The 144179-nt window shown below is 38.2% G+C and overlaps 1 protein-coding gene across 3 annotated transcripts; it reads left to right on the top strand.

Moving 5' to 3' along the window:
* Positions 1–45560: 45560 nt before the first annotated feature.
* On the top strand, positions 45561–129544 carry SAMSN1 (SAM domain, SH3 domain and nuclear localization signals 1). Of its 3 annotated transcripts, XM_088539343.1 has the most exons (16): positions 45561–45584; positions 52067–52204; positions 59548–59588; positions 61276–61313; positions 62766–62852; positions 67248–67315; positions 72356–72424; positions 76010–76133; positions 77284–77660; positions 111636–111707; positions 112236–112391; positions 114494–114614; positions 115941–116092; positions 118160–118366; positions 119385–119535; positions 128315–129544. In XM_088539343.1, exons 1-16 carry the CDS (start codon positions 45561–45563, stop codon positions 128518–128520), a joined length of 2031 nt encoding a protein of 676 aa, XP_088395469.1. In that variant the 3' UTR covers positions 128521–129544. The 3 variants fall into 3 exon arrangements, with proteins under 3 accessions (XP_088395469.1, XP_088395470.1, XP_010222664.2); XM_088539344.1 differs by lacking the exon at positions 62766–62852; XM_010224362.2 differs by lacking the exons at positions 45561–45584; positions 52067–52204; positions 59548–59588; ... (4 more) ...; positions 76010–76133; positions 77284–77660 and adding an exon at positions 94365–94530.
* Positions 129545–144179: the final 14635 nt, after the last annotated feature.

Here is a 144179-nt window from a genome sequence, read left to right as displayed (position 1 = left end):
TTGACTTCTTTTGGAACTGGTTGACTAGCCTGATAAGCTCAATGGGCACTTTGTCTCAGCCCGCTGATGCTGGGAGTGAGGTGCCTCTGGCTTGCACGGTGGAGAAGGTCTGTCACTACTTGGCTTTGACAGGGCTCTCATCAGCTACTGACAAAGGCAGTGTACACTGAAGCTCCTTGTCAAAACTGTTCTTAAAAATCTCCATCATGTTTTCTGGCTCTTCTTGAGCTACCCGTACTTGGCTGAAATCCTTTTCATATTGCACATCCCCTTGACTTGTCTGTTCTTGAATCTTGTCCATTTCTTGGCAAGTTTTGCTTTAGATGTCTTGTAGCTGTTTTTCATGCCTCCATTTCATGATTTACCCAGTTAGGGCAAAAATATTTTCTCTGATACCTCAAGCAGAGCCTGCTTTGATCTGTCATTTTTTTAGCATTTGAGCACTCATTGAGTTATTCTCCTTATTTACCAGTAGCAGCATCATTTGTGTGAATTTGTGAATGACGCTCAAGGGGTGGCCTCAGCCAATGTTAATCAGTATAGATTCATTGAACGAAGCATCAGGCTCATGTTTCTTTCCTAGCAAACAGCGAGAATTGGGAGTTATTAATGTGACGGTTCCTACAGCTGCTTCTTACCCCAGCTGATCTGTGGATGGGAGGGCAGAGGGAGAGTGAAATTACAGTAGTGAAGCAGTAAAAGAATGGTAGAGCAAATCCCTTTGGCAGAATGTGTTCTCTCCTCTTCACTCCTCCGTTTCATCTGCTGTTTTGTCCTGTATGTTAGCAGGCAGAGTTTACATAAGGCCAGTCTATCTACTTCTGTTCCTGAAATTTATTTTATTCTCAAGCCTCTTTTGGGACCTACCGTCCTTTCCTAAATCTGCTGAGCTGAGTGTCCAGCAACTTAAGTAGGCCTGTTCATTCCTCCCATCATTACTTAAATTGTTTCTTTTTCCAGAGGATCATCAGACTCAAATGCCTGTATGCTGTAAATTGCAAATATAAGTCAGTCCAATGTAAGATGGTATCACAAAGTATTGGCTTTATTTCTTAAAAAAAAAAAAAAATCACGCCAAGATCTGGTAACTAGCCTTTATCAAGAAGCCTGTTTTTGCTTAAGGCCCCCCTGTCATGAACTGTCTGACACAGATAGGAAAGTCTACTTCTATAAACATCTGAAAATAGGATGGTGGTGGTAGTTGTTTGGCAATATTAAAACACCCAAAGCAGTTTGCTGTATTTATTTTATTTTTGTTAGCAAATACTACAGTAGCTGAAAAGGGAAAACAAAGTACATGAAGAAAGAAAAGAGGGTATTTGTAATACTGTTTTATTTTAAGGGAGAATATATGCATTCTGTGTCTTAGTTCTGCTCTCTATAGTGCTGCAAATCGGCAGTGTTCCCAAGTTAACTCTGAATGGAGTTTTAACTAACGTGATTCTCTTGCAAGACAGTGGGATTGAGGGCAAAATCCGGAGCAACTTTTAAAACATATGTTTCAAAGTGATCAAAGACATTCTCACTTTCCTATTGAAAGATTCTTCCCTAGTGAACAACCAGAGTTAATGTAATCATGAACCTGAGCATCTTTCAGCAACTGTTTCGCACATCCCATGAAACCTGCTTCAGAGCAGTTCTCTAACTGATCTTAGTACCTGGAGAACAGCCATTACATCTTTATCCTTCATCTGGTAAAGCAGCAGAACACTTACCAATGTATACACGGCTGAGAAATGCAATTTGACTGGTACATTAAAGATATTTGGTGATCTTTAATCTTAGCATAACTGCTGCCCATCAGGGGTGCAGTAATGTGCTTCACAAAACACACAAGAGAAGACAAGACCCTTAATGAGTTTTGGCTGAGCTGGGCATGTTGTGCACAGTGTTGTTCAAACTGTCTCAGGCTTCCTGCCAAGTAATGTAGAAGAAAATGCCTTAGAGTGTGCTAGCTGTCTGTCAAACCCAGCAGAAAGTTTTCTCAAAGACACTCTTTGATTTGTGAGTCAAGCTAATGTCAGAAGCAATGAAATGATGCACTGTTCCGCTGTTACTCCTAGCACCCAAATATTCATCTTGAACTTAAGGTTCTAGGTCCCTGGTACTGATACACCTTTGGAAACCAAGAAGGGATTATAAAGAGAGTTACAGGGCTTGGTTTCTGAAGAGCATTTGGAATAGAGGCCACAGGAGGAATGTGTAGAAAGGCTGTGGTCATTTCATACCTCACTTTAATAAAGGAAATCAAGTGGTCCATTCTTTGCTGTGGCAAGACTCAATTCATAGGATCCTAAATCTACAGCCATTAATCTACAGATGATCACTACAGAGATTCAACCTAACTGTAAATGATATGCATAACTATGTTATATGGAACTATATATGGAATAGCTGTCAATGTTATGAAAGTGCAGTTCTCTATAGAGAAAGCTGGCTCTTGGGGAAGTATACTAATGATGACCTCCTTGAGATCTTTGGTGAGACAGGCTGTATGATTTGCTATGATACCAGCAGAATAGCGGCTCTCAGAAAGGCTTTCACGCAGCAGTCTGATAAATCTATTGTCCGAATATCCCTTTTTTTTTTTTTCAGAGTTTTGACTTGTCTGAGTTTGTATTACTGTAAGTATTTAAGCTTCTATATGATATGTAGTAATCAGTTTGTAAATGGAAAGATGTGAATTTTATGCATCGACTATACTCGTAGGGTGAGTCCACATTCAGTTATTAGGAGATTTTACAGTTGGGAAAAGGAGTGAGAGAAGAAGCTGGCTTTTCTGCCCTTTCTTATTTTCATCACTTCTTTCTCTTCTCTTCTCCCTGATTCCCTGTTCTCACCTTCATGCCACCTTCTTTCCACTTCACATTTACTTAAATTTTCATGCTCCCTACAGGGTGAACACATGGTGGAGTTACTGTGGCTTGACTGATACTTGGTATCAGTTGTGCCATTGCTCTGTGCATCTTAACTCGCAAAGTTCTCGCAAACCTCTGTCATCTTGCCAGAGCTATATAAACCAAGAGTTCCATTGGCATGCAGTAACTTGGGGACAAATCTGGAATCCTGGGTTCCTATGTAGAAACCTGTATTCCGAGCGTGCAGTTAGCTGACGAAAGCCTCTACCCACAGTTGCTTACGCATAGTAACGAAGCCACCAGACTGGTTGTAGCCTTAACATTCAGTGAAGTTGTAGCCTCAGCTGCATGGGTTTTGTGTGAGCTCTGGAGGAGTTGTACTGGTTTACAAGGAGCATTCGCCCTGCATGTGCAAAGGTTAGCACGTGACTGCCACACACCTGAGCCATCCCACAAGCCTCGCACATACTTGCATTGCCATATGGTCCCCATATGCTACAGAGTTAATGCACCTCACTCCTTAAAGTTTATGTCTACACTGTATTGCCATGAGAGAGACCGAGGCTACCTTAGCATGACAGAACATGTCACTGGACTAGCCTGAGCACTGGGACTGTATAGCCCTGTCTGGGCAATGCTTTCCTAAATAGGAATTTGGTTACGGAGAAAATTAGCCTGTTAGAGCCCTGCATTAGCATGTTTATGTTGCTCCTGGTACCTGAGCTAGCTGTATGTGTCTGATATTAATCTTTTGTAGTCTACTGCATTGTATCAGTGGAGATACCCTTGTAATGTGCTTAGTCTCACAATCTTCCTGTGAGATCATCCTGGTTTTAGGATGAGGGGGAATTAAGCACAGGAGACTATCAATGCCATGGTTTGAGGTGAGTTCCCCTCTGGAAGTCCTTATCTCCTTTGACTATAGAGTAAAGCTATGGAGTCTGCTTTAGATAGTGATAATCCCAGTTGTTCTCTAATACCATATTGGAGGCTATAATAATAATTTGTTAGGAATTTGCTTCCCCATCTTGAAGATTTTATTCCTGTCTTGTAGGACAACAAGGAAGCTGCAAACTCATACGCTCAGACACTCATACACACTTTTAACGCTCAGACTGTGTCAAAAACAAAGCAAGCAACCAAACCTCCCTCCCAACAGTGAAAAATAACAGCAAAAAAAGAGAAAAATAACAAAAAAGTTAAATAACAAGATTACTTTTTTTCCCCCAGATATATTATCTTCCAGAGTGAGGAGGACTGTGTTATGACTCTCTTTTTCCCTTTGTCCTGATAATGATTAAAGTAGGAGTGTCAGTGTGTTTCCTGAAGACAAGAAAATGGGTTGGAGGTTGTTCTTGGGAGGGAAGCTCAGTGTTATATCTTGGCAAAATGAATGTTTTTTGAAATTCATAGGACTGAGGACCTTACTTTTACCTCAGTTTAAAGTTTTAACCCTCTACAGAAACTTGATAAATTTCCATTTTCTTACGAAATCAGACTCCTCAATTACTTCGTGAAAATACTTCTAAACTGCAGCTGATCACATTTTTAGACTTGCTAATCCTCAGTTTCTCTGCTTACTTATTTACTATTACGATGTCATTTGAACTTGGCCTTGAGGGCTCAGATCAGTATGCACCTTGGCCATTAGTCCTGTACATAAAATTCTTACCTCCCCCCACCATTTGTGACTTCAAGAACTTGTGTGCTCGGCATGCTTTCTGACCTTGACTTTTGAGTGTTCAGGCCGAGTACTCAATTATTACCATACAAGTTCATATCCTTGACATACCATGAGTAATTGATCTCAACTCTCAATTATTATGTTAAGCTTATATGGATTTAGAAGGATGAGATCCTTCCTAATTAACCTCGAGTTTTTTGATAAGATTACACTCAAGATTGACATTGACAGTTCATAATTTATCTGAATTTTAAGGATGCTCCTCATAAATTGCCAAGACAGGACTTCGGTGTTATTATAGAATTAGGTCACAAAACCTAAAACTGCTGAAAACATAAAATACTTTTGTAAATGGTTATAGCAGGGATGGAAGATGTATTTAAACTCCCATAAGGGACAATGTTTCAATGAGCAGTAAGAAAGAACCTGAATGGAAGGTTGTATTTCATGTTATCTCATATAAATTAATCTTTAGTGATCAAAATAAGTAATGAAAAGCTAAGATAAGCAGATTCACATGTGGTGAAACTAATGAAGCCTGGTTTCCAATGGCTTTCTTCTTGGTGGCTGGGTTCACTTGGATCTAAAAAGGTCTTTAATGCAAGCCTTGCTCTGAGATGAAACATCTATAGTGTTTCCCACATGAATTCTGTGTTATAGTTGAACAGTTAAATTCTATTACAGTCTTCCCACTGTGGCAGCCCTCTCCTACCCAGCTGCACACACTCATGAAACTTCTTGGAACTTAATGCCTTTGAGAGCAATGCCCCTGTTTGAATGGTTTGGCACTAACTAATGGTTCTGATGTACCAGTGAGACATACACATGCTTAGCATGACAGTCTAAGCCTTATTTCTGTAGGGAACCAGCCTAAAAATGAGTCATTCGGAATGTGGTTGGAAAGGACTTGTGTAACTGAGAAATTACTAGTACTGTCTTCTGAGGCTTTGCAGTTAGTTGCTGAGATCTGCAGCCTCCAGAGATGGTTGGGGCTAGATCCCCAGGTACAGTTACTCCACTAAGGCCAGTGAGGGATGAATTAAAACAAAGTCAACAGATCTTAGCTAACTCGCATCAGCTGAGGAGTTGAGGAGCTGTAAAAATGTGTAAAATTAATGAATAATGTATTTCCAAAGGAACTGATCCTCTTAACTTGCTAAGCCGCTACATCACTGAAAGCCTAGGAAGTTGAGGACTGCCTACCTACTATCCACAGACTAGTTTCCTGCATGACTTAATGCTTGGCTCACAAGGAGTGGAGGAAATGTTTTTAGCAATGTGACTGAAATAGATGATCCTATATCACACCACAGGGAATGTGATATTTTATATGGAATAGGATGCATGGGTGCGTCAGATATAAACTGCGAAGATATTTCAGTAGCTGATTATAGAAAAGATACAAACATTTTCCTAGAAATGGTCCTGAGACCTTCCTCTGTGAAAAGGGAAGCAGATCAGCATTCTGTTAGAAGAGGGATGAATATGGATTCAGACAAAATAGGCATTTCCATGTACTATCATTTTAACTTCAGATTGATTAGTCTGACCTTCACTATGTTTCTAAATACAGCACAGTAAGTTTTCTTTCTTCTCTGTTCTTGCTGGGATTAGAGCATGCATGGGCAGTTAGGCTGGCTGTGTAGGCCACTGAAAAGGCAGCCCCGAACATTAGCTTGTGAGCACAAGGAGAAGATATTTAAACTCTTCCACATAGATGTTGATAAGCAGAGCTGTTGATGGACAGTTGTTTGCAACATTATGGGCATGTATTTGTAGACCTAAGGGAATCAGATACCAATGTCCTCATAACTGCTAGCCTGGTAATTATATATGACAGTCTTATCATACAGTATTACCAACATTTTGAAAGTATGTCTTGAAGATGGAGATATGATAATCCTTTACAGGTCAGCATGAGATAGACAGTGAAAATTTTTAGTGCAAAGGGTAAATCTTGAGATTTCAAACATATAGGGTTAAGACCTGGATAATATAAAGTGATTTAAAAAATGCAAAATACCAATATAGAAACAATATTAGAACTATTTTAATGGCCTTATAATAGACCCAGAATTCTTACAATGATGTCTTGCTTTACCAGTGGGTTGCAGCTCTCCGTAGTTCTACTGATTAAGGTACTAATTTCAGTGGAAGTCTTCACTGATTAATAGGGTTACATGTAATAGTGGAGTCCAAACCTTGAATTCTTAAGAATATCTACAGCATTGCCAGTTTCTGCCCTGCCCCTATTTTTATGTGGTTCATTTCACTGTCATACCTGAATGTATCACCAGCTTTTATGGCCAGTTCTGGTTTTGTCACTGCAGACCCTCAATGAGAGTAGTTTAGAAAACCAAATATGTGACTAAATGGGGAAAAAAATCAATAGCACACAAAATTCTGGGAAACTCTTTCTCCAGGAAACATGCACATGCATTTTATCTTCTTGACTATATAGCTCAATAATCTGTTATGCCAACTTCTTCTATTAAGACACTTTCCTGGCTCCCCGCCTCATTTCTCATCAATTCCTGATGCTCTTTTTTAAAAGACTGCCTGGTTCCCCTCCCTTTTCTTTTCAGTCAATATTATCTACTTGGATTTTGAGACCCATTCTAATCCTCTGTTTTACTCTGCTCATAAAGTGCTGCCATTGATTTCAGTGGCAAAATACTGTGGTTATCTCTATGTAGGTTGAACAGACAATAATCCATCCCATCAAAGGTAAGGTCATAGTTAGTTGAACAAATATATTTCTACCTCACTGATTAAGATGTTGTGAGCCCAGCTATTTCAGTTCTGCCTTTAGTATGCATACTGTTTCCTTGTCTAGCCTTGATGGTCCTTTCATCTTTCCACCTGCTGATGGCACTCTGCCTTTTCCATGCCACTCCCACACTAGGACCCTTCTTTGGCTATTGATGTTGCTTTTTAAAGTCTCATTCATTTCTGATAATTTCCTACTTCATTTTCAGTGTCTCCCTTTTTGCTCTTGTGACCTATTTGATTGGGAGAAACTGTTTCTTCATCTAGCATATACATCTGTTGGGTTTTTCCTCCTTGTCTTTCCTGCCTTCAGAGTGTGAGCTCTTCACAGCAGAGGCTCTTTCTTTCTGCACAGCTGTAATGCTTCTTTCCTGCACTAAAAGCCTGACTTTCAGTAGTGCCAAGCATATAGTGGTAGTTTGTGCGCTACACTGTGGGTAATCTGAAACAAGTAATGAGAAAAAAACAAGCTTCCTTTCTCCCTAGCTCTGAGAAGGCTTTTTATTATTATTTTTTGCCTCCTGAAAGTCCTGAGTATTTTGCACAGTGATACAAGAGAAGCAAACCTATATAGTCTTGCCAGAATAAGAACTAAATAAGAACAGGGGAATTTAGTGTAAACTGCCAATTTGTATGTTATTTTACCTACTCTTAATTCTTCCATGAAGCTCTGCTCCTGTTTTGAGAGGATTTTGGACACTGGAGAATGGTTTCCCCTCCCCGGAGATCTGTTTTGGTGACTGCATCTATTGCACCCTGTAGCTCTGATGCAGAGAAATAAGCCTTCTTGTTTCAAGTAGGAGGTTGGGAACGAGGCTGCAGAGTCTACAGAGAAAGACTAACGCACACATTTTTAAAGTGTTGCCTTGACTATTAGAGTTTGGGCTAAGATCAGGGACGGAATGTTTAAGCAGTTATTGTTTGAGAACTTCTGTTTTTTAGTTTTTGTGGGGCAACACTTCAGACAGCAACTATAATCCAGGAGTTTGGACAGCATACAAATTATGGGTAGGACTGAACAAAGACTATCTGTTTACAGCAAAGAGGGAGACAGAATGCAGAGACATCAAAGTGCAGAAGTAGCTTTCTGTTCACCTTTGGGGAAAAAAAATAGTTTCAGCAAATTCTTTTTCCTCTTGAGTGTGCTAGGCAGTTTTAACAGGGGAGAATGGTAGCAAAGTTGGCATTTATCACCCAGCTTTGAAGACAGTGGTAGGACAAACAAACAGCATCCTTTCTCACTTTATTCAAATGAATTTGCTGATCTGAAAGCACAGCTATGACAGTTACAAATGGATCAAAGTCTAATTTGTTTCTGGAATAGATCCTCAGACGGTGTAAAGAAACATATTGCCTCCTTTGTCGGCCGTAGACTTGTACCTATCTGCATCTGAACACAATCTATCTGCTTTAATGCTAATATGGGTAGTGAAATTAGCTTTACTGCTAATAAGGGTAGTGTAAAGCCAGCATGCCCAAAGTATCCCTGTCAGACCTGGAAGTCTTTCAGTACCCCAAAACCAGGTGTCTTGTATTAGTGTTGTGTGGTGCAGAGGCTGATCTTTAACTGTCTGAGCTATTCTTTTGTTTTCATTCTTGTACTGAGTTTTTTATTTTAGTTTATCAGAACCATAAATTTCAGTATGATGATAGAGCATGTCTAAGAATCTTGACACAGACATCTTCTTTTATCTCCTTGAGTTTTGGAGCTGTTCATTTCCTTCTCAGAGTTATAGGCCCTGCATTCCGGAAAAGGTCTGGGAAAAGGCAATAAGCGTTATCAAAGATTTACTTTAAAAAGGCAATAAGTGTTATCAAAGACTTACCTGAAGAATAATATACTCTCCTGGCCCCAATTAGAGAATGGGCACCAGTTTGTTTCTCTTCAGATGAAGCATTCCTTCCATCCTGACTTATAAAGGGGAACAAAATCGCTGTTTCATCTCCCTCATGGTCTCTCTGATATATAAGACCTCTCAAAGGAAATTTACATCAGCCTGTTATGACTTTATACCTCCCCCATCAAATAATGGCCTTGAGCATGGAACAGAGACCTGAGGGAAATATGACAGAGAAGGAAGAGAGCCAAGCAATTAATAATATTTATAATGCTTCCTACATGCAATAATCTATGATAAGGTTAGGGCTTTTTTTCCTTATTTCTTTATGTTAAATTTGCTGCATGAAGCTATACAAATATGTGTATCAGATAAGCATGGGAAGGAGTCCCTGTTTCAATGTGCTTGTTCTGTTTTTGACATAAGTTTAAGGTTGTTTTTTTGAGTACAGCAAATAAGAAATAGAATCAATTTAATTTAATACTGTACACTACCAATGTCTAGGGAGTCCTTGTGTTCAGCGATATCTAAGTCTTGCATAGCTATTAGTACACAACAGAAAACCTGTATATTTTGCTGAAAGCTCGTACATTTGCTTAAATAAATTTAAACAAAGAAAGGAAAAATATAATCACTACAAAATCATATGTCAGACAAAATGAGCAGAATGAAATATATTTTGTGTAGGTATGATTAGTGCCATCACATATAAAGTGCTGAGGAAACAAATAATAAGAAAGGAAAAGGCAGCACTTGAGAAGAGTGCACTTAACTGTATGGATTCAGGTATCCATATACCCTGAATAGCACATCACTCTGCTTTACTTGATTTGAATGGGTTCTTTATTAAGGGAGTTGCTACGTAGCATAATGGGGCCAAGAGTCTGACTTTAAGGACATAGCTGCTGATTTAAAAAGTCAACAAGTCAAGTGACAGTACTAAGTGGAGCTGATTTTATGGTGGGCTTTTTGCACAGGTGAGGTTACCTAGTTTTTAATTACCTCAGACAGAACATCTTAACATGGATTCACTGGAGGACATATCAGTTGTCATTTTCTTGGTTTCAGTAAGTGCTCCGAGGTCTCAGTTGTTACTGTTTGTAAAACATGCATTGTAAATCTTATCCTATGTGAATATCCTTGGTTATTGATTCTTCTGTGAACTTGGCAGCCCTGTCAATAAAGGCAGAAAAAAAATTAAAAGAAAATCGGTGTCCTTGCCTTATGCAGTAACCTGAACAGTTCTTGGGAATGAGTCTAGTACAGGCACAGTTGCACAGTTAATTAAAGCAGTAGCATCATTAGTATACTAATTCAGGAGTGTGTGAATGTTGAATCAGGATATGTCAGAGAACCATTGCAATTGTTTTGCTTCTGCTGCTTGGTTTATAGTTTGTTTAGTGTGAGTGTTTTTTTGTTTTCCGGAACTACGTGCAATTTAGGGTTAAAGGAATCAATCATATAACTTTTAGGCAAGACTTTTTACACTATCAGGAAAAGCACAGTGCTACTAGTTTACTTAGGTAGTAGGAGCCTGAGGAAGCTGTCATGGTGTGACTCATGATGGGTTTAGACTTCTGCTGATGGGAGCCATAGCAAGGCACAGGATTTTGAAAAATTGCTGTTCTGAATCCTAACTGATAGAGATTTTTTCCCTGGGTTGGGTTTCTCACTATCCTGTTTCTGCACCCTGGTTTATTAATGCATAGTTGGACTCCACCAGGGTAGTGCCACTGCTGTCTGAATACTCTGGTCAATCACAGGTTGGGAGAGTGTTAGGAAGAGGGGGAGAATGCACACACATACTACTGAATGATGCTAAACCTCTGCTCCTGTCTCTGCCCTCATTTATGTGGAGCTAATTCCCAAGTATTTCTACTTAAAACTATAGAAAAAAAAAGAGTGCTGATGGAGAGACATGACTCCTTTTTTGAAAGTTTTACAAACTAGAATAATTAAATTTTCAGCACCTCACCCACTGCTAGTGAAAATAAAATATGATTCATTGTGTCTCATACAAAGTATGCACAAGAGAAGAATGTGAGCTGTACGTGTGTAGTAAATAGCAAGGACCAAAATCTGCCCTAGCACAATACACTGACTGTGCTAAAAGATTCACGACCAAATAAGAATAAATGTTGGCCCTTTGTAAATCACAACAGAACTCGGGATAATGCCTGCAAGAATTCGACCTAGTGTAAGCAGCAAATTGCTATTTTGCTTGGGTTTGGAATAGCAGATCAACAGGACGATAGCCTCATGCCTGCAATCCATGATTTAATAAGTATTTTATCACTCAGGACCTTATTGTCATGGTTCACCCAACTTGCTATGGAGAACATAAAAATAACTGTTGATATTGTAAACCTCGTGTGAGCTCACCTTACTGTTTCAGGAATATTATATTTACTGTGAGCTTACAGGGAGGTTAACCCTTGGATTTTTTCATCCGAAACACAGAAAAACATAAATCAAAGCAAAATCCTAAGAATATTTGCACTTTACCTTTTTAGTACTAAGGTAAGAGTTGGATGTTTTGCCAATCTATAATTAATGAGAAAACCAAGGCCTCTTAGAAAAGTGGATAACACGCTGTCTGAAATAATGATGAAGACCACCAACCTCACAAGGATCTTAAGCATCTATACCAGTGGAAACACTGAAAGAAAAGCACCCTTATTGAAACTTATTTTCCATTTCTCAGAGGCATTTACCCACTCACATCAGAGACCACACTTGGAATTGCCCCTGATGTTGTGCGTATGGATACAAGGACATGGAAGAACAGCGCCAGTTTCGGCATGACTTTTGCCCTTTGTACTCTTTCCACCAAAAGGAAAAAAATTGAAAACACCCTCCATATTTGCTTATCCTCAGAGGATCTATGCTACTTTCAAATTCACATTATTTTCCTCCCGGAGAAGAAGCTGTTACTGCATATTACTTCTCACTCATTACGGCAAACTGATTGGATATCCATTTGCAGAGAAAATATATTTTCTTGCTTTTTTTTTTTTTAAGTGTTTTCTTTTTTCCCTCCCACTGGAAAGCCTTTAGTTGTTTTGGGCAGATCCTTCCTGATATGGAAATGATTCTAACAAAACGAAGTCATGTTAAGCAGAGATTTTGAAATGGCTTTGTCCAAGCAGTGGTCATCTTTCGGAGCCAAAGTGCAGAGCGGCAGCAGGACAGCAGAGGGAGATGGTGCTCAATGGAGGAAGAAAGGGCCAGGGTCCCTCCACAGTGCAAGGATCGCCTGTACTCACCCCAAAATAACATTCAGACCAACAGCGGCACTAGGGAGAAACAGAAACTACAGCTGTTAGTTCACCCGCTGCGGGTGAAGGCTGGTGTAAATGACTGTCAGCTCACAACTCTGCTGTCTGTGCGTGTCACGTTGGTGAGGCCCGGTGGGCAGTGACCTTGGTGGGCCGCAGAAGCGCCGGGCTGCCTCCAGCAAGGGCACCCTTTACTGCTAGCGTGCATAGTGCCGGTGCGTTGGGCCTCCAATTAAAATGCTAAAATATGGTTCCAGGAGAAAGTTTAACAGATTATTATCTTTCCTGCACGGAAGGAGGTGAGTACTGGGACATATCTGTTTAAAGTGACTGTGCAAATGACACTTTGATGTTCCATATTTATAGTATTCCTCACCAGCGGCTTGCATATTAAAGGCTAGATTATACCAGAATTGTTGCTTTGCAGTAGGCAGTTCCAGTTGAGCTGGAGGAGCCGGCCACAGACAACAGCCATTAATTTATTAGCAGTTTCCTCTAAGAGGTAGACTCAGAGGATCTTTCAAGGAACATTATATCTTTGTCCTGTTTTTCACCTGAAAAAAGTTATTCTGGGTGCTAAATTCCTCTGTTGTGAGCACAAGTCAACATCCAACTTCAAGTGACCAGCCTTCTGACGTACTTCGGAAAATTTTATGTGCTGTGCAGAAGGTCCAGGAAAGACTTTGTTCCTTGGAGGAATCTTTCCCTTCCAGAATTTAAGTCCTTCTCTCTCTCTATTATTCCCCATCCTACAGGTGTACAGGGCTCTCCCTTCCTCTAAGTTGTTGGCTTTCATCCACTGGCAAGAGCAAGGGAGAAAAAATGTAAACCTGATATACCAATGAGTTGCTTCACCACCAAGACATCACTCCAAATTAACTTTGAGATATTTCTATTTCTGGTTTTGTATAATTCATGCCGGTTTTTTTCACTCAAAAGGGTATTTTCAAATTGTAAGTATGCTTTTGATTATAATACCCAATTTTGTCCAAAACCATTTTTTTTCTTTCCCTTAGTATAATGAGACAGAAAGGTTTTAGTGATTACAATAGCAGAACAAAATTTCCCCATAGTTTTCTCACTGAATATACCTGCTCTGGCTTGAAAGAAAATGTGGAAGATAGATACACTAGAAATTAGGCAGAAATAAGATGTCACTTTAATAGCTAAATTGCTAAATGCTGTTTACTGTATATTCCTACAGATTAATAAGAACTCATCTTCCTATGCCTCTGACATACTTTTATTTATTAAAACTTTAGCAAATGAATATTTATTAAAACTTTAGCAAATGAATTTTCACTAGAAATATCTACATATATTTCAGCCGCAGGAAAAATAACTGTCCCTGCGCTTAAAAATCAAGTTGACTTACATATGGAAAGGTTTGGCGTGCCTATCTTTGTTGAATGATACTTAATAACTTCTCTTCATGTGTTTCTACATCTCTATAGAAGGAAATAAAGCAAAGGAGAAAACAGATAAGCACCTTGCCTTTGAAAGAGGTAGTATGGTAGATTACTAGTAAAGTTGAATTTTTGGGTCACCTGCACCAAAAGAGAAGTGAATGTTCAACTCAGCTTTAAAAAAACACTATGTTGGAGGGTGATATCTTAGAAGAAAATATCAAACAGTTGAAATTTTATCTCCAGTTCAGCTTTTTAGTAGGCACATTTATTGGAAGAGGTAGGTGGGGTTATTACCAGAAGGAGGTAAGTAAAGATTGCTTTGGTAAAGCTCCTGTATTGGATAAGAGTCTTCAGATGCAAATATTTATCTGAACACCCAGCCTCTGAATAATGCAGAGATAGGGACAGACTGAAAGAAATTGTAGTTCATATATTGAAGAAGCTCAGGAAGGAAGAAAATGAATGTGATTAATTTGTAGCAGGCCATGGTAGTTGATGGGGTAGAGGGAAAGACATGGGGAGCAGGGAGAAAGATGAGGCTTGAGTGTGAGGCAAGCTGACAGTGGCCTAAAGCGTACCTGGCACGGCGAAAAGCTAGTGCTGGAGAGGGCTCTCCTTGGGAACAGAAGCTGCTGAGGGCACGAGCAGAAGGGAAGGATGCAGGTTATAAAGCAAACCAGGGGTGAGGCCACTGGAAGGAGCCAGAGGAAATGAGATAAAAATGATAAAGGCATTTGAAGAAGAGAAAGATTATCTGAAAAGTCAGAATAACATACAAGAGCTTTAAGCAGATAGTGTCCTTAATTTTCATCCTACAACCCTGCAGCAAATGTTATGAAGGGAACATACCAGAATTCTTTATTCAGTGGTAATCTCTAACTGTCATAATAACCCCTTGGAGCTTTTGGCAGACTCCAATTTAAAATGCCTTTGAGATACATTAACATGACACAACTCAACCTAGCTTCAAGAGATCTTAAAACTGCCCTAACTCAATGTGGAGGCTTCACCTGCAAGTCAGAGGCTGGAGCTGGGCTTTGTATTTCAGTTTCTCCAAGCAAGTTCAGATTATATAATGTGTTAACCGAAGGATACTCTTCCCTTAAGAGTATTGCCAAAGGAAATACAGGGGGCAGGGGAGGCATGAATCTGAAAAGTGGGTTTCGATAACTACTGAAATGACTATGAGGATTGAGTTTACCATCCCTAGATGTTTTGGTGCCTTTCTGGCAGTTACGCAAATGCATTCATGTGCTCAGTACATGGACAGCTGAATGACATTGTCTGACCTAAATGGTAGGTTTCCTCATTTGTCCAGTGTAATGGTTCTTTCTGGCTTCCTCATTTGTCATCATGAATATGTAATCCTTTGATACCTGTGGCTCTTTTGTGACTACGGGTTCATGGGACAGGCTGTTTCCAGTCGCCAAACTGATTGATAATTCTGTTAAGATAGCTGGACAGAAGTCCAGTCTCTCATAGTGATATTTGTTAGCAAGCTTTATGGATTTTAAGTAAGAGGAAGGGAATCAAATACTGCAGGTGAACTACACTTCAGATTTCGGCTGACTGCAGGTGGCAGCGTTTTACAGTTTAGAACAAGCTTTTATGTGTTACTCAGGAGTCAGGTGTCAACCACTGTTATGGTCCTGAATGATACTTGCTGCCAAATATGGTGCCAGCAGTACTGGCATGATGTGAAGCGAAGTCCATTTGACAAACACCGTGTGTGCAATGACCCCCTGGAAGTGAAATCCCCCAAGAAGCAGGAGATACTTGCATGTATTTATCAGGTGTTCAGAGATACAGAAGGATAATGAGATGAATCATGATTTCCAGAATGTACCACAACTTGACAATTCTGAGATACCCACACACATCAAAGCCCAGAGTTAAGTATTTAAAACTCAAAGGATTCTTTTCCACTTAGACTGTTAATGAATCCACAATAACTATTGGGTAGCACAGCTGCATCACTTAAGATAGTTTAAAAAAAGAGCAAAGTAAAGGCAGAGAAGGGCAACAGCTGCCCTTGGCTATTTAGAAAATTCCCTGGCAGTTTGTCTCTCCTTCTGCATACACTTTTTTTGGAAGAAATAAAAGTTTCCCACTCAAGTGGTCACCATAGTGAGCCCAATCACATAACCTTTGCTCATACAATCCTGCCGAATTATTCACCAGTGTACATGATTTAGTAAATACTTAAGGAAAAGAGAGAGAAGTATTTCTTGAGCTAGCTCCTTAGCTGGTATAAATCATATACCTCAGCTGAAGTCAGTGAGGGATACTTATTTGTGCTAGCTGCTGGGCTAATAAGGTTTCTGAAGAACATAGGAGATAAAAATGTTAAAAAAGAAAAAGGCATGTCGTTGTGGTTATGGCAGGCCCTCACTGGCAATTGATGGACAAAGAGCAGAACTGGAAGAGTAATTACTCATGAATAATATAAATGATGAATGTCTCTTTTTCTGTTTATTTCTCATGAATTGTCTGAAAGAGGTCTCTGTTTTCTCAGCTGTGCTCCTTACTTTAAATTATTTGCCAGATTGTTCTTGTAAATAATTCACACTCATCTGCAAGCAACATACTGGAAGACTTCTGAATAGGTGAGTGGGTCTTTTAGTGGCCATGAATTTGTCTTCTCTCCTTCTTTCACATTGACTTCACTTGGGTTAGGTCACCAGCATGAGTGAAGGATGCACATGAAATAATTAGTAATTAATAGCATTGAGCTACACCTGCCCGTATGTCTTTCTAGAAGCAGATACAGTTCCAAGTAGAAAATGCCAGCCTTGATAGTCAGAAATTTTTCAAAGGCTAGCGGGTTCTCCAGGCTCCTCTCTGAGCTGGCACCCTGTCTGAGTGAAGCGTTAGTGAAGCAGCAGGGTCATAGATGAAGGTTCATCTATCTGTAAGGGAGGTGGTTCGCAGTAAATAGCTTTTAGTGCATGAACTTTGCTTTACTACAGTCAGTGCTATTCATTGAGGTCATTAGTCAATTCAAAGGCACAGAAAAAAAAAGTGTAGTTGCTAGTTTTCCATCTCACTTAAACATATGGGACTGCACTGTTTAACATACTCTGAGACTAGTCTTCACCCATAAAAGTGACAGGTAAACCAAGTAGCTGACATAAATTTGGTACACATTAGCAAACAGGAGGCACCCTCGGTGTGTGCGCACACTAGCCTGTGTGCAGCTTATTTACAGCACTGAAGGGTAGAGCCTGCCCCTTCCAACTAAAACAGCTGAGGCACGTGTAATAGAAGCCCTGAAGACCTCTTTGAGTAGAGAGAGGCTATTTTAAAATTGTCTAAAACTTGTAGCATATGCTTATCAGCCCTACTCCCACAAGGAAATCACTCTGCATATGATAACATCTAAAACTCTATCCTGTCTAGCAACTCACATAGGCAGGGAAAACACCATGCAGTGGGACATATTGGGATGTTGTAGAAATGCAGATATTGTGTCTCTAGAAAGCGATGACCCAGACATTTTTCCAGTGCAAAATTGTGGTTGAAACATAAGATTTGTAACACCTTTACTTGATTTTTTTATATAGAATTTATCTTCACAAGTTGGGATGATGTCATAACACGAATGATGCAGCTACGAAGTGAATTTTAATAAGCCAGTCTTTAACAAGTGAAGATTAATGTGCTATTCTAAAACTGAGCCTTTATATATGCTGTTTATACAAAAGAAGTATTAAAAATGAAAAAATGGGCTGTCTGCCAAAGTACTGATGACATACAGAATATTGAAATAAATAGCTGATGATGCACAAAACACTGAAAGATGTTTATTCAAGCACTGCACCATCACGTGTTTATATCTATGCTTGGAAACTGTTGTCATGTCTTCTCAGCAGCCTGTTCACTCACTGTGACTGGTTCTTGCCCCCATTATCCTGGTGCTTTTAGTCTTGACTACAGAATAAGGGGGGGCCCGGTGAGGATTGTTATATCATGATCACAGAAAATTAATTAAAAACTGGACATTCTGTATCTTTTGATTTTGAAAAGAACAATATATTCATACACTTGAGTACCTATTCAGTGCCTTCTAAAGGTCTTTTTTTAAGCATGCCTCATTCCCAAGATGCCTGGTGTATTGTGGCACTGGGCAGTATCTCTAAAATTATTATGTTATAATTATATATTATAATATTAACTTATATTAAAAAGTAATGTTTTTTAAAATTTCCACCGCACTAAACAATGAGCAAAAATATAGGATTAAAAGCATGAAAATGCCAGCAGTTATATAATGTCATCCACCCAGGATCTCAAAGAACTTCCTGAATGTGTTTTTATTGCAACAAATACTTGTGTATTGCTTTTACTCAATGTGTGTAAGTATTTTTATTTTTCACTCCTTCTAACACAGAAATTCTTGTATTTTGGAGTTTAACAACTGCTGCTATTGAACAATATGCAGTATAATCATATAATAGCTTGGAATAGGACATGAAATAGAATCCCACAGTTAGTGAAATGAGGGTGCAGTTAGGTGATCCACAATTACACGAGCTGGAAATCCCCAATGAAATTTTGATGAAATCCCCTATTGCTGTGAAAAGTAGCACAGGATTATTAATGTTTTTAAGTGGTCAAAATGTTTTTCTTGGTCAGAAATAAGATGAAAATAGCAGAAAATATCTTTATTTTAACACTGATATGGAATGCAACCTCTTTATTTTACTAATGGGCTAGTAGGGAAAGAAACTTCATATGATAGTGCCATCCTTATTAGAATAGATAGAAAGTCTGATTAACTCTGATTAACTGGGGAGAAGGCACCCGTCATCCAGAGTTTAGGAAGTAATGTGTCATATTGCTCTTAAAAATACTAGAAGTGAGAATAGAAGGTTTCTGAGGGGAAGCACTAGTAGTTCTCCATAGAGACTGGAGGATATGTGACAATCAGAATCTACTGGGAATGATAAGGGAAATCTGGAAAGGGAAATGATATTCCTATTGGTGAGGTATTTTCCTAATCACATGCTCTTAATGAAAATTATGTGGCAGGGTCACTGAAAATCAGGTTAACCATATGGCAAGCACAGTGGTTGCTTCATAATGCATGGGCTTGCTAAGGATTAGAAATCTATTAGAGAACAGATTTAAAATTCCATTGAAGAAAGTAATGAACTGCATTTCAGTGGAGAGAAAGTAATCTCAGATAAGCAGAGAGTACAGTCATTTTGACAGTGTGTTGAAAAGGTTCAAGAGGTGAAGTAAAAGTCATGCAAAAGCATTGGGGGAAACACACTAAAGTGAAATTTTATTATTTGTTTATTGCACTGTAATGCAATGTGATTTCTTGAGGAAGAGTTCTGCAGGTGAAGCGCATACAAGATCATATCTATTAAAAGCAACTTTCAAAATACTGAACATAAGGAGACTAAAAATGTACTTAGCTAAAAAGCAGATGAAAGAGTCTCTAAGATACTTCCTAACAACAACAACAAAGCTAGTAAACTATATTAAATTCTTAAATGTTCAGTACCAGCTGATCAAAGTTATGCCTAAAATGACTCCACAGTGTCAGGAGTGATCAGAATCTATAAAAATAGATGAGTTATTTTAAATCTCCAAAATTTGAAAGGAAGTGGAAAAAAAGATTGATATAAATTTTATTTTAAAAACAGATCCAAGCTCCCAAATCCTAGAAGATGTCTTTTCCAGTTAAAGAATGAACTGTTAACAAACTAGTCATTATATCTGGGTTTCCTGATTTATTTGGATATGTCATTTACGCTCCCAGTGAAACTGCATAAAGATGTTTTTCAAAACAAAGAGCAGTGCCATAAAAATCAGTATGCGAAGAGAGTATTGCTTCAATATCAGTACTAGGTTGCTCTGGATTCCCGACTTGATGTGTCATAAGAATTTATTCCCTCTGCATAGCATGTGTATTGGACCTAAATTAGCTGTCGGCATAGATGCTTCACCAGTAGTGAATTTTTACCTTTTGTTTCTATATGATGTGGAAAGCTTTAAACTCTTTGATATGATGGGGCAGAGTTGCTTTCCTCCCTATTGACCTATCAGCAGATAAAAAATAAGCCATTTCTGGGTGTTCTCTTGTTCTTGCTATTTCAGACTTCATATGAAGTACAGAAAAAAAAATGAGGAAGGCAAAATATTTTGAAAAATAGTCTGCTGTTTTTGTTTAGGTTGAATAACGTTTTAATTAACACATCCTTTCCTTAACAGGCCTGTATGGGGAAGAGAAAGAGGGGCTCCGCAAGTGTAGGCGGATGTCAGACTTCTGTTCTTACCAGCCAACAGACAGTAATTAGCTCGTGAACTGTCTGACCTGGGATTCAGGCCTCTTGGGGTCAATGTCTCTGATTTCTAAGTGACTTCACACAAATCATTTAATCATTATGCATTCCTGGTCTTTATCAATATAATTGAAGTGTGGCATTTCTCCACCCTGCAGAAAGTGTTGTAGGAATTAATTTATTATCAAAACAATCCGTTATCAAAAATCAGTGTCACCCACAAGTCTCATCACTTGATCTCTTCTTGAGAATTTCTCGCAGCCAATATCAGATAACCTCATGTCTGCCCTTAGCCTTTATTTAATTTTGTAGATTGCTAAGTTGTTCCCTCTTCATTTTCTTTTACCATTAGTTCTTTCCCCAACTGATTGTCTATCCCCCAAAAAAGCAATTTTGATTCACTCCCAGTATTTAATTCCTCCACTCCTGCATGTACGTTGCAGTGTATCAGTGAAAGCTACCTCTCCAGGCTAATGTCCCCTGCTACAGAATCCCTTTCTTTTTTTTTCCTTTCAGTTCTACAACCTTCCTAACTAACCAATTTTTCCCTTTCCATTTCTGTTAAACCCTATGCCTACAGCCTCATTCATATTTTCCCCACCTTTAATTTTTTTTCTGAGACCTTCTAACCCTTACTCCTCACATCTGTGCACATTTTTACAGCAATTTATTTCAGAGAAAACTGAAAAGTATGTGGCTTTCTCCCATAAAGTGACCATTTGTCCTTCCTTCAGCTTGCCTTCTATGCTTCTTGCTGGTTCTACAAGTGTTGTCTTCTCACCTGACTCAGATGCAAGTTCTTGAGCTATGCTCCTTCTTTAGTCACCTCTGGATGCCTTGATACCATCCTCTTTTGTTCTGAGTCTCCCTTGCTTCTGTTTTTGCTTTCTCTTTTCTGCGTGTTTTCATTCTCTTCCTTTGTCCTTCCTTTTTCTTACTTTTTCCTTCTCACCCTTTTGTTTTTTCAGACCTTTCCCACCCAACTCAATAACAACCATAATTATAGCTTCTAAAAACTACAGCAATAGTAATAACAGTAATTAGTAGATAGAATCCTATTGACATTCAGCATTGCAATCAGCACCTTCCAAAATTCTGATAAATAATACAGAGAGATTATTGTGGGGAATTCAGTTGTTTCTTAGTGTTTTTAATTCCTCTTAATAAGCATGACCTGAGTCTGATTTTCTTGACTTAAATCAGATTAGCTCTGCATTAGCTCACCCTTTGTTGCTTTGGATCCTCATTCAGTTTTTTTTCTTTTCTGGTAGCCAAAAGATATCTAAGTTCTCTTTCTGTCAAGAAAATGACATTTGTCTGTGACAAATGAAGAGTTAAAAGAAGAGAGGGGCTATAGAGGACAAGTTGCAGGTACCTGCTCCAAGTGTTCAAACAACAGAAGGATGATCAGCTATGGTGAGCTGACTCTCCCCTTTTACTGATAGAAAGGGATGTGGGCTGATCCACTAAAAAAGAATTCCTGAGAGACAAGCAATTTTCCCTGGAGCATGGCCAGAGAATTTACTGTGAATATTGGATTATGCAAGCTGTTATTTATGTGTGGTAACTGAACAGCCAAGACGTACTTTATATTAACACTTTTCTGCTGTCTCATAAAACCAGTAACACTTATATATCTTCCAAAAGGTATTCAAGGCCTTCATGTATGTGTGGCATCTTCTCCATCCTTGTGTTGAATGGCTTCTTGAAATGTGTTGCACACTTTAGTTTGTCACTAAATGGTTGAGAAAAATAACTTATTATGTCTGGCCCACTAAACTCATTACCAAAATTGTGGTTTGTAACTTTTTCTCATGCAGCCTCTCACCTGATCCCCACTTATTCGTGCTTGGTTTTAGGTACCTTCTGTTTCTCACTCACCTAGTTCCTGGTCACATCCAGCAGCTTGTCAACAGGACAATCTGCTCCAAACTCCCAGATATTCTGGATTATCTTCTTGAGAAACACAAACTATTTTAATGTAAGCACCAAAGTCCAAGACCAGTCATTCATCACACTTCTAATGTGCAAAGACCTTAGCTAATGTCTACCTTCCTTTGAATTAATATTCTATCTACTGTTATCATCTACTTCTATTTGCGAATAGGCACAAACTGAAACACAAGAAGGTCTGCCCAAATTTGAGGGAAAACCTTTTTGACTGTGAGGGTGTCAAGAGCCCAGAAACAGGTTGTCCAGAGAGGTTGTAGAGTCTTCTTCTCTCTCCTGAATGTGATCCTGTGCAGTATCTTCCAGGTGACCCTGCCTGTGCAGGGCAGGTTGGACTAGCTGATCTCCAAAGGTCCCTTCCATCCTTAATCATTCTGTGAGTCTGTGAAGTCAACATATTTTTCTCTATAAAGTAGTGGGAGGTTCTAGAGGTGGATGGCACATGTGCATGATTATTTCCGACTTTCATGTTTATGTTTATGATCAATACACAATAGAGTGGATGGGCTAGTTTTTGTAAATTTAAGTTTTGTCTGTAGTCCCAGCTCTCACTGTGAATAAAAGTGTGTGTATAGATCATGTAAAAAGGAAAATTCCATGAGAAAACATATCTTGAAAGGCTTCCCCTATTAAATCTCACCAAACATATTTTCCTTGGATTTGTGTCAGTAAGGCAATGTACAAACTTTCCCTTCCCAGCTTTTCCCCATCGGAAAACTCATAGAACTCAAAATCAACCCTATTGAAGAGGCTTAAGTATATCTTCTAAGGTTTTGTGTCCAGCTACCTTTGCTTTCAGGAGAAGGATAAGCAGCAGATACTTTTTCTCAAACAATGGGGCTCTCTTAAAGGATATACATATGCCCTATGTATGTATTCTTCTGATGGCTGCAATTCACTCATACAACTTTCTTCCCGCCCCGTACACAGAAATTCTGCCTTTGGCATGCTTCACTACCATCCAGAAACCAGAATCCTGCAATAAATATTTGCCTTATCCATACATCCCATTTTCAAAAATACAGGCTTTGGGCTAATTGGCATGTGGATAATCACAGTTATGTCGTTGCTTGGTAGAAAAAAATACTTTACACAAGTATTTACTAAAAATACTTGAATATTCACAAGGTATTTTCTACAAAGAAGACTGTAACCTGCGATTTTTAATGTTTCATGGTATGAAAATATTTGGCACTTGGTTTCAACACCAATGAAGGTCAAATAAACACTTCAGCCAGATAACGTTGTACAAACACAAAGGTTTGACAGAAAGAAGTATGTCATTTCCAAGCATAGCATTTTGGTAGGAGACAGTACTGTCTAGACGTGAGTATGGATGATAAAAGGATTGTACAGATCTCCTTATACTGAAAATGCACTTCAGTCTCTAATACCCTTTGCTGGGTTTCCATCTCTAAAGATGACTGGCTTCAGGCAGTATTTAATTGGGTAGTACAGTAATTTTGTGATCAAGATATAAATTCATTATAGACTGGATTGCGACTGACAAACTCATTTCACCTATGACCTAAACTGAACATGAACTCACATCGTCTTAGGTAGGAAGTTGATGTATAAAATCATTCTAAACTCATTGCCAGGGGATTTACAATGCATGTTTTCAGTGGTTTAATCTGGGATTTAAACCTGAAACCAGTTACTTGTGGAACTGGCCAAAGAGAGTTTGTGCTAAAGTATGTACTTTAAAAAAAAAATGGAATAACATCACAGGACTTTTTTATTTAAAATAACAATTTTGATGGGAGAAGAAAAATGATTTATTTGTTTTTATTTTAGCATTCAAATACATATGCTATATTTATTAGAAATGTATGTGTAAGCTGTTATTTAATTTAAAATTACAAAAGCTAAACAAATGTTACAGTGCTCACAACTTCAGTGTTTTTGTTTGTTTCATTGGTGATGCAAATGCCATCTCTTTGGCACAATTTTTAAAAGCTATTTTCCATAACAAGACAAATGGCCAGGCCTAATGGCAGATACTGATATGCATGTATATCAGTATATCTATCTCTCTATATATACTGATATATATATATGCGTGTGTGTGTAAAAGAGATCTCTAAAATCACAGATGGAGAGTCCGGATGAAATGGATGAGTGTGGCTTTCTCAGGCCTTCATCTTGACAAATGTGAGTATGTTGAAACTAAGCAAAGAAAAAATTATATTTACATCATACAATTAAAGAATTTTAGTAGTCATTGAAGGTCTTGCTTTCTCAACAGAAATAAAGGATTTGCCAACTTCTGGCCTTCTACACAAAACTCTCAAGAACACATCACTGCTGTTTTTTTGTCTCAATAGACATACCCATTGTTTGTTTTTTGCATTACATTTTTTTCACTGTATATTTAATATCAACATATATTTGAATACTCACCATTGTATGGTCACTGAGGATATTCATTTAATAGGTCAAATAATCATTATATTACACTAGGATGCAGGGGTTTAATTCATTTAACATTTTAATCTTCCATCAGTTTTTCCTTTAAGAGGATTTCACTGCATATACAGGATTTGTATAAATCTGTGCGCAGTAAATTTATTCTTTTAACAGTTTTATTCTTTCATCAGAAATTCATTTAAATAGATTCCACTATATATCACATTCACTGCTAGTGTGGCTTTAGGTCAGGCTGTAATTGATGCAAAAGCAATGAGATATTAAAAGAGATAGGAAATATCCAAGACTGGAAAGGGTTCAAAAAGTGTGCCATCGTAGGGCCATGAGATCCTTCAGAAACGATGCTGAGGGAAGAGGAGGCTGGACCAAAGGAGGCTTGTCCAAAGCCTAATACAGTTGCAATTTCATCTGTTACTAAAGCCAGACTCTGTGCTTGGAGGATGATTGCCTTTAAAGTAAAGTTTAAAGGTGCCTGTCAACTCAAGACATACCTATCAGGCCATAGATATTCTATTGTGATAAATAAGCCTAGAGTATTAAAACAGAAAGATGTAGGAAACAAAATGGCTTATTCTATCTTTTCCCCACTGTGTGTTCATGCTGTGCATTGGCAGTTTTTTTTAGTTTTGTAGTTTTGGTGATGTAGGTTGTTCTCTTGGTAGGGGGTGCACAGAATAGTAACAGTGATTCATGCTCTTTCCACATTTTATAGTAGACTGCTAATGAGTAAAAGGAGCAGAGAAGAGTGGAGCTAAAACTGAGGAGAGTTTTATGTATGTGTGTAAGAAAAGAAGTAGGAATGGGAAAAGGATCATGAGATGGATAAAGTCAATATAAGCCTTCCCAGAAATAGAAAGTAGGAAAAAAATCATTTCTAAATTTCATCTACTACTCTTTAATATCAGCAATTTTAAGATCTTTTAAAATAATAGGGAGAGTTTAATTTAACTTTAACTTTTGTCAAGATAGTTTAGGAGTACTACACTGGAGATGCAAGTTCCTATATTATTCCAGATTCAGCACAAAGCTACCTAATGGTAACCTGCTCTTAATAGTTTCTTGGTCAAAAGTTGTCAAAAACAGTCAGAAATGCAGCTGTTTATATAACATCATCTAGTGCTATTGTCTGCAGACTCTAGAACAAAAGCAGAGAGGACATATGGATAGCCTATAGACTTTTAACAGTATCAGAGCATACAAATTTTTAACTTGCATGTACTCGAAGTAAATAGAAGAAAATTATGTTTGAAAATTGATAAAATGCAGAAAATAAGCCAAAGTGATAGTTGAGGAAAAATGAAGAAAATCTGAGAAAATATCCTTATGACTAGATCTTGTAATATGGATGTTCATAAGAAAGATATAATCAAATAATATCATAAATTTCAATGGAAAAATTCTCCAGCAAAACAATTTTTTGATTGCATCTCTATCATTTTGAAGGGAGAAAGTAAATCTTTTGTGTGTGTGTGTGTATGTGTGTGTGAAGTGTGTGACCCATACAGTATTCTCCATTTTAAAACTGTTCTCTGGGGTAACACTGAACCCTTTGTGATGGTTAGAATTAGGGTTACCTCTATAAGAAAGACAAAGTGTGGAGCTCCTGTTTGAGTAGGGCTGGAAAGGGGCTGTGAGAGAAGTGGTTTGCTACAAAAAGTTTACTTCCAAGAACACTTTTTCATTTTGGCCATGCCCATGGATCCTGGGGTAAGGCTGAACCCTTTTGCTTACATAGCATTAGTGTTTTGATTAGGAGAGAGTCAAAGCCCTAGAGCTCTCCTGGCAACAAGATTGAAAAGGGGCTGCCAAGGGAAGTGGTGGGCTACAACAGTATTATCCCGTTACACCTTGTGGCCATGTCTGGGTATCCTCCTATCAGAAGGCTTAGTCTACACCCTAAAATTGAGATTAGCATTAGCAGAGAGAGAATGTCTAGCTCTTTGTTTGTAGTGGTTCTGTAAACGTGCTGCCAAGGGAAGGCATAAGATGCAAAAGGATTTCCATAGGAAAAAAAAAATCACTGGTCTATTCTAGAAAAAAAAAAAAAAAAGGTCTGTTGCTGGGGATCCTGAACTAAAGCTGGTCTTATCCCTAATGCTGGATTTGTGGTTGAGATTAAGACAGAGACAAAGCCTGTAGATCATGTTGGAGTGGATCTGCAAAAGGTCTGTCAAAGAAAGTGTCATGGATAACATATATATGTATTCCCCCAGCAAGTTTTTCATTTGGGTTACGGCTGGGGTACCCTTTGTAAAAGGTGAGCCCATTATGAGACCTTTTTGGATTAGTGTTAGGACACTGACAAAGCGTAGAACTTCTTTCTGTTGGGGCATGTCTTCAAAGCGTCAGTCAAGGAAAGCATTAGGCTTTTGGTTATGGCTGAAGCTGAGCCCATATCAACTGCCATGGCCAGCATTGTGACTAAGTGTAGGGTTAGTAGAGAAACAAGTCCTAGATCTTCGTGTGGTCTGTGGCTGCCTCTGGGTGGTCAGCAGGAAGGAGTAGGCTGCAAACATTTTTTCCTCTGATAACTTTATCATCTCAGCCATGGTCTTGGTTTCTGGGCTATGGAGCAGCCCATACCTGGTTATAGGGTTATAGTTAGAGGTGCAGTTAAAACTAGGATTAGTGTTAAGAAAGAGACATTGCCCAAACCTCCAGCTGTGTTGAGGCTGCTGAACCATTGACAGAAGGAGCAGCAATCTGCAAAAGGGATGACAACTTTGTTATATGGGTGTAACCTTGTAGGCATGTGTGGAAAAATTGCTCGAGAAAGGGAAAATTAGAGAAAAACTAGGACGTAACATGAGTTACGGCATTACAGAAGCTTGCTTGTAGTGGGAGACAGTTACCGCTTCCAGGATGGTTGGTATGTACAGAATCTACTCCTCCACGATTCCCTAGGCAACATAATCTGCCCTCCTAGCACACATTAATAAGAGTAAACGAAGAGTGGAGCAGAATGGTGACATCATGGCCAAAATTCCCTGTGGAGATGGTAATCTGAAGGTGCCGTGCAAAGGATGAGTGAATGGAGGGTGGAGCGGAGTAAAGACACTGCAACCAAACTCTGTTGTACTCCCTGCAGAGGTGGCAACCTGGCCATACCATGCAGCTGATAAGCCGCATAGTATGATAAGATGTCTGGTGCTGGGCCAACAAGGGTGGCAGATCAGTCCATTTCAATGGACTTTTCTCAAACTTCTCCTCATTCTAATCTCATTATAATACCAATACACACCCCCATCCCAAAAGTTACCTGCTTCCAAGGAATGACAATTCCAAGGAATGACCTCACTGAACATGCTCTCTAGATTTTCGGTTAACTCAAGAGTTTTTAAACCAATCAGTAACAAAAGAAAGTATGACTAGAGTCACTCAAGCTCCATCTAAATGTAAAAGAAAATATGTAAAAGATAAACTAAGGAGAGAGATAGAGAGAGGGAAGACTCCATCGTAACTTCTCTATCAGTTGACAGGCTGAACCCCTTTCCTTCCCTCGGGTCAGGACGCCGCCTGAGGAGACTCCTTGAGGTCGAGAACCCTCCCCTATCTTCTAGGGTAAGTAATGATTGCACATTTGAACACTAGGTGCTAGCTAAGAACCCCACACTGTAGTAGAGAATTTCCTGTACTGTCATCTGAAACCTGTTTTCTAAATATTGCATTTGAATAAATCATTCTATTTGTGAACTCGATTCGTTGTTTTGAAGGTGACCTACAGTCAACAAACTGTTCATGAATCTGGTACTACCAAAGTCAGGTCTATAGTTACCACAGTATTTGGTATTCGTATTGAGAGATGAGTCCATCTGCCCCCAGTCCCTCTAACCTTTGAGGATCAGCTGGAACGCAAGGGGATTCATCTCAAACCGCAAGAGCATGGGGTAATACTAGGCCCATGCATGTAGTTAGGATTAGGAGAGAGGTAGTTTGTTCTCTCTGTAATTAACCTGATCATTTTTTCTTTTTCCTTTCCAAGAGGGCTTATACTTATCAGATATCCTTCCATCACATTCAGTTACACCCTTAGGCATTTGTGATGACTCTGTATGTCAGGGAGCTGGTTCCTTCAGCTTGCTGCAGTCAATTTACTTCTGACAACCAAGAAATTTGATTTTTATAATGAGACATAAATCACAGGAAAGAGTTGTCTGTAATGGACTTCTGCAGAGTTGGGAGCAAGAGTGCAGTAGTTAATATCAACAGAATTTTATAAGAGAGAGCTGCACAGTAAAGGACGTAGTCTTCTTGAAGGAAGGGAATTCAGGAAAGTTTTGGATAGCTAGGTAATAGTTATACTGTTTCAAGGTTAAAAAGCTATTGCCTTATTATAGTCGACTCTTGTTCTAGTGCTATACTTGCTTTGACATATAAGAATACTAGTGAGTTGGGAGGCTGGCAAAAAGGGGAAAGATGGAATGAAATGCAGGATACCTGAAATAGCTGCAGTATGTCTTACTGTTCAGTACACTGAGCTGCATGTTTGTTAAATTGAATTATACTTTTAAATTAATTGAATTGAATGTGAGGCAAATGAATGATAAATAATTCTTGTTGAGGCTATAAATATGGCTTGATAGAACCTACCATCACAAACAGGAAAAGCCTATAAAAATATATTTGCATGTTTACATATCACTCCCCTGTGGTGGATTAGCAAGCAGAAAGAAGTCTAAAACCACAGGGGGAAGGTTTAAATAGGATGATGCAGACATTAGTGAATGATTAACAGTAATTTCACAAAGGTGGAGGGTAAGCTGCTCATTTTGCAGAATCTCACAAATGTGTTTTGAACGATTAACTAAATTTGGTTGGCAAAAGTTTAATTAAGACTGCCACTGATTAACCACAATTTATTTAACTTATGTGTAGCCTGGCTGTACATGCTATGTAGAAAGCTCAGCATTAACCAACATTAAGTCATTCAAAGTTTAAGGCTTTTTTTGTCTGTCTGGAGCTAACCACCCCTTTGACACCTCATCTTCAAAGAACAGAGGGAGTCACTCAGAGAGCATTACACAATTCTTCTGAAAGCTCTTTAATAGCCTCTGACACAGTTTTCGTAATAGAGTACATATTCATACACAGACTACATATACAGCTAGATCTGTGGGCCAATGCATGAGTGGGTAGGGTCACATTCGTGTCCCCTTTGGTGAAATGATGGATGCTATTTTCAACACTCTTGACATTTCTACAAAGCTGCAAAAAACAGACCATGTCTGGTGTCTGCAACTGATCTCAAAGCGGGAAAGGGATGAAGCAATTTTGTATTCTCCTTCACTTGTGCTGCCTTTCCCTCCCTTTTTGTTGTTCCTGTTTCTTTGTGAGCCCAGCTGTAATCTGTCCTCGATTGGTTACACTAATGTTTTCAAATGCTGCTTACTGTCTTTTATGGTTAATACTATTTTGGCACAGTTGGACATACTCATGAGAACAAGTGACATCTGTGTCATTCTTTTTTTTTTTCTTGTAAAAGAGACTAGTGCCCTTAATAACTTATGATTAGAGCCGATTAGCAAATAAGTATTTCCTGGAAAGCATTTTGAGAAGAAGCACAAGTTTTCCCTTAAAAATATTTTTTTTCATAGCTTCATCAGAAACTTTTTTTTCATATATTCTGGTTTCACAGTGAATCTTTGGTTGTCTGTATCCCAGGCTTCAGTGAAGAGGTGTTGATTGCTAGATATTGGTGGGGCAGTTAAATGTTTCTGGTGACTACTGAATGCAACTCTTGCTCCTAAGCAGTGCCATGAATATTAGTAAACAACTATATAGGAATTATGGTACATTTGCATGGCAGACATAAAAATATATGCTAGACACTTTATTACTAACATACCTTACTATTAAATAACTCCCTAAATGCTAGTCAGCACTACTCTGCCTTCAAAAGACATGTCAGAGATGTCTGACAGAAACAGCGCATCCTCTAACTGAACATCCTGTTGCTTTTATGCTTAAGTCACCTGGTTTGCTTGTTGCCTAGCTATTGGCTTGGCACTCCACAATGTACTTTGATTACTTAGCATTTTATTTACATCCCTCGTCTGTCATGATGTCAAAAGAGTCACAGTGTTTTTCAAAGAATAACTGTGCACTTATCTGAATCCTCGGTATTACTTTATTAGTAGCTTATGAAAATACTGGATTCCAAAATAACTCACTTATCTTGTTTGCTAAGATTTCAAGTTTCACATAAGAATTCACTAAAAGGCTAATTCCTTCTAGCATTTGACTAAGAAAACCATTTGTTATCTTCTGTATTTGTTACCAAGGTCTAAGTTTGATTTCTGCTGTACCTATCATTTAATCAACAGATTATATAAAAAAAGCTAACTTTTAGTTTACTTTTTTAAACCTACTTGATTTCTGTTCAAGTATTTATAAAAGTGCTTGATACCTCTATATCGTCGTTGCTCAACGCTGTAACAAACTACAAATAGTCAAGTGGTATCATAGCTGCAAAGTCAAACGGTCAGGACTGTGAACCATGAATTATTTTTGTTTGAGTCTGGTTGACAGTTATTAAGAATGTTTGTATAAATCTGCTTACATGTTTTGCTTGTCCTGGTAGCCCTCTGAATATTCATAAATAACTTTTCTTCTATAAATGTCTTAAAGCACTAATCATGTCAGGACAAGTTGTTTCAGTGTTTACAAAACATGCCATGATCTACCTCTAACTGATTGTAGGAGTAACTGGTAGAATATATTTTTAGATTGCTTCATTTTTAATTAGCAGAAAGTCTGTCAACCTGTTTTGGAAAACTTTTACACCATAGCTCAAGCAGGCCTATAAGATGTGTCATAAACTTAGGCATGTATTGTTTAATTTTAAGGAACATCATTTAGGTTAAACTGGAAGAGTAACCAGATCCTTCTCCTCCTTTTTTTGTTTCTTATGTTCTGTTCTTCAGAGGCACCCTGGGAAACCCAAGGAGCTTAACAGTTGTCTTTGGAGGGCTGGCTCTTTGCTGAAGGAAGAAGAGCAGTGCAGGCTATAATGAGATTTCTGGAAGAGGGAAATGAGGAGAGAAATAGGCTGTTGCAAACAGTATTCTCTGATTATTGTGACCATTTTGAGCTTATGGCAACTTATTCTCTCATCCTGGAGGCATCAGCTTTGAAACGAGCTTTCCTTTTCTTCCAAAGGGAGCGTTTCACTGGATCTCTTTAGTGATCTCATGGTCAACACATGTGATGTCACATGTATTATATGTTACCCAACGGGGTAAAATTAAGACTACACATATACATATATTCTGACATTTCTATCATTTCAAGAGCTTTCCAGTGCTTCCATCTCAACAAAAGCATAGCTTTGCAACTCCAGTGTTCTTCCAACAGTGTGCAATTATAATTCAGTCATACTGGCTAGATTTCCATTGCTACTAGGTTGCCTTCAGCTCCATGTATTGCTCTTGCTGCAAGTGAGTGTAAGTCCTTGTTTTCCTTCTGGGCTTGTCTTTTCTCGCCACCTATCCCACACCATACTGGAGGAGCAGATGCATGTGGGTAGAGTGGTGAAGACAGGAGCCTGTTCCTTAGCAGTCCCAGTAACATGTATGTGTTTGACCTAGAGAAAGTCAAATGAACAGGAGTTTCTTAGCATCATGCATAGCCTGGAGCAGCTCTGTTTCCTTGTTGGCAGAATCCTCTGCAAAGCTGGGTTGTCTGTTCCCACAGGAAAATCTCCAGATCCCCTGTGGAGCTTCTTTCCCTTCTCCCTATCAAGGTGCATGTGTTCCTCTGGGGCAAGAAAGTGCTATATCTCTATGAAGCAGAGCTTAGTACCTTCCAGCAGCCTGCAAATCTATGATGACTACACTGAATTTCAGGGACTGAGAGGGTGCATGGAGTTTTGCAGAGCTACTGCACAGTACAGAGCTACTGTGCTCTGCTTTGGCTCCCATTAATCTCACTCAACCACACGCATGGCCCCATTCCAGGCACAGTCAGCAGGCTGCCTCCGACCACTGGCACCCACAGGTTCCCCCAGGTAACTTGAGAGGATGCATGGCCAAAGCTTTAGCACCCACCTCGTTTCAGAAGGTCTGACTTTACATTTGGGAATTCAGTGGTTTTAGAAACAAGTATCAAGTCTCAGAGAAAGGGCTGGGTTGCTGTAATCCGGTTGTGAGGTGACAGAGGTGTGTTTAACTGGGTTTAAGTCATTGTATAGGATGGGCTATATTCTACAGGCAAGCCCAGGGTATAAGAGAGGTAGTAAATTGTAGTTTGGGAACTTAAAACAGCAAAGAGTTGCTGAGAAAGTTTTTCTCTTGCAGAAGGTTTGGATGATTTATGGCTATAATAAATGTGTAGATACTGCACTGTGGCTGTAGTATCTTTGAAGCATCTTCTGCTTCCTGTAAATATAATCTCTATTTTGCTAAGGTTTAATATTAACCAGTGGTTCCACAATCATATGGTGACTGGAGCAAGACATTGGACTGCGTGGGTTCATGTGGTGTTATTGAATGTTGTGTAGTAGGTTTTTTATACAGATGTAGAAAAATGTCAATATAATGAACAGTTTATTAAATCAGACTTTTTCTGTATTCAGTTCTACATTTGGAGCAGCTGCTTACGCTTACACTCTGAACTGAGTCAGTCAGTTGACTCCAATAGATTCTATGTCAGGCCCTTTATCCATTAGATAACAGGCAAATTCACATCTGATAAAATGCGGAAGAATCCAGCATAAAACCTAAGCTTCTCTCTCAGAGAAAGAAGTGAGCCCTAACCGTGACTGAGCAGGTTAATGGCAGAAATGTACCAAGTAAATTCAATCGCAATATTAAAGCCGAATCAAAGACATTAGGCATAAGCAATAGCACACGTGAAATACAATCAAAAGAGTGCCTTGAGCCATATTTGTCAGCATCTATTCTGGCATAAAAAGTGGTTTATAATTAATGGAAGATTACAATTGAGTTAAATCTTAACACTTTGCATTGCAGATTTTCTGTAAACAAAGTGATTAGTTTGGCTTAGCTCTGTATTCTGAGCAACTTTTATGAAAGCTCTCCTGTAATGAAAGCTACCATCCATCTCTTAAATTCAACAGTTTTATTTGACCTGGCTTCCTTAAATATTTTACTCTTTTTTTAATAGAGATTAAAAATACACTGTGGAGAAAAATTATTTCAGCTTCTGAAAATATGAAATTGCATCTGAAGCAATGCTTTACTGTGTAGTAATTCACTATGGTAGTTCTAAAGCACAGATGGGAGAGCATAGAAAGAGGATTACAGTGCTTTCTATATCCTAAACTTTATCAGGGATAACACAGAAAACTGTGTCATTCGTTATTGCCTGGGGAGTTCTTAAGTGTTAACAATTTATCTAGCCGATACATTAGAAGAGCTGGAAACTTTTTTTTTTTCTTCCTATTAATAATAACAGACTGGAAAGTCAAATTTTAAATAGGAAGAGTTTTATTCAATTGCCGTGCAGAAGAAATGAATTGCTTCACCTGGAAATATTTACCATAGAACATTTGACCCAAAATCTAAGTGCATAGACCCAAGAATACATTGCTAAAATTTATATAAATGAAACTTCATTTCTAGAAAAGATATTTTTGCTGTATTACAAGTAAAGAATAATGAGATACTGTCTGTGATGCTTCTAGTTACCCTAGGTTTGTGTCTGTACACCTTGCTTCACATCAAAAAAACAAAAAAAAAAAAACAAAAAAGTCATCCTAAAGTAATAATTTAGTTCAGAAACTTCAGAAACTTTTAAAACCAAAAGAAATACCCTCATTAACATTTAACGGACTTTGGATCAGACTCATCAAAATTTCAGTTGATAGTACCAGTGCAGGCAAATGATTATAGAAAAAGTCATATTATCCTATGTAATTATAGCCCCTTCATGTTTGTTCTTATTTGTATTCTTTGATAGTTTTTTTTCTAGTTTATTTTAAACTGTGCTTTTAGATATAGCAGAGCTTTATAACTGCACAAATTTTCAAATCATTTCTGAGTTTATAAAAATATAAAATTATAATGTTCAACTGCTAAGTTTGCCATATTTTTCTGTAAAACTCATACCATCAGAGTTCTTGTTCAGCTGGGAAATAAACCCATTAATATAACATGGACTTTAGTAAGAGTGAGACAAACACTTCTATACTTGCAGCATTTTCTGGATTTTTATCCTAAATCTGCTATGGAATTTAACAGTTAGAATATATATCCTTCTCTATTTCAAGAAAATACACTTTATTCTGAAAGCTGTAGGTTGATTTTAAAATATCCAGTAAGGCTTCCTTTGCAAATTTAGTAGGACTTCTAAATGAAGTCTGGTAGACACCTAAACTGATTCTCTCTGATACTGTTTTTTGCCTTGGCTTCTTTTGCAAACACTTGGTACCACATCTGTTTCTCATCCCCCCCCCTTTTTTTTTGTCTTATTCATCTTTTCTCCTTCTAGATTTTCGTAGTCTGGATTCTAGCCTATCTTCCACTTTCAGGCTTTGTTAGGATAGAATCTACAGGTAAAATCTAAGTATATGATATCTTCTGAATAGGAGAATTTGTACTAACCACTTAAGACCACATGAACCATATTGGCAGAGTAACCTGAGATATTCAGACAAGAAAAGATAAGTTTTCTGTCTCCAACAATAGCCAAGATCATTAGTCATATTTAGAGAAAAATAATTCCAGACCTATATTGTTATTTCTTTTTCACTATCTAATCCCTTAATAATTTATTGCTAATTCTCAGCTCTGGCTAGGACATGCATGCAAGTTTATTCATCATTCTCTTTGAAATACCTCATATCTCATTTCTCATACCTCCCCAGTCTGAATGGATTTTTACATCAAGGTGCTAATGACAAAAATATCTGGCATGCCAGGGTTTGATGCTACACTTGTAGTAACAAGCTGCTACAATCAGATCATTATGTTTGGATTTTCCATTTTCTTCATGAAGTAGCACGCTCCTTGCTCTGACAATTTCTTGCCTGTAAGTTCCCAGATGTTGGAAAAAGCAGGTAGGTATCAAGTAGAGGATATGGGGGAGGAAGATGCATGCTGTCTTTTGTCCCTTCAGAGATTATGCAGAAAAGATAATAACATTAGAGGACAAAAATTGTACTAGATATAGTGCATAATATGCAAACTACTGGAGAATTAAACTGTTTCTTGATTCATTCTGTGGAAGAGCAAATACCTTCACTGAGTGCATGGTTCAGGTTGCTGGGCTTGCGCAGATTCCTCACCTGAGAGCTTAGAGTCAGTTCTCTAAAACATTTCACTTGTTTCCACAACTTTCATTTCTTCTCCACTGAACTAAATGAATATTTAATCCTTATGGGAGCAGGACCTGGATAACCCAGTTGTATTCCCTGCCCATTGTCTGCTCTGGCAACCAGAGCAGAGCATCATGTGCAAACATATGCATGCCTACACACACACATGCACAACCTGTAGCTCAATATATATATAATTAGTCTCTATAGTAGAGCAGCTAGTTTAAGAGACTTGAGTAAGAGAAACCTGGGCCAAACAGATGCCCCACCTTGCAGTTAGAGAAACAACACAGAAGAGAAGGTGAGAAACCAGGAAAAGAATACCTGGAACACTAGTCCCCATACTGAGAATGGATGCTTCAATCAGTGGCCTCCTGAGTAAAATGCGGCAGGAGGGGGAAAGGCCCCTCCACTCCTCCATTCTTATTCTGTACAAAGCTCATTTGAATAAGTCAGATTAATCACTGAAGTAACATAGTAATGTAAATGCATAAATTACAGATTCCCATTTGACTTAAAGTGAGGAAGTTGTCTAACTGTCCAACTGTGTCAAGATTTCTAGTGACTAGATCTCTTCATGAACAGACTTTATTTTTTTAGGTATCTTTAAGCCCCTACAGGGTAAAGAAGTAACTTAACTGCAGATTTGAAAATCAGTGTTTTGTGTTTAAGCATTCGATTGTCAGTGGCATTTGGATGGCATGCAAGCAACGATGTCTTTCAGTAATGCAGACAACTGTGTAGTAACATAGGGATGGTCACAAGGATGTTCAAAGGGCATGCTAAAGATTGTGAGCTTTCAGAGTGATAATGATGACACTGTGTAACTACCATAGATAAAAATCGGGTTGTACATCTAACAGAACCATCTTTGAGGTCCTAGTTATACACTGATTATATTGAGTAAAACTGCTTCTGTAGCACTAAACCAAGACATGTGATTCATTAATCTATTCCTGGTGGGTATTTGGAACTTATTCTTGGGCATTATTTTCTGCAGACACCAGTGCTTTCTTTCAGGGATTATTAGAGTAAGAGGTTTTTGGACCACATGTGGGTTCAATAGAGTTACGGTAAATCTTGGCAGTTCCATTTGGGATAAAAATGTCATCTATTCCATTGAATCCTACTTTGAAGAATTTGAGTGATATAAGAGCAGGGGAGTTGCAGGGAGTTGGGGGTCACTGTTTGATCTATAAGTCTTTGATCTGTATATGTCTCTGCTGTCTGTAGCCTTTTTGGATCTCTGGATGCCACCCCTCTTCAGAAGCTATCTGACTTCATCCTTTCTCTCCTAAGGTATAAAAAGTTAGGCTACCCAGGTACACGTTCCTAGGCAAGCTTAGAAATGGCTTTGTACAATTTCTCCTCTCTCTCCCTTCTCAAGTCATTTATAATTCACTAAGACAGTAGTACTTCTGCAAAAAGACACTATTCTATCTAAAGCAGAATATCACTGAAATTACAACAATAGGTTTTTGTTCCTAGGATATTTTTTCTTTTATATTCCAGTTTTCAAGCTATCCATTGTAGACTTTTGATGACTTGCTTGGTGTTCTGCTAAATTTGAGGGAGACACAAGGCACCTACTCAACCTGTAATAAAGTTTCAAGAATTGCAACTAGGATGGATTTAAAATGAGTGATAATATCCAGTTACTAGCTCTGAGGCAATTTGGCAGTCTCATATACCATGAGGACTCAGCTACAGCTTTGAAGGCTGTTCTCCATAGGAATGAATCTGTGCTGGTATATCGCCAAGGTTATTTTAGGGCTGCAGATGGTATCAGCAGTTCCCACTCTATAAGCCCAGGTTTAATGTGAGTGGTGCAGACTGTGAGTTGCATCTGACTGATCCGATTTTTTACTGGTATGTGGTGATCAAATTATTTTTTTTTTCCCAAGACATTTTAGCCTGCACTGATATCCTATGTGCTTTTCCTCTAATATGTCCTGACAGCAATGTAGCGATTTCTTCCCATTAATATCAATCTCTTCTGCATATTCAATTATCTTAATAAAAGCCAGTAATTTCTCTACCTGTGGATACAAAAGGAACAGATTTTGCAGGTCCATAGAGTGTGGGTCACCAAAGGGAATGGAGGCTGCCACTTTTTTTAAAGAGGATCTAAGAGCTAAATACAGCTTGACTGTCATGTGGCAGGATATGTTTGTAGAAGTGAAAGGAAGTGCTATAACACATGCAGAGGCAATAAGACAGTATAGCAGGGTCATGGCTAGTCAAAAATGAGGACACTCCAAGCTGGAGGCTCTGCAAATCACATGCACATGGATGTAAACAGCTCAAATTGCCACCGTGTCACTTGATGTATCCTTGCCTCTAAAAAGTATCAGTCGTAAAAATTAGCTGCATAGTTGTAACCATGTGGAGACACTGGATAAACGACCATAACTCAGATGAAAAATACGGGATTCTGCTAATATCTACCAAATAAGGGTCTATCCAGGGTAACTTCCAAACAATATGAGTCTGTCCAAACAGCACTGACTTGTTATGCTATGTAAGAAGAGTAAGGTGGGGAAAAGTGCATTAAAGATGTGCTGTCTAACAGCATGTATTGCCTTCTGCTTGATTTCAGATCATAGGTATATCTACAGTCTTAAAGATCTAGACCATTGTGTTTTAAGCAAATGTTTTCTTTCCCAAATGTGTTCATATTCACACTTCAGAACTATACTAGATTGTTAGTCTATTCTGCTGTACTTTATGGGAATTGAAACTTAAATTACAGAGTATTAGAGAGAAACTTTGATACAACAAAAACTGTGTAGCCTTTAATGTACAACTGGGATGGATTGCTGATCTTCCATCATTGTATAAAAGATGAGTTAACTTTTCCATCAGGAGAATGTTTTTGAAAAGCTGTTGAGTCTAACTTAGAGTGATCATAATGTGGTGCTTGTGCAGAAGTATTCATCTGCAATATTTCATAAGAAAACAGACTACATACAGCAGGCACACTCTAAATCAGCTAAGGATCTGTGAGGTATTAAAAAAAAAAAAAAAAGAATTTCTGAGTTCCTAATTTTGATTTCCAAAAAGATGGGACTCACAGAAACCTGGTGAAAAATTTAAAACATAAGGTAGAGTCTTACAAATGAAATTGTTGGGCTTTCTTTTTTCTCTTGTATACACTAGTGTGGTTTCCCTGGTTTCCAGTGAGTTGCTCCTGATTTGTACAAGTGGGAGAGCAGAGAGAGGACACAACAGCATAAGTGTAGGCTCCTGAAGAACCAAAAGCCACCTTTAATCTAGCACTATGTCTACAAACATAGGCAGATGCAAGTTTTGGGCTGGCTAGATATGCACCAGCTCCTGCACAGAGGACTGCAGGTAGGATGGTGGTATGGATGAAACAGTGTGTTCTGCTCAGAGGTTCTTCATCTAGATTGTCTTTTTGCTTCCACAGCTGTCTGGGTATATGAGCCAGGTGGCTTTTTTGTTTGTTTTACTTGGAGCTTGAGGCTGTCAGCAGCTATCTGCTTAGTCTACTTATGTTCTTAGTCACCCAGAGGAAGGCAGGTATATGAGACTTGGGCTGTGGCAGCAAGTCGGGTTAGAAAGACTGTCCTCAGACTGTATCCAATTGAAGAACATATCACGTACCTAAGAACTGGTAGAGGAATCCTGAATTATCTTGCCAAAAATGCTTGAATCAGTAGATGGATTCCATTTGGCTTCATTTAGCTTTGGATTGGGCTCCCAATAAAGAAATAGATGCCTGAAGTCCTTAACCTAAATCCTCATATGTAAAAGCAGAGAGGCAATCTTTCTTGCAAAGTGGATTGGAAAACCTCTGCTGGCCTTTCAAAGTTCTGCTCTTAAATGCTTACACAAGACCCGGGTGGCTACAGACTTAGCGGTGTCAGTTGTCTGGAGCTGTTTCAAGTGGTGTGTGCTTAATAAGACTGTCATCTCGCTATTAAAAAAAGCTATCAAAAGTAGAAGGAGAGTGGGGTGATGGGAAACCAAATGTTTGCAAAACAGGCTGGTTCTTTGAATTTCCCAATCCATTACATAACAAAAATGCATGAACTGTGCGATTTAGAATACTAAGTAGTAAGTACAGAAATCAATTCTGTTTAGTGAGGATTCAAATCCCCTTGAGGCTTTAAAATGTTTTTTAAGGTCTAAGGAGGTGGGGGGTTGACATCTCTTCTGTAAATGCACAGAATTACTAAGCACAGGGGATTTATTTAACCAGAAACCTTACATTATTGAGATTAGACATCTCGTTTTCAAGGTGCTCCTGGAAGATAATGACTCCTATATCCATAATTCACTGTAGACATCAGTTTTGTCTGGTAATATATAAATTGACCCGATGATAAAAGTTAGCAGTTTTCACTCTATATTGCAAACTAGTGTTATAGCAATAAAGAATGTATGGGCCAGATTCAGTTTCAGTAAAATTATATAGCTGAGAATCTGGCCCTTTTACTTAGGAAATACACCTTTCTTCTCTAGAACAGGAATCAGAGATACAGTTTTTCCTTCGATTATAACTGCTGTAAAAGAATGCAAATCTTCTGGGATGAGGGAAAGAAAAATGTGATTACTTTTCCTAAAAGGAAGGTTAGCTTCAGGGCATGGCTGCAGGTGACAACGAATTTCAGGGCAAAACATGTGCTTTGATTTATTAGATAGTCGGAGCAGGTGCATGAAATTTTGATTCCACTGAATTTGATGGGAATTTTGCCATTGCTTTTAATAGGCCTTCACTAGGATTCTAGAAATTGTGAAAACATCTTATTCACCTGTTTGTTTTTGAGCTGTAGCGTGTTGGCTCCTTATGTGTTTATTTGTTTGGTTCTGTGGTCTGGAGTAAATGTTAGGGTTATTTGTTCTGTGTGAGCCTAAGATAATTTTTCACTGTTTAGCTAAACTCTGTGGCAGGTTTTAGTTGCAAAAGTATAAAAGCTGACATGCTGGATAGACTGTTGCATCTGTAAAATTGTCTTTTCTGAGTAGAAGAGGAATATTGCAGTGTGGTGGGGGAAATTGTGAAGCTCTTTCCCTACCAATTTTTAATTAGCTGCTGAATGTGAAAGGAGGAAATGAAGAAGCTGTTTCTAAATTGAAGGGGATTCTAAAAGAAAAAAAATCAATAACGTTTAAAGAATCAGATTTTTAGTTAGTACTTCATGGGTCCTTTCCAAACCATTAAGTAGATGTAATTTAGAGTCAGTGATTGGAAAATTTCATTCTGGAATATTGCACTCCTTTCCTAAAGTTACTATTGTGCATGTGGTCTGATATGGGGCTTTCTAACATTCAGGGGATGTTTGTGATAGAAAGCATTTAACTTGTTTTCTGACTGCAGTTTCCTAGAATCAAATAGCAGCCTGTCAGACAGCAATGCTTGTGGGTAGTGGGTCAATATGGAAAGCATTCTGCACAGAACTGCTTTGTGAACTGCTTTTTTTTTTAAATGAACACGAGTTGCAGAAATGACGCAAAGGTTTTATCCAGTGTGCAACCTACATAGCTTCCCTTTTAGGTTAGGGAATTTGTAATATATCGGGAACATACCTGCTGAAAGCAGATACACATTCTCTCCCCACAGAAATGGGAGAGCCAAAAGAAGTCTATAACCGTCTTGTAATTTCTGGATCCCCCAATTTGTACCAGGATAGTCCATGGCGCAGAGTAGCAATATGCTACATTTACCTTGAGCTTATGATAAAGAAATATTTCAGCTTTATTATATGCAGCAAATAGAAGAATGTCACTTATCAATAGTAATTTGGTTTATATTAAGCACTAATGGTTTATGAGGCATTGTCTCTCAGTTTTAAATTTGTATGCAGATGCTTAGATGATAAATACATGGTGGTCAGAGAATTGGGGGGTAGACGTACTGTGGGGAGAAGAAGGAGATGGAAGAAAAGAGGGGCAGGTATGAGTTCCAAGTTGACTGAAATGTGCTAGGTTAAATACTACTTAATATACTATTAAAATCACCAAAATCTATAAGCCACAGGGCTCTGCTGTGACAGACGGACGCTGCACCAATGACTGCAGACAACTGAGAGTCTGGACCCAAGACTGAATTGTGAGTACCTGTATAATGGCTTGACCTTGACTGCTTGTATGCCAGGCTAGATTATATGTTGTCCTTGCTGTGAATGCACAGCTGAAATCCAGCCTCTTGAAAAGGCCAAGGATGCGAGGAGATTTCAGCTGCACAGTCTTTTCATTGTACAGGAGTAGAAACCTAAATATATGAAAGCCTGGATTTATGGGATTTTTTTTTCTTTTTTTTTTAAGGTGTTTGAACTACTTGCATGCATGTAGACACCAAGCATGTGTGCAGAAATTGTATAGCCATGGATAAAGAGAGTTAATACTGAACTAATACAAGTTTCAGAGCTAGGAAGTGAAGGATTCAAATGTTTCCTGTTCATAAAATTGGGTCGTTTAGTGCTTTTGTAATGTAGTGTTTCTGCTCTGGTATGCTGCTGCTGCAATTGTTCTATTTATGCCAGATAAAATGTACACAGACATCACAACACTGACATTACCTTCAAATTTGTTCTGTTTGGTTATTTCTTTAAAAAAAAATCCGATTCTTTCCACAGATAGCTGAGATATCAAGTGGCATACAGAACTCCTGTTGAATATTCCACTCATGTTGCTCATCTTGAAAACATAATTGTTAGCTGTTGCATCTTGTTTTAATTATTATAGTAGGTAATTCTTCACAGTTGACATTTTTTTTTCCGTTAGGACAGGAACCCTATAGATTGTCTCACCTACAGTTTAGACCTATCAGCAGACTTGGCCCTTAGAGATGGTTATACCAGTGAATTAGCAGATGTCTAAAATGTTTGAAAACATACGTTCAATAACAAATTTGAGGTCTTTAGCCTTAGGGCCTTAGTGGCTTGCATCTAGAGTATCTGTAACATTGCTATGGGATCCAGGTTGAAGGCTTTGTTGAATTCATAAGGCTATTACCCTGGCAGAATGGCAGAGTGGTTTAGCTTTCTGTGCTTCTCAGGCAGGATATTTGAACTACATTTTAGAGCTGACTTGAACAACTTTCACCCAGCGCTCTCAGTGTTATCTTTTCAGTGTAACTCTGTCCAGAGAGCTGATGCACCTGGAAGCAAAGGGACTATTGCTGCAGGCCGTGAGGGAGAGCAGCTGAACTCTGGAGGTTCGCCCCTTGGAGAATGAAGGAACAAGCTGTCTGGGACATGCACTCGGGGGCACTACTGCAGAATCTACACCTCCTGTCATTCACAGTTTCAGTCTCCAGCTCTGCATTTGAAAAAAAGCCTGCCCCTACTTTTTACTTTTGACTTCAGTGGAATAGTGCATTAGCTCAATAGATTTCAAACTTGGTGTGCTGAACTTCTGTCCAAATGGTGACAGCAAGAACAACTGAAGTAACATCTGGTCAAATGCTCTATAAAATTTCCTGATGAGCACTCCCCTTCACAAAATGTTCCCACCTACAACTCCATATTTTCGCCTTGCTATGGTGTATGCCATATATGTGTGTATCTGAGAGTATGGGTTCAGGGTTGCTTGTTTGTTTAGTTTTTCACCTTTTCATTTGTTTGATTTTTAAATTCTTCTCATTCATTTGTCTGAAAATATACTGAGCTATTCAATTTTCATTTTGCTTATAAGAGTTGTATGTACTCAGCTATTCTTATCTTCAGAAACTGTGGCATAAGAGAAGCTTCCTCCAAGCTTTCAGGTATATAAGTAAAGCAAACAAATGAGAGATCAACACAAACCACCTCCTCAAAATCAAGAGATTAAAGCAGTCTGAATGAGAAACAGATTGTCCTGAGTTACTTAGATACTTAGTTACTTAGATTTCTTTGGTTCTTTAATATCTCTTGCCATCTTACTAGTTCTCCAGTCTTCCTAGAGTTTTCCAGACAGCTACTACTATTAATATGCATTGGGAAGGAAGCAATTCTCCCTAACTGGGATAGCGTGCACTTTCACAGTATTTTGCAAATAAGGTTTGTTCCGTTATTTCAGTATTTCCAGCTGGAGAACCTGAGGTGCAGGAAAGAAGAACGTCCCTCAAGAGGAGAGCAGTGAGCAAGCTACAAAACAAATGCAAGCCCATCTGTCATAAACTAGGTCTCTTATATGTCTATTTTTGTATAATCGTGTTAGGAAAGTGTTACTACGTGGTAGCTGATGGAATGTGTTAATTTTCCTTGGGTTTGTATGAGGAGTAAATGAGAAGCCTCCCATGTAATTGGCTTCTTATGTATAACAGTTTTCATGAAGATCTTCACGGCCAAGTCCTACTTTTTCAATATGTGAAAACAACCTGAAATAGCAACTGAAAAGCAGGCCTGAGAAGACTTTTATATATCTCTTAGTAAATAAGGAGAGCACATATTAAAGATATGTATTTAAATCTTGATTGGTATCTGGTGTTATGTGAGTTTGTGCATATGCACTTCTGTAGGTGCATTTTTGGGTTCTGTTTCAGGTAGAAACTAAGTTGTAGTAAAAAGTGTTCATCCTGGCAAAAACTGGAAGTTTCAAAATCACTAGAGTGCCGGATCAGATTGCAAGAATGACTTGAAGGAACTGAAGTAGTCAGAAGTGTGAGCAATAAAGAGATGCTTGACATTTACAAATGTGAAGCTCTGGGCCCAGAGAAAGGAAATCAAGATCTCAGTCAAAAATTGCGAGCACCTCTTCATTTATCGTAAATTTTAGCTCGTTTCCTTGGTCCTGACTCCTATTTATTCGTATTTCAAATGTCAGAGTATTCACATAAGAGGTGTGGGAAATTAATTGGTGGGTTGGAAGGGAACACTATTCCAAAATCAGTCTAGTTTTAGGTGTTTCATAATCTGAAACAATTTGAGTCTCATGGCACTAATGTCATTATTATTTCCTCTGACTGTACTTCTACTCTATTACAGATGAATAATTGTGAATTCCCTGGGTTGTTGGAATTTTGCTGATTTATACCAGTTAGGGACATAGGCTACTGATTTCTTTACAATTGCTTATCCTTCATCTGTCTGCCTCTGTACAGTATAGTACCCTTTGTTGTAACCTATGGGTTACACTATTCTTTTTTTAATTTCCGGATTTGCTATATTTTCTAATAGCAAAATTGGTTTAGTCCTAATCTGCAATATAAAGCAGTCAGAATGTCAGATGCTGATTTGGTAATATGAGTGTACAACTCCAAACGGTTAGTGTTTTTGTTTTTAGTTTGATCTTGGCATGTAGATGTCTGTCTTTTTAGGTCCCTGTGTAGGATATCAGTTCAAAATACAGTCAGCAACGGTTACTGTATTTTATAATTTAATTCCTCTGTATAGAAATTTAGTATTTCAGAAGGATTTCTGTTTATTTTTTGAAAATATGAGAAAGTTGAGCAGGTATGCTTTACAGTTAGCTATACATTCCAGTCATCATAAACAGAAATAGCTTAATTTCTATTAGATGATGAACAAAACAGGAGCAACAATCTGTAAGAGGCTATTTCCTGAGTCCTTCGTAATTACTCAGGCCATGCTTTTATTTTGTTGGTAAACATTGTTCTTTAATTCAGAAAATAGTTTGTCCTGGCATTGGCAAGCCTGCCTCATTTGATAATGGGCTCTGAATCCAGTGGATTATTGCAGGGATTTTATCTCGCAGTAATCTCCGAGGAGAAATGTACAAACAGCTGGGAGGACACGGAGAAGCTGCAGTGCGCGGACGAAATTCTCTGGAGCAGAATTTTGGGGTGTTGGAGTGAGTCTCAGAGCAATATGAATCTTTTCTGCTTTTCTCTGGTAAGTCTGCGTGCACGTGTTTACCTTTTCTGGGCAGCTGAGTTGATAAACTGAATTAGTGAGTGTGTTTAAGTGGAAAAAAAAAGTTCAAGGTGTGCTGTGGTTGTGTAATAGCCATCTCTCTAGTGTGTAGCAAAGAGTTTGAAACTGAGACTTTATGCAAAATGTGATTCAGTAAAAATAAAATGAAGTAAACCATAAAATAAAGTTAAAGAAAATATATCTATAGGTTTGGAAATGTGCTGTGAGCTGTGATAACAGCAAAAATTTGCAGATTTTAATGGAGAGGCTTTTGACACCGACACAGTAAAAAGTCTTATGTGAACGTCAAAATGACTAAATATGTGCATGCTATAATTTGCTCTAAGCTGTTTTGTCTAAGGTACTGCTATCTCTATTTTTCTTGATAAGTAGCTTGTGAGAGCTATTAGAACTTTCCTAGCATTAGTTTTCTACTAGCCAAGCATGAATCCGCAGTCCTCTGAGCTAATCCAGTCATATGGCTATATTCACTCAAGGACAGAGGAGTTGATCTCTTTAGTTTATTGTTTTTCTTTTTTCCTCTTTTCTTATGCAAGACGAGAAGTCAGAATGAACAAGTAAACTCAGGGTAGGAAATCCATGGGAACTGCTTCTGTTTTCAAAGCTTAACCACCTGCCAAGTGTTATTAAACTGTTCAGTATTAGTAGTGACTGTGAGGTGAGTATATCTGCTGTATTTGCAAAGCACAATAGATCTGTTTGCCCATTTTTCATCTTTGCCCAGATGTTTCGAATATCTTCCCTATACATTTAGAAAGAAAAGTAGAAATCAATATTCAAACTACACTAATAAAAATTCAAGTACTGGGGGAACTGCTTTGTGTAAACTGTACCTGATTGCTAATGCTATCCTAGCACAGAGTGTTGGTATTCTCCAGGCAGTAAAGATTAAAAGATCTTTTAGAGTTCTTAAAGTAAAATGCAGTAATATTTTAGGATTTTGTTATACAAGTCTTCTTATAAAAAACAATTAGCTGGGGAATTCAGTGATATTTTTGATTGTAGTTTAATGTGAATACCTGTGAATTTGATCAAAGTTAACAGTGGTTCTGTGGTGCCCACTATAGCAGTCTGAAAATACTCACTTCTGGAGTTCTTTAGGACAGAACTGTTTAACCAGTGTTTTATTGTTCCACTGGAGCACTTTCTTGTTTCCTGCGTGGTTCAGTTTTTAAGAAGATGGTGAGCATTCAGTTGAGGAATTAGCATTTAGAAAAGGAAGGATAGATTTTGTAGGTGAGAGTGGGTCAAGATGCAGATTTGCTCTTAAACTGGATGTGCAGCAACTGGAGGTTTTGTGAAAGACAGGACTGCAGTAATAATGGATGGTTCAGACAAGTGAAAGCTAGTGCCATGATAGTTTCTGTAATGAAATAATTAGTTCTGTTTAAAGGTTGATGCTAAGAAGATAACCTCCATTCTTTAGAAGCTTTCCTTGTGAGCCACTCTGATCGCTGTAGTAATCTTTTGAGCACCTGGCAAAACACCTCCCTTGTCACCAAAAACTGTCTCATGATAAGTCATAAATCATTAGCAGAGTTCTCTATTTCATAAAACTCGGAGCTCTGTTCATGCACTCATCCCGATACATGCAATATAGTGCATTTTTTTTCTGTAATTAGATTGTCTGTCTTCAAAATGAGCTGGTCCCAGTATGCATACTAGAAACTTTTACTCCAAAACTTTTGCTCCTTTTAGTCAATAGGCTGTGAAAATGCTGGCAACCAAGTGGTTAAAATATCAAACAAGCTGCGAGGATATTTTTTTCTTTAAGAGAGGTACATCAAAACTTATGCAAAGCAGCAAAATGGCTTCAAAGCCATCTTTTAGAGACACTACAGGAATCAATTCCTAGTAGATGTAAATGGTCATTGATGAATTGAAATCACTGCTGTTTGTGAGCACCTGGAGGAACTACTGAACCTGTAACCTCAGAAGAGAACCTTAGTTTACCAGGCGACATAGAAAAAAAAAAAGAGCTTTCTGAAAAAAAACAAGCTATGTTTGCATGGAAATATTTTCCCCAAATAGAGATTGACTGGTAGAACTGTTTTATAACAATTGTGTGTGTGTGTGTGTGTATGTATGCATATCTATTTATATTTTTTAAGTGTTAGATGATAATTTTCTACCTTTCTGAGTATGTTAGAGGAAGTAAACTATAATTTGAGGGAATGCCAAGAATATCCTACTTAAAAACAGGGCTGGACCAGACTTTTGGCTAATACCGGGTGTGGAATACTGTAGACATTAAAGATATTAAAGGATCAGCATTAATTTGTGCTAGGAGATTTGTCTTTCTTTGGGCTTGCTGTTGTACCTGTCCATAAACTTAAGACAGATTTTCAGCATGAGAGATGCAGCATTATGGGCCTGTCCAGTAAGCGATGACAAGGAAACTGAAGACACTCAACAGTCAGAAGATGGATGTAAAGGTCCTGGCAGCCTGAACTGAACTCTATCCTTTCCAGGGATGCAGACAGAAATTATTGCAACCGATTGCAAGAGCAATGTTGTAAGAGCAGTCAGGTATGCAATGGTTCACTAGCACCACTTTGTGTCCTGAGTTAACTTAAGAATGATTTGGCTTCTCAGTTGAGATTAATTTTGCATTAGGCTCATTGCCTTGGTCTCAAGAGATTTCCAGACAAATTAGATTCTCCTTCAAAATCTCGTGCCCTAATTTAATTTATAAAAAGGTCTAGTGCACAAGCATTCCATGATGAAATGTTAATCTTAGTTCCCAAACTTGCATTGCCTTGCCCATCTTAAAGTTCTTACTATGTCAGAGGATTAAATCAGAAGAACACTACATAAGGGACAATATATAGACAATATATAGGTGCCCAAATCAAGCATGACTTACGCATTAGTTGCAGGAAGTTTTGTCTTCAGAATGGCCAATTTGATAGCTCACCTAATAAATAACAAAATCCTACAAATCAAATATATGAAAGATATTATTAAATTATTAAATGTCTAGTCCTTTAATCAATGTAGAAGAATATCCTACATTATTTTCCTGGGTAGTATCTCTAATATCCAGGATATATACACTGAGGTTAGCACCCATTCACCTGCAACACAACTAGTTAATCCTGCCCTGAGTTCTTCTTCTTCTGAAAAGATATAGTTTTATTAATTTTGTACCATTATCTTGGAAGCAGTACATAGGTCTCCTTTGATGGGACTGTCTTTGAGCAGGGTGTAAATTTAGCCCAAATAATAGGATTTTTAGATATTTTTCTACTTTTGGACACACGAGGAGCACAGGGGCTACAAGTTGCCAACACATCGTTGTTTCAGAGATCAGCAAAAGAACTGCAATATGAAGAAGATGGATACAACACACCTAATCCCAGGGATGCTGATGTCACTTAAAAAAATTATTTTTATCTATCTTTCTGTATCTTTCATGAAAGGGATCTTGTTTGACTTTTAACAGTTAGATCAGTGCTCAACTGCAATAATTTCTAACAAAAATAATATAATTAATTATATAATTAGACAAAGCCTCCATATGCTAAAGAAATCTTACAGCAATAGATGTAGTCTTTGCACACCATGATAATGATGTTTCAAAAAGAAAAGAACTACAAACAATTATTTTCTTCTACCTCTGAACTGCGATATTTTCTGCCATAAAACTCCTGGTGTGAAGGGTTTAAAAAATCTTTCGCTTCCCACTCAGGAGAAAGCAGAAGTACTGTCACTTTCAGAATAAAGTTAATGTTTTCTTCTACTATCTCTTATACTATCCTGTGCTATTTAGTGTGCTCAGGACTACGAAAGGGGTTAAGATTAAATGGTAAATCTACAGCAGCTCAGGTCTGTATAGAATTTTCTTTCATTGCTTGATGTTTGGGAAGGGGGTTGGAAGATAGCTTGTGAATGAGCTTTGTGCCCCTAGCAAACCTCCCACAGACTAGCTATATCTTTTGCTTACCAATATGCTCGTAATTACCTTTTTCAGCATAGTTAGATATTTGCCTTATTTTGCCAGATAAAGACACTTGTATCTCTGTGTATTCGAAGAATTCCTAATACTCCCAAGCAACTTTTGTTCTGTGTGTGTCTTATGGGTGAAACAGTAGTGAAAAACTAGGTTTTAGGAATTTAACAGAGTAGTGGTGCTCTCAAAAGATGAGAGTTATGACTAAAAAAAAGTCATAACCATACTGGTTATGAGATTTTCCATACTGGTAGTTTTCAAACCAGATTTTTAGTATTTTCAATGAAATGAAAGGATTTATTGACATTAAGTTTGGGTGCACAAAAATAGACGTCAGATAAGAAAAGAGGAAGCAAGAAAATTTCAAGTTAGGTGAAATACTCCAGATTGCTCTGAAAACAAGTATTTCTTTCAATGTTTCCCTTTCCCCTTCCCTCAAAAACAAATCACCAGCCAACAAACAAATCTTTACTTCTGCAAACTAAAAGCTTTCTTTTCTTGCTTTCACTCTTCTGCTATCTCTCTTTCACTCTCTTTCTGTTTTATAGTTCAGTCTCAGAATCAAAACTCTCTTCAGCATGCTCTTGATTTCTTCCCTGAGCAAGCAGAGATATTGGATTTTACAATTTTCTCTACAATTTTACATTGCATTTTTTCTCTTGTTCTCTATATTGTAGTGAACAGAACCTGTCTTGGTAACAAAGCCTTAAACTCATCAGTCAAGTGCAGAAGTGCTCACTCCACAATGTTAAACCTGGGGCCTGAACTGCCATTGCCAAATGGCCAGACATATAGTAAGGAAAAAAAAGTATTTTTTGAAAGCTTCCCTGCAGCATTTCTCCTACCTGGCTTCTTGCTAAAGATTAAGTAAAAATAGATACACACTTTATAATAGGTACTCTACAAAGTCTTTGTATTGGGAAAAAATGTTGTGTATTGAGACACACAGCATTTCCTGCAATCTAGTCCTAGAAAGCCAGTGTGTTGGGTAGCACGCCAGGTGCTTTAGACTGAATAGTTATTCAGTCTAATGCATGGCTGATGTACAGAGGAAAAATCTCTCTCAGATGTGAGAAGCTATTAAAGAATTTTGATCTGACTATAGGCTGAGTAGGACTAACTGTTGTATAAGCCAGTATCACATTTCCATAACCCAAGGGCTTGACTTTTCTTCTGAAGTGTGTTTTGAAAGGAACTACCTAACCATGGCTTTCTTTGGATACAGCTCTTTCTGGTGGTCCCTCCTTTTTAAAAAAAGGAGGTATGAGACGACAGAACAGTACTAATATTCAGGCAGACTCAGGCAGAATTAAACAAGTTGCATGGTCAGGCCCCAGGTCTATCTGGCTGCTAGGAGCACCAGCAGTTTGTGGTGGGCTTCATGTGGACAGCTCTACTTTCCCAGGAAACATTGAATGATCAGTTCCTAGAATACATTCTGGAATATAAACCAAGCATTGTCAAGAGCTTTAACTTGCAACGTTTCTCCCACAGCATTTAGCTAGGCTTGTTAAGACTGTAGTAGGCAGAAGCAAGTGAAGTTCAGTAGCTAAAGAGTGTGGTTGAAAAGGTTGCTCATGTCTTTGAACTACTGTTTCACCAGCCAATAACACTGTTCCTCCAATCCCAGATAAACTTCATCCAGTCTTTCTAGCCAATACTTTCTAGCCAGTAAAGCTTTAACACATGAACTGTATCGCTTCAAATATATGTGTATATTTATCTACTAGAAGGATAAATGCTATTATATAATAATATGCCCTGTTAATTTCACTGGTGTTCATCTGTGGTAAGTGGTACAGCTATAAGTTTGATTTATTCCTTCATTAAGGCAGTTAAAATCAGTGATCAAGACTCACTGGGAAAATGACTATTCAATATAAGTCAAAGTGGCAGCATCTAGAATTTATGAAAATTACTTAGCGTCTTTGGTTTTGCCATCTGTTTTCATTTCAATACATTTTTAGTTATCTCTTTATTTTGGGGCCTAAATCATGACTCTCAGATTCTGGGAACCTGCTGCATTCTTTACTTTTAATAGAGTTAACTTGTTTGCATGAGGCTAACTTTTTTCCATTAAAAAATGCATATATATCTGTAGTATTAACTACAGATTATAACTGTAGATTATAACTTCAAATTATAACTACAGATCATTAACTACAGATATATACTGAATTTATCACATGATATATGGGAGGAGTGTTGTTTGTTTTTACTGTATTCTCAGCTTTGTTCCTGTCAATCTGTGGAATCTATACTGTGATACTTTAGATTCTAGCATTTTGGCACTTACTATTAGCAATTACTCTATGCTGTCTAGAGGAAGGAGAAAAAGTTTCAAAAGACAGGGCAGGAAAATCCCTCTAGTTGTAATCTTTCTACTCTAGAATCATAGAATAGGAAATCATAGAAAAGTCTATTCATTGATTTATTTTTATTAATCTCTTTACAAGTGTACATTTATTAACATTTAAATTTGTTTTAGGAAGGTTCAATGGACAGCTTGTATGAGCCTGTCCCAGAACATCAGGAACCTAAGGATGCAATTACTACCAGCAGCCGGGCTAGCTCTCCAGTGAACACATGTGTCAGTTCTGGAACACCAGATAGGTCTATGTCTTTGGTAAGTAAAACTCAACTCCAAAGTATGCAGGCTCTTTTGCATGAAACTGTTACCCTGTCCACTTGCACATGTGTGTGTGTTATCAGCTGGTTTAACTGCTAGTTTGAAGTCTTTAAATTCTTTAGATCCTCAGATCAAATTTTGCCTCTGTATCCAATGAACTGAATTGTGTCCAGTACTAACAAGCACACTTCACAAACAGATCATGAGTTTCTCTGCAGCTGAAAGGAAACTAAGATTAGCACAGCTTCACTGAGGGAATTTCTCTTTGCATCTACTCAGCAGATGAAAATGCTGGATACATCTATTAGTAGTGTTTGTCTCTGCAGGATATACTATGAATGTCTTTGCTTTAATATTAACAAAAAACACATTCACGATTCACTAAAGAGTAAATTAAATGAATTTTGTAACTGATGGCTTGTGTGGAACTGCCTTTATATTTTATGAGACCTCATTAGGTAAACATGTGAAAAGTGTTGTCTTCTGTTTTTTTCCTCCTAAACAATATTACCTTACTTAATCCTTGGTGTTACCGCTGTAATATATAATTGAGGCTTTGACAAATACTTTATTATAGTATATTAAATTTCATAATCTCTTTCATTTCATAATCTTTTTGTTTCTCTCTGTTTAGCAATGCTCTTTGATTCGTAATTACTATCTCTGTCTTTGTAAAATAGTGACATATGATGCAGTCTGGGAAAGGAATAAAGCAAAACCAGGATTTTTATTATAGAAGGAAGAAAGACAGTCTCCCCTTCAGAAACTGTGCCAGATTTTACCCCATGTGCTCTCTGGCTTGGGTGTCATATGCATGCATGTCTGCTGAGCCCATGATGTTGCAATGCCACAGAGCAGGTTTGCAGACAGGACTTGTATGGGGAAAGTGTTGGAGCTGGAGACCAGGAGAATGGCTGCAAAGTTGTGCTGGGCACCTTTTGAGTTCCTAGAAGAATGGAAATAACTTTCTCTTCTAAGATCTTGCTGCTGCAACCAACTCCCTCCTTGCAAGTCTCTCTCTTCAGATAATCACCTAGAAACTTTGTAAAATGGTCCTGGTTTTGGGAGTGCAACAGTGCAGAGATCTCAAGATGATTCCTCACAGCATGTGTATAGATTGGTTAGCCTGGGCTCTGAGATGCACTCACATTATAATTTTACCTCAGTAGGTGGAAGATGTTCTCCTGCATGAAAGGACTTTACCCCATTATCAGGTTAGGACCTTATTGCCATAAAAATGAGCCACATGAAGAAACATGGCAGTATTTCAGTAGTGGGAAGATCTAGCTATTTGCCTATGCCTGTGTTGCACAACCTGCTGTTGTAACATGCTATTCCTCTAGTGAAAGTGAGACATTTTGGTTCAGTTCTTATGTCCATTTAGTCTTTCTCATTTTCTGTAACTTCTAACCAGACTATCTGTTAATGACGACTATGGTCATATTTGTTTATCGTCAGGTAGATACTGACACCTGCTAGAAACTGCCATTAGACAAAGTAAGTTGAAAATTAAAAACAGATGAGTTTATTGGCTGGTGCCCAGCTACCATTGTAGTGGGTGGAGTATGACCTCCTAATATAAGGGCACTTTGTTAAAGATAGGTGCTAGAAATTGTCCTTTACCTAGTCCACCTGTGGTAACGACAGATGTGCTCAGCACCAAGATGTTACAACATGTAAGATTAAGAATTAAAGGTGAAGTGATAGATGATTTTTATTTCTGGCTTTTCTTATTTTGTTCAGTTTTCTTATTCAGCAGGAATACTTCAAGCTCTTTATCATTTTTCTGCATCATTTAATGCAGAATTAGGCTTCAGAATTTTTGGGGCTAAACAAGACTAATCAACTTGTCAAATATAAAACCATTTATTTTCACTGGGCCAGGCTAGAGACTGCCAATGTGCATTAGAAAATCCACAAAGTTAATCTAAATAAATTGTATTGAAACATTTTTGACATGGTTTAGTGCTGTTTCTGTCATATGACAACTCATAGTCCATGAAAATATACGTACATCAGTGAACAGCAGAACCCAGCACTTTGGTTTCTGATATCTCTTAGCATGCATTTTGGTTTTCCTAAAAGGGATATTTTAGTGACGGTACATATTTTCATCAGTATATTTAAAATTCATCATCAGTAAAAACAAAGGTAAGTTAGTAAGCAAATTGTTGGCTCACTAGATGCTAACAAGAAACCTTCTAATACTGGTGGTAGGTTCTATTTTATTCTATTTTGAGAGAATATTTGGTTCAGCACTTAACTAAAAATATCGGCTGGATGCTGTGTCACTGTTCTGGCTGTAAAATCAACATGGTTATTTATAAAATACTCTCTAGAAATGGAAAACAAGATTAGTGATGACGTGTCAGCAGTAAGTCCTATGGAAAAATGCTGCTAAGGCCAAAGCACTATGTGTAATCTTATCTGCTATTTCTGGCATGTGAGTTATTAGACATACACCTTAGATGAAGCCGTTAAGCTTATTAACTGAGCCCATTTGTACTTCTTTCCCATTTTTAATTCCGTCACTTGATTCCACATTGCAAGGCGGTCCCCATAGCATGATAAATTCTGAACATTATTGGCTCCCTCAGGCCCTGATTCAGTCATCTATCATTATTCGATAATGCACATACTTAAGTGCATTGCTAAGTAAGCATGGGCTTGAGCGTGTATTTAAATGCTTGACTGAACCATGGCCATGCAGACTTCACATAACTGTTGAATCTCCTTGAGGGGAGCAGCCTGGAAGTATTCAATTCCCTTCGTCCCCTTTTACAGCTTCAGAAATCTGCAGGACAAATGTTCAAGGTCTGTACCCCTCAGCTTGCAAGAGGGAGGCTAGTAGTAGAAAGTCATTTCGCTTATACTGCAGCAATGTATTTCCTTGAAATTATCTTGTCTGTTGCAATTTGTCCTAATTGTGGCTGGCAATGACATTTCACCAGAAACATGAAAAGCATGGAGTATTTTGATAACTGAAGCTGTGCAGGACATGTTTCAGTGAACATATTCTTTGGACACCCACTTGAACTGTGGTTATTTATGTTCCTAGTCAAATATCTGCCAAAATGGTACATCCTGGATGAAGAATAATTCTTGTGTACACTGTGTTTCTCTCACACTAAGCAGGTGTTTTGATTTATATATGGAGTGTTTTTCATGGGATGTTCCTCCCTGGTTCCTATGGTGCTATGTTTTTCCTGTGTTTTACACACTGCTCATTATAATCCTCTCAGGGATTTGGCCAGTTAACTATTTGGCTACTTTTTTTGCCGCTCAGCTTCAGTTGTATTTGCAGGCTATGAGGAGAAAAATGATGTACAGAGATCAAAACCAACCTTATGAAAAGAGAAGATGAATTGGATCTTCCTCAGAAATAACTGGTAGACAAGAATACATAAAGATCATATGGGTATTTGTTTTCTGTAGCTACTCTACTAACTGGAAAACTGAGTTCCTTCATCTTACTACATCTTGCAGCCTACATCTTGCAGAGTTTCAGTTTTCTGTCTTGTGAGCTGTCTTAAACTTCTCAGGATGAAAGTCCCCAATATTAAAAATATTTTCATGGATTTTCCTGTTAGATTACGATAGTCCAATGTCATGAGATCCACATATTTTTCAACCGCTGACCATGATATGATCACCTACACAGTGTATCAGAAAAGTACCAAAGAGTTTATCAGTCTTTCTAAGTTACTGACAGAAAATATCAATCAGCCTACAGTGTTATAATTGGGATTTCATTCCAGAGAGAAAAGAAAAGGGCTGGTTATCTGAAATGATCACTTCTTACTTTTCAAGTCGAACAGACACATGAGCTCTAGATAATTTTGCCAGACTTGTAAGCAACAGAGGAGCACAATCATTTTTTAAATTCAGAATTGTTCAATAAAAGGGGGGAGAAAAGGCCTTTATTAATAATTTCATCATGCAGAGTTTCCATATAAACAGTTCACTTTTAGGACACACACAAAAAAGCTCAGATAATTCATATTTGGTATGGGGAAGGGGTGACTTATTCCCATAAACAAGATAATTAATCACTTGAGAGAAACCAGAGAGTAGATTCTAGATAATATTTAATGTATTGTAAAGATTTTCCTTCTCTAAGCATGTTGAGGACAAGAAAGTGATTAGGAGTAGTTAACATTGATTCACCAAGTGGAAATCATGCTTAACATGCAAGCCAAACTGATGGCCTTCTATGATGGAATGACCATCTGCGTAGATGAGGGGACAGCGGTGGATGTTGTCTACTTTGACTTCAGCAAGGCTTTTGAATCTGTCTCCCATAACATCCTCATAAGTAAGCTCAGGAAACATGGGTTAGATGAGTAGACAGTAAGGTGGACTAAGAAGTGGCTGAATAGCAGAGCTTAGAGGGTTGTAATCAGTGGCATAGATTCTAGTTGGCGGCTCATAGCTGGCATTGTCCCCCAGGGGTCAGTACTCGATCCAGTCTTGTTCAACTAACTCATCAATGACCTGGATGAAGGGAAAGAGGCAACCTCAGCAAGCTTCTTAATAATACAAAATTGGGAGGGGTACTTGATGCACCAGAGGGCTGTGCTGCCATTCAGAGGGACCTCAATACGCTGGAGAGATGGGCAGAGAGGAACCTCCTGAAGTTCAACAAAGGTAGAGTTCTGCACCTAGAAAGAAATAACCCCACGACCTTGTGCAGATTTGGGATTGACCTTCTGGAGAGCAGCTCTGCAGAGAAGGACCTGAGAGATCTGGTAGACAACAGGTTGATCAGGAGTCAGCAATGTGGCCTTGTGGCCAAGAAGCAAACAAGTGTCCTGGCTGCATTTGGAAGAGTATTGCCAGCAAGTTCAGGGAGGTGATCCTCTCCCTTTACTCCACCCTTTGTAAGGTCAGTACAAGAGAACAGGGAGCTACTGAAGAATCCAGTGTAGGGTTACAGAGATGATTAAGGGATTGAAGCATATTTCATATGAGGAAAGATTGACAGAACTGGGACTGTTCAGCCTAGAGAAGGCTGGGAGGGGGTTTTGTCAATATGTATAAGTACCTTAAGGGAGAGTGTCAAGAGGATGGGACCAGAGTGTTTTCTGAGGTAGCCAACAATAGGACAAGAGTCAACAGCCACAAGCTAAAGCACAGGAAGTTCTGCCTGAACATGAGGAAAAGCTTTTTGCCTGTGAGGGTGTCAGAGCACTGGAACAGGTTGCCCTTAGAGCAGTCTCCTTCTCTGGAGATGCTCAAAACCCACCTAGGCATGATTCTGTGCCATGTGTTCTAGGTGACCTTGCTTGGGCAGGGTGTTTTGACTAGATGATCCCCAAAGGTCCCTTTCAACCTCAGTTATTCTGTGCTTCTGTACATTCTATTTTTTTTCTTATACTCCAAGTTAACCAAATGATATGGCAGAGACATAGGTGTGTTGAATAAAATGTGTGATTTTTAAATGGATTTTTAAATCCATTGTCACATTTTGCTGTGACTTTGCCTCTCATGATATGTAGTGAGCTCACCTCAATATTGCATAATGACATACATGCATCTTTTGGTAGATTTTAAGAAACTGGTGCTGAGGCATTGATGTCAAATCATGGAACAAAAATTAAACCTACAATTTCATGTTTCATGTCCCACATCAGGTGTTTGGCACGCAAAGATGTGATTTAATATTCTTTCCAGGTTGATGACCACATCAAGATTTAGAGAGGATTATGTCTCAAATTTTGTCCTGGATCATCATCATTCTGACTTATAAAATCCTTTGGTGTTTGACCTCCTAGCACAATATTTCTTTTAATGACCCTTTTTGAGATCAAAATGTTAACATTTTTAAAATGAGGTAGTAACACTGCTTTTCCTTAAGAGTCTTAAAATCACTTTCTGAACGTTTTTCGACCTCTCTGTTGAAAAATACATTATGGAAACTGATGAAAGGAAACTCAAATCCATTCAAGAGTTTTCTCCAAAGCAAGTCCTTAAAAGGCTTGCATTTAACATTTCTAAGTTCTCATACAGTACAGTTGCCTGATGGAAAGTACGAGACAAAATTGAGATGTTATAAACATTACAAAAATAATTTTCTATAATGCTAGTATTCCTAATAATAATAATACTGCATAATAATAATAATAATAATAATAATATAGTAGTACTGAATTCTGTAACTATTCTACTTGAAATTATATTACTGAAATCTATTTTTACTGATGCAGACTTTTGTGAGTAGATGTTAAATTCAAATGCATTTTTAACCTCATCTAGCATTTCTTTAGAGGTATTGAAAAGATTCGTCCCAAGACTAAAATGGTAGGTTTCTTATCAGCAAGAAAATAAATTAATTAGGCAAAGCATAAGTTCTTTTTACATTTTTTGATATATGCATTGCTTCTATGAAAAAAAATTTATACACACACCAAAAAAAAAATCTGTGGAAATTACATACAGTTATTATCATTCACAAATGTCCAGGTGCTAGCAGGACCTCCTGTCTTCAGCCAGTTTGATCTCAGTACAGTAAAGAAACCCTTCCTTAATGGACTCGTCTGAAGAGGCTTAAAAAAAGAAACAACACTCCCCTCTCCCCTCACCCTCCCCCAAAAATAAAACTTCCAATGGGAAAGGGTGAAAACGCTCAATTATGTACTTACATTGTTTTATATATTACATGTTTACATATTCTGGCTTCTTACCATGCAACTTGTAAGACCTTTTTAAATTACTGTGGTCAGAACCCCATGGATGTAAAGGATATTGCATGAAGAAAATATATAAGAATATGAGATTTTGTGATACTGTGATGAGAAATAGGTGTATACTGAAGTTTTCATTTTTAAAAAAAAATTGAATAGTTGTAATATTTTTTGACACTGGACTAGAAAGGCATTCATCATGGACATCCCCTTCCAAGGCTGGAAGCAGTAAATATGAATGTATACAGTGTTTTGACATTCTGTCTAAGGAGCTATCAAAATAAGGTTGGGAACAGAGATCTCTTCTGTCCTGGCTTGACATCCTCTTGGGTAAGGGTTGTACGCTTTGATTTTTCAGGGGTGTTACACATGTCAATGACTCTTGGGAGTCATTGTCATTGAAACATCTAAAAATCATGAGACTGAACTATGGTGTTCTCTGCTGTATTATTTTGTCCATAGCTTCAGCTGTTGGGAAAAAAAAAAAAAAAAGAAAAGAAAAAAGAAAGAAGAAAAACAGACATGTTAGTGAGTATTAAAAACACAGACCAAAAGCACATGGGAATATCTTTCAATGTTCTTCCGATAGGGAAAATACTGTAACTAGATTAAACATTTTTAATTCTCATAAACCTTTTCCCTCTATCTTTCCTAAAGGAATTTCCTGATTTTGGGAACACTGTGACCAAGAAAAGAAAGTAAGTTGGGATCATTTCATGGTCTACCCGGTGTCCTTATGCTTGTCTGTACCTTTCCACCCTTGTTTTATTAATGTGTTTGCCAATGTTGCATTAATTCTCTCAGAGTAGATGCAGTAGATAAATTAAGATTGCAGTTCAAAAGCAAGTAACAAGTTTGTAATGCCCTCCATTACAAATTTCTTTTCCCATGATTTTTTTTTTCATATATATAAAACTTTCTTCAAAAATAATAGAACCAGGAGAGCTAAAATCAAATGCAATTAATCTGAGCTTGGTTTAACCATATGTCTGCTTTTCTGAAAGATTGAATTGCTGGCCTATTTTATAGCAATTTTGTACAATTTACCTGATAATCTTGTGAAGAGTTTTTTTGTGTGTGTGTTTTTAATCCAAATAAAAATCAGGTTAAGCAGGTCAGACTATTTTATCAAGTATATTTGTGACAGCAGCATGCTTCACATTCATTCTTAGGAGACAATGTTATGGTTTGGGCTAATGATCAATGTATATAAGCAAGCAGAAGATTTTTTTTTTTTTTTGGCTAGAAATTGAAGGTTATTGCATTACTGAAGTTGTTCCGTTCAAATGAAAACCTGCCATCACTACCTTGGCATGATACCTCTATTAATAATGTAGAAATTATAATAATCTTATTGACCTTTCCCATAGATATGGAGAAAATGAATAGGGAATAGTCCTCCTGTTTTTTTTTCTCACAGCAGAGCAACAAGGAAATACCCAATGAAGCAGAGTATCAAAAATAAAATTAACAGAAGTATTTCTTTTTTTAATAGTAAAAATCAAATTGTGAAACTGATTGCTCTCAAAGCCAAAAAATATTAGTGGTTTCAAAAAGGAGCTAGTATTAATATAATCAGTTCCATTAAGAATAATGGTTCATTTGTAGCCACCAGCCAAGGAAACCCTCCAGCATGTAATTGCCTGAAGCTGGGAAGTAGATTTCAATTTTTGTGCTCTTCTCCTCCTGCTGATCATTGTCACAGACTAGGGAGTCTCTGCTCTCATCTGATATAATCTTCTGGCCACATCCTCTAACTCATAATTACTACTATAATTTGTGATTTTTTGTGAATAAGAGGAAAAAAAGTAATTCAGAGGCTAAATCTTTGTGCATTTGGAGATTTCTTTTTCTTCTAAAGTTTAACTTAGTGTAGTCTTTAACTCATAATCTATAACCATTGGCCACAGATGCAAGCATGAGTTAGCACTGTTTCTCTGTGCAAATGTGCAAAGTGTATTTGATCATTAAAATGTTGTTGTAGGCTGTGAGGACTGTGTTTTCATATGTAGATTTTTGTTTTAGTACATTATTTCATCACCAAATTTCTAACAATTCCAGGACACTGTAGATCGTATCTAAAGAAAGCTATCATTTCTTGTTCTTTCTGGTGGACCATGAGTTCTTCATTCCATAAAGAAAGTCAAATATCTAGTTGCACAGAATGAAAACAGAAACTTTCAGAACTTTTTAAGGCATGTGAGAGTGGATGATTGTGTGAATGAGGAAAGCCAAGTGACTCCATTAAAGTCAGTGAGAAATATATAGCTAAATCTCTGTGCCCTGCTTTGAAGAATTAGGTTGAAACCATCTGTATTTGATTAAATGTACTTTTCTTTTTATTCTGACTTTTATCTAATGGTAAATACTTTTAATTTCTTTCAGATCCATGCAGAAGTCCATGTCTGAAAATGAAGCATTTGGTTAGTAACTGTTTAAATCATTTACTATGTACTTGCTAATCTTACAGAGTCAACTTTAATTAAGGAGCTGATTTACTTTAGAGCTGTTGGAGCAAATGCAAAGAAAAGGGTAAATATAAGTCCCTAGTTCTACAATTAAGCTACTGGTATTTTCACCCCTCATCCTACACAGACATTTGTAGTTACATATAAACCAAAATAGTCGAGTCTAGAAGCCAAACTGAGGCTTAATGAACCAATTCTGGGACAGAAGGAGAGAGATATTAAGAATATCCAGAATTTCTTTTTATCATTAAAATAAAAAATTGAAATTCCTCGGCACTATTCAAATTAAGTCCTGCATTTCCTGTGTTAAGCTGGTTTGCTTCAGCTTTCACAACCAAGTTTGTAGAAGAATAAATTCAGAGTTTTTATCAACCCATCCTGATGTAATATATTATCTTCAACATTTATGATTCACTGGGTTATATTTTGTAAATCCACTGTAGAAAATAATCATCAGTTTCTTAAAACATTAAAAACACTATTATTTTTTAAATGAGACTTTTATTTTAACATTCCATTGTTTATTCTTTGGGGAGTCTTTTCGTTGTTGTATCTAGCCCTTACTGAGTAAAAAGGATATTATATCTCTCTGCATCTATGCAGATACATGCCATAACAATATGTCTCACATACCTGAAAGTTTCATGATGTTAAGATGTAATTCTTAAGTCCTGCACTGGGAAGAATTCTCATGCAAAATAGAATCATTGGACTAGAGCACCCCACTTGCAATGTATTCCCAGCACTTGACGGAGTCGACAAGTGCTGTTATAAAAAACATTCTGACATTGTTAGAGTGATACCCAACATTTGAAAAAAAAAAAAAGAGAGAGAGAGCACAAGAGCTTTATGATATCAATTGAAGTTCACTGAGGAAACAGAAGTATGGTTACCTTCTTCTCAAAGACTAGCTATCTTCTGTTCAAGTTGAGATAGTATCATCCTTAGAGTGTATGTGATATGAATCTGAGTATGTTTAATGCTGTTTCTTACTAAGATAACTGGGTAGCTTTAGTTGTAATGCTAGATGGATATCTTTAGTTGTAAAATTAAGTGTTATTTATATGCTTCCTAGAAGCAAAATAAAGGCACTGATGTTCCATGAGATGCTATGTCTTGAAACCAGGGTTAAGATAACAATCATTTTGATCATGTTTTAGCAATGTCAAATGAGGTATAAGATGGTGGTGAAAGATAATAGAAGTTAAAGTCTTTCCACAATAAATTCCATCCATCCATCAGATTTCCAATATGACAAATCATCTATTCATTTCTGTGTTTGAGCATATGCTACAGTGTTCTGTTGGCCTGTTTGGTTTGCATTCTGATGCTATTTTTACAGACTTTCCTATTATTTCATAGATATGCTATGAATTCAGGTGACTGCTCTCTGCGCTTTTACTTTAGACAGGAAAAATGTGAATGGCACACTTTGGCAGGGGTCCAGGGAGCCAGAGAATGATTCGTACATCAGAAGGCACTGTCAGCTTGAAGGTAATTGCTAAATGTATTTCAGCTGATTTTGCATTTTTCAGAAAGTATTTTAAAGGGCACCTAGGAAAATTCTTCATTTTTCACCAATAATCTAGCAAAATAATTTGTCAAGTCCTTTTGAGATTTACCTTTTCCTTGAGGGGAAGAAAAAAAAAAGTAGTTTAAATAAAGCTTTCCTTAAAACTGGGAAGGTAAGAACACAGTTTGTGAACAATTCACTGTGCTGTCCATGGGCCGCCAAAGAAGACTTCCACTAGAGTGAATTGTCACAGTGGTGTTGTATGAGACTTCCCGACTGTAATGCAAGCATACAGAATGGATTCTATCCTATGGATTTAACAGGGATTTAATACACCCTTTCCCAGAAGAACAACAGCAAAAACAAAATGGTTTAAAAGTTGAAGATATTCTTACAGCAGGTGCAGATGAGATTTGGCAAAATTCTTCATGCAATTGTTTTTTCTAATTTTGCTTCTAGAGCACAATTTGACTGACCATATTGTGACAACCTTGTAACCAGTATATGGACAGTTGTCACTGGCACTTAAATGTTGACTTTGTCAACAAAGTATCTGTGAGAAATAAGTGAGCAATCACTATCAATAATTAAACATAAACTGGACTTCTGAAGATTAAAATGCTTTGAAAACCTACTTAGCATCGCTCCCATCAATGAAGTTTGTATTTATATTTTTAAAGATCAAGGTTGACCCATTATAATTGCCTTGTCAGACCAAAGTAGACAGAGTTCAGCAATTGTATTATCAGAAACAGAAACCAAGATATACAAGATTAAAGTGGCAGCACCTCTGAACTCTTCTTAAGCCAACCAAGCATTAGATGGGGGAAGATGGCCACTGACTTTACGTTTAATATCTTCTGTACAAGTATTCTAGAAATTATTCACTGTTTAGAGAGTCCACTGTCACATGGTTATGCTAAAGTAATCAGAGAACAGAACATTGGATTTTCATTTGCCTCACGACTTGAAGATAAACTTTACATGGCTTGGAAACACCTCTGAAATGAGGCTCATGATAGGTGAGTGAGGAGTCTCTGTTGGCTGCAGCAATCTTGTGAGTTGTCCTCATGGTTGTACATTTGGGTGATGACACTCTGTGCTTGCAGCCTATTCAACTTTTTAATACACCTCCAGTGTATAGGCCAATTGGTCTTTTAGGAAACTGAACCAGAGAGAAGATGTGAGAGGAAAAAGTAGTGGAACTCTGCTCCTGCAATAAAGTGATGAGGGAAAAAATGGCCGTTAGTGGGTCTTATTGGCTTTTAACGGAAAAGGTTGTAATGATCTCCAGACAAGTCTTATTTTAAACCAGAAGCATTTGAGAATGATTCTTCAAACTACTTCAGAAATTGTCAGTTTGGGGGTGGAAAACAGCTGAATCAGTGAACAAAACTTTTTGACCTTCCTCCAGTGTCTTTTCTACTGGAGTTTTTTTTTTACCCTTTTAAATATCCAAAGCATGCAAAAGAAGCAGTGCACATTTTAAAAGCTGACAAGTGTTGTAATTGAAGGGCAGGGGCCCAGAGGGAACAGGAAGCAAGGCTGGCAGCTAAATAAAAATCTCCCTTTCCCCCACTGCAGTAAAATTATTTCAAGGGAAGTCCCCTTCACACAGTGGTGAAAACCATTACAAGGAGATTTACAGTGTATCACTATTGATCAAGATAATTTGTCACTATTGATCAAACCTTTCTCCTAACAGAGATAATCCTTCAAGGTCTACAAGTCTATTGCATAATATGAATTCCTGTTAATAAGCCATGCATGGTAGACAGCATAGGCTCTTCTGCTTAGTTCAGTTCTATATTCACAGACCTGAACCAAATCTCACTGAAGGCAATGAAAAGATATTTACTGACATTGGCAGACTTTGGATTAGGTCCTGATGCAGCTGTTTGTTTGTGCAACTTTTACAAAAAAAAAAAAGAAAAAAAAAAGAAAAGAAAAACACTGATAAAACAGCAAAAACATATATCCCACAGTGAATAGTGGGAATACCTGTCTTCACACATGATCCCAAGCCTCAATACTGGATATACTATCAATTTCTAAAAGTAACATGTTGAAAAAGTAGACCATGCAAGTCACAGTCATTAGACTTTCCTGAAAGACTACTAATGAGACCAACAGAGAAAACCTGGCATCTCTCAGAGCTAAAGAACATAATTCTCCATCTTTACTCCACAGTAAAGTGAGGGAAAGCTGGAAGAAATGAACTTTTGAGCTACACTCTTTTGAATGTTGTTTTGCCCAAGTAACCCATTCTGCACAACAGTGGATTGGAGACCTCAGGCAGAGTCAGAGAGTACTGCTGATGCATGTCAGGGTGGTAAAGGAGATCATGGCTGGAGGTGAAAGTGCGTCACTAACTTTTGTTTTTATCAACTTCCTGCTATTATTTTATTTTTGAATGAAATTACATTAAAATCAGTTTCACTCTATCAAGTCTTCAGGGCTCAGGCCTGAAGACATTATATATCTCTCCATGGTTCTTTATGAGTCAACTGTGAACAGACATAAAATAACAGCCTTTTGCCCTTGTCATAAGAAGGCTTGTGAACCACAGCACTGAACACTGTAAGGCCTACCTTTCAGAGTAAGCCTGCAGAGTAATGAGAGCCACAGCATTCAGAGATGCCTTCAGGAGATCGAAGCAAGTTAGCTTGAGGATCTAAAATGGTCCAGTTATGTTAATCTGACAAGGTATGAGCACTGCCCAGCATAGTTTTATTCCTTGTAGCTAGCTCTGTATGTAATCTAACAGCAGGGTTATCAGATGCCCAACCCTCAATGACTTCAAGGAGATTTGTGATGCTTGCGACATCCTAAAATCTGGTTACTCGTGTTGTTGGATTTTGGAAACTAGCATACTATCTGGAAAAGCTATTTACTCTAACTGTTAGGTCTGTAGGAGAAAGATGCCGTCCTCTAAACCTGTAGAAAATCTTGTAGAAGTCTCTAATGGCAAACTTGTAAAATAAAATATTCTGTGACTTATTTTCCCCTTTACTGTTCACAACTTTGTCAAATAAAGGCAATTGTTTGATGGGACTTTCTAGGCATATGACTTAAGGTTTAAAGGCAGAACTAGGATGTGCTCCTTTATATGCCTAATATGTGCTCCTTTATATGTCTAATTATCAAAATTTGACTCGTGACTTTTTAGCCAGCATTACAGTATGCTTTGCAAAATTACCGTGATTATTTGGAGTGTACAATTTTGGTTGAAAAGGATTTTATTTTAAGAAAAATAATAATTATAAGTATGTCTCTTGATTCAGAATTTGCTTTAAAAATAGCATTTAAAAAACATAGGTGCTAATTTGCCTGTACAGTTTTCTCTTAACTGTTGGAGTTTTGTGAGTATAGGTTTTATTTTGAATAGCTCTATACACATTATGGTCTCGTTTAATTTCAACATAGACATTTTGGAAATTGGGCGCTATTTTGCTCTTTTGATAAATTTTCAGGCTCATATTCCAACATTTTTCTTCAACATTTTCTTCAGAAATCTCTGTTGGCCACTTCAAATTATTATCTGAATAAATCTTTTTTTTCTGTTGATTGTAGAGAGAAGATTGCAGTCTCTCCTGAACACAATTAGCCTTTGTGAATACATACACTAAATTAGTTGTGCTTTGAAAACCAGAATTACTGTTATTGTAAGATGTTCCTCAGCAGCAATAAGAATGTCAAGCTGTGATTCAGGAGAGAAAGAAAATCTTATTTGTTTCTATGAACTTTGGAAATGGTAGCCCTTGATGTGGTTGCCAGATCATTTTTCTTTTTTCTTCTGTGGGATAACGGAGTGCCTCTGATATCTGTATTGATGGAATCTATGGCCTACTTCTTCAGTAGCATAGTGGGGGAAAATTTGTCTTGATGGAAATGTGGGGGTAATATAGGGCTTTCAGAGTAGACTTGCTAAAAAGTGGACTTTTTAAGAAGTCATTTGATCTATTATTCTTCACCGTTCTAATAAAGGCTATTATTCTTCCCAGGCAAAGCATTATTTTTTTGAAAGAAGGGAAAGAAAGTTAATTCTTTTAAAACATGTTCATCTGTTGTAACATAGCAGGTTGAGAAGAAGTGTTTGCCAGAAATTCTGGATTAGTAAATTGAAGACCAAGTGCAGATCAAGGAGTAAAACTGATTGAGTTTTATTTATATGAGACAATTTGCAAATTTGCTTTGCAGTTTTCATTGAAAGCAGTCTGAGATTAAATACCTGTTTAAATGATGTCAGCTTAACTTCAGAGAGTCATAAAGCTATCAAAGCCCATAGTGAAATTCATAAGATACTCTTCAAAAAAACTTTTAAATGGGACATTTTAAAGCTATTTTTTTCTTTTATTTTTTGTCAGAATTCACAGAGGGCAATGTTACTGGAGATGGATTACATTTTCTGCGAGGAAAAAAGATAGAAGAAACCACATGCCAGGTGAAAGAACTACTCTTCATAAATGAAAATGCCATTCAAATAGCGTATTTCTTGCTTCTGGTCAGTGTGTATTTGCCGAGGCTTGACTTCACACTCAGCATACCCATGTATTTGAAAACTACATTTAAAAGAAAACTCTGGTGATTACCTGGGTGTACAAAATTTTCATTATGCAAACCATATGGATTTTATTACTTATGAATCTTTTTATTCTCATAAGCAAATGCAATTAATATGCTGTAATTTTATCTAGCAAGATCTATGCTAAGTATTTAGATAGTTTTGTGTGATCCATGTTGGCTTATGGTCCTATCAATGTGCATATGGATCCTTTCTGAATTTATATAAACATATACTGCGTCTCTTGACACTACTCTTCATAAGAAAACATTAATTAACCTGCTAGTATGTGCAATTAAGGAATTCTGAACCTTGGCTTAGCATAATAATAATATCAAAGTATTTAAGATCCCATCAGCTGGTGAGCACTGAGCAACAGAGAGGCAAAGCAGAGAGAGAGAGAGCTGTAGCTGAGGAACTGGAGTGATTGACTTGTTCCTTTCTTTTCACTTCCAGTCCAAAGTTTGTCTGGGTAATATGTTATTTATAAGGCCAGTTCTTATCTGTCGCAAATCAGCTTAGCTCTGCTGATTTTGGTAATATGATACAATTTCCTTAGTTTGGGAGTCTGACTAACAGTAGAACTCACACCTATGTGTGTATGTGAGGAGGTGCCTAAATGGGGAATTAATAAGTTATTTAAAAGCTGTTCTGCCTCAGGAGCCTTCTGGATGATTCTTGGTGAAGGTTCTGGAATCCTTTCCCAGGCAGGTGCGAGGGGGAGAAGGAAGAGAGTATACTAAGAAATAAGGTCAAGGATGTGACCTTATGTGAAGGACGTGAAGTGATTTTTTTAAAAACCTCTTAAAGCATTTCCTTAATAACTGTTGGTCTAACTTTAAAAGCAAATTTCTGTTTTCAACTTTCCTAATTATTCAAAGACACTTTTTGGGCCACATCACTAACAATCTGTAGACACTTTGATATCTCCTCACTTTGGTGCCATTTTAGGACTTACTGAGCCTAATTTTTCTTTTTTGAAATGTCATCTCTTATGACACTGTATTGTCTTTTGGCAATTATTGTCTCTGTCTTTCATGATCATCAAGGTAATCTTGACAAAATGGCCTTCTAAACTCACAAAATATTCTGATTATTTTCACTTACTCTACTGCATTAGGCACAGAAATAAGAAACTGCCTACAGGACAATATGATGGAGGAAGCTTTCATACCTTTTATGAGAAATCAACCTAATTGGATAGCCAGTTGAAACATTTGTACACAGCATGGGTAATAAGGAGGAGGTAGTAGAAATCTGCAATACTCAGTGTGATGACAGGGACATTATGGTCTAACTCACATGACTGCTTTGTAGCTGTGGATGAATGTACATATCATAGAATCACAGAATGCTTGAGGTTGGAAGAGACCTCTAGAGATCATCCAGTCCAACCCCCCTGCACACACAGGGTCACCTAGAGCACGTGGCACAGGACTGCATCCAAGCGGGTTTTGAAGATCTCCAGAGAAGGAGACTCCACAACCTCTCTTGGCAACCTGTTCCAGTTTTCTGTCACTCTCACTGTTAAGAACTTTTTCCTTAAGTTCCTGTGGAACTTTTGATGCTTCAGTTTCCGGCCGTTTCCTCTAGTTCTATCAGTGGCCACCACTAAAAGAGGCCAGCACCATCCTCCTCACTGTCTCCCTTGAGGTACTTGTATACACTTGTATACACTTCTCTCAGCCTGCTCTTCTCCAGGCTGAACAGGACCAGCTTTTTCAGTCTTTCCTCACAGGGCAGATGTTCCAGGCCCCTGATCATCCTCGTAGCCCTGCACCGGACTCGCTCCACATCCCTCTTGTACTGGGGAGCCCAGGACATACAATGTATATACTTATAAGATATAGAGTTGCTTTAGGGAGGACAGGCTGAAAAGGCAAGGAAGGAAGTTTCCTTGCCCTTTATGCAAGAGAGTGTCAGGAATGCCTAGTGATCTGCCAAGGGTTGGATGACAATCTAGCTAAGAAGTCCTGCGTCAGCACTCGTGGGCAGATCAACATGGGAGGCTTCTGTTGAATGACTGCTACATACCACCTGTTCAAGAAGGTATAGTAGATGAGGCTTTCTTCAAACAGCCGGAAGAAGCCTCACATTTGCAGGACCTGGTCCTCATAGAGAACCACCCTGATATCTGCTGGAAAGACAATACTGCAGGGTACAACTAACCCAGAAGGTTTTGGAAGTGCATTGATGACAGCTTCCTGACGCAGGTGATGGAGTAGTTGATAAGGGGAGATACTTTACTAGGTGTGATGCTTACAAACTAGGAAGGACTGGTCAGGGATGTTAATTTCTGTGGGCAGCCAAGGCTGCTGTGACCATGAAAAGGTGGCAGTCCGGAGCCTGAGAAGGAAACAAGACAAAAAGCAGGGTCACAATCCCAGACTTCAGGTTAGCAGACTTTGGTGTGTTTGGGAACCTGCTTGGGAGGATCTCATGGGATACAGTCCTGGACAGAAGCGGCTACAGGAGAAGTGGCTAATTTTTCAAATAACACCAAACTCAAGAACAGTCCATCCCCACTTGCAAGAATCAAGCAAAGATGACAGGAGTCCTATATGGATAAACAAGGAGTTCCTGATGGAATTCAAACTTAAAACAAGGAGTACAAGAGGTATAAGCAGAGGCAGATGGGTTGAGGGGAATATAGAGGCATTGTCCGAGAATGCAAGGATGGGTTTAAGAAAACCCAATCTCACCTAGTATTGAATGGTCAGGGAGATGAAGGGCAACAAGAAAAACTTCCATACATCAGCAACGAAAGACTAAGGAAATGTGGACCCATGGCTGAGTGGGGCAGAGAACATAGTGATAAAGGACAAGGAAAAGACAGGTGTACTCAATGCCTTCTTCACCTTAGCCTTTACTGGTAAGATTTGCCCTCAGGAATCCCAGGCCCCTAAGATTTGTGGGAAAGTCTGGAGTAAGGAGGACTTACCCTTCTAGGAGGATCAGATTAGGGAACATTTAAACAACTTGGGCATATACAAGTCCATGAGACCTGACAGGATGCACCCATGAGTACTGAGGGAATTGGTTGATGTTCTTGAAAGACCACTGTCAGTATTTTTGAAAGATCATGATAATCAGGGAGGTTCTGGAGAACTGGGAGAAAGCTAATGAAGGTCAAGAATGTAATTGAAAGTAGTCAGGATGAATTTATGAAGGTAAAATCTCATAGTCTTCTATGACGAAATGACTATCTTGGTGGAGCAGGGGAGAAGAGCAGATGATTTCTTTGCCTTTAACAATGCTTCACATGGTCTAGCTAAAAAGCTAGAGTAGAGCTTAGATAGTGTGTAGTGAGGTGGGTTGTAAATTGGCAGAACTGTTGGGGCTTAGATGGTTGTGATTAGCAGCACAAAGTTCAGATGGAGTCCAGTCACCAGTGGTTCACAGTGGCAGTCAATCCAGTGGACAATATGGTTTAATTTTCATGAGCTGGGTGGTGGGTCAGAGTCCTGGACATACTGGAGAGAGTCAAGGATCATAAAGATGACTAAGAGACTGGAATATGTCTGACATGAGACAACGGACTCAAACTGAAACACAAGAATTCCCTTTTACACATCAGAAAACACTTTTCTATTGTGAGGGTGGTCAAGCCAGGAACAGGTTGCCCAGAGAGGTACGGAGTCTCCATCCTTGGAGATAATGAACACGCTGAGCACCTACTCTAGCTGACCATGCTCTGAGAAAAGAGATTGGCTAGGTGATTTCCAGAGGTGCTTTCCAACCTCAACATTTTATATTTCTAAGACATGGAAGAGACAAGTCTCCAAGAAAAGGTCAATAGAATAAATGACATTTTTTTCTCAAAATAGAAATATGTAAATAAGCTTCTTTGCATCCTCCAACTTTTTAGGGGGAGCTTTACTCCCTCTATATTTCCTAACCAGATGCTCATTTCATTCTGTTCAGCATATAAATACTTGGAAACAGGGCAACTTGGATTGGCAGTGTAGCATTGGAACGGAAGTATAGTTTGAAGCATAAACTTAAACTGTAATAATTGTATGTTATCATAAAAAAAAAGCTTTAGTTTCCACACTTATTTTCATATTCTTGCTCTTCTCTAGCAGGGCTCACTTAATGGCTCAAACCCTTTGTAGCATATTGGGAAAGACATAAAATATGAAGTAATACAGTCTTTGGACTAATACATTTTCAGAAATGTTTCATGCCTCATTTCTCACGTAAATTCTTAGGTTGCATTCAGCCTTCAAAATGTCATTCATATTCATGAAGAAAAAAAGGCTGGTGTTCATTACTTTCACTGATAAGCTATAAGCACTATCAGGCTTGCCCAGCAGGGACTGCATCAGTACCCCTGGGAAAGTGTATTCTCATGGTGTTCCTATCAGGAGGACTTTGTGACCAAGAAACGGATTATGGGATGAATGTGCACATATAGCCTTCTCTTTGCTTAGTTCTGAGGATCCTCCCATTTTGTCTGCATTGTTAATCCTATTGAAACTGTCACCCTGTGGTCTCACCATCCGAAGCAAAATGAGGCAAACTGAACAAGAGCCTCTTTAGCAATCCATTAGTGACACTTGCTCATCAGGTGGGCATTCACTCCTGGGGAAAGACATTTGTGACTTCTACTCACCGAGAGAGGAAAACCTCTATTTTTCCAGACCTAGGATGATTCTTAAACATCCCACAAGATAATATATGGTTCTGCCACTGCACCATGTATGCTGTGATGCCTTTAGGATGTGTCAGTCCCACACAAAGTAATAAACATAATTTGACAATGGGTGTCTGCTACTATGGATCGGCCATTGCTTTTAAATGCACGTTGTTCTGTGTTGAAAGATTACTGAGCTCTCAAACTGTATTCAATAAGATGCTACTAATTATATTTATTCATCATGCTAACGTTGGGTTTTGCTTATTTTTCTTGCCATCTAGGTGATAAATTACGAGCAGTGGATTCCACCACGAGTTCAGAGTCCAAGTGTGGCTAGTAATGGTGAAATGGTATGTTGCCATGAAAGCTTCTTTTGCCATCACTGTCTAGCAGCTTGGAAGAACACACTGTTTAACAGCATTTCCTTTACTATATGTTACTTTCTGAAAAGCTGGTCTCTATCCAGGTCCATGTCCACCATGACATTTTTTTATCTCATAGAATATTTTATTATTGGTATGGGACTCCCAGGAGCAAATCTACCTATAATCCTACCCTACTTAGTTTGGCTCTGAAGTTATTTTTGAGTACATGGACTACCAGACTAAAATAATGGCAACAGTTAAAGGTCACACTCAGATGTATGGGCATCTGAGAAGAATGAAAGAAGTTTACGAAGTATTTGTCTACATACAGTTGACTGTGACTATAGTGACATTTTAATATCAAATTTATCCCAAATCAGTGCATTTTACAGAACTAACGTTCTGTATAAATGGAGTAGAAAGTTGTCTATCGTTTTCTATTTTAATATATTCACAGCGTACTGAAACTTTCTAAATATTTCTATGGTACAACAGCCCTATAGACACAGTAAGTATTTGGTAATTTTTGGCTTTCAGTATGCTCTGTATAGCTGATCATAATAAAATCACTGCAATTTCTTGGGACAGGCAAACCAGGGGAAATCACAGAGATTGGAATTTGCCATGACAGAAGTGCAAGTACTTCTGTTGAAATTAGTGCAGCTACACTTAGGAAATGGAGTGCTCAACAAGAGTGCAATTGATGGAATCTGGCCAACAGTGTTTTACACTTATTTTCTGTGGGTTTTTGTTTGTTTGTTTGTTTATTCTTTCTATCACCAGATTAATCTTCACAGTATCTCACTGAGCAAAGACTTCTAAGGTACTTGGAGTATTTTAGGATAAACTGCAAACTGATCATCAGACATGATTTAGCTATCTTTTCCTGTTTGCTCATTTTTTAAACACATTTCTTAAATGTGTATTTCTTGATCCATAAATATTCAAACTCCTAATCCAAATTATTTACAAATAATGGACAGCTTGTAATTTATTTTCTTGCACAATTAGTTTTATATTTGTCGTATGTCACCATTTTGCATGGCTGTGACCTCTTATAGCGAGGAAACAAAGAATACTGCTGTTTGTTTTAAGGAATTCTTTGCTCATTAAAACAGAAGTATACCTATAATGTTCAAGTGAGCAAATGCTCATTCCCTGGAACCTAGAGGTAAAAAGCTTTTAAATGTCCCCGAAATGAATAGCCGTATGAGTGGAGACATGTTGCTTTGTGCACTATTTCCACAGTGCTGCTTGTTCAGTAACATTCCTGTTCCACAGAGAGGAAGGGTAGTGGGCAGTAGCACACATTGCTATTCCAAACAGTAGCACTGCCTCCATTCTATGGGTAGCTCATACACAAGAGTACCTCTCCCTTCTGTCGTTCTCCAGACAGTGACAACTTAGAGGTACTCACTGCCAAGTAGCAGAAGCAGCAAGTAGAAAAGAGTCTGAAACTAGGCCATAACATCTAACAGTTTTTTTTTTCACTTTTGTGCATGCTTTCAATAGTTGTGGCTGAGGGTTGCAAGGACAATACAATTTATCTGATATCTACACCAAAGAATGTTTTACCTCTGTTTGGATGTACATCTAAACTTCTGGCTTTGGATATTTAGATAAACCAAAATAAAATTCTGTAAATTTAAAAGCTCTCCCATCACTTACAGATATTGAATGAGCTTTTTTTTTTCCCCTCCATTAAAGATGGTTACTTTGTTTATTATTTAGCCACATATGACATTTAAGTAACAAGAGATTCTCCCCAATGAGTGCTTTTAAAACAAAGAGGATTAGAGTTTACCATTAATGAAATTATCTGAATAGATTATCTTTTGTTTCATCTTAATATCTCCATGATGGAAATCCAGATCATAAATCAAAGTCCTCATGTTACCTTTGTGTAATTACTTATAAATGAATAAATGATTATTGCTACAAGAATTCTCATCTAACAGAGTAATGTTAGCATTTTCACCTTCTTTGATTCATTTTGTAAAGGCATAACACAATAGGAGACTGAAAAAAAAATGTTTTTTCTTGAGGAAGGCATACCAATTTCTATAGGCTGTTAAATCCCCAGACAAGTTTATACTTGGACCAAAAAGTTTTGGTAATATAAATACTTTGTTAGAAATCCTTACAGGCTTTGAAATCAAACACTGAATTATGCAGGGGAGCATCCCACCTATTCTTCCTTAGCTTTCACTATAACTCTGCTTCGCTGTTATAGTTTCAATAACATACGCAATTGTCTAGCAATGTGAAGTTAACTAAATATATATAAAAAATGCTCTTTGCCTCTCTACTAAACCTCTGTTTCTGCTTACAGAATCCTTGTGTCTTTATAGAAAAATATCTGAACCTTTAGTATACCTTCTCTCCCTTATCATTGTGACTGGGGTGTATATGACTTGCAGTACATGAATGCTGGGGCTTCAGAAGTGCTTCATGCTAAGACTTCGTGAGAAGCCTTTAACCCAGCTGAAAACTGAGGAGTTCAGAATCTCTTGAGATCAAGCCCTAAGCAACCTTCCCAGCACACATTAGGCTGTGCTGGCAAACCTCCCCAATGACTTTGTCTTAAAGGATTATGCATATGAGGAAGCAGGGAAGATCTATGATGTGTGACCTAATCGTTGGGGAGAGAGCAGTGAAGGTCTCTGCACTTCTGCTTTCACTTACACTTAATTGCTTTTAATATCACCACAGATGCATTGCCACAACAGGCCAAATTATTTATGGGAGTGAACAGGTTAACATCCATTGAAACCAGATAGTATTGTGGCAAAAAGTAGTCAGAAACAGAAATATCATGAAACAGAGTAATGGTTTTACTCAGATATTTACTTCTATTGTTTTTTAATGAAAAGGAAAAAAAAACTATGCAAAAGGCAGTACATGACTATGGAAATAGCTGTGAAAGTGTGAAATGTCTCTCTGATATTCATAGGGAAATTAAGAGTCATATTGGAAGAGGACTTAAGAATTTCTGGACTGGTTTTCAGTGTAACTACTAGTGTTTTGATGTAATTTGCAGTGTGTGACGTGGTTGCATATTCATGAAGTTCTTAGCTCTAGGAGACAAAACCCAAGCCTTGAGTTTCACTAATAGGATATTACTGGAATGTATAATAACAGTTTGAATTATCATTCACATTACCATCATTCAATCTCAGAAAGAAAATAAGGCCTTGATTTAAGGAAAGCATCTCTATTTCAGAACACAGTCCTATACAATGACCACATCTGAGCAACACTGGAGTATTAAAGAAATGTAATATGTAAGCTATAATGCAAAGCCTGATCTAAATCCGATGCTTCTTGTGACTTGCCTTTTTCCTTTTTCATACTGGTACATTTCCTTGTTCATACAGTAGATACTGCTTACAAGAACACAAGCAATTTTTAAAGAATTAAAGAGATGATTGATTCTCATCATTTCTCAATCACTAATCCAAAATGCTTTTCGTTGATGCTGAGCTTTTCTGCTTCTCAAAATAAGCAGCGTTACCCTTGTTTTTCATTTGTGAGTTTTAAATACTTTTTGTATCTCTCTTTTTTTGCCAGGGTACAGAACCAGATGATAAAGCAGAGTCCATGGGAACATTAAAACGATTGCAGAAATTGGTCCGAACCAAAAAAACTAGTATGCATAGCATGGAGGATGTCAAACATGTTTTGATTCCCCTCAGTAAGTGAAGCACTGTAGTAGCATTCCTTCCAACATTTTGCAAATGGCACTGTATTGAACATAACTATGAACAATCCTGTCCTGGTCTGTTATTCACCAACTACAATCTCCAACCCCCAACTGAGATGTTACTGTGATAGCACTTTAGTAGTGACTTCCTCATAGTGTGAAAACGTGTTTCCTGTCACACTGGCTTGAGTTTTGCAATAGCGTATCTTGCAAGCAGGGATTTAGCTAAATAGACTTGTATAACAGTGGGGCCTGTGTGCTGGGGACAATATGTTTTTAGAGTGGTTCCCAGTTTTGTATCACATTTCATATGAGGAAGGCAAAACTCACAAATGCAAAGAAATCATTCAGTATTAATCATTGAGCCAGGAGCAGCTAGGAGTGCAAGAAGGTCTATGGCATGACAAGCAAGTCAGCCTTTCATCATACCCGATTGCCTCAGGCCATAAGACATAGGTATTTTTAACTAATGCTGAACTCAGGTTATTTTCATGAATCTCCTATAGCTCACTGATCTGACTGCGCAGCACTTCTTCATCTGAACTCATTTTGCCAACATTAATTTAGCAGTGCCTGTGTTTGATGTACAGTGTGTTTGTGTATATGATTATTTTTAAACTAATACTCACAAAATGAGTTCAGACTGCCTAAGGAACTGCTACTCCAACCAAATCATTGTTGGAGTTGAAACATAAAAAAAAGTCAGAGTTTAGCAACTACTTTAAAACTTTCATGTATAGACTGGGAAGGGAGAAGAATTACTCAGAAAAACTTTCTAAACTTTTCCAGTATTTAAACAAAATTCATGCTCTCTGTAAATATTGCAGGAATATGACATTTCCTTAGCAAAATTTCCTATTCACTACAGAATCAATATAGTCTTCCAAGCTTTTGCAAGAACATTACAAATTTACCAAATGGAGAATAAATCTTGCTTTTGGCTCAGGTATCAGACCCAATACATTTTTTTTCCATCTCCCAAATTACGATTTTTCTTTGGGATTTTTTGTTTCTTTTTGATTTTTATGTTGTCCCTGTTTGTTTTATTGTTTACAATGCAACAGAATACTTTTAAGAAAAAATGGTATTTTGTGTTAATTGCACCATATTATAACAGAAGTATATCTTTGCATTTTTAAAGATACATTGGAAGATGCTTATCTCTCTGAAGAAGATGAGGAAACACTAACTTCTTGCATGAAACTGTCAAAGCCTCAGGAAAAGAAGATCTGGAAAGACAATGTGAGGAGAAAGGAAGAGACCGAGACTAGGTCAGATTTTATTTCTGCTTCTTTGGGCCGATCTTACACTTCTAGGCTGAACAATTTAGGAACAATTTCAATCCATTCGGAAACTGAATTTCACTTGTGGAGTGACTGGAAGCCATTTCCTGATAACCAGCTCTGTCCTTGTGATTTCTTGATTTCAAAAATAGAAGAATGGGAAAACTGTACTTGTTCTTCTCATCACCCCCATCTTACATACTCCTTAACTGATATGGATCTACAGTACTCCTGGGTAAGTGGTTCCTTTTGTGCTCAAATGACTAGGAGGTGGAAACATTTTGGTCTGATTTAGCATTAAAGGATGCTATCATTTTCTAAGCAGTTATGAAATGCAGTAAACCAAATTTACATTTCAGGTGAATGGACATGACTGTTGTACAGGCTAACACAAGGGGTTTCATATAGTTCTACATCGTTCATTTTCAACCATGTAGATGCCAACAGCATGTAGTTGGAAGACTTTACACCATCCTGTTTCTCATCAGATGCACTATTTTTTTTTAATTATTCTGTACATGAAATACTCATTAAATACTTTTTAAGCCTTCCAATTTTAGAAAACTTTCTGGAAGTCTGGGGTAAGGTGAAGTCTGTAAAGGTCAGTGAAACCAATGGGCTTTGCACAGGCCCCTAGAGGTCACTACAATGCTAGTAAAGGACACTGCAGTTATTTAGAGAAATGTCAGAGGTTGAAGAGGTATTGATGTTTCTGCCTTCTTGAATCAGCTCAGCTGGTAGAACCTATTTTTGCAATTATCTTTGTGGCAGTAAGAAGTTCTTGGGGCCAGATGCAAAGGGGCAGAGTTCAGTGTCTATCTGCAGTTATTATTCTACGTAGCTATCTGGAAAAAGCTTTTCTATTTTACTTGCTGGCTCTTTTTAAAGATTTAATTAAAACTAGAATAGCAAAAACAAGAAAAGTCATAGTTGGAGGAAGACACAAAGAGTGAATGCTGCGATGAGACTCAGCAGGTCTCACTGGATGCAGCAGATCTTCTTGCACTCCACATAGTGGTATCCATAAGGAGAGTGTTTGGCTGACTGGAGAATGCCAGGAAAGAGGTAAACATTAGCCTATTTTCTCTTCATGCCTGTTCCCTTATACTGTGATAAGGGGCAGAGCTGGTTCTCACCGAACAAAAATCCTAGATCCCAGAAACTGAATATAAGTCACAGGAGGAAAGAAATCCGCAAACATCTGCCAGATTCTTCTGTCCTGTTTTGGTATATGCTGAAAACAGGACTTTTTTTTTTTTACATTTTCTCTGATGTATGTGTTCATTAGGAAAGATATGCACGCCTAGATCATTGTTGTGATGAAGAAGGTCAATAGAGCAATCACTTTTTTGAATACATGGAGGTAGTCATTCAGCCTTACGAAATGACAAGGTAGGAAATACCTGAAACAAGGGATTTGGCTGGCTGACAGCCCAGCAGATTTTCCTGGGAGTGGATACAGAAAACAGAAAGTCTAAAGCATTGACTAGTGGAACTGTAACTGAGGAGAAAGTGAACTATCTTAAGAATTAAGTTGAGAAGGATGCAGTAGTGAAACCTGGGAGAGATACAGCACTGCAGACTCTGAGAAGCCATCCTTGGGGAGAGAGCTTTGGGGCAGAGTGTTGGCAGAAAGAAGCAATGGATAAAGAGACTGTGCTCTGTTGGCTGAATCTCCCTGTCTGCCAGTAGATAGGATTCTCTATAGAAATAGGATTGTTCAGGGGATAAACTGAGCTCTGCCATAAGCCTGCTCCTAATGAAAGCACTTCTACCATCCCAAACAAAGAATGAAGCCCCGGGGCAAAATAGTAATAATATGGATGTGTGGGTCAGATTTATGAGAAAGTAAGTGTCAGTTCAAACAATTTTATTTCATTTTGTCACAAACAGTCTGTTAACATTCTCTACCCTGGTGAGATTTGCCCTACCCGTGTTAGTATTAAGTGCCAGCAAGAGCTTTAGTGCTTTTTTTTTCTGCATTATTGTTTATTTTGCCATCTGCTTTCCTGACGGGCACTTTGCTCCCTGACTTTAATTTATCTCTCTGGGCTTAGTCTCTGTAGATGTAGATTAGGCAATGGCAAGACATTTCATTCTTTTTATTTGCATTCGACCAAATGGCTCAGTTGAAGATTACAAAGACTGGATTTTCAGTTTTGCTTTTTAAGAATCAACAAAAGCCAACACTGATGATTTTGCTGTGGGGGGCTCAGACATAGAGGATAATGCAGATGTTCATTCTGATGTTGACTTATTTATTACAGAAGAAAAAAAATGTGTATTCCTTAATAATATTTCTGATTCTCTAACTAAAGTCCAATTTCCTTTTCTTGCCTGATCTTGGCTTGACTATTATTCTATTGTCTTTGCTGCAACATGATGCAGAGATAGCCTGAAGTGGATGCAGCCCTGAAATAAATAGGTAATAAATAGGTATCAGTTCATGACTGATGCAAATTGCCCAAAATAGTAAATGCAAGACTTCAGCTGGTTCAAGACTTTCCTATTCCATCAATAAACGAACTGGAGCTGATCCGGTTTTCAGGGAAGAGGAACTCCTAGTTTGGATACACATTATTCAGACTCATCTCAGCAATGTATGCAAAGCTGAATGTAGCCTTAATTAAAGCTCAAATTGCAGATAGTTAATTAAGCTGTGTGCTCCCATTAATCACAAGGAATAAGAGCTGAATCTCTTTGTCATAGCTTACTGTTTAGAGAGACAAAACTGAGTGATCCTAATTCCCTTCTCAAAGTTTTTTCCCCTGACTTCTTTCCCTTCTCCCTTTCTTCCTCCTCAGCACCTTACAAGGCTTTCCTTATGGCCTTTGTTTATTGTACCGTGATTGTACCATGATAAAGGATTGAGAGGGAGCATTCAAACTGGTCACCAAACAAGAACTGCGAATACATGGCCAAAAGCCACTTGTCTCCAGCTATAAGACTGAGCAAACTCTCCAGGGAGCCTTCCTCCAACCCCCCATCTTTCACCTCACACACAGTTAAGTACGCGTCAAGATCTGCGTTATTCTGGCTGTCTCTGGGAAAGAGATATTAGAGGCAGTTAAAATCTTGTCCATTCTGGCTCCGTTTTTTTTTTTTTTTTTTTTTTTTTTTTTTTTTTAGGAAACATTTTACAATTCCATATTTCTGTCCTGTAATTAAATACAGAACTAACTGTGCTGTGTTACCATTTTATAGCTGCTGTGCCACTGTTAGCAGCCCTTTGCAAAGTTAACTTAGACATAGGTTGTATTTTTTTGCATTGTTCAGCTGTATAATATAATTAGTGGTTGGCCAAAGCTTTGCTAGGGGCAACTCAAAGCATTGCTTTTCTTTTTGTCCATCAAGATTGCCATGTGAAATTAATGCAATTGGTAAATAGCTCCTTCATAGAAAATGGAATATGTTTAAGGAAAGACTATTTTAGAAAAACAAGAAACACTTGCTCCTAGATAAAGAAATACAATATTGAATATAGCTGCATATTACCATAAAGAACACTGGGGAGAGAAATGAATGATCCAGGTGTTTGTAATGTTATGAATCAGCTGAAAGTCAGACAGGGGATGCAAGAAAAAAACTGTGCAGACACTACCACTTCAACAAGCACTTGACCGTAATGTGAAAGGTTATTGGTTTTGATGCTTCTTTTATTCCTCAATCTATACCCTGCAGAAAATAGGCCATCTGTCTATGTCTTGGACTTCTTTTTATTTTTTATTTTTAATAGTGTTTACAAAAAAAAACTGCTCTTTTGTTAATTTTATGCTAAGAATCTTACTATTCCAAAAAGGAATATACTTAGAAATGCCACGTCCATTTGACTTTTATACAAGCCATTTCAGCCATCTGTTGCCTTTTATAGGTCTCCTCAAATAAGGACTTTTGTATCCTTATATAAGGCATTTAAATCTAGGATTGGAAACTTGGAAATAGGGTCTTGACTGGGCTTGCCTGGCCCTGCAGGTTGGACACAATGAGAGTCCCAACTGAGGGTTTCTCTTTAAAGAAAGGATTCTCAGGCTATTTTCTTGAGACAAAGCAAATTAGCCCTCACTCCTCTCCTTTAGTATTTTAAACATTTAGGAACATGTTACTTCACTAGCTGACCCATCCACTCTCCCTGTGGCTGTGTTATAGGGAAGCTGTGATTGTAGGATGCCAAAATCATCCTTTAGAGGGAGGGAGGAAGAGAGGACTTGGGAAATAATTTCTAGTTGGAAAGAGATAGATAGAGATCTATAGAAAGAGGTTTCTCTCTTCCCACAGTATCACATGGTTAGTTTTAACAGAAGAAATATTTAGTCATTATTACTTTAAGAATGTCTATGTGTTACAGGTTGTACTTGGTATTCAGTGAGAATGAAAAGTGTCTTTCACACTTTCAAGTGTCTTTTCCCAGAATTAGAGGAGATTTTGATGAGGAGAAAGAAAGGTCTCAGGTTGCTGCAGATCAAGATACCTTTATTACCCTTATTACCCTTTTGCAGGTAAGAGGATAGTAGAAAGCTTCAAAAATCAATGGTCTGAATCCTATATGAATGAATTAGTAGTGGAATGGACAATAAGTTGGGAAAAATCGCAGGTGACTTTCTATGCCAAAACCTTTGTTAATTTGCCCTATGTTCCTGTGAAGAAATGTATTAGGTCTTCTGATGGTTACATGAGCTCTGCTATTATGACCATGGTTCTGCGCAGTTTCAGTGACCATGTGGATTTTGCTCTCCTCCTGGTCTCACTTGCGTTCTTGCTGGACAACCCATCTCTCAGTGTCTGCCTTTGACTACTTAGTAGATGGGGCATAGTTTAGCACTTGGTTCTTTGTCAAAATATTCCTCCCCTCAGCTCTTTTCACAGACATTTCCTTCTCCCAGCTTTTCTGGACATATTCTGTATAATAGGTTCTACTCCCCAGCTTCCCCACAACAGACTTGCCTGCTTTCTATGGTTGCTTATACCCTGCACTGTATTGCCACTTGCTGTTCCTGATCATCTTGGCTCTCCATTTAAGTGCTGTATATCACCCAGAGGTTTGTGTAGGCTATCGGAGCTGCTGTGGCACCTGTGATCAGTGGTTACTCTCTAGGTTAGCGGAGTTGGCAGGGAAGCCTGTCATGAACACACAAGACAGAAAATGCTCTTCTTCAGAAAAAGGTACTGCAGAACAGAAAGGTCCATTTGTCCTCTTCTGCTCAGCCCAGAAAATGGTTAAGGAAAGATTTCTACATCATTTCAGAAGGCAGTTGCTCATGTACACTTTTGGGTTTAATGGACTTTCTGGCTGCTCAGTTTTCTAAAAGCCGTTTGACTGTTTTCTGCCTTTTTTTTTCTTTCCTCAGCCTGTGTCTTTCTATTGAGAGAACCATGTGCATGTCTTAAAAGAGCTTTGCCAGTTATATGTAGAATTCTTATTTGCCGCAAATATAGTACTAATAAGGATGTTTGGAAATCCCCAGATTGCTTTTCTGAGACTCCAAATTTCAAATGTTCTAATCACTCTAGTTAAGTTTCAGTAATAAGTGGTGCTTTTCAAAGCTGTACCTGTTAGTTATTCCCATTTCAGCAGCAGAATAGGAAGCTACATTTTCACCTAATGTAAATCTCTTGTTCTACTGGTGTTAAGGAAGCCCTGCTCACCCATTCCCAAACTGATACCCAAGGTCTTTCCTAACAGAAGCAAAAGTTTGCAAATCCCGCAATGTGAGGGGAAGAGCAGTTGAAAGGATGGCACTAAACAGTCAGGGCCATGATGATGGATGTTCAAGTAATAGGCTGCAGCTGAGACATGAAAACAGGATTTGGTTTCTAAGAAATGAAAGCGTCTCCAGCTGCCGCTCTATTTCATCACATCTTGATTTACAAGTTCCTGAACAGGTTTCCTGTTGCTTTTTATAACATTCTAACTAAATTCACCTATTAGGTGGATCTCCCCATGGGTCCAACCATCTCAGCCTTTCAGCTTGCAGACTGAGCACCTCTGCTGAGTGCAAAGTGATCACTAGATCCTCAGACTGCAGAGTGTGAAGCTGCATGGGCTGATGGGCAAGAAGGTTCAGCAGTGTAGTTAAATCTAACATAAAGTTAAATTCAAAGGCATTCACCATTTCCCAGTTCTAATCCTGCCCTAGAGCTAGTGAAAGCTTATTAAGACTTTTAAGTCCTATGAGGATGGGAACCGAGATAAATTCATAAGTGTTGTCTGTTGCAGGAAAATGTTGATTAAATTTGAATGGCTTTGATTCTCATACAGGTGAAAAGCCAGGAGCCATGAATGTTCAGAGTTTACTTTTCCTTGAAATACCAAGTGAGGTATGCACTCATGCAGACACGTGAAAACCACTGAACTGAAGATACAGAGCTCTCATTTTCCCGCCTCCATGTCTGTAGAGTCTTACTTTGTCTCCTGCCATTGGCACCCTTATTTAAGAAACTAGTACAGAAAGAAGTTACTATGCATGGCATATGTTGTATGGCTTGCTGTAGTTGTGTACATGAAATGAGTAAAAATCACCTCTTAAAGCACAAGCCTTTAACATTCAAGTTTTATACTTGGGAGACAGGCACCTGGGAGATTCTGATTCACTCTCCACTCTTCCAGCTTCATTACTGTTGCACTGTAGAACTGTGTTAATATTGAATTCCCACCAATAGCCTTCTGTGTCATGCAATAATTTTAGCTACCTTCTGGCATCTTGTGGGTCTGGATTTATATATCTACACAGTAATGTACTGTCTTCCTCTGTAGTGGTTTTGACCCTACAAACTCAATAAAAATATGGAAAATGTGATGCCACTGCTCTTCACCATGCTAACTCCTGTCTATAGAGAATTTTAATACTTCACTGTTTTTTTATAGCTCTCTAGGGAGTGTTATTGCATTTTTCATTAATCATAGCGGCATATATATCTAGCTAGTTCTACTAAGTAGCTTAAAAATCCCAAGCTTTTTCCTCTGACCGTTGCAGGACTGGTCTATACAGTTGGGTTGCTAGCATTTGCTAGTATATATAAGGAAGAACAATGTTTGAGGGAATTTATTTACAGTACAAGATATTTTAAAATGTAGCAGCATCATTAATATAATTTCAGATAGCTGGAGAAGGACATTTCAGTTCCTCTAACAAGATTTCATGGTTTTGTTTCTGACTCTAGTTCTTTGGGACCTCTGAGCTACAGATGCAAAGAGAAATGAAAGGTTACTTTGTGTTGCTGTTGTCAATGCATTACGAAGAGGAGATGTAACCATTGGAAACATAGAACAAACTCTATTTCATACCCTTATTGCCTGAATGGCATGTGAATGAATTCACATGCCTAAATGGCATGTGAATTTACAACAGAAAAAAAAAGAATTCACCTGCTTCAAAAAATATGACTAAAAGTCTAAATTTTGACTTTTAAATTAAACTAAGTGCAGATGTTGATAACAAGCTGTCTAATGGAAGATGAATTGCTGTTGGCACCCTTTATAATTGCCAAAATGATACACTTTTGTATACCAAAAGAAAATTAGATTGGATGATCTTTACACTTTATTAGTTATCTATGCTTTGAAAATGCTACCCTTCAGGGCATCTGTTTTCAGTTATAATTTGATTTTTTCTTCTTTGTTTTTAATATTAACAAATTTATAAAGAGTTATTGTTTCTTCCCATACATCACGGAAAGCAACATGAAGCATCTGCATCTTCGGTTTATCCCAATAAAAGATTCAACTGTAACACAGCTGTGTTTGGTGCTGTGTGACACTAGCATGTTAGCTCCTGATGCTACCAGGATGGTTTTGGCCAATGAAGCCATCATCAATGGCTTGGGATCTGCCTATATGAGACTGCAACTTTTCAAGTGCAATTTGTCTCTGTACACAAAGTAATGCAGTGTTTCTTCTCTATAGATTGACTTTCAAAACTTAAATTTTGGCCTCATCTCATGCTTGTTGAGTCAGTGACAAGTTTTCCATTTATAGTCAAAACGTTTAATCTTCATTTTGCTTGCGTTAGCTCAGTATACCTTCTATGCGTGCTCATCTTTATTCAGGAATATAATTAATCCCAGCTTCAGTTTTCTTCAGTGTACCTGATGAAGCTGAAGTTGAAGTGCTACCTACATTACTAATTCAGTAAGGATTTGATTGAATGTAGGGTTAAGGAAGCCACAGTCTAAGACAACTCAAGGATCCTTGTTGCCAGCCCTCTTAATTTACAGGAATATATAGGTGGTAGGTAGCAGGACATACATCGAGGTCTTATATTCCTTGTCTTCTCCAAGTAATTTAAATTACCTTTTATTGAAAGAACATTCATTTTCTTGAGCTTCTGATTTGGCTCAGGAACTGACTGTGACTGCTTGCTTGTTTTGTGAGTGTAGACTGGGCTAACTATTCTCTCTGCTAAGTTATTTCTGTATGCTTTAAAGTGTTCCTGTAAAGCCTATTTGTGAAATAAGTCTTTCATAAATCAGAAGAAATTAAAGCAATGTTGTTTTTCTGTCCCTCATGTAGAAATGGAGGAAAAGTCACGTTGTATCAGTGCTCAGCAATAGCATCAATAGAAGAGTGTGGATTTTCAGTGCCAGAAAGACATTAAGATTTCCAGTGCTGCAGCATTATTATAATCAATGTGTTTTAAAGTCCAATAAAAGAAGTACTTCTGTTATGACATTCTCCAACAGGGCAAATATATTTTAAGCTAGAGGTGGGTGGGCATGTTTTGCATAATCTCAGACTTGTTTTTAGAAATTGGAAATTTAATTTGAATACTGGATTTTCATCCAACTTTGAAAAAAAAAAGAAATGTAGGCAAAATAAACAAGAATAGTGCTTGAAAAATAAGGTTATAAATGAAACAATGGACACACACCTTTAATCTTACTAGTTAAATACTTTAAAGTACATGAACAGATCATTAGAAATCAGAGATCAGGGCTTTGTACCTGAATATTACCTTTTATTTTGAAAGTAATTCACATATGGTAATGAAATTTCTGGACTGACTTTCTATAGACATTTAACTGATTGAAAAAGTTCACCTTCCCTGATACACGAGCAAAGCAAATTAGAAACTTGAATGTTATTCTTGTTGGAAGTGCTTACACTGTAATCCATTTGAAGCAATCTAGCTGAATATTTTTCGTGAAGGAACCAAATTAATTAGGTTAAATGACATGAAACTTCTTGTTCACTTCCACTTACAACTTGCATTTTAAAGTATACTACAAGAAATGACAACAAACTGCGTGGGAAGTGGGTAAAGCGAGAATTCAGATAGTTTAAGATCATGAGACAGCCTTCATTGCAGATATTTTTGTGTCGTCTATATTTAGTTCTGGATTGTAGGTGTTTTAATAAAACATGGATTTCCTTTCTCACAGATCATCCTTGCTTTCACATGACCCACCTAAAAATTAATCAACATAGCAATGCAGCAGTACATGTGCCCTCAGTTCTGACAGGGGACGAGGTCTTTAGCTGCTCTGCCAGCTGTGACTGTTCTTGTCCCCAGATACAGCAAACTTATGTCCTACAGCTGGAAATGTACATGTGGAAAAGGTCAAAATCAATTCCCTTTGGATCTTTTTTTTTCACTCCAAAAACCTTAAAAATATTTAGAGTCCAGCTCCCCAAACTTCACTTGCAGCTGCATGTGCTCAAACTTTCTGCACATATAACCATAGGACCAAAAACGGAGGAGCACCTGAGGTCAGTGGTCAGCTGCAAAGCAAACATGTTTAAAAACACTTTCTTAGTGTGCGCTGACTATAACAAAGAAATACATCCTTATTCCCATACTCCACAGCAGCATTCTGATATCTTAACACTACAAATCATGATCCAGTGATGAAGGATGTAGATAATGCAGATTCAATTCTCTACACTTTTGTGAGGTCCTCCTCCTAGACAAATCACTTGCTTGCCTCAGGCCCCATTTGTATGATGAGGATAGTGTGTTAGTTTGCACATCAGATGGTTGTTGCCAGAACAAGAACACACATTCCCACGTATGCCACAGGACAGCAGGAGTTCAAACAGATTATTCGCAGACTCCAATGCCTCCATTCAGATTTATCCTTCATGTTGAATGGATCAAAGATTAAGTAGAGAAAAAGTAGTAAATAATCATATAATTAAAAGGCCATCATAAAATATATATGTAAAGAGGTGAGATTTAGGTTGCACAGACAATTTTAATTCTGCCTTCCCTAAAGTCCTTGATCCTCGATTTTAAAACTTTATTGTTATTATTATTATTATTGTTCTGTCTGTGTGTGTGTATGATACCTGAAAGTGATTTTTATCATTTGGCTTTACAAGGGTGATTGAGCCCAAAAATGGTTCAAAGATTTTTGTGAACCTTATCCTTCCAAAATAGAGGAGCTACCTCATAGTTTTACCAATCTTTACCAGTTTTTATGCAGTTTTTTTTGCTGTAAACCAGAAGATCTAAAGATGAGTTTCAGAGTTTTCCTACTCCTTGGGTGAGTTCTCCAGACTGTTTTTCCAGTCTGTAGCTCAGCAGAAGATCATGGAGCAGTTGGGAGAGTAAACTTTTTAGCTTTTTCATCTACATCTGCTTTTCTTGGCAGCAGCAAGACAAGGACCTTGGAGATACATAAGATAATGTGTGTGAAAGAAGTATAAAGGATCAGAGTAAGGTAATAAAAAACTCTCTAGAAAAGTGGTATGCAAGGATCGAGCCAAAACATTCATACACTTTGTTGAGAAGAGAGTGGAAAAAAGTTTGATAATACACTGAAAGTAATCAAGGTTGGCAGAGGGGACTTAGGACAAAGGTGTTCATGTTCGTGAAAAGGCAAAGTATGCATCTGTCTTTTCCATACAATGCAGATTTTGGATATAGAGGAGGCCCTTTCCATTCCACCCTCTCTGCCCCCCAAGATAAGTTAATGAAACATGCTTAATTATGTTATATATTAAGTACTATGACTGTCCCTGTGAGTGCTATTAGCCCACAGTAAGCTTGAGATAAAACACATTATATTAAATCCTTAATGAAATAAAATTATGTGAATGTGTTTTACTTCATCTTTGTGATGGGCTAAGAGCACATTCCCAGTCAGACAGTGAGGCACAACTGACTTGAGGCAATTTATTCAATTCTGGTTATTCATCTCGAGCCTGAAGCATCCTAGTGAAGCCAAAGGAGCCTGTTACCATCAAGGTAGATGCTTCCCCAAAGCATGGGGTTACAGAGCTAACCCCAAGGACTCTTTTTTTCAGACCTCCCCTTCTGCACAGGGGAGCTCAGCACCACCTGCAGCCTTCTCCATTTCCCAGCCATCGATGCTCAGGAGATCACAGGTTAGGCCAGTCAGCTGCACGTGCCAAGCAGACTCAGTTCAGGAGAGGGACCTTCATACACTGAGATTCAGGCCTCGAAATGCCGAGGTATGAGATGCAAATCACTTGTGTGAGTCCTCTCCTCAGTGAGAGATCTACCGACAGATTTGGCCGATCTGTGGGTAGAACTAATTTGACCCACATTACAGATTGAAGATACTGGCATTAATGTTAGTACTGTAATCAAGTGTTCAAATTGGTGAGCCCAGAGGTTCTATACACAGCACTGCAAGAAAAAGAAAATCAAATGTAAGATTGAAAATCACGAATGTTTGTCAAAGAAGCATTTTTGTGTTTCTGCTGGCTATCAATCAATTGACTATCACATCATCTAGATGGGTAGAAAGAAGATAACTACAAACAAAGACATCCTGTCCCCTTTCTGTCACTTCCGGATTTTGGTTTTTACCCACTTGAAACCATGTTGAAGAAGAAAGGGGGAATAGCCTTTTCCAGTAGAAGCAAAGTGAGATTTTGGAGTCCTGCAAGTGAATACAGAGCGTAGTACCTTTTTTTTTTTTCAAGTTAACATTTAAAGCAGCAGTTCAAATGCTATAGTGGTGCAGCAGCTTGACTTTCTGCCATCAGTGAAGAAATTCAGCAGATGTTTACCAGTAAAAGATGTCTCAAACTACAAAGAGTTTCCTGACTGCAGGCTGCGCATTAGAGTTAATCAGAATTTACTTTTGTTGATCTTTATTCTAGTCAGAAATAGACAGACATCATGTACGTACCTAAAAAAATTCCTGGCTGCATTGCCAATGCTTGTGTGCTAACCTGATCTTCAAAACGGCAAATGAAGAATGTCCTGTTTTGCATGTAAATTAACAGAGAGAGCCTAAATTTCTATGTTCCTATATGAGTTCTCTTTCTGAATAGATGTGCAAGGCAGCAAACATTCTTTATATATAAATGCATTTCAAGAAGGCTGAGCTGCAGCTGCAGAAACCTGCAAATTAAATGCAAACCTGCAAATGCTCTGGTAGCTGATTAGTAATCCCAATGCTCACTAGCAGGATCTAATGAGATGTTCTAGGCATGACCATTGCAATGCAACTTCTAACTATGTTTTAACATTCACTCTGAGATAGAGCGCTGTTCACACGCATACCTGAACCCTCAGCAGAATCATCCTGCCAATTACTTTCTGTTATTTGTCACAGACAGTAAAATGTGTTCTGCTTACAATAAATTGTACAGGAAAACCACTAGTGACGCACGTATATCTGCTGGAAATTATTACACAGATGCTGGATAAGGTTGTGGTTGCAAGATACCAACCTTGCTGACTTTGAGTTTTCCCAACAGGAATGTCTGGAAGATATAAATACAACTTTGGCTCTTACTCTTCAAGGTAATAAGAAAGGGAGATGTTCAATAGGTGAAAGCCAATCCCCTTGAGAATCCTTCTGTCACAATAGTATGTCTTTCTATTAGTGTTAGTGCTAACCTGACATAGTGTAGGCATGACTGATCTGTTCATCTAAGGTTAATACAAGAGAATGTGTTGGGATCAAAGTTTGAGATAACTTTCTGGTACTTCATTTCACCTTTTAAGGCAGGAGATGTTGGAAGCCTGCCAAGGACATATTCTGAGGGCCTGGCAAAGAGACACTTTTTCTTACTCAGTGGCAACTGCTGTTTGTACCAGATATACCTTTAAATTCAGTGGGAGCTTTGGTAGTGATGCTCTGTAATCTGTCCCTGCTATATTTCACTGTGATTACATTGACCTTAGTGGAAAAGGATTAGCATAAAAGAAGAAAGAAACATAAAATTATTTTTTCGGGAAGAGAAGGAAGATCGAGAGTCTGAAAAGCTGAATCCAGAATTCCAGGAACTCTGCATGTTGAGGGTATCCCTGTTGCTCTGCATCATGACTGTGGCCTAAAAATGCTTAGCCATGGTTGTTGTTCCCTGATGTTTCAGTAAATGTATGACATAATTCTAAATTATTTTGAGAAAATCGAATTTTTGATGCAAACTTGAAATACTTAGCTATTAGCTTTGACACTGGCTTTGCTGAATAGCCAGTTTCTGCAGGTTTTGAGAGAGTTATACTTTGTACAAGAAAGAAGATTTCTTTCTATAGGGTCCAGACAAAGATGATTTTCAATTCTCAACTAAATCAAGGGTGTAGGCTTAAAATGTTCTTTAATCCTGTCTTGCCTCTTAAAAATTCAGAGTTTCTGTAGCTTCTTCATTTTTTTCTTTTGATAATAAGCATATGGGTGTCTATTCAATAGGAAATGACATGCTTTGCTGCATGAAAAAAAAATATATAAGCATAACAGACCAATTTGAAGTGCTACGTAATGAATGCTTACAGTTTGCAGTGAGTTTGAAAGTTGGGACTTTACGTCCCAACTTAACTTTAAGGGTTAAGCCCTTAAGCTGTGTTCCACAGAAGCTTCATGGAAAATCATAGCCTCAGTCTTTGAAGTTAAAAGAAAAAAGGACAGTGTTTAGTCTAAATAATTCCTGTAACATCTGGCTTCTTTCATGGGCTGCTGCAGGGGAGGAAGGGTTTGACTTTGACTCGCACTTGCGCCTTTTAGATTCTGTGGGGTCTTTGCTGTGGACTTTGCTGTGGTCATTTGTGGAGCGAACAGGGTCTGGTAGTCGCAGGTAACAGCGACTGTAACTGTGGCTGACACTTGCATAGGTTAGATCAGGAGAGCTACGGATCGAGCTATGTTCTGACCCATAACTAATACATTTGAGGAAATCGTGTTCTGCTCATGATCATTTCTTGAGGAAATAAGGGCTAAATTTGTTCAGTAAATTATTCACTGCAAATTATTCATTCAACTGTACTTGCTATTCTGAGACTTCTGCAATATCGAACAAGCTAGATCACACAGAAGGAGGCATGGCTGTAAAAGTTCTCCATTACAAAATGCAATTCCTACTTTAATTAAACAAAAAACAACAACAACAAAAAAAACACAGTTTGGGAACGCTTGGATTGCCTAAAATAAAGGATAGCAGTGCACAGGACAAAGGTATCTCTAAGTATCCATTTAAATTATGGGCCAGATTTGTATGATGTGACCTCTCCATTCAAGGGAGGGCAATGGGATGGAGCCACTGAGATGGTATGATACTGTCATTGTATTTGATATTATGTGGGAGATACATAAAGCACTCAAATAGCCACGTCTATCTATCTTTTAAAACTGAAAACATGATAATATATTACATATATGTAATATATTATGTATATGTATGTAATATATTATCATATATAATAACGTGTGCTGTCTCTTATAAATCTGCTGTCAGAGAGAATAATTCCCCTGTGTTCTTCATAACTATTTTTAAGTGGAAAATTTCTTTTCTTCCCATAAGATTTTCCAGAGAGAAGGGTAGCATTGACTGAGCATTTTAGGATGGAGTTCAAGTTCCATCAAAAAAACTTCTATTGATTCCAAGGCATTTGGATCAGGCTCAAAGAGTAGCAAGAAAAAAGAGAAAATTCTCTGTAATCGTGTCCAACAGAAAACAGAATATGAGAATTTTTATTTTAATTTTACGTATACATACATTCTTCTTTGAAAATCAGCTTGAAATACAGAGGATATAAGAATCCAAACTTGTTATTAATTTTTAATTCAAAAGACCCTTATTTGAAATGAATTGATTAACTAAATTAAGTGAACTTAGTGTTATATACGTTTGATTTTTCCTCACTTTGCTACTTTTTAAAACTAGTGTGTGGGTCAACTTTCCAAGGGCAAGCACATAATCAGGTCAGCTTTCAAGCTGCTATAATTTTTCTGATATGTGGATGAGGAAAGGAAATAGATATGGGTGGGTACTATATCTCTTGAAATGGCCTCTTTCTTCCTGTTTAACAATAAATATTCTACAGAAAGGAAGCTCATATATTACTCTTCAGATGAATTCCCATTTTATTAATCATGAAGATTTTAACAGTGGCCTGAGACAGGAAACCACAGTCTAATGATCAGCATACTCTGATATAATCCCAATGTTTGGATCAGATTTTAAGGAAAAGCAATACAGTGCATTGTACATCTATGTAGATAAATAATCAGGTTTAATTACTATAAATATACATCCAGTTTCTATAACAACACATGGCCCTACTGAATTACCAAGGTTGACTAAATATTCATGTTGAAACCTTGTAGTATGAAATGTAAATGTACTTTTCAAATGTTGTTATAAGATAAGGAAAAATTTCTTAACAGTGAGGGTGACAGAGCACTGGAACAGGCTGCCCAGAGAGGTTGTGGAGTCTCCTTCTCTGGAGATCTTCAAAACCCGCTTGGATGCAGTCCTGTGCCACGTGCTTTAGGTGTCCCTGCGTATGCGGGGGGGTTGGACTAGATGATCTCTAGAGGTCCCTTCCAACCCTAAGCATTCTATGATTCTATGATTCTATGATATATGAAAGAAACGTACCCCTCACAAACTATTACTGTCATTGTTATTATAATGTAATAATATACTATATAAAATATAACATGATAACCTAAAATGTTACAAAACCTTTTGAAAAAAATGAAATTTTACCAAAATTTTATTTCTTTTTTTTTTTTCAGTAGCTCTTTCTATGGCTTTCTTCAGAATAGCTTGTATAGTCCATTTGTAGAACATTGAACTAAACATTAACTACAAATTAACTAAACATTAACTTCCATTAAATATAATGGAAGCTGTATGTGTGACTCCAAAGTCTTGCATTTGAAATTGAAAATTTGTCTTTCAGTAGAAAGAAGGGAATTTTGGATGATTTCTAGATCTGTGGGCAACGATACACATTTAAATAAGTTATATTTTGGATGCTCAAGACATTTCTGTTTGTCTTTGGCAAATAATATCACATAATGAAGCAGAAATTCAAAGTTAAGTCTTAATACCTTCACTTTTCATTTAGCCTACTGGCTGTGTTTAAAGGCAGCTTAAAGGACTTAAGTTTGTTGTACTCCTCTGATTCTGTTGTGAGTGCTCTGTAACACTTGCTATAACTTTGTCCTCAAAGCAATGACAGTGGAGGACTGAGAAGTGCCATTGTAAGGTGTCCAGATTTTGTGATAAAAGGCCAAAAATTATTCCAACATAAAAAAAAAAGGCAAAACAAAATCACATGGCTTTAGAAAGTGTCCTTACTCTCCCGAATGGTGTCCTTTAATGTCTTTGCAGTTACTGCACAGCTGTAGATCTGAGAGAGAAAGGGAGGAGCTGGTGAACAGCTCACCCAGGTAGTACAATGCAAATATGTCAGATATTGCCTGATGTCCAAATAGCAGTACAACCTCTTCACATCCGAGTGGCCAGCACAAGCTGGGACGAGCGGTGCAGTTAGTGCCAACAAGGCTGAGGAGGGGAAATTAGAGAAGAGGTGGGTTTTCTTGAGATTGCGCAAAGACCTGCTAGGGACACAGAGGGAAATGCCCTTAAAGCACTTCTCACTCTGAACCCTGTCCCCGTCTTTGACGAATCTCCTGGTGCACTTTTCTTTCCCCGTCACTTCCTCCCATCCTTCCTTTCTCCCTCCCCACACAAATATTTCAACTTGCTCACCCATTCTGCTAAGCTGAAGTCACATCCTGACAGAATAAGGAACTGCTGTTCATTGTGCACCGCGTCCTGTCGTACTCAGTGTGGTTACAGTCTAGAGGCCGTTGCCCATCAGCTGGATAAATCTGAATTAAACATGTTGAAAAGAAAACCATCCAACGTGTCTGATAAGGAGAAGACTCAAAAGCCAAAGGTAGGAACATTTATGTTATATTAACAAGAAAGGGAATTATTCACAAATTTTAAGAAGAGTGTTTAAAAGGTGTTTGAAAGGGTCCAAGGCTGGTTGCAAGGCAGCAGAATAAAGATTCTGCAGTCTCTACAGAAATGTGGATCTGGAAAACATGGCCGTGAGTGCTTCAGGATTTTCTTATGTGCTGGCCAGTGCTTCACTGGTATAATCTCAAGAATATCATGCTTCACTGGTATATTCTAAGCTGTATATACTCAGTTTAGAAATGTAATGATCCAATTCAAAGAATCATTTTATGAAGCTGCTGTGGTTGTGCTATACAGTCCTGCTAGAGGTCTTTGGCCATTATGATATGTTCTGCACCAGTGTTATAACAGAGGCTCACAAAAATCCCCGTCTCCCTTTTCAGCTGTGATAAACTGAGGATGTCCTGAGAAAGTATGTCAGAATTAGTGAAAAATAAGAGACACTATTAGGTTTATACCTAATTTTAATAAATTTTCTTTTTTTGTTGTCATAACAAAAAGAGGAGAGGGCCCTTGACAATCACTTTCTTCGTCATCCTCATTTTTCTGGAAATCTATATAATCTCAGCTTGAAAGCAATACACTGAATAAATTGATAATGTTCTACAGAGGACTTACTACAATACAAAGTTGCAAGACAGAAAGCAAGAGCTTTCCAAGATGCGTAAGGATTTATCCCACCTTAGGAACTTATCTCGGTCTCTGAGACTGGGTGCAGAATGGCCTTTATAAGTATATTGTGAGCATGGAGAAAAATGACTACTGTTAGATGTAAACCCTTCACTGTTCATTTCTATTTCAATTTACTGCTGCTGAAAATTTAACTAAGATTAGAAAGCCCTTTTCAGCATCTCTCTGTTCTTGGTAACTCAGTGTTGACTAGTTTATAGACCTAACTTATTGTTTAGGAGTAGAGCTTATTTCATGACATACAGTACTGAAAGATTACTGCAGACTCTTTTATCAAGAATGTTTTCTGGTTTTGCCTAGCACTGGTTTTTATGCATCACACCTGTAGTTTTAGACTATGATTCGTTAATGATTAAAATTAACGTTTTTTTTTTCCATGGTTTTGAAACAGCTTGAGATTATTCCCTTGTATGTTTTAAGCATTTAAATTGTTTATGTGGTATTTATTTTCTTATATTCAATTAGCATGCTGTATTTTATAAGTGGGGAAGCAGTATAAATATCAGCTAATGAAACTATAGCTTAAGCAAAAAATGAGCACAAGACACTCTGTGTTTTTCTATCAAACATTTGCAAAATCCAGATTGGTCATTCTTGTGTTCCAGAGCAATACTTCCTTAACCATTCTTTTCCCCACAGATTATTCATCCATGAATGTAGGCTATGCTATAAAAATGCTGACATTGTAGCTTCTCAAAATATATATATAAGGTTCAAAGATTTGATTCACTGTGTGTGTAAAGTGGGAATAAAATGTATCTAAACAGAATACTGGATTGTCAAACCCATTGACTTTGCTGTGCTGGCTCTATCTTATTGTGAAGGTTTACAAAAAAAAAAAAATGAAAGGTCCTGGTGAAGTGGCTCAAGATTGAAACACTTCACCTACTGTAGGACCACTCAGGATAGAGCCCTGCCATTACACAAAATATGTTGTCTTAGTTCATTGAAGCACGTTTCAAAATGTGCATCATTTAAGCAAGGCAGATACCTAACTTACTCAGTGCAAAATTGGGTAATATGAGGTGCAGGTCTTTACATCATGGCAGAAGTTACAAAATTTCACAAGTGACCCCCTTAAGTAATTTCCTGGAGAAACTACTTACATAGCAAAATCATGTATCTCCTTATATTCCTAGGGTAGGATGTTGTCGTAGTGGGGACCTTGGGCTATCCCATCTACCTTTTAGTTCTTATGCATCCCAGTGTATCCAAGACATCCACAGGGAGCTGGCAGATAGGACACAAGACTAGTGGGAGAGCCATGGTCTGGAGTGTTTGATGAAGGTCAAGTTTGCTACCTTGGGACCTCTAAGATTATCTTTTTAGGCAATTGAATCTTAGCACAGTAACCAGTTGGTTTTACCATAATTCTGTGAACATCTGTGAATTAAGAGTTTCACCAGGCTTTTATTTTTAAACTTCTTTTTTTTTTTTTGTATTACATTCTAATGCGAAATTTAGATGTATCTACCTGATGCCCATGAAGAGGACATCCATTTATACCCTTTAATGGGGATGAAGGAAAACCATGCAAGGCTGGTGTCAAAATCCCATCCAGGCAAACTGCTGTCCTTGTCTATATAAACCTTTTCGTAGTGGCAGGCAAGTCAATGGGCAGCACAGGAGTAGTACAGATTTTTTGTATCTAAGTTCCAGTTCCCAGTGTGAAATGCATTTACTTTAACTTGTTTTATTTATTTATTTATTTATTTTCTGTAGTGCTTAAGGAATTTCTGCAGGTGTGTTAGATGCTGGTTAGATAAAAAGTAGCATCTTACAGCTCTCAGTTGCTGCTATTAAAAGGCTAATCCTTTTCCACTGGTATGAAATATCGGCGTTCATAGTTATCATTTACAGAGCAATTATTTCTTACAGAGTATTTCTATAGTACTGCAGTAATAATCACTTCACATTTCTGACAATTTATGCATATTCAGGGATATATGTGTTATAGAACAAGTATATGTTTTATATTAAAAATATTTTTTTAGCAAAAATTTACTACATCTGGTGCAATTCCAAAACTATATTGTGTCTCATAAAATGTAAAGAAAAATTGTGGGTTTTGCAAGGAGTGGGTTCCAACAATTTTTTAGTTTTTAATCTATCTGTTAAATTGTGAGAGATATATTTTCAAAAGAAGATACTGGAGGGATTCTGATCTTTTGCTAATGCTTTACATTGTAGCTGCACTTCCAGATGTGGAATTATCCACTTGTACCATACACATCAGCTGAGGACCCAGTCAGTTGAAATGTAACAGAAAACTCCTAAGGCTTAAAAATACCATGCATGTTATTGGAGAAATTCAATTTAACTCTAGGGTTCAGCTGTCTCTTTCAAGCCTATCCTCTTTCTAATCTAACCTCTTTCTCTGTCCAGGTCCTTAAATGACTTTTTTGTCCCTACAGGAGCCTGAACACCTCCCATCAGTGCATCCAGAAATAGGCAGCTCTTTCAGAACCTCCTTCCTGTCCTCCCCAGCCCCCTTTTCTTTGCACTCAGCACAGGTCTTGGTTTATTTGGCATAGTTCTTCTGAGCTGTGGTATTATTTGTGGGTTGGAAAAGGTCAAAAAACCTATGTCTTGCAGCTAGCCCTATGGTTCATGGTCACACCAAGCTCTCCGATTCAGCTGCCGACCGGTCAGCTCGCTGCAGAGATAGTCTAAATGTGGAGCCTTAGCTGCAGAGTGTGAGATTATTACAGCAAGTGGGGAAATGAATGCTTTTTCTAGGTGTATTTCAGGTATAGGTTTGTACAGCCTGTCCCAATGCTTCTCAGAGAGTTGAGGAGGAGACCAGTTGATTTTAACATTCTCTGAAATGACCCTGATTTTAGATTTTGCCCTTTATGACCTTATAGATTTCTGAATATCTATCTTGGGAGCAACGTGAAGCAGGTTTAGAAAGGCAGTAAGAAAATCATTCTAAGAGATAATATAGGATCAGATCCTCTCCTTTATATCCTTTGGGCAGCATCATGCCCTGGCAAAACAAGGGGCAAAAAAAAAAAAAAAAAAAAAAAAAAGTCATTCCTCTTGTTAAAGCACTTTGCAGATACTCTGCACTGCACTTCGTGCTGTTCTACATTGCAATGTTTTGCATTTACACCTTTGACCAGGTGTAAATGATAGTAGGAGGTGCAAATAATCTGTAAAACCTTGCTGCATTCTCTTGCACACTTCACACCATATAATGTGCTAAACAGATCCTATTCTTGTCTTTATCTCTCTGAAATTCCTACAGATAAACTTGAGAACTGCATGATGATTTTGACTTTAGTTCAAGCTGTAGCAAATAGAACTTCATGCCATTTTTTCCCAGCTTGATTGAAGAAAGTCTTGTGTCATTATTTTACATGACAGCTGAGCTAAGTTTATGCTAAAGGTTTGAGATGTTTTAGTTCTCCTATACTGCCTCCAAATAAGCTTAGTTAGTGCTTGACATCCAGCTTAGTTTCATGTTCAGCTCATGACAATTCAAGGTCTGTGTCAATGTATTTTGTTTGAGCAAAATATGTTCAATCTTTTAATTACATTGCTGCTAATTTAGCTGATAAACTAATATTTATCTCCAGGGTTATGAAATAAAAAAGCAAATCTGATACAAGATAATGTTTTACTGTGCAAATTTATTCCCTAATAAATGCTATATGTATTATATATAATATTATACTATTTTATATCAATAATTTTACTTTTATAAGCTTTAAATTCAACCTGCCTCCACAGACATCATTGCACATTCTGCCAAAGATTTAATAGGGCCAGGATTCCACTTTGCATATATGCTTCACAGAAGGCCTGATCCTGAAGACACTTAAATGAATATATTAGCTGTGATCCCATTGATTTCAATGGGATTTGTCATCTGAGTAAAGTTTATCACTTGCCTAAGTGTTTGGAGTCTATAGTGCAGACAGATCCTATAAGCAAGTTTTCTGTTGCTGACTTTTTCTCTGACTGTCTTGTGCCACATGCTCTAATGGGGAATACATATTAAAGAAATGAAACTGGAAAATAGGTACAGCACACCTAAACACCAAATATAATTCATGACATAATTAGATCTTCTGTGGGACAAGATCTGCACAGAAGAGATTGCTCAATGTTAATGAATATTAAATAGGATTTAGATTTATCTTTGAGTGGGGAAAGCTGAGGTTTTAATTTTTTTCAAAGGTATAGACTGGCACAGTTCTGAAAATAGCAAGTTTTATATTCTTTTCTTTCCCCCTGAAATTTTGAGTGCATAATAGATGAGCCACTGTTAATGTCACAGATGCTAATTTTCACAACCATGACTGAAGTGATGTTCGCTTCCATTTCATTCTAACAATGATGAGAGGTGATGAGTTGATGATAAGCTGTTTTCACTGTACTGCCCGCTGTGCAAATTTATGCTCATAGGCAAAGATGACACGTAGTTCTGTCATTAAAGGTCTTTACTGCATTGCCTCTTGAAGAAGGACTGTTTGTCAAAATACATTTGAACTCTGTTAAAATAACCAGACGCCAATGACAACATCTGGGAAGCACTTTTCAGAACCTGGTTTAGAGTGGAAATACCTGTGAGCCATCATCCGAAAAGGTTTGCAGAATGAAAAAGAATGATACTGGAAATAACTATGAATGTGTACATGGGGAAAAAAGGGACTGCAGGTGACTCTTCAAAAGGTGTTTTCTGTTTCCCTCAAGCTTCATCCAAAAAAAAAAATAGAACAAGGTTATGGTTAACCTTGGATTATTTTTCTTGTGAGAGTGGAAGGTTTCTCTTTATATTTATTAGGATCTTGTTTCTCACGGTTGATCATCAGCCAAAATACACTTTTTTTTTTTCTTTTCATCAAGAGCAGGCTCAGAAAGCTTTTTTTGTTTGTTTGTTTTTGTTGTTGTTGTTGTTTGTTTGTTTTCAGGCTCTTTGTGTCTTAATGTGTATGTTAATGTGTACCTCAGAAAAGGTTCTAAAATTCTGGGTTTTGTATGTGTGAGTTCTCGGAGGAAAAGAACAGTCTTCTCCCCCTTGCCAGTAGGTAGCTGAGGATGCCCAGACTCCCATTTTGGTGTTCAGATTGATACATAGGCACATTGAGGACTTACTTACACAACTATTGACTACCTCACCTGTCAGAGGAAAAAGCAAGGAACATGTGGCCTGATCCAGTCCTGACCTCTTTTGTGGCAAAAATTTATCTTGGTTATGGCACCTTTCAAATATTGACCTACTTTGAGGAAAATATAATTCCTTGCCTTGATTCTGCATCATTAGCAGATATTGGAGTATTTTAAATCCACAGATATTGGAGTATTTTAAAAAAAAGTGAAAGCAAATTTCTTGAAGGAAACATTTTCACAGAAGTATAACTTTTGCTTACAATAAATAAAGTTGAATTTGTTTAGTTAACTTAGCAGTTGTTTATTGCTTGTTTATCTAAGCAAGCAAAAGCATTTCAAACAGCATGCTAATTTTGAAAACTGGAGTATCAACTGTTATTGTTATTGAAAACTGGAATATCAACTATAACTGTTGTATAAGGGGACCATCTTATAACCCCACTCTCCAATAAATACTGCAACTGCAAATAGTAAAATGAAATAAATCACTGTTCATCCACTGAAACCTATTTATCTCCTAATTCTTCAAGTAGTTTTGTAGAGCATTTGCCATTTTTCAGTGTCATGTTTCTAGGAAATCAAGAAGACATGAAATCAAACATTGGCCAAGAGACCCATCGCTGCTTGAAAAACAGCAGTCGCTGCATAGGGACAGGAAAGGCAGAGGATGTGGCCTACAGTGCTGCATAAGTTTTAAACATTCTTCTAGTAATCTACGTCAGTATGTATTCCAGATTTAAGTCATTACAAGATAAACACTGCCCAGGAGGTATAAGCAAATTGCAGATGGCTACAAACATATTAGCCAGACGAATCAGCCATTTGATGTAGACTGGAATCACAGGTGATAACTATTTCAGGAAAAGAAAAAAAAAAAAAGAAGAAGAAAAGAAATCTATTCTGGGCCTCTGTCCTCACAATATCCCTCGACCTTTATCTTTTGAAAGCTTGCAGTAGAGACAACAGAGTTACTTTTGGTATTAGGAACAGTTGTTGCACTGTTTTCCACAAATTAGCAATGTCAGTGATTTTGCTCTACTAAGTTCCTCTACTTGGTTATACTGACTTTATTCAAAGGGTGTTGTGGGATTGCTTTTCTAGTATGCTGAAAGGTAAGTGGGATCTGCGACTAATGAAATACCTAAAAGTGCTTGGTTTGGGGTTTCTCTGTAAGGGTTTCCGATAGCATCTTCAGGGGGAAGCATTGTAAGGAGCGTTGTAAAACCCAAAAGCAAGGGAAAACACTAGTGCGCTGTCTTGTTTTCCCTCTTTCATTATATTTTAGACTGAAATGGAGCTTTATCACAGATAGCCTTTAGCAGTGAGATGAAGAAATCCACTTTGCTTAGCAACAGCACAGCACAACAGATGTGTGAAGATGAGATGACAAGGTGGCCGAGACAGTTGAAAAAGCTCAAGAAGCTCCGTTCTCTGCTGTCTTCACCTGAGCAAAGTGGATGTTGAGCTCTACCACTCATGAATTGCTTCCACCCCACAGCTCAGCTGTTTTTCTCTCATTATTCTGTCTGTCTGTCTCCTTTTTAAGGTCAGATGTGAAGCCCAGAAAGGGCTTTATAGATTCAAAGAGAGCATGCAGTTCACTGATGGATGAATAGCTCAGAGCCTGTGAAGTGGGTGAGCAAAACGACTGTTGGCAGGCAAGCAGGAAGTCAGTTGTAATCATAAGAATGAGGCAAGGGTGTTTCGATACTGTCTGGTGGGATACTTCCATGGCTTTCTTCCCTACTCTGTAGCTCTGTATGGGATCTAACATTTGCTTGATTAATGTCTTTTTGTAGTGTCGGATGATATTTCTCTGTGGGTAATGTATGTGAAAAACATGTGCACAGGATGCTGGTTAGCATCTGAGTGTATGAAAAGTACGGAATAGTTCCCACCTGCTCATGAAGGCTTAAAACCCTGTAGCTGGTGTAATTACATTCACAGCCACAAATCTCAGCTGAGTTGCTCTAGGACTTGGAGGGTGGCCTCGAATGTGGGCTTCACATATCGGCCAAAAGTGTGTATTGGTGTCTGTGTCATGGTAGACTCATCTCACTTGTGTGGCTCTCTGTCACGGTTTTCATGGAAGCTGGAGAAGCAGCAGCAGAAGAAAAGCTTAGTTTTCATTTTGTCCTGCATCACGATAAAAATTCAGTTCAAGTGTCTGTTCAGTTGTCTTCTGTCTGCTGTGAAATGAAGCTGTAGTCTTTCCACTGAGCTGCAATCTCAGTAACCCCACTGCCACAGAGATAATTGAATGGAGAGAGGGGAACTGCTGCTCCAGCATTAGACTTATACCGTTTGCTGTAACCAGCATCCCTGGGGAGCTGTTGCTTGTATTCACCCACTTCTAGTATAAAAATGTCCTGTATAGAATTAGGATGTTATCTTGTCTTCAGAAGACTTTTTTCTTTATTTTTTATTTTTCCCTGGCATTGTAGCTATGGAACCTACACTATAAAAGAAATAAACCCAGAATTTAACTTATCATATCTTCTGTACTAAGAAATATTTTTAGGCATTGCTAAATCACTAAGGAAGTTTGAGCTGCAATCCATCTTTTAGCTTAGTGGTCCCAATGCCAAAAGTTTATCAAATAGATTTTACGAATTCAAACTTACTCTAAGCATATCTTAGTTTCCCAGACATATTTTGTGCATGTATGTGCAGTTGGGAGGCTGCAACAAAATGACAAGGGTGCCGTACCTTCAGTGGGGTGGTAAGAACAACTATGGCCCACTCATGGGAATAAGTAAATGAAGGAAATCAGCCTTCTGACAGGGGAACATAGATGGGGAAAAAAGAAAGATAGTGACATTGGTCAGTACTGTAAAGGAGTCAAGGATTATAATAAATAATAAAACTAGTAATAAAACTAGTCTTTTTTATTGTTCTTCAAGATAAAAATAATGCAAATAAACAGCAATACAAATTTCATGAAACACTAAAATTCACTGTGACTGAACTGATGGCAGATAGTTTTCTGAATTTTGCTTCTCCAATATAGTGCATCTCCATTAAAGCAATTTCAGCTGATCTTGCTACAGATTCATTAATCAAAGGTAGTCAGGATGTCTGAAGGGAGATAACGAGGGGAAAAAAAATGGCCAATTGTTTAGATGTTATTCTTCAGCTAGTTCTTGTTTATCATGCTCTGCAATATTTGTATCTCAATAAATAAGTTCTAGTTACAATTAGCCATCATAACAGATGACTAAAACATCTTTATTTACTTACATTCTAAAAGGATTCTATAAATACATCAATTAACTCTGTGTTCTTGTTTACATTATGGGCTTATACGTATTTCCAGCCTGCAGTATCAGTTGACAATAAAATGAAAAGAAGATGAACCAGTAATATTTTAGGTAAATTTTCACACCTTTTAGCCAAAGGTGGAAGCATACATAGACAAAGTCTTTAATCCTAAATCTTCTTCTCTAAGCACTAACATCCTAAATGCAAACTACAATATCAGCAGTATCTTAATGGCTTCCAAAATTTATCCTCAAAAGAACCTAAGAAAAGATTTGTTCTTTTTTTTTTTTTTGCTCATTTTTACACAATTAGGATTATATACAGTATATCTGTCTCAGATAAAACTGTCATTATATTACCCACTCCATCCCATCCCCCCAAAGAAAAGAATTTAGGTTCCCAAAGCTCAGTGGGGTTGGAGACTGCTGAAGATGGGAATGTTTATAAGCTGTGCAATATTAACTGCAGCACTCAACCTGAGGTGACATAAAGCATGCAAAAAAGAACTTTCTGTCAGTTTTATTATTTCTAAAAAGGTTCCCCTTGAAAGGGAAGTGTGACCTTGCTCTGCTGAGCTGACATATGCCACTGAATTAATGGCTAAGCTTTGCTGTAGGGAAGCTTGCAGAAACATTACAACTCCAGTGGCTGAGTTTGCTGTGAACATTAATCAGGAGAACCAACATGATGTATCAAACACTCATTTAAAAGTAATAAAAACTAACTCTCCCTCTCCCCAACTTTCTTAAAATTAGCTTATTGTTGGTCATTACCTGTTGTCAAGGATAAGTCTGTAGGACTGCAGTAAAACTTGTATAAGGGTTTTCGAAAGTTTGCTTATTCTTCAAAAACCAAGCGAGCTTTCAGGATGGTTAGATTTAACCATGATTTAGAGGTTCCCTTTTAATCTTGGTCGCCTTTGCAAGGTCATTCAAGGGAGTATCTGCGCCTCTCCCTACCAAGGAATGTAGAAGCTGCATTTCACTGTCTGTGACCTCCTTGGGAGCAGGACGAGCTCCCACACTGTAGGTGAACAAAACAAAAGATACGTAAGGAGGCTCTCCCTGCCATCAAAATAACCCCTGTGAAGGGTCTTGTACAGCTGTGGTACAAGGGTCTCAGCTGCCAAGCAAAACACTGTCACACCAGGCAGATCTACCTATCTCTTGCTGTTTTGCCCTGAGGTGGGCAGGCAATGGGCAGCTGTGGCCACTTCTCAGCCTTGCAGAAAGGACATGCTCTGACATGCTGTGCTTCCCTGCACTACTGTATATACACAGGTATGGTCTAGCTATAGCACAACAACGTGGTAGGTTCCTTATTGCTGCTTCTGTTCTAGGGTGGGAGTATTCAGTAATAAACACATATAGGTGACTCCTACCTTGGCTAGGAGACTATGTTGGCCATAAATGCTGCTCTCTGTGTGATGGACAGGCCGTGGGTTCCCTTCAAAATGGAGCACTTGGAGAGTACAATCTTTGCTCATTTTTGGTATGCATATTTTCTTTTTGTGAAGCCTGCCCAACAAACATGCACGTGAGCATTTTCTCTCGCATGAGAAATTCAATTGCACTCTGCAAGATCAGGGCCTAGATAGCATGCAGCGTTAATAAAATCATGCTATATAAGTAAGTAGTGGAAGGACTTTAATTAAAACAAGGTGATTCATTTAAAATATGGGAATTTGAGTTTGAATTACTCTAGTTTGAGGAGGGGGACATTTCTGGGGAGAAAAGATATTGGTATTTAAGGGATTAAAGATGAAAGCCTGCAATTCTTACATAGTATTTAACCAGTCTTTTACTCAGACAACACTTCCCTTTACTGCAGTTTTTGCCGAGGGTGGATTTCAAGGTTTGTCCCCAGCTGTTTCTGCCCACGTGTAAATGAAGGGTAAAAAAGGGTAGCAGCACAGTAGAAGCGCACATCATGCCAAGTCCTTAACTGTCACTTTCGTAGCTCCTTGGAGTTTGTCACACATCCTTAACCTTCTTTTAAAGTCATTTTCTTTTCATGGTTTTGTGTGCCTCTGAAAGTCACTTTTAATTAAATGTCATATAAATAATAAAGTCTTAATTACATAATTATTGCAAATACCTGTGTGCACACTCCCAGAATTGGACAGATTGCCAAAAGAGCACTTGCAATGCCTTTACTCCTGGGGAGCTGCAAGCGCTCGGCAGGAACCAGGCAGGCTTGCAGAAATTGGGGGTCAATGTACATCTAAAGAATAAGATGTCACATTCCTCCCTGCTTCCACATTTTGTAAAACTCTTTTGTAAAAACTGTGCTTAATGGTAAGATTACTGTTCCTTAAACTGTGTCTTTATTTAATTCCTTTATAAACTCCAACTTCTCTCTATCTCTCTACTGAGCACATCCTCTGTACAAAGCATCTTCAGGACGGGGCAGCAGCTCCGAAAGCAACGGATAAATTGAATTTAAGGGGAAATAATGACATGCAGAGTGACTTATCAGGAGTCACGAGCATTGATGCAAGCATTAGTTACGGCTTGAAAAGAGGCTGTGGCTACTAACAGATAGAGGGGTTGCTAAAACAGCTGCTCAGTGTTTACATCCAAGCATGATGATGGTTGACCTGGAGGAGTGTTAACTATGATCAACTCTTTTTTTTTTTTTTTTTTTTTTTTTGTATATATACTTTTTTATTATCATTTTTCCTGTCATTTTCTCTCATTAAATCTAGAGTGTTTGCTCTGATGTTTCATGGTTGCAGTAAGACCTCTCTACCTCTGTCTCCCCACCTACATGCAGTTACTGAGCACCAGGCCACATTAATAACCAGAGCCTTTTATAGAGTCATTTTTAAGCCAGTTAAAAATGCCATTTCAGTAGATTGCCCTATTTGAGTTAGCAAGAACAAGGTGTATCTCTTTTATTGCCTTTGACTGGTGAAGTACAAGGTTTAAACCACATTTTGTGTGGGCTATAAAGTAATATTAATAGTTTGGTTAGTGGTCAGATGTTCTATCTGTGTAACTAATGTGTAAACAGGAAAAATCTGTAAGGTAGGGAGGTCATTATGTCTTTTTTTTCCTCACTTTATTATACTTTAGAGAGTTACTGTATTATGTATGCAAATAGTTATTCTTTATACAGAAATTAGGGTTTTTTTCCTCTCAAACTTACAATTTTATATGTGGGAAAGTAGGACACAGTTTTGTTAGATGCAAGAGGTAAGATAGGCTAGCAGTGTCATAATGCTCACGCATACATTGGTAGCTCTTACTTCCATTTCCAGAATGGCCTCCATATTCTGAGGGGGCTGGAAACATGAATTGAATGCTGAGCCTTTCCTACTTCCACTTATCTCTATGGACCAGAGGGGTGGGCACAGCCTGTCCCCTTGGGAGCTGCTGGGGCTTCTTCTGTGCAAAGAGGGAAGAATAAAAAAGCCTTTGCAGCAGGCAAGGAAATTGGCAGCCTGCTGAGCTCCCTTGTTATTGCTCCCAGTGACTGTGGTTGACCCTCTACAGCTTACATGGCCTGGGCAGCCTCAGGATGAATGGAAGCTTAAAATGAAAAATGGATAGAGGAATTTCAGGAGATTTACTTGTGTGAGAGGGTCAGTACGAAGCCATTGTGTCACATCGGACTTGAAAAACTATTTTGAATAGGACTGAAGAAAAACATAATGGGCCAGAATTTCTCACAGCAGGGAAACAGATTTGTGAGTAGTGTGAATTATCCAAATATGATTATTTAGTGAGATGACTGCTGTCCATTTTGGCTATAAGGTTGTCTTTAGACCTGGGGAAGCTCTGACTAGTTTATCATAAAAAGAATTGTATGATACGCTCTCCAAGCAAAGCATACTTTATGGCAAGGATTGCAGAGCCTTTTCTCGATGCTCCTTTTCTGTTTGTATAATATGCCATTTTCCTGACGAAATGATAGGCTATTTCCAGACAAGCCAGATCACAAACTGTAGAATGTCTACATTAAAATAAACAACAATTACATGCCATTTTCTTCCTTAAAATGATTGTTTAGAGCTTCTGGGTTTCAGGGAATTATAGGTACAGGAAAAGAAGGAAGAAGGAGTTAAAATATTGAAATATCTTTGATATTTTCCATTATGCTAATTTGGAATACCAGAAAGGAAAGGATGAAAGTTAATATATTGATTTGTAGACATCATTTGATCAGTACTTTTGTGGAAAAATAAATGTTTTTTTAAAAAATATTTTTTCCAGGCCTGCATTAGAATTTATTGAGTAAATTCATAAATTCATATTTGCTTAATGTATACACAATAGGTCTTGCATGAAATTAGCCAGCAAAATCACTTATTTTTGTAGAATACAGGTAACAAAAATCAATAGGATATTTTCAACCAGTAGTTTTGCATTTACTTTAAAAGCTTCCCTTCGCATGGAAGTGAGGCCTGCCTTATCTTCACCGAATAGGTGTTCCCTGACACTAATGCTGTGACTGACACTGCTGAAAGTAATAGTCCTGTTCCCTTTGTAGCCCGTGGCTTCTAAATCTGCTTTTCGTTTATCAGTATAATGGGGTTGAATACATTTTTAAAAGGTGGTAGCTATTGATTACTTAATGGAAAAAGTTAGTATAAGGAATTGCTGAGGCAGCCCTATTTAGTGCTCCCTAGTGCAACCAGACCATTATCTAGAATAGTGGAAACCGTTCTGTAACCCTTATTAATATTTAATAGGTATGAAGCAACATTGAGGTACACTACGAAATGGCCCAAGGCTTCTGCCCATGTGGGATATAAGGTTGTTTCAAGGGTCAAAAAAGAATAACTGATTTACCCATGCTCAAGCTGTTTATGAGCAGGACCAACTATAAACAGAGTTTTTCCTCTTATTCCCTCTAAAGTATTTGCAGCATATCTGCACTTTAATATTGAGTTATTCCTACTAGACATCTTGAAATGATTGAATGAAACAGAAAGGTCAGTATGCGTTAGAAATCACCACATGAAACTACTTTATGCTTTGCCAATGTTGTTGCAAATAGCAGCCCAGCCTCCCTGTGTCTCTCCATCCTGCTCTGTGCTTCAGGGCACATTTGGCTGGGTTGACAAGGCAGGGAAAGGTGTTAATCCTGTCTAATAGAACCATAATCCTTGGGGCTATGTTTTTATATCATACTATTGAGCTAACCCCCGTCACAGGATATTGTTCGGCTATTTAATAGCAAAGGTCTTTCTGGGAATTTTAGATAAAATTAAAGTGTACAAGTTAAATTGTCCTTTCTCAATTTTGGAGTGAAAAAAACAAACAAATAAATAAACCACAGTGTTTAGCCAACAGAGATTTTCTGAGAGATTACACTCAATTAAGAGGAGAGCTGTGTGATTTTTTTTTCTTTTCTTCTTCTCTCCCAAGTGAATACTATACGTCATTTTACTTGTCCAAAAATATTCACAAATCTGGGTCAGCTGCTCCAAATAACCTTTGGCTTAAAAGATTTTTTCAGGTTAGATATGCACAGAAATATTAGTGGAAAAATGGAATCTCATTTTCTCTTAAGTTACATTGGTTAGAACATGGATCCAGAATGTGGGTGCACATTCCTCTTCCTTCTGGTTCTGCTCAGGCCTCTCCCTCTGCTGCATCCATATTATTCTGGGAGAGGGGAAGGGCTAGTTACTAGACTAGTTTGGGGAAAACAGCGACAAGAAACAGCAACTTTTATTTTAAATTATGTCTCTTTTCAATTGTGTTCCAGGGAATGCTGATTTTTTTTTTCTTTTTAACTGAGGACTTTAAGATCAAGTGTTTTCATATGGTTTCCCGTGGTTTCATATGGTTTTTTTGCCCTCTCTGCCAACTATTTTTAGTTTAAAGAAGACAACTGTGTGTAAGATCTGGAGGAGCTAATATGGGCAAGAGCTAATCGGCATAAACCCATTGATTTATGAGCAGGAACAGAGTATGTTGGGGCTCCTCAGAGATCGAGGTACCCAGGGGAGGTGTGCATGTGCTCTGCATATTTGGAATCACTCTGATGAGCTCCTTCCTTAGCACCACAGTGCTAAGCCTGAATGCCACCTTCTCACCCTGTGCACCATGAGTAGCTCAACTAATGATGGGTCCCTCAGAGGGCTATGTGTAGCCAGATGAGGAGAGTTTAAGAAAATAGCAGCTTGGTAACTGTGGGCAGAACAGGTACGGTGCCGTATGAGCAATCAGAAATTTGCCAGAGGCTGAAGTTGTTACTTAGGTCTCAGCTCAAGAAGGGCTTTGGTTTTGCAGCTTTTCAGTGCATGGTAGCTCCATGCATGCCCAGTCACTGGATGGGTAACTGGGGATGGACATGGCAAGGGGTGTCTTCAGTGTTCATATAATCAGCATTCACAGAGTGATTTCCCATTAGCATCACTGGAAGTAGGTTCATGCCAGCATTAAGCACATCGGACGATATGAACACAGGCAATGCTCCAGCTCTGAAAGCGATTCTTTCCTCCTCCTCATCTATTACCTAAGGGATGATCTACTTCAGTCGCATCTGAGACTAACTCATGCAAACTGTCATACATTCGGGCTCTGACCTGCTAGAGAAGACTTGAAAGCTTTGTGAAAATGTCGAGCAGGCCAAAGAGCTCGCAAGCCCTTCTCAATCCTCTGCAGTTAATTCCAGGAAGAAAGCTAAAGGAGATGCCAGGAGAAGGTTGCATGCTTGGCACTTGGGGCAGATAAAGAGAGTGCTTTGGTGGGAAGAGAGCAATGAGCAAAGGAGCTCTTTCGGCTGAAATCACATGGGTGAGATAGATGGAAGAATCCATGCAGGAAAAGCTTGTAGTTGGGTAGTCTGGAATCATTGCTTATTAAATCATTCAGGATGAATTCATTTTGTGGGTTGCTGTTTAGCTTATTGTTCTTTCTTCCAGAGAGCATTTTGGATTCTGAGATACATACTGAGAGGATATTGCATAGTGTAAGACAATAAATCCCATTCAAGGAATCCAAAACTGCATTAAAAGACATCCAATTACTATGGAAGACAGAAAAATTGAAGGAGTTGGTCTTGACTTAGTATGGAGTACTACTGAGAGTACTAGTAAGAAAAGCCCTGGAAAGATACTGTATTATTGATAAATGTCAGAATTTTGCCTGTGATTTAGGTCCACACTTTCAAAAGGGACTTGCCATCGATGCCAGCTTTGTGCAGTTTGCCAATCCAGCAGGGCAGTGCCAGGGAACTCTGCTGGGGGATGCCCAGCAGGCAGGTCTGTGTGAGAAACAACATTCCCTAGTGCAAAAATGTGCTGTCCCTTCTTACCATGTCAATTAGTCACATCGGCGAGAGAGCCTGATTAAAAGGAAATAAGAGCGGAGCATTTGTGGACTTACTGCACAGCTCATGTAGTACAGCCATTTTTATATTAAGGGAATAAATGTATCCTTTATGTTTAAGAATCAGATTTCCAAATTGGAGCATTGGATTAAAAAAAAAAATAGGTCTGCTGAATTACTGTGTTGCATAGCTTATTTACATGACAGCCCAAAGTACGTATTTCAGGCAAAATGAATTCAGAATTCTCAAATGTCCCAGCCAATTCCTGCTGACAGAGACCTCTAACAGCCTCCAGCAGCTGTCCCCAGTTGAGAAAGAAAACTGTATAAAACTAAATTGCAACAGTTTGCAGCACCATAGCCAATTCTCTAGCTCACTTGATATTATGCAAATAGTTTTATCCTGATCTTACAGAAAGCAATGTCATCTAACTGATGTCAGTGTGTAACTGTTGTGCAGAACTGATTGCAGAAGAACTCAGATCACAGCCATTATCTAATCTGTATATGAAGCAGTGTTATTTCTCTTACTTGTTTTTGTGTTTCCAGCTGTACAGGCATAATTTGTCCCTCTAGTCACCTCCTGTTCTTTCCAGTAAGCTGTAGTAGTTCATGGTCTGCTAATTTGAAAGGAATCTTCAACAGAAACACGGGATTTTCAGTTATCTTAATAGTATAACCCAATATCATCACTAAGATAAGTTTTGTCTTTTGTTCTTTACAGCGCACAAGCAGTTTTGGAAGCTTTGACCGTTTCAGACATCACTCGATATCAAAGGCAGATGATTCAGCTGAGGTGTGTACCACCACTACTTCACTTTCTTCAGTTGTTTCCCATGGCAGTTATGCAAAGACATCAGCAAACTTGTGTGTAAATTTTACACTGGTGAGAACTTCAGTGATATGCCTGGCTCTTATTTGGATGCTTGAGTCCTTGAGAAAGTGAACAGGTCTCTTTTTCAAAGAAACAAAAGTATACTTCAGGTTGGCATGTTCCCAAAGTAACTTAGACATTTATGCAATCTGGAGAGGTTTCTTGTTTGTTTTCTAGTACCCTACATAAATTCCCTCAGCTCTTGTTTAGATTAAGGACTACGGACAAAGGTATGTCTTAGGTCTAGCATAAGGCTTCTTTTCTTTGTCATTCACACACACAGTGGTTTGTCACAGAAGTTTTTAGGTACACAATTCTCCAGGAAAATAGTTGTGGCTTTAGTCATCTTAATGGTGTTGATGTCTTAAGTATTTTTCTGTAATTCTTGCTCTAGGACACCATATTTTATTCTCATGACAAGTTTTTGCTTACTTTTCTATTTCAAAACAGATATCTGAATTGGAGACCATAAGTGATGTTGGAGATGCAGTACAAAGTAAAGCAGTAGGTAATGGAGGAAGCTTGGGTAAGAAGATGAGAGCCATTTCCCTTACCATGAAGAAAAAGATGGGTAAAAAGTACATCAAGGCACTCTCTGAGGAGATGGTAAATACTATTGCATTTGATGATAATGTATGTGAAGTAAAAATGTTACGTGCTTTTTCCTTTTTCATGTTTCAAGCAACTGAGAATCCATAAAAACATGGTTACACATACTGAATTAGAGCAGCTTTTGCACACTTTCTTTCCTGTGTGTATTAATGTATATACACAGGCACAAATACACTTGCAACATCACACCATAAAGACCCAAGATAGACATGAGCTTTGTATCATTGCAGATTTTGCATTGTCGTCAATAAGTGGAAGCATGTCTCACAAAATCAATAATTTCAATAATTCCACATTTGTATAAATATGACAAAAAAATCCCTCTTCATGGGAACACTTGAGAGTGTTGGATGAACCCAATGATCAGTCTTATCTGATACTCATCCTATACAAAGTGCTTTATTAGCAGAATTTATCAAATGTTTTGAATACAAGATTTCTTTTTCAAAGCCTATGCTGTAGAATGAAGACAGCACCCTAGAGCATGACAACTCCTATGCCTTATCTGCTTTTAACTCATCCAATCAAAGTGATCTTCAGTGTAATATCTTTATTAAACATAAAAACATTTATACACCCTGGAAACCTGTTTTCTGAATGGCTTGACTCAATGAGTTCCAAATTTTGAAATGCATATGGAAAAAAGACTGATCATCCTAAAAATGTATCTAAGCTTGTATCCTATCTCATACATGGGTCAATATCAAAAAAAAAAAAAAATGGAAAAATGAAGAGGAAACTTTGCAACCATAATAGAGTGATTTACAGGCTATCATATATCCCTGTTATTAGCTTATTTTGTACTTTGTGCTAGAGTTCAGGAGGATGCAATCCATATTTTTTTTGAGAAAAAAAAAACGCATGTTCAGCATCTACCTTCTGCATATTTACCACAAATGTTCACATGACAGGAATTCAACGAAATATCTGTCTGGGCACACATATGGTACAATCTTCATTCCTGCAGTACCTGATGACCACTAGTACTGGTCCAGTGATTAATCAATGGGTCGTGCTCCTGATGTACATCCTTGTTGAGAATCAATATAATATTTTATTTTGGTGATATGCCTTATCTGTACTTGTATGGGTCTCAGCTTCATATGTGCACTGGCTTTACCAGTTGCTTGACTTCACCAGTTGATTGAAGAGTATTAACATTTTTCCCAATAGTGACTATGTTCCGAATAGAAATGGATGTTCTGATGTAATATCCTCCGTACTAAAAGATGTCTCAGTTGCATCAGGATATCATGCACATTGACAGTGTGATGCAAGGAATTCTTCACTGAAGAAATTGCCTCCTTTAAAAGCTCATTGTAATTCATTAAACTATTATATCATCTCTGACTTACATGTGACTGAAATTTGATTCCTGTTGCTTTGAATTTGTTATAAGCTTTGATTTCTGAGCTGCGATTTAATGTTATAACCTTGATGGGCCAATTCGATACACCACACCATTTAATTTTGTGAGAGTGACAGGGTTCTGTTATTTCTGAAATGCACTACTTTTTAAAGCGAGTGTCCTGTAGGTTGGGCAAGTTACTGAGCATGGTGCTAAATGCATTGGTGGTGTTCATGTGTGCACCCTATCTCTGAAATGCTCTGATGTGAATGCTTTCACTGTGTGCCTCTCAGTGCTTGGGATTTTCAGAAGTTCAGTGCAAAACATATCTGTGTCAGCTTGTACTTCTCCATGTGCTTTAATAATTAAAGTTTATGCTTCCTCCTCAGAGATAACCAGAAAAAAAGAAAAAAATCTGAACTTCATATTAAAAGCCTTTGTTGCTGCTCTGGTATTTTCACCACTGAAAATTTTTAAACAGAGAATCAGTTTAGCTACTTGAACAGGAATAGAATGAAAAGAGAGTGGTAGAGAGGAGACAAGTGATCTCTCCTAGATGAACGTGTTAATGGTAGTGTTGGGCATCCTTAATGCCTCTCATCAGCTTCTAAAGCGTTTTCTGTCTCAGAGGGGATCTAAATAAAGGAACCCAACTTGAGCTGTAAAGGTAATGATGATTAAAAAAAACACACAAATGTTTGTATAATTTAACTTTTGTGGTGGTTAACATCTGAATTTTCCATTAAAGAATGAAGAAGGAAAAGATGACGGTGATCCTGGTGGTGGAATACACACAGAGAAGGTTTCCCTAAAAAACAGTGACTCTATGGATAGTCTCTACAGTCTCAACAGTGGCCAAAGCTCATCTAGTAAGTATAAGATAGCCATACTTCTGTTTAGTCACGGGTTCAATATTATTTTTGTTTCAGGTATCAGAGCTGGTGATCCAAAATGTGACAGTAGAGAGTTTTGTAGTCTGGCAGGCAAATGTGCAATTTGATCAATCAGGTGGCAACTAGACTATGTTTCTCTCTCTCCAGAAATAGGCTGAGTGTTTTTGAGAGTGGTGATATTATCAGCAGTTAAAAAAAAAAAAAAAAAAAAGCTGGTATATATGCCATGTACATATATATATATCTACACATATGGCACGGGCATCTGTGGAGTTGTGGTTACTCGGTCCCTCTGGCCAAGCTGGAGGTGGTGACTGTGAGTTTGTCTTTGCTCTGCAGATACACGATGTTTCAGACAGAAGCCTGTTTGAAATGCCAGGTGGCTGGGGAGCTCAGCAAACCCACCAAAAAACTCCTCCAACAGGGTAGTCCTCATCAGGGGGCCGGTGAATCCCTGATGAGAAGTGGAGTTCGTATCCACATATTGCTCTGCTATGGCAGCAGGTCAGAGCTGTGCATGGTGACATTGCTGTGCTGTCACTGCAGGCATCACAGGAGCTGTAACTGGTGTCTCCAGTTGCAGCGCAGACCATTAGCAGCCATTAATCTGGCCTCTGATGGAGCTGTGCACTTAAGCAATCACTTCAAACAAAACCATTTCTGTCATAATTTTCTATGATGTGATTTGTGAAAATTGTATATGGGAGTTTACTTCCAGCACACTGCTGCTGTTATCTAAAAACATATTTGGATGGGATATTGCAGAGGTTGCTCAAATTTGCTTCAAGTACTGTGCCGATATTTTATAGCTTGACTTGGGTAAAATGACAGGCAGAAATGTTGATAAGATTAAAATTTCCCTCTGCAATGCAGGTCCCTTTGATGTTTTAGCTAGCTCTGTAATGAAATAAAACAATTTGTACAGTATTTGTTTTCATTTCTTTGAATAAACAGGAGAAGTTCAGCAGAATTAATTCCCTAAATTGCATTTTTAGAGTACATATTATTAATCTGCAGAGTAATATTTCAAAAAGTCTGCAAGTAAAATATGTAGTCTATTAGTATCATCACCAGGAAAAGATTACTGCAGGGAAGATCTCCAACCTATTTCCTTCAGTCTCTTGTAGAGTAGATTTTTTTTTTTCTTGTGGAATGTATTTTTACTGGGATATGTCAAAATCATAGAGAACACACTCTTTCTTAATTCTATGGGTTTGTACATTTTTCTCTTTGCTGCTGTGCAGAATGACATATCTGGGTGTCTAGGCAGGAGAACTAAATTTCCACTTGAATCCTTGTCAGGTGGAGTCACCAGCTGCTCTGATGGAACCAGCAACAGGGATAGCCTGAGGTTTGATGATGAGGTCCCTTACAGTGGGCCCTTCTGTGGCCGAGCCAAAGTACACACCGACTTCACACCAAGCCCCTATGACACCGACTCCCTAAAAATTAAGGTAAGGCAACTTACTTCAGGACTTCTTTTGTGGTAAGCATAACAGAGGAGTATTTTTGAATGTGAAGAAGTGTTTACTACAGCATTTTTAACTGTTAGCAACATGTACTTTAAAAGCAACACTGATCTGTTTTAGCAATATTTCTGGAAGAAAATGGTGACCTGATGACTGCAAAAGGCTCTTAGGTCATGGATTCCATGTAGTAGGTATCTCATCATAGTGCATCATGCAGTTTTCTTCAGCATAAAACACAAGTGGCTTCCTACCACTGCGAGGTCTCAAGTAAGAACAACATGGATCTCATGTCTTACATGAGACATGCAAATTATCCTCTAATTTTTCAGTCTCAGTTATGGAATATCAGACACTCGGGGACATTTATTGTCCTTAAAGGAAAAGCTTGCCATTCCTTTAAGCCTCTCTATAAGCACACATTTGAATTATTCCCTGGTCCTGACATCATGACCAGGGATGTCTGGGCTGTGTCAGCAAGGAAAAGGAACTCCTGAGTTGCCTGATTAAACCATGCTAAAAAGGCCCAGTCATTTTCTTCTCCCTCTATGTGCAGGTACTGGTAATATCACTGCCTGTTTCTTACCAAAACGTTTAACTAGTGCAGAAATGGCAAACTACTTCTGGATCATAAGTTCACTCTTAAGTCACTCAGATGATGTCTTTTAAAATTATAAAATAATATACTTAGGACTGAAATCCCCTAAGAATATCTCACAAAATTTCAGCACCCCAAATCTGAATTCAAGATGCATCTGTAACTTGGCTTGGAGCCACTGCCTAATCCTGATTTGCATCCACATCTGAATGTCTTGAGCTCTCCATAAGTGCCTAGAATATGTGTGCTTATAAAGCTTTAAGAAATGTTTTAGTTTCCATTTAAAACATTTTCATAGCTCTAAGGTTCATAGTCTAACAAAATTAAGCAATTTGAACACTGAATTTCATACTTGGATTTGCACCAAAGTAGGTTGACAGCTTTACTTACTTGCAATTTCTTGCCAGAAAAAGATTTGAAAATTTTGGAGACAGTAACAGATACTTTAACAAAAATGAGTCCGAATTTTAAGTTTGTAACAGAATGACAAATGACATGTTTACATGGGGATTTGTTACACAATTCAAAGACTTTCTTAAAAAAAAAATCTTACTTTTAGTAAAGAAAAAGTATACCATAACTGTATGATAACATTAAGGTGTAGATTACATACATAATTCCTGCCCAGAAAAAGAGGGGATGCTACTGTCATGGGAGCAAATTGTATAGGGGGTGTGATTTTAAGAGTCTTTTTGCTACCTGAATGACTGGTGTGTGAGCTAAGACCTTGACTTCCCTAGCTTGACTGTGAATATTTTTACCAAAACTTCTTTTTGAAGTTGCTGTGTTCTCACTCTTTTTGGCACTAATTTTTCTTTGAGTGCATGCAAAAGTGTGGAGCAATAGCCTTATTTGTCAGCCCTTCAGGAAGAGGATAGCAGAAAGGTATTAAGGAAGTTAAATGCCCTTTAGTGCCTTTCAGAATTATAGAACAGTGTTTCTTCCTGTAAAACGTGTAAACTTCACCTTTCGTATAGCTCAGCATCAGTCTTTGGAGACCCTTTTAGATGCTGGATCATAAGATTATTGTGTAAGTGGTTTTGGGTGAAGGAGTCAGCTGAGAGCCTATATAAAACATGGAAAACTCTCAGCACACACTTTCTCTTTTTTTTCTTTTTCAACAAAGTTATTCCTTCTATCCATGGCAATAGTTGCTTTCTGGTTGTAACCTTTCCTCCTTTCAAGGACCAAGAAGGGCATACAGGCAGTGGAAAGTGCTGTTCATCCTCACCTCTCCTTTGCAACATTTGGAGATAAGAACTAACACCACTACCTGTAATTCTGCTTGCTGGGATATTATAAAAGTAGAAGACCTTGATCTGGGTTATTTTTAAAAGTTACTTTGCTCTGCTTAGCTATGATTCTGTGCTGTATGTGCTATTTTTTGCCACATAAAGGAAAAGTCACATATCACAAACCAGATGTATAAGCAGTGGTGTTCTTTTTTCTTGTTCTAGAAAGGAGATATTATAGACATCATCTGTAAGACACCCATGGGCATCTGGACAGGCATGCTGAACAACAAAGTAGGAAACTTTAAATTCATTTATGTGGATATTATTTTGGAAGAAGAAACTGCACCCAGGAAACTAAAGCCGCACAGAGGAAGCAAAAGGGCCAAACCTAAAACTTTACAAGAACTCCTGGAATATGTCCATCTGCAGGTCAGCAAACACGTTTCCCAGACCTGTACGAAGTATTTGATTTGAGTGCACTTGGGCTTGGATGTAATTTACAGACACAACCAGAAAGGCAGGCCTCAGCAGTTTTGAAGTCAGTAAAGAGGCTTCATTTCTGTCTTCTATCTTATATGAGCGGTTTGTGTAACTGCATTTCACCACATGATTTGGTTAGGCTAAAAGAGTCGCTGCAAAGAGGCACTCAGTTGAGAAGTGGTGACTTGTCAAGTGACCATAACCTGAACGTGAATGTGTGCCTAAGTTTAGAAGGTGTGTGAAGAAATGGAAATCTCAGTCTGACCTCATTGCCAGCATTGTAATTCCCTTTTTTTTTTTTTAACTGATTTTTATAATCCTTAGGGAGGAATAGTCTTTATTCACCATGGTTATATGGTACGTCTCTCCATCTCCGGAACCTAGTTCTTGACTGGGCATCAAAGTATTTTTATATCATGATTTACAAGCAACATTCCTAACTAATGGTTATTGCTTTTTTGCTGAGATGAACACTCCTTTTCCTGGAGCACACAGAGTCTCATACCGCATCAATACACAGCTAAAGAAGGACTGTGTGCAACGCAGCACAGCTGAGGGCTCTCTGAGCTTCTCACTTGCTCATATATCCAATGACTTCTTCTTTGCAAATGCAGAGCAGGTCTTGTTTCAGAGATCGTCCAGGACCCTAATGGAAAGTAGTCTATGGGGTGGGCCCAGGAGTCTCCCAAAACTGGGCAGATTATATCATTTACAGCACAGTTCTGTCCAATTTGCTGCTAGACTCTATGTTAAAGCCTTGACCACAGACTCTGGGATGGCCAACTGGGCATCTCTGCCTCTGTCTTCTTCTCTCGGTCTGTTTTTATGCCTAAAGCAGATCAGCCAGACTAGAGAATGGGACCCATCTTTCTTAACCTGACAAAAAAAAATGAAATAGAATTTGCATTTATTCCTTTACTAAACATAGTGCTTGTTTATAAGAGGATTTACTTGTTTCTTTTTGTAGGATTATGCCTCAACCCTCTTGCTAAATGGCTACGAAACTCTAGAGGACTTAAAGGATCTAAAAGAGAGCCATTTGATTGAATTAAATATTTCAAACCCAGAAGACAGGGTGAGATTATTATCAGCAATTGAAAATCTACAGGACTATGACAGTAAGTGTTTAAGCTTAAAGAGCATATTTTGATTGAAGAAACATGTTTAAAGAAATAGTGATTCTTCCACTGATCTATTAAATGATTCTTCTTTTAAATATAAAATGGGGAGTTAGGTGGTTTTCTTGTGTTTTTAGATGAATAACTGTATACCTCTTCTAGCTATGTACATAATTACTGTGCCAGTTACACCTGAATGCTTTAAAGTTTCCCATTTATAGATCTTAAACTACAGGCAAATAGCAACTAAGCATCATTATCTCCTATTTACGGTTCAGTAACAACACCTAGAGCGGTTGATGACTTGCCAAAAGTGACCATGTCTGCGGTACAGCAGATAGTCAAACATCCCAAACTCTGGGCTAGCATCTCCACCAAAATAGAGCTATCTTCAAAAAGTGCAATGAAGATTTTTCTTTATTTTTGTGACATTATGTCTGCAGAATAGTCTTCCATCTTGCACATCATCCCACACCTACATGGATGTGTATTGGTTATGTTTTTAGCTCTTGAAGTGGAGATCTAACTCCCTCCCCCCCCCATGTTTTCCTCACTTGTTCTTTTCTATGGGATTGGAAATGCCAGAATACAAAACAGGAAATACTGTTCTCTTGATATTTTCATGGTATTTCCAGGATAGTTTCTAGTTTGAAGCAGTTTGTATCAAGCTAGAAACTTGCAGCTAAGCATCTATATAATTAGATAGTCAACCAAAATCAGAGAGATATTCCTCTTCGTTAGTATTCGTGCACAATCATCTCTAGCCTGAGCAGCTGCTTGATCAAAACTATGTGCATTGCAAAGCATCTGAAATATAAAAAGAGACTAAGAAAAGCAGTGCTTTCCTGGAATATTTTAACATCAATCGATCTTCAACTCTCCAGTTTTTCTCTCCTCAGTACATAGGTGAATTTCCATTCCTATTTCAACACATGTACATACATAAACACATACCTGCATGCATGCATATGCTTTTGATACATATTTTTTTCTGAGTTTCTAAGCATATCTTAGGTTGGCTCAGCCGTTCACCTTTCACTGCAGGTTTTGTCAAATATTCCCCTGTGGGTCTTCGCTGATCTTGTTTTTGTATTCATGTTTGGGTCTTTCTGGACCCCATTTCTACATGCAGACTTTCCTATTCTCTTAAATAGATAACTGCAAAGCAGCTAAGGTCCTTGCATGTGGGAGAAGCATTTAAATGGTTTTCTTTGCCCCCTTGCCCCAGATCACTACTTCTTCTTGGTCTTCAGCTTTGTTAAGGGAAGGCTAGGAGAGGTCTCTTAAAGAACTCTTTACAGAGGTAGCGAAAGAGTAAATGTGGGTAAGAAAGAGTTAGATTCTCCAAGAATTATGCTTCAGAGATCTAGTTGAGAGTCACATGAAAATATACTCGCTTTCTTGCTTTGCTCTTGAATTGAATACCTGTGTGTCTACATCTTGGTAACTAGCCTTGCTGCACTTCCTGGACATTTTACGGCATTTGTTTTTCTATACCAATATTTAACATGAAAAATTTAGTGGAAAATGCTACATTATAGTTGTTGCAGAGTTTTGCATCAATGTGAAGAACAAGACCAAAACATAATGTCTTTTACTAGTCCATGCAAAAGTCAGACTATACTGAGATAGTATATCTGTGGTTTACTATTTGTGTTTCTTGTGTAATAAAAAGTAGAGCAAGCATCCTAAGTTGACACCACAAAGATTTTTTTTTCAGAATGTCTTTATCGCTTAATATTCTACATATTCCTGTGCAAGGAGCAAGCCTGAAAAGCACATGTCCTGTATACTGAACAAGTTTATTCAATTATCCAAATAGTTTTTTTCCTGATCGATAGCATGGGATAAGCTACTTTCCTCAAGGCAGTATGGTAGTCCTGATGGTATCTATATGGTAGTTTAACAGTTTAAATTCTTCTAATAGTTCCGGAAATAATAATATTAAATCTTATAAAGTGATCCACATATCAAAACCAGTTCTTAGAAATTATGCACACTTACAGAGACCGTTAATAAGACAACTCTTTAAATACAGTCCTAGCTGTACGCAGTCATTAACGTGTAATTGAGTTTCAAAATAGTCAAAATGTATATGTTTCAAAATGTATATTTTAAGGCAAGCCACATAAATAATTTCTTCTTAGTTTGGGATGCTCTCCTGATTCAGGGCTGAATCAAGTCCTCGCTTTATCAAGTTGCCAAAGGTTCATGTTTGTCACATGACTGGTAGTGCAAGAACAGGATTTAACAACCTGCTCTGATATTGAGGACTAAAACTGGTAGAAGCCATCTGCTAAGCAGTTATAATGAAAGATGGGGAATAAAGATGATCTTGGGGATAAGCTCGGCATTTGCCTGACCTTGTCCCAATCATTTGACCTTCATGTGCTTCTGTCAATCCAATTGGAAAATTGGGTTGAAAGATCAGGGTGCCACTGTATAAACGAATTCTGCATCTGAACTGAACTTTCCTAGGTCAATATTCTCCCCCACCACCCCAAGTGGGCATGACTCAGTCCAGCATAAATGATTTCTTAATTAAAATTGATTTTCTACCTTGCTTAGAAGTGAGCAGCATAATTACCCACAGCTACAAAGTAATCTGTTTACTGGCCAAGAATGCACTGAAGTATTCCCCATGTAAGTCAGCGTTCTTCCAGGTAAAAGCTCATTCCTTTTATAAGCTTTGTGGAAAAATATACCAATGCCATAGGTCACATTTACTGTTCTGAGCCTGTCTTTCTCGCAAACCTGGAACAGTTCTGCTTTTTTGTGTTATGTTCATACTTCTGTAAAGCATGTGTGTGATTCATGAACGGAGTATAAGGTACTGTCCAGAGTTAAAAAGCAGGAAATTCTGAATTTTCATGACTCTAGTTTCACTCATAATAGCCAAGGACCTTGAAGCATAGCTCCATTTAGTTGATTTTACTATAAATGTAATAAAACACGATTTAATATTTCTTTAATGCGAAATCTGCCACTGTGAAACGTCCAGATGTTTTTACTGGGCTTTTCTTCTCTTTTCTTGGATTTTTCTTGACATTTATTATATGTTATGCTGAGTGATTTCTCTATACTCTATATTTGAAACTAAATAATTCATGTTGCAGAAAAAAAAAGGGGTTATTGAGTTTTCTCTCCAAAAAAAAAAAAAAAGCAACAGTCTCCAATGATATGTTCCTTAAAGCTGGTAAAAATGGAGGATTTCTGGGAAATAGTTTTTTTCTCTTTTTTTTTTTCCTTTTGCATATGATTTAAGCCTGAAAGAGTTTGAAAATAAAAAGTTTTACCCCTCTCATGCCCATAATGAAAAACTAAATTGTACTTAGGAAAATGATACCACAAAGTGGTTTTTAAACATATTTTGCACTTTAACCCTTGGGAGATGCGAAGGTTCAAATTTATCCCCTTCAAGTATCTGAGTCAGATTATGTTAAAACAAGAAGATTTTGTAAACTCTTTTGTTTTAGAAGTTTGGTTGCTATAAGTTGATCAGACCTACATTTTTGGCACAGAATGAGTGCATTCAATGAATTCATGACTGGGGAGGGGAAAAAAAAAAAGAGTTCTTTTTCAGAAAGTATTTCTTAATAGCCTTCCATTCTTCTCCCAGATGGCTTCTAGACAGGAGATGAATGTCTGTGCTTTTCTAGGATGCTATTTTTAAAGTGAAGCTTTTGCTGGATGCTAAATGAATACAGTAATAAAAGAAGTTTGTAAGTTCTTTCTTGGCTGCTTCCTACTACAGACATGTGCACACACACACACATGTGCAAAATAGGCTCGATTCCCTTCTTACCTACATGGTGCAAGGCAAGAGGTTAATTTCTGAAGTCTGAGGACTCATATTATTCTCAAGCTTTTGAAAAACAGTGAAATAAGAATTCACTGAGTATATGCATATAGTTGATTATACAGAAAAATAAATAAAAGGTGCATAGGTGTAATCTTTGAGATAATCTTTCTACCCGAATTCCTAAATCCATTCCTTCCTTAGCATGCTTTTTATATCTGACTAAGAGCCAGATCCTAAATCCTCACTTCTGGTAACACGATCATTTTTTTATTTACTGCACTTGTTCAGCTGGACAGTAGATAGCTGTCGGGATACGGCTTTGAGTTTTAGTTGCATTCCTTATTCAAGGACCAAGCATCAATGGTAAATTGACATACCTCTCCACACTGTTGAGTCCTTTTAAATAAGTGGAGTTACACTAACATCATGCCAAAGTCAAATGGCAATCAAAAAGCACTCCCTTCCTCAACTGTGGTAGTTGCAATTCATTGATCTGCAAGTAATATTTCAGATTTCCCTAGGATCCTACAGCAAAGGTTACCTTTCTGAGGGATATGTACCTAGTGGAAAAGAGTGCTACTAATAAACAAAATCTTCCCTGCTTGAGCATTAGCATTTCTCACCTTTTTCAGGCATATCCGTTTGCTTCCTGGTTTTAGAGAAAAAGGAGCTTCTCACCTCTCTCTTTTAACTGTAAAGCTCCACTCGTATCAGTTCAGTATCCCTAAGTTTGTAATCTGCTCTGAGCTGCAGAATCTTTGCCACTGTGGTAAGATCCACCCTCTGAAGTATATGCAAACTCAGCTGCTGAAATCATAAAAAGGTTGCAGCTGACCTCAGTAAGTGCTTTTTTTACTTTTTTTAATTTTAATTTTTTATTTTGCATGTCTGAAATTATGCATAAAAGACTTACTCATTTGATTCCCTAAATTATTGCATGTGTCTACAGAGCCACTTCAGGTTTCTCTGCTTCTTGATAAAGAAGGATCATCATTTGCTGCTTTAAAAAAATCTTCATGGGGTTTTGTTTCATTTTAATGGAGAGACAGTCTTACTGTCCACTACAGGTTGATACATGGCTTTCATATGTACTTAGGCTCTAACATCAGCCTTGAAGACACATTTTATTTAGGCCTTCTCTTACACTGGTCAATAAGACACCAAAGCTCCTCTCAGGAAGGCCCAGAAATGGCTCAGCTAAAGGACTGGTCGCAGACAACCTCCGAGCTCTATTTGCCTTACGGGATCTGGTAAAACTCACAGGGCACACCTAAGTATGTCTCATTGCTGGGTAGCTTTTTTTTTTTTTTTAATGACAATAACTAAGCCTTCTACCATTCCTCACAGTGTCTCTGTGACCTTAGTATCTTCCCAAGCAGAATTGCATTAAACCTAGGCTTAAAGTGCTCTCTTAATCAAGAGTTTGCACTGATTAAAGAAGAAAACTGGAGAAGAAAAGAGAGATCCCTCCCCTCATGTTCCATAGCACATCTATACCACTGCACCAAAAAAAAAAAAAAAAAAAAAAAAAGTTAATATCCAAGATCTAAGCAATGAGGAAAATGCATATGTATGACACAGCTATTGCCAAGGCTAAAAGCCTAACTTTTTTTCTCTTTTTCAGTACTCTGAATATAATCCTACAGTGTAGTATTAGAATATACGTGTCAAAATGATGCATATCTTGGACTCTTCTGGCCATATCGTAGACATGTGACTGAAAGCTATTTATCTTGTATGAAACTGCTTTACTAGAGAAAAATGATAGGGCTTCCATTTGTTGATAAGATAGTGATTTCTGATGATTCTGCAACATCTAATGGCAGTTTAATTTTATCAATTTCTGTTTCCTGTGAATCATATCTTTCTTCTTCTTAAGCCCAAAGATTACACCAGCAAATTTACCTTTCCTAAAGTGGAACTTGAACATGTATTTTTAAATGAAGGAATTAAGAGCAACTGAATGTAAAAGCCAAAAGCTAAAAGAGGCAGAGTTTCTTTCTTGCTTCAACAGCCAAAGCTGTATGTTACACATTTAACACTCAGCATCCTGTTCAAGCAGTTTGGTAGTTACTGCAGGTCTGCCTTAAAAAAAAAAAATTGCTTTCCATCTTTTCTTCTTAGACATGTTTTCTCCTCAACTTTTTCTGCTCGCTGTAAAAAAGAATTATTTTCTATTTGCATTTTTTCAAATATCTGAAGATTTTTGGTTTCAAGATTTTCATTTTTTTTATATCTCCATGTATGTTTTCATTATAGATTTTTTTTCTAATGGATCTTAAATATTTCTTTTACTATGTGAAGTCACATGCTGCATGAGTTCAAAGCTTTGCTGTATATCACTTACAAGTTAAATTACCAGACATGTGGTAGCTCTGTTACAAAGATCTGCACAAAGATATCCTATTTCCAGGATGTTAAAGGTAGTTTTGTCTGTAGCTACTAAATATCAGAGAATAGAGTTATTGAAAAATAGTCCATGTATTTGAAAATTTCTTTATTTAGATTTAATAAAAATCTCAGTTCCTGCCTTGTTTGCATCTCGAGCACTGAAACACATGGGGGGAAGGCATTGCTATGAAAGAAGCAATGCTTTTCACATAGGAAGTACTTGGATTATCACAGCTAGTTTTAGGGCTCTAATATATTGACCAAAATCGGATTTTTTTTTTTTTTAAACCACTAGTTACTTGCTCTTCTTTCCCACTGAAAAATAAACGAAGTGGATGGAAATTCCTCTTTGACCTTGAGAATGTAAACAGGATTAACTCTTTTTAGGTCACTGCTTGACAGGACAGCAGATGATTGCAGAGAAGCTGATAAAAGCCCTCGCAGGCAGCATTACGGCTGATGGGGAGATTAGGGGGAGGAAGCAGGAGCCCACACGCCCCAGCAAAGGAGGTGTTCATGGAGAGCGCGCAGGGACCGCGCAGACGCCGGGCATCGTGGGGCGGCCAGGACGGGGGCTATGAGCTAATGAGACAGTTTGGACAAGGTTTTACTTAGGCATCTGCTGTTGTTTGTGCTAAACTCCTGCTGCTGCTACTAATAGCAGCAGTAATGCCTTCGCTGGTGTAATTCCTTTGGTAATTCCTTTCTGACTTCAATCAGAAATCAATTTGACCCCTTCATGATCAAATATTTTCCCTGCAAGGAGAGATAACATTTGACACGGCAAGCTGCGTTCTGTAAAGTGAGAAGGGGATCAAACAGTTACAGCAATCAATTAAATCTGCTGAAAGGTGTATTTTTTTCATGCAAGTGCTATTAACCATGAATTTGTCTAGGAACAAGGTGGGTCTTCTGTTCCTTGGAAAACATTTAAAATAATCCTAGATTTCCTTCTGAATACATAAGGTTATGCCTATAGCATCAGGCTTAATGCAGAAATCATTGAGTTGAGACCTTGGATTCTTGTCTTCAAAAATCAGATTAGTTTATTAAACTCAATTAGTTAATTCAAAGTTTGAAAATAACAAATGGTACTAATCAGTCCAAACAAATCTACAAGACTTCCATGAACTCCATGGACTTCCATACCTAAGTATGTTTCTAATCTAAAAATATTTCCAGATATATCAAAATGCTCTGAAATGTGTATTGAAATTCTGTTTATAAAGTGAAAAAGGTCCTGAGGATCACACTTTTCCATTTCAATATTTTCAGAGTAAAACATTTGAGTTTTTATTTCTAAATTCTTTCTAGTTTTACAATGTAACATGAGTGGAAAAAAATCCAAATCAAAAATCTTTCCCAAAGCTCACAGTTTCCAACAGCTGCAACATTTTATTTTTTTTTAAATTTTGGGGATTTCACTTGGAACTAAGCTAGATATCAAAATAAAAACCTTTGTGAAATAGGACTTCCTTGTGTCTTACTTAAGTTGGGACAATATAAATCAGAGTCAAAAGTGAAGATCTACATTTCACTCTTTTATGGTGGATTAACAATATAAATGAAATAAAGGAACATTAAAAGAAGGGTATCATTTTTCTTAAAGACTAAAGTAAAAAAAGGTAAAAGCATCTGTTTTTCTTGAGACCTGTTCCTCAGGCTTAGTTTGGAAAGCAAGCCAAAATTTGAAGTAAAAACAGGGTTAAAAAAAGACAGCAAGAAAAAAAGAACAAATGGGAAAGATTTTATATGTTATAGCTAATTTGCTGAAGAAAGTTATTGTGAGTAAACAGCATGTATTTCATGGCCAAAAAATAGAAAGTGAACTTCATCTACAGATGAACTTCATATATCACATTCGATACATAGGTATGTCCCATCAACAAGATACCAGCTTGCTGACTGTTTCTGAGACGTCTGTTGATACCTCTGAGTTGCAGATTTTATGAGTTTCAACAGTTTGGCCATATAACAGCAAAACAAGAACAAAGTATTAGCAGGAGAATTTGTGTGGAGAGGTTGTCAAAGGTATAGCAGGAGTTAGGCAGCTAGTTCTCTGAGGCCTTTTTATTTTGGAAAATCTCCTTTTTGGATATCAAATTTAGGAAATTTCATTCAGTGAGTAGCTCCCACTGAAAAGTCAAGTGCTTTAGGAAACCTAATTACTTCATTCTGAGGACTTCAAAGGATCAGTCAACTATAGGTTGCTATGCAGTGCAGGTTAAATAGTTGGGGACACATTCGAAAGACACATAATCTCTAATGGCGTTGGGATCTTGCAAGGTTTTGCGCCCATACATACTCTAAAGGACTTTACTGGATGAGGCCAAAATCCTAGGCATTCATCTCTGAACAAAACAGCACAGCATCAGAGCTCAACAGGAACTTAGATGTCATTGTTCTCATGCAATGATACTTTTAATTATTTGATGCTGAGGTTTCTGTTTCTGATGGACAAAGTTAATGATCTAGTCATGTGTATATTACCAGTTTTATTTCTACAGCTCTTCAAGATCAGCTGCCTTGTTATCTCAAGCTCGTTCCATGAGTACTTGTTTTGACACTTCTTTCTGTTCCTTGTAGCTGAACAACAGCAAGAAAATGAATGTGGTCAAGACTCCCAGAGCTTAAGCCCTCAGCACAGCTTTGACAAATCACAGTTAAATGACTGTCCAAGAGATTCTGGCTGTTACATCTCATCAGAAAATTCAGATAATGGTAAAGAAGAGGTAGATCCAGAAGCCCTGTCTGACATGGTACAGTCAATGGAGATCAGTGGATCAAACTGATCCCATCCTGGTGCTTTTCTGCAGATTTTCAGAAAGGATGATCAGATAAGTTAATGTGCTGGTGTGACAACACAGAAGCAGAGCACAAAATAGTTTCAACGCCAAAAATCTGCTTCCCTCCGAAGTATGATGCTCTAGACTGTTTAAAATGTGGACATTTCATAGCTAAATCTTCATTGATAATAAGAATATCTTATGCTTTTCTTTTTAATGAATCCACAGACATTTGACTGCAAACTTTTTTTTTATCTATATATTTATATTTGTACAGCAAATGCATTTTCTATAATGATGGGGAATTGTTTTAGGTGGCAGTGATATGTAATCAGGACATGTTCATTTCTGAACCAGTCCAAAATGTTGTAAATATTGTACATCTTCATTATTTTAAAAAGATAAATTGCACTCTCTCTATTTCAGATGACTTTCACTGGTATTTGTACAGAACATATTTTCATTAATATCATAATTAAGAGGTGTACACGTTCCTGTCCTCCTTGGGAAAGTATCAAGCTAATTCTCATTAATATTAAAGCTCTTTCATACTGTTCTTCTCCAAAATGGACTCTAAAGCAGACAATCTTCTGCAATTTGCCCGAAAGGTACAAAAGAACTTGAGCATAAATGCTGCGTGTTCAGTATCTTTTAGGAGTACAGAGCCATCTGACTTTCTTATACACTGGCAATTTCTGTACTGTTATTTTCACAACTATCCTCATATTTCCAAACATTGTTAAAATAATGCAAGCTTGGAGCAAAAGACCAGTATTAATAATGTGCTTTTATGATTATTTTTTGTGAAGCTCTTGCCTTTTGTGTGTCACGTGAAATTTGTTAATAGAAATGCTTGTTTGTGAACAAATCTCAGAAGCTAATAAGGTTATTGTACATTATTGTCTTTCATATGAGATTTAATTGTCATTTCTCAGCATATTTTGCACTGGAATATACAATGTATCTGCCTGTTTTCTTTTAAAGTACTCCCTTTAAAAATAAACAGAATCATGCATTTGAGCCCTTTAAAGACTAGTTGATTTTTAATGTGGACATTACATTTCAAAGACCTCTCCGTTCAAACATCAACACACTAAATGGCAAATGCTGAAAATTTTTATCATACATAAACATCTGTGATTCAAATCAATATAGAAGGTTTCTGTTCACTATTTAGTCACACGGTTTTCATAATTGAAGGCATTTTGTATTCATGTTAAATAATTTCCACATATTGCTAACAACTTAAAAGAAAATCATTTTCAGAATGGCCCAAACATGGAAAGTTCCACTCAAAAAAAAGTATTTCTGAAGAAGATGCAAGAAAGTGAAAAACTTCTCTTTGTTTCTTTCTTTTGAATGGAAATGCTTTGTGCAGTTTTCATGACACCTCACATAGCTTTTATCAAATTCCTAATATGCCGTGAAAAAATAGTATGAAAGTAGCAATTATAAGAAACTACATGCGCTAAATTTCAAAGTTTTTGATTAAAAAATAATATACTTAGGTTAGAAAAATAGTCATAGGAGATGCTTAGATTTGTTTCTGTTTTTAACTTCTTACCGTATAAGCTTCAGCTGGCTACAAGCATACTGCCAGGTGTGCTGGTGATGCAGCATCAGAATTTAATCCTTTGCAGGAATGAAGTACATGGAAGCTTTTATTAAGCAGCTATGCTTGTTTCTTACTACATTCCTAGGTAATATGTCCTCACACATAGTGCTGATTTTAAGTAGTATCATCTCCTCATTCTAGAAAATGACTAAAGTCTGCTCGAATTGCTCTAAGACTGGGAGTTTTTTTGGCTTCTGCAATAGAGGTGCTTACTATTCTGTCTGCGAAAGTGCTGAACGTGGACAAATATGTTGAGGTGAATTTAAATATGATTATGACTGTCAAGAAACAGTTATATGTGTCAAGGGCTAACAACCACAGGGACCAGAAGTATGCTGTGATACAAACACACTAAGAAATGTTTATTAACATAGATTTAGAATTGTAAATATGTCTCCTTAACTACTTGTGGTCAGGCAGTCACGGCTGACTTTCAGTGGATTAAAATACCCAACTGCTATACATGCTTTTAGAAGAACTAAGCCTGCATAAACTTGGATAGATGGCCTTATACAAACAGGTAAGGTTAATTAATTGCTAACTATGGCCATGAGCTGTGGTTTACCCAGTTCTTACTCCAAAGGGTTTTTCTGTTTAGAAAAAATGTGTCAACTGAAAGCTTGCTCAAAACACTTCTAACTTCCTGTGAAGGCAGCATAGATTAGATCTCAAACTGAGAAACTTCCGCTCTCTCAAGCTATTCCGAGAAAAGGATGAGGAAATTTCATACCACAAAGAGTAGAATGCAGATTTCCTACAAGAAGCATGCGCAAGTGTCTTTCATCTCACAGTGGTCTTGCTAACCGCGCTGATCGCGGATTAAACTATTTGTCTCTGCATAAACACTTCTCTGCCTGGCTTTAGGGCTGGTTAATCTGAATAGTAGGCTTTTACTTCTTATTAAGCAATTTTTATAGCAATTATTACGCATCTACAGAAAGTCTGGTAGAGAACTGAGCTAGCTGTATTTAAGCTGAAAAGGTCCCAGAAAAACAAGCATCAGAGGTTTTCTCTACTTGCTGCAGGGTGTCATGTCCTTCTCCTCTTTCATTACCTTCCTCTATAAAGGTAGTGGTGGGCCACAAGGTTTGCAATTCTCTGATGGGGAGATAACTGCAACACTACCTTTCTCTGTGGTTATAAGGCATAAAAAAAAGGCCTCAAACCACATGGTAGAGGCTAGGCTCATGTAAGTGACCTTGCTGAAGCCAGCGGTGGTGTTGCTTGGCTTTGGCCAGTGGAGATTTCCCCGCGCCGCTGAGGGCTGTGGTGCAGATGCACATGCTTCCCCCTCTGCACCTGCGGTGCTGGGCTGCCCGCAGGCACGTGTGCGGCCACCAGTGCTTGGGGAAAGGCCAGTAACTCAGAATGACTTGCCCAAAGTGACTCTCAGTAAGGCTCAGGTGGCAGCGGGGGTCCTCAATTTAGTGGAGGGCACCTCCAGGAGAAGGGTAGCATCCAAGGGAGGAGCTGCATGTCATACTGAGGCCATGGGCTAGGCTGTAAACCTCAGGAATTAGTGTCCTGTCCTCCAGGTTTTGTCATAAAGCTTCTGAAATTCAGTGGATATAAATGCATTGGCAGAGTGTTTAGAAACAGGAGGATTCAATATTCCTTCTGGTTTGGTGTGAAGGAGTGCATGAAGTACAGGGAAGGACATGGGTATGTCTGTGGAAAAGATGAAGGAGATATTTCTTTGCCTGAACCCTTTTTTCCTTCTTTCCCTTTAAACACTGCTAACAGCTAACAGCACATCAAGGAAAATAAGCTACAAAAAAAAAAAAAAAAGGATGGACAGGAAAACTTTATGGATATATTCTTGCTCAGTCACAGAGTGGAGCAAAGAAGGCCAGGAACTGTGAAAAAATTAAGGCTGTTCTCAGGCTTGAAATTAGCTGAAATGCAGTTGAAATTAGGTGAATTATAAGATGATGCACTTGTATAAATCATACTGGATTGCAATTCAGCACCTTCTTCTTTCCATGTGTAAAGTACAGAATAAATGCTTGCATTTTGCTGGTGCTCAAGACTGTGGGGAGACAGATTTTTAAAAACAAATGACAGGAGGCTTTATTTAGTGTAATTATTCATGAAAGCAAACACACAAAAACACTGATGGCAGCTTTATTGTAGCTGAACTCTGGCAGAGTCAAAGGTAAGAACAATTCTGTACTCGGGTACTAATGTCACTTGTGTTTGGCCCATGCTGGGTGTTCACCACCTGCCTTTCCTAGCTGCTGCAGAGGAACATGGAGAAAGTGAGTGCACTGGCAGATGCTATTGCTGTGTTGTTAGAGCCCTGGACTTAAAGGCCCAGATTTTGTTTCCAGAGGTCCATTGACACACTTTGTGATGTTGAGCAAATCATTTTTCTAATACTTTGTTGCCCATATGTAAAAATGAACTGGGTTTTCAGTGCCAAGAAGCATATATACTGCATTTTGGTCCCCATGCAATTTTGTTAGGAAAAAAACCTTGCTCCAACTCACTATTCTCTGTCTGCACTCCACTGCAATAAGCCTTATTTTCTACTCCTAGTCCATGCTTCTCGTCCTGTGGTCCTCCAGGACTCCCTGTACCTTTAGCATGAGATACTGCCATAAATGAGGTTGCCTATACTTTTATTCACATGACAGAATCACAGCATCACTGAGGGTGCTGGGGACCTCCAGTGGTCTCTAGTTCAACCCTCTCCTCAAAGCAGATTTAATTAAGTGTGGTTGCTCAAGGAGGTCTCCACTTGAGTCTTGAACTCCCCTAACAACAACCTCACAACATCTCTGTTCAACATGTGCCAGTTCTTGACCACCACTCATCACCCTCCTACACATCTTTGATGCACTCTTCTTAATGCAGTGCAAGATGCTGTTGGCCTTTTTTTTTTTTTTTACAAAATGGGTGTATTGCTGGGCCATGGTCAACTTGTTATCCATGGGGATCCCTGGATGTTTTCAGCAAAGCTGTTTTCAGCAAAGCTGCTTTCAACAAAGCTGCTTTGCAGTGGCTTGACAAACAGCCTGTATAGTTGCATGAAGTATCTGAGCCTTACATGCTTGGCATTCCTGTCAGCCCATTTCCTCAGCCATACAGATGTGAATATCAGACATGTCCTCCAGCGTATTGACCCTCCTCCCCAATTTGGTTGTGTCTGCAAATCTCCTGAGTGCAGTCTATCCTGTTGTCCAGATCATTAACAAAAACACTGAATGGTATTGCTGCCAATTCTGATCCATAAGGACCTCTCCTAGTCACTAGGTACCAGTTGGCCTTTGCATCACTCACGCAACCCTTAGAACACAGCAGTTCAGGCAGCTTTCCAACTACTTACCATCCAATTACCAGCTCATACCTCACGGCTGTGACACTGTCTGAAAGACCTTATAGACATCAGTGCATGCAGCTTTCATGATATGCTTCATGATATCCGAATGAGGAATCTTCATTCTGTATCATCTAACCAGTGCTCTGGCTCCTGCCACCGAGCGACCAGTCTCTCCTGTGATGAGAAGGCCCAAGCTCACTAACTATGATATCAAAGGAAGCCCTTTATACCATGATGCTTGCTCTCAGATAGTGATCATGATAATTGCATGATAATTGTGGAGAAAAAAGGTTGGTGCAGGGAGTACAGAAGATTGAAAGAGAAAGGGCTTCCTCTGGTGCTGTGGACCAGACAGGCCAGTTTCTAGATGTCATCTCTAGGTTAATGGAGTGAGCACAATGTGCCCCTTTCCTTAGGAATTAGCTGTTCCATTAGATCAAGGTTGTATATCTCTTTTGCCCAGAGAAACACGACACACATACAGATCAGTGATGTGTGCATGCAACGGAAGAGGTGCCGTAGACTGTTTCAGTGCCTTGGGTCATGTTAGCAGCATGGTGTCTCTCCTAAAACTGATTCAGTGGCAGTTTTCCAACTGATTCATATGTCATTATGGATGGCTGAGCCTTCTTTAATGTTAATGGGAAACAGTTGCATCAGGCTTAGTAACATCATAGTAAAATATTGTTCTGCTGTCTTTCACAGCCTGAAGCTGAGATTTTGGGTTACATTAGCTCCTGAAGTGGTGTGTCAGGCTCTGACCTCTGCCAGCCACATATGTCATACAACTGCTTTGTGCAATTATACTTTTTGATCAGTTCCAGGAGTATGTTACTGAGGATACTATAAGTTGCTTCTTTTGGTGTAAGAGTTCCTATTGCATGTGGTGTTTGTTTATGTCCCTGCTCTTTGGTGCCTGGTAGGTAACGAGCAAACTGTTCCCTGCAACGCAGGGGGAACACAAGGAAATGTTTTGGAAAGACTCTCCTTCAGCATTTGTCCTTTGTGCATTTCTACCTGGTTCCCATGCTCATGTAATGCAATGAACCCATTAGCCCAGAGCTCCATCTCTATCCCTGGAGTCCTGAGGTTTGGCCAGAGTGGGGACAGTAGCTAGGATCCTTGCCACAGATTGATGGGCAGCCTGTGATCCTGTCAAGTTCCGTATTTTATCCAACCTTAAAAAAAAATAAATAAAATAAAGGATTTTCTACACTGGAATACCAAAAGTACTTCTGTTTCCTCCAGAGTAGAAAAGGACAAGAAATTTCACTCTGAACATGTGGTAAAAGCAATGGGTGTAGTAAGACAACTGGTACTGGGGCTAAAACACAACCAGTAAATCTAAAGCGTCATGTCTTGTATGTATGATAAGCAGTAGTCCTGACAATGAGCATGAATTTTAGGGAAAATGCATATACTCTAGAAGGTGGAAGTGAGGGAAGTGAGGAGAGGTGATCAGCGATACGCTGAGGGGATCCTAGATGGTGATTTCAACTTTTGTGGCTAGGTGGAATTTGGTCTGGCATGTCTAGCTGTCTCTGCTGCCTGGTGACAATAAGAGTTCTACCTAAGCCAGAAAGTCACGTCCAAGTGAGGGACAAGAGAACTGGAGGGCAAGTGGTGTGTTTTACTGGTTGTCATACCTTGGCTGCCTGATTTGAACCTGGCCGGTATCCTATAAGGCATATGTTCCCCAGGCAGATCCCATGTGTCCTCACCTCTGAAGGCCCATGTCCCATGCCAGTCGCCTACACCAATGCCCCCATCCTCACAGGTGCCCTGATGCAGGGCTGTGGGAAACCTTGGGTTTTTTCTCACACAGTCTGCATTCAGAGATGTCATATTTCAGTCTGATCCTCCATGGCTCCTTTGTGATCACAGGGAGAGAGATGAGATGAAGCCTTCCTCATTACTTTCCCATCAGGGAAGTTATGCATTCAATGTGTTAACTCTTTTTTTTTTTTTTTAAATACCTGTCCCCCTTTCCTTAATCAATGGTATCTAGTCCATTCATAAATGAAAGGACTCTCTTACTGTGTCATACATGTTTTTTTGTGTGGAACTCCAAAGGACTAGCAGTGTGGCACAACTTGGTATCAGGTCATGGGGGCAGGTCAGGAAGATGCAAGGGGCAGCCAGTTTTGTCGGACCATGTAGGCTGGTTCTGTCTCTTTGGCTACTAGTCATATCCATATTGCTCAGGGAAGGAGTGGGAAGCCTTCAACATGAATCATCCTCAATTTCAAGGCTTCCTGCAAAAAGAGCCAAACTGTGTGAATTGCACACGAGTGTTAGGAGTTACTGGCGGCCTGGGCTTGAGTGTGGACTGAAGACCCATATACTCAGCTGTTGTGACAAACATCCTCTGCTGCTTCTACTGTTTCAGGCCTCTGAGCACCCTCAGCCACACGCCAGCGACCTGCTTTGCTTGGATGCCTGCTTCTCAGTGGGTCTCAGAGACTGCTTCTTGTTTTGCTTGGCCAGGATCTGCCAGTCCTGTAAATCAGGCCCCCAGCCTTTTGCCACCTTTCTGCAAAAGGAAACAAGATACCTATCAATCAGGTGTGTCTGTGACACATATTGTATTGCAAATTTCTCTAAAATGTTCACTGTAATATTTGTGAGCAATCCCTTGCTGGCTATAAAAAAAAATCCTGCAGGAGAAGCACTTCCTAAAATACCATCAGCAATAACCTTATATTTTACACACTGCAAATGTAAAAGGAATGGTAAAAGCAATCCACTCATGTGGAGAAAATATGCTTTATAGAAAAATTAATGCAAGAAAACACAGGAGCTTACATGGTTTCAGAGAAATCTCTCTGCATATTACCTCACTACTTTACCTCCTCCTAAGTTTGCTCACATCTCTAATGCAGCTAGCATAATTCTTTACACCAGCAAGTTAAAGTAAAATGTATCTTACCAGATGAATGGTGATTTCTCTTAAAATACTTCAGTGGCAAAGATATAATATAAATAAATACTTACATCTTTTATTTTCTATCTAGCTACCTAGCTATTTAAAGATAGTGAGAAAGCATCAGAGGAGCTAGAAGATTATTAGTGTAACTGATAGATGCACACCAGTGAATTAATGCTATGAACATGCCTACAGGACAGTTCTGTTTTAATTTAAGATAAACTATATTAAAAATCTTTGCTCGTTTTAACTTTGTTAAGCAAAATGTGCCGTATAACCTAGAAAAGACTTCTACTGGAGCTTTGAAGGGGGTGCTTTTTCATTTTGTTTTCAAGAAAAGCAGTTTGGTGATTACGTTTGCTGGCTAGGGATTCCTTTCATTAAAAAAATAAAAAAAAGGGGGGGGAGGAATTAACTGGGTTTGTGTGAATTTATGGGCATATGCAGAATTTAATCAAGGGAACACAAAACACTTCATTTCCATAAGTGTTAAAAGACTATGGCTATACTGGTGAGGGCCTGTAGGTGGTTAGTGAGTTTTATGAAAAGAAGGATGATGTCTAAGCGTCTAGAAGAGCGGGACACACTAATGTGAAAGTCATTTTTATTCTGACTTGTAGGCTTTTAATATAACTCTGATTACATATGTTTACCATAAAACTGCTTTGTCCTGTGTGACAGACCACCTATATTTCTTTCACAAACTCTTTGTGGTACCATAATTCAGCTTATTTCTGGAAAAATACCTACATCTTGAACTACTGGCAGAGAATTTAGACATGATTTGCCCAAAAGTAAACAAATTTGTGTGAGATGTGATTCAACAATTTAAGATCCTAGATAACAGGATTAGATACACACTGTACAGTACTCCACAATTTCAAAATTGAGTACAGGGGATCATCTAATTAAAACCTATTCAACTGAAAATCCTATTTATCTGAAACAAATGTTTGTCCTATCTATAATATCAACAAACTATTCACATGAGCAGCTAGCAATAAACAACAGAAAGATGCACAATGAATGTCAATTAACACAATTTGCTTTCAAATAAACTTTCAGTTTATGTATATAGCTTTAGTACTGTCCTGCGTATCCATTATAAAGGTCAATTAACCTCAATTGTCGTTAGTCAGCTTGTTTTAAAACAAAATCAGCATAAGATACTTTTTTTTTTTTTCTTCTAATCAGCATCTCAGTGATTCAGTTGCCTGGGACTGAAAAATATCTAAATTGGAGGTCTTTTAAAAAGTTTGATATTAAAGAATGTCAAAAAAAAAAAAAGAGAGAGAGAGAGAGAGAGAGAAGGAGAGATTGGCTGGATGTCCCTTAAAGTGTGGCTGCATAAGGCATTTAGGGAAGTATTCATTATTCAGCATGCAATTGTATGGATTCAGAACAACAAAGAGCTGGAGCATGTGTGTGCCTCAAAGGATGAAAATCTTCCTAGTAAAGCTTTAGATACATATATTAAACCAAGCCTTTACTACCATATCTCTTGAAATGGAAATCCTTACTGTAAATTGCTGCTTGCTTTAAGCACTATCAAAGAGGATTTTTTTTCTCTCCCTTTCCCCTTTGGCTGCAGAATGTCAGCATTTATGGTAAAAGTCAATCAGGTGCTCACTTGTTCTGCTTAATCAGGAAGAAATGGTAGTGTGTGACTACTGGAAGCTCTCATCTGGAATTATACAAGCATCACTAACTGAAAGGACCATCAATGTTGTTGGAACAGAAGCAAAGGCAAGTGGTTAAACGTCCAGGGCAGTAGTGTCTGAGAGAGGCACACGCACAACACTTTAAATGAGAACGAATATTTGTGATCACACTCAAGGAAATACAGGGGACTGTAAGCTGCATAAGCTGCACTGCTGGGCTGAAAGAGGAAGTCTTTAAACTTCCTCTTAAAGAGGAAGTTTGCACAGCTATAAATAATTACATTATATATACACACACACACACTCACATGTACTATATATATGTATTTATAAAATCCATCATCCATTAGTGATCATTTTACAGAACATGGTAACATGATCCAGTGGCCATTCAAGTCAGTGATCACACCAACCATTTGGTCAGGCTAATATCCAACCTGTAAGCACCTGACAGGTAGTTTACCTCACTTAAAAAAACTATGTGAAAGAGTATGGCTGACATCAGGAACCACAATTCCGGCCTTACCAGATGCTTCTTGCTTTTTTCTGATGCTGATTCAGACTCTTCCTGATGCTGATGAAACCAATAACTACTGAGGTGTCTTATCTCTTTAGAAAAGAAACATTATAAGATCATACAAACATGTAGAGGGAAAACTGTTACTTTTGCAGAGCGGACCAACAAAACTTCATTCACATAAGGTTAATGGGGCTCTGTGCCGTCGTGAACTTTAGCTTTGCTCTAGAGAGGCAGCCCTTGGTACAACAACAATTTTTTTTCTGATGCTACTGCTGCTGTGGCTCATGGAATGTCAAAAAAAAAAGAGCAACTAATCTTCATATAAGAGTCACATACCTGGCTGATTGAAATGAGCTTTCAAAACTCAGCTACAAATGTGAATAAATATATATATATTTTTTTGACATCGCTAAAGGAAACCCTCCTAAATAATAGGAATTAAAAAAAAAAAAAAAAGGAAAAAGAATCTTGTTCCTAATGGTTTTAACATCAGATGGAAAGAAAACAGAAGCTTGGCTTGGCTAGCTGACTTTGAATGGTTGATCTATATGGACCAGGGGTAGAAATCTTCTGTTGATGCCTCACTTGAATGCACAAAGAGAAAACACAGTGCTTGCGAAGTTGTAGTTCCTTCAATGCAATACCTACAATACTTACTATCCTTTAACACTAGTTGAAAAACTTTGCAATGAAATAGTGCTGTACTCCTCCTTCCATCAGAAATATTTGATAGAGGTAAGCATGCCTCATAAATCATGGTTTGGGGTCTGATAACATTATAAGAAATGGACCATCTGAGTCAGCCAGCTTGGAGTAAGGTAATACCTCCTACAAGGCATCCTGAACATCACTGGGGTCTTGTGAAACAACATTTTGATTAGCTAAGTGAAAATGAATCACAAGTGCTGGCATACAGTTAGGCTATCATTTTATTCAAAGAATGATCAATCGGTTGCAGAGTGATGAAACATTACACAGAAAGATCAATTCAAGACATTATATTCTTACAAGCCTCCTCGATCCTCTCCTCAAGACCAGATAGTTTCCACAAGACTCATCAGACGTGGATGATAATTACAAAGATATGATAATTGAGGGCACTAAATCAAGCGCGTGAGCTCGATCTGCTGTCACAGCAGGAACTTCTTCAGTGCGAACTGGCAGAGAAGGATTTTCTTCTCCCTCGACTGGCACAGCAGGATCATCATGCAGCCACTGGCACAGCAGCAGGTTCCATTTTAAATCTATCCTATCTACACCTTGTTGAAGTAATTCAGTTAATTGCACACATCAGTCTTTGGAGAAATCTCTCATGCCGCTGGTTATGTCCTTGGATGAGTGTGGGAGCAGTCACGCAGTGCAGTGGCACGGCCGCTGCCTCCTCAATCTGGAATCACTGCTCCGGAGCCAACAGGCCACTTAGGCATGGAGGAACCAAGGAGCCCACGAGATCACCTGAGCTTTTAAATGCCATGAATTATCCAAACTGCAGGTGCCGTAAGCATAACTGTTCACTATGGTGCAAAGCACTATAGATGCAGGAAAGTTAGCCAGATTATGACATGACAATTTAGAGAACGTGATACTAAGTTTATGAAATTTCTGTTTTCAGCTTTAGCACACACACAAAAAAGCACCAACTACAATAGTAAAAAAAAAAAAAAAAAACACAACGCAAAGAAGCCAGATAAAACATTTAAAACATTCACCCAGGCAGCTGAGACACGGTTCTTTTACTGGCTGTGCCAATATTGAATTCCACATAAAGTCCTATTTTTTTACAGAGAAGGTTAACCTTCCACAATTTACTTACTCATGAAATATAAGGTGAACAGAGACACTGATGCAAATGATCCAGTATATTACAAAATGCACTGAGCCAGGAAACATTCAAAGTTCTGTTATAAATTATTTTTTAAGGCCTGGGATAGTAGACAGAGTGCCTGTGCCAAATCCTATTAACTGGAATAGCTAGATTTAAGAGGAATCCACAGCTTTTGGGGCTGGTCTCTGGAAGACAGAGGTGTATCCTGTCCCTTACAGGCTTTAAAAAAGGCTTGAAAAATAGGTTACACAGAACCTATAAAGTTGTTGCTACCTAAGCAACAACTAAGCAAAGAAGAAACGACCAACTGAAAGTAGGTATTTCAAAGGAGCAATGGTTTGATCCTGTGCTATTTTATAAAGAGCATCTCCATCATCTACATGGGTAGGGAAAATAGATAGGCTGAGCTGGCTTTCGTAGTTTTTCATGCAAACAAAAATGCTAGGCTGCAGCCGCTCTTCTTCCCCTGTTGGACTCAGACAGCAATCAGGGAAGAAGTGTAGATAAGATAAAGTGAAGAGCTGAGTCTACATGCTGCTGATTCGGACATTACAGATTTTCCACTTCCCTCTCTGGCCTCAAACAGCACACGAGTTCACACAGATACACATGCACACACACACATATGCTTTATTTTTAACTACTATTCCACTGAGTCAGAGAGTTTGAAATGTGATAACACAAGAAGCTTGAAAGCAGAAGCCTGCAAAGAAATCCACCCAAACTTCCTGCTGAGCCGAGAGACCTGTGCTTGCTGGGTCCTAACTTAGGGCTTGATCAGCAAAATAGCTCATGTGGAGCCGTAATGTAGCACCAGATCTGTGTGCATACACTTTTACTCTCAAATTCTTGGCTCTTGAGAAGAAACTGGGGTTGTGCAGGAAGTCCATGTGAGGCAGATCAGTACCGACTAAGCTCCAACCTATTAAAACATTCACGCCTGCGTTTTTGGAGGAAGCAAGTCTTCTCAAAGAGGAAATTGCTTAACTCCAGGATCAGAGAGATTGGAGATGGGATGAGCATGTACAGCAAAATTCCGTCTCTCCATAGGGCTCCTAGTAACTTAGGTTTATATCTGCTGAGAGGAATGGAAAGTTTTCCGGATAAAGAGTGGGCTGGTCTTTAAAGTGAATTATATTTATTCTTTAAATATGAGTAATTTGCCATTTCCTATCTATCGAGAAGTGAAAGGAAAGAAATCAGAAAGATGAAAAAAACCCTTCACTGGGTACGAGATGCGACTAGAGATATTTGCTGCGTAGGCAGCACTGAAAACCCTTGGCACTCCAGAGGGACCAGATCTTCTGGTCTAGTTTCTCTGTCATGATTGATGCAGAACTGGATTAGTGTTTGAGTGAAATTCTCTGGGAAAAAAGGATTTCCTGTGGCAGGTGTGTTGACCCTGGCTAACAAGAATTGGCAGAGAGATGCCTAGTTAGAGGAGACCTTGCTCAGTCTCCCCTTGGTTTGAGCCAGGACCTGGGATTCTCGTTTCCCAACATGAGGCACAGAATTACAAGGCCGAAGCAGATACAGCAGCCTCTGCAATCAGCTGCATTTGTGTTTTGCAGCTCTCTGCTCAACACGAGGCCTTTGGCAGGGCAAGAGATGTCATGTAAGTTCATCGGCCTAGCATGGAGTGACCCAGACACCACGTCCTCAGGGCATGCTCAGGCGTTAGTCATGAGCCACAGTATTTTAATCCTGTGGGAAGCAACATGCCCAATCAAAGCTAGCTCCTTCTACTCCTATCAGAAATTAAGCTAGCAGCAGGGATTTTCATAACTTAAAATTCTTTATAACTTACTTTCTCAGTCATTTTAAAGTCAGTAGGTAATGAACATGGTCAGTATCTTAGCAAGAGAAGCATTTGTGCAGCATCGGCAGTACAAAGTGGCATTTAATCACTCTTTTTAATTTAACCGAGAAAGATAACTCCTCCTGTGCCTAGTCTTTTCAGGGGGTGACTTACTTCCTGTGTAATTTCACTTCATGCAGCATGAAAAACAACTGTGCCGTTCATCTCTTCCTGTCTCCTCAGTTTTAGCTCCAAGGTGCAGAGCTCTGCACTGCCACACATTATGCTAAAGGTCTATTAAGCAGCATACTGGTGCACCGGCCTGGAAAAACGTAAGAGTCAGTGACGCTGGCTACATCCAGCACCAGCCTCGTGAATTGTGGGGCGCGTTCTGAGCCCCGCTCCAGGGGTGCCGAGGTAAAAGGGAGACGTGGTGCTACGTGCGAGCACCACTGATAAGCACCGAAGGCTCCTTGCTACCCTGGCGTTGGGAGGACAGCCACAGAGATGAGGAGAAAGAAGGGAATAGGGAAAGCACCCAGATTTAACCATTTTTCTGCCTGTATTCACTCTGGCTGAGGTCTTGGAGATGTTGCTAGATGCTACACATTAGAGCCTGGATGCTCCAGCCTGGGCTTGGGCTGGGAGCCAGGTAAGGAGTTAGGGAGCCATAACCAGTTCCTCATCCTGCTTCAGCAAGCACAGACTCAGCAAAGCGGAGGCTCTGGCCCGGCGCCTCTGCTGAACACAGAGCCCTGGACGCGGGTACATTTTTACAGCTTGCATTCTCCCCCAAAGCCTGAAACTGAAAATATTTATGCAGAATTCATTCGCTGAGTTTTTAATTCTTTGCAAGCAAAATGGTGTGTCAGCATGTATTGTCTTGCTCTTTGAAAGAAGTAATCTCCAGCAGCGCTGTCCATCAGAGAAACTCAAGGTCTGATCCGAAGCTCACAAAGTCAAAAGGGATGTTTGAAAGAGAGGGCTGTGGATCCAGCTCCAAAGTCTGTTAGGCATTTTAAGTTTGTCACATGGCACTCCTTGGAAAGTATCACTATCCTGGAATTATATGCATAAATTGTAATGTAAAGAGACCAAGTTTTGCTAAAGGCTGCTAAGCAGATCAGCAAAGGCTGTTATTGTAACGTGAGTCCTGGTTTCCTTTTATTGTCCCCGATCATTTACTTCAAGAGCATTAGCACCTCCACTTTCACCTGTGTAAGCTGGGGCAGAATTTGGAAATAACCTCTTTGCTGCTGCTTTCCTTGGGGGAATTTTGCACAAATTTTGCACGCAGCAGTTCTGACGCCCCACCACCCAGAGCGTTCCAATTCTGAGAGGCATCCCTTGCAAAACAGCATCACCCATCCAATCTTTCATACTAGGTACCCAGCCAAACATCAGGAGTCATGCAGGGCATTCATGGTGCAGATAGGAAAACACACCAAAACTCCCGCTTTGAGAGCAGGATCTGAATTCAGGGGAATACATCTTCTGCTCACTGGGTGTGACTGACAAAAATAGTGTGTTCTTCCTCTTCCGAAACTGTTATTTCTGTCACTAGCATGCTCTTTGCAGCTATGCAGCTCTACAGATCTTTCTCTTGTTCTAGGCTTCTTTTCTGGGTTTCCACATATGCAGCAGACTTGGGAAAACAGATGACCCACATGCAACACGTGACCTCTGGGAGACCAAAAGGCAGCACATTCACAGTCTTGGATATCTGAACCAGAACCCTTTTAAAAACAAATCTCAAAGCAATCCAAAAAAACCCCACCACCCACAAACAAATAAACAAACAAAAACCCTGGCAACAGCGCAAAGGCATATGCCTGGGCCTTTCCACCTAAAAATCTGTGCTACACATGGAACACTATATTCGTTACGATATTGTAGTATTAGGGTCATGAAAGGTGTATGTTATGACATACTAATGTGAAAACCCACCTTGTAGCTAGAAAAACAGAAACCACTGTGAACTATTGAAAATATTTCCTT

The sequence above is a fragment of the Tinamus guttatus genome, unplaced genomic scaffold (genome assembly GCF_059628265.1).
Source record: "Tinamus guttatus ecotype Peru unplaced genomic scaffold, ASM5962826v1 Tinamus_guttatus_pri_ptg001602l, whole genome shotgun sequence".
In the NCBI taxonomy this organism is placed as follows: Eukaryota; Metazoa; Chordata; class Aves; order Tinamiformes; family Tinamidae; genus Tinamus; species Tinamus guttatus.
The sequence above is the reverse complement of the archived record's forward strand: the minus strand, read 5'-3'. Positions and strand labels throughout refer to the sequence as shown.

What these genes read in the sequence shown, in the direction of transcription:
- SAMSN1 (XM_088539343.1), top strand. Translation starts at nt 45,561, where the DNA reads ATGAATCTTTTCTGCTTTTCTCTG. An exon ending in AGGCAGATGATTCAGCTGAG is followed by an intron (nt 111,708 to 112,235) that starts GTGTGTACCACC and finishes ATTTCAAAACAG; the next exon opens with ATATCTGAATTGGAGACCAT. An exon ending in AAATCTACAGGACTATGACA is followed by an intron (nt 119,536 to 128,314) that starts GTAAGTGTTTAA and finishes TGTTCCTTGTAG; the next exon opens with CTGAACAACAGCAAGAAAAT.